Source organism: Microtus pennsylvanicus, chromosome 17, assembly GCF_037038515.1.
Source record: "Microtus pennsylvanicus isolate mMicPen1 chromosome 17, mMicPen1.hap1, whole genome shotgun sequence".
Taxonomy (NCBI): domain Eukaryota; kingdom Metazoa; phylum Chordata; class Mammalia; order Rodentia; family Cricetidae; genus Microtus; species Microtus pennsylvanicus.
Genome location: NC_134595.1, coordinates 11,585,917 through 11,730,095, shown reverse-complemented (window position 1 = coordinate 11,730,095; position 144,179 = coordinate 11,585,917). Strand labels below are relative to the sequence as shown.

The 144,179-nt window shown below is 39.7% G+C and overlaps 1 protein-coding gene and 1 pseudogene across 2 annotated transcripts; one reads left to right on the top strand and one right to left on the bottom strand.

Annotated features, from left to right (window-relative positions):
• Positions 1 to 34,613: 34,613 nt before the first annotated feature.
• Positions 34,614 to 101,960, top strand: Bard1 (BRCA1 associated RING domain 1). 2 transcript variants are annotated; one of them, XM_075951785.1, is made up of 11 exons: positions 34,614 to 34,880; positions 46,543 to 46,599; positions 48,045 to 48,193; positions 53,761 to 54,683; positions 66,649 to 66,729; positions 68,156 to 68,328; positions 76,054 to 76,162; positions 81,308 to 81,440; positions 81,982 to 82,074; positions 97,845 to 97,942; positions 99,358 to 101,960. In XM_075951785.1, exons 1-11 carry the CDS (start codon positions 34,741 to 34,743, stop codon positions 99,688 to 99,690), a joined length of 2,289 nt encoding a protein of 762 aa, XP_075807900.1. In that variant the 5' UTR covers positions 34,614 to 34,740; the 3' UTR covers positions 99,691 to 101,960. The 2 variants fall into 2 exon arrangements, with proteins under 2 accessions (XP_075807900.1, XP_075807901.1); XM_075951786.1 differs by lacking the exon at positions 66,649 to 66,729.
• Positions 88,487 to 88,899, bottom strand: LOC142836995 (large ribosomal subunit protein eL28 pseudogene; annotated as a pseudogene).
• Positions 101,961 to 144,179: the final 42,219 nt, after the last annotated feature.

The window sequence follows — 144,179 nt, the reverse complement described above, 5'->3', positions numbered from 1 at the left end:
GGGTCTAGTTTTAACTTTGATGTAATAGCTTTTTCTTTACAATGGCAGCATTTGATTTGGATATAAAAATTGTCTTTAGCTGACTTTATTAACGTTTAGTGCTTTCTTCTTTCCTGGTGGAAAACACAGTCTCCTTCACTCTTTTTACTGTAGGCATGCTTAAGACAAAAGTGCCTATACACTTTTTTCTTCTTCCTAAAGATCATGTGACAATCTATCACCCACATGGAGAGGCTCACACCTGACTTTAACTTCAGCTTTAGGGGAATGGAATGGGAACCTGCATTCACAATTTAAAATAAAATAAACTCTTTTTAAAAAAAGAAGTAAATGCAGAAAAACTTCTTTCCAACCTTCTTTCACCTGCCTAGAAATAGGGCATAAAGTCTCCTTAGGAGGAGGTGCCACACAAGCCTACAGATCAACCTTATTCTGGCCTTGTTCCATACATCCCTTCCTCTACTACATTCGCCTTCCCCATAGGAAACTAAAAACTGCTTCCCCTTTTGTTGTTCAATACTGTTCCTGAGGAAATGTGAACAAATTTCTACTTACCCAAGATAAGGAACTGACAACAAACCAAAGCCTAACTTGATGAACCAATGAGTTTTCCTGGGGTTAGTTAGAGGCTTGTGGGTAAGGGGTTACTTATATGACTGAAAGGCAACTATATCACCAAGAGACCACCCTAGCATGAGTCACAACTCACAAAGCCTGGAACCATGGAGCCGTCTGAGCCACTTGCAAGCAACAGATAAGAGTGTCTTCTTAGATATAGAGGAACCTTATAAATCTGGTCACTTTCAGGAACTCCCTAAGACTTCTGAGTTGCTTACTTTTTGAGTCTTAATGAACCTCACTTTAGAATTTTCTGGGTCTTTATATTTATTTTTTATTCATGTATATTATATGTATCTGTGTGTACAAGGGCATGTGAGGGCCCGAAGAGGGAGATAGATCCTCTGGAACTGGAGTTACAAGAAGTTGTGAGCCACCTAACATGGAGGTTGAAGCTAAACTCATATCCTTTGGAGGAGCGGTAAGTGCTTTTAGCTTCTGAGTCATCCCTCTGGCCCCAAAACTCTCTGGGTATGAAGAGCATCAATCTAGGATGGACTGTTTCAATTTGGAGGAAGTTCCTACACAGCACCTTTCCTGATGATATTTATAAGCCAGAGCTCCAAGGCACAGGTGGGTTCACTGTTTCTTCCGTGTTGTGCATATGCACTTTTGAACTTTATGTTTCTTTGGTTGTTTCCTCCATTGTTGTTGTTGAAGAGTAGAAAATGAGAAATGACAACAGCTTGGTTTAAAGATCTTAACTGACTTTATTTGCGATTCTAGAATCAGGCACCACTTTATTCTATAAACTACAATAGGTACTGTGATGAGCTGAGCAGAACAGGCTGGTTTTATAGCCAGAAAAAAAAGCTGATGAAAGCAGAAACAAAGAGCAGAAAGGCTGGTCATTTCAAAAGTGCTTTCCTCATAAGAAATAAGGAAAGAGAAGCACAGCTGATGAGCTAATAGCAGATTGCTTCCAGTGACTTGTTGTTGTTTTATAGTTCTGTTGTTGCTTGTTTGGCCATGTGAGATGTCCTATATATCTGTTGCTTTATTGGTTGATGAATAAAACTGTTTGGGCCATCGGTTTAGCAGAGTAAAGCCAAGTGGGAAATCAGAACAGAGATAGAGAGAGTAGGCAAAGTCAAAGAGACACCATGTAGCTGCCGAAGGAGAAGGCTACGTCAGAACATTAGGAACCTTACTGGTAGGCCACAACCTTGTGGCAATACACAGATTGATAGAAATGGATTAATTTAAGATGTTAGAGCTAGTTAGGAATATGTTAGAGTCATTGGTTAAACAGTGTTATAATTAATATAGTTTCTGTGTAATTATTCCTGTCTGCGTAGTCTCCATCTACAAAACGGCACCCTCATGGCCAGCCCTCATGGGTCCCTCATGGGGCTAACCCTCATGGCCAGCCACACACTTTGGATTCAGGTACTTGTATGCCCACTCGGGGTTAGGAGGAAAGTGGCTGACAGCATGCCTACCACTCAGCACCCCCACCTGGGGAAGCATCTGCATCGCGTCTGCCAGGTGTGCACAGGCAGAAAATCATGGCCGATTCCCACTGCCATACACAAAGACCATGGGGCATTCTGCATGGAAGATTTAGCTTTTACTTAGATAAAAAGGGTTCAGGTGCTGCATGGTTCTCCCCAGAGTTGAGGTAGTGAGCATGGCTCTCACCTAATAGTCCCAGTGGTAAACATACCTCTGCCATATTGAAAGGCCAAGAGAGGTGGAGTCAACATCTAGGGTTGGCACAACCACACTGCTTACCATTTTAAAATGCTCCTTGTTAGAAAAGGATTTCAGATACACAATAGGACAGATTCAGACACAAAAGACCTCTAAGTGTGGCACAGTATGTTTAAAAATATACATAGGCTTGGGAGAGAGAGGAAAAAAAGAGGATAGACAGTTATGAAAAGTAGTAAAGTCTTTACTTTTAGACAGTAAAAGTAAAATAAAAGAGTAGAGACAGTCATAGATTAAAGGAGTAAAGAAAAATAGGCCACATAAAGATGGAATATACACAGAGAGCATGGATTACGTACATTATTGTGTTTTCTTTGGATTTTTTGACTGCAGAGAGATTTGTTTCTGGGGGCTGCTAAGTTAAACCAACATAAAGATATTTTGACCTCAAAATTTGGGTCTAAGGATCTGCTTTTGATTCCACAGAAAATGAAAACCTGTGGATTCCTTTCAGACTAATATGGCTAGATGGGACAAGACTCCTTGAAAGTTCTCCATGAACCCTAAGAATACTTTGCCCAACAAAATGCAGGAAGCAGTTTGGAGAAACCTATGTCCAAATTTGCAAAATTTTTGTTTATAAATGTTTATTTTCATTTTAAAAGGGTTGGTCATAAATGTTTAATGGTCATGGTCAATTTAAAATACAAAAATAAGGGGGATATGATATAGAAATGAATATCTTACATTGGTATGGAATTTGGTTTATTGAAACAAATCTAAGGTCAATTTTGTTATATGTATATTTCTATTCTTGTTTAAGGTATTAATGTTTATGCAACTCATTTAAAAATTGATATGTAATTAAAAATTACACATTAATAAAAACAGTCATTTATAATAGTCAAACTTGTAGTCATGTTAGTTAGGTTAGGCTTTCTAGATATATAGACATATATTTCAGTTAGATAAATAATCTTCAACAAGACACAGATCTACAGAAAATTGCATTTAAAATGTTTTAAGAACTTAGGCTTTTCTAAACAATGAGACATGTCTGCTTCTGGCAGCACAAATTACTTCAGAGAGGTTGGTGGACATTGAAGAAACTCATATGGAATTTGCCTTCAATGTGACAAGGCTAGCCATTTGGGCAAAAATCTGCTCTTGCCTGGACTGCTTGATGGCATGCTATGCAAACTGGACATGCAGGACCCACAGAAAAATTATTGTTGAACATGCCAAAAAAAGATAAGACAGTTCTTTGGGGTTCCTGCATCATGAAAGAACTGCCAGACATTTTGCAGGATACAGAAGAAAGCAAATGATGAACTTTGTCAATACAAGACAGATCAGATATTCATATTTCCTGCTTCACTGATACTATGAGCCTGTAGGCTGATGATGGATGTCCCAATGATATAGAATTACTTTGGGTGACTGTCCAGGCAGCAAGATGTGTCTGTCAGTTCTTAAACTTTGGAAGTTGCTTACAATGCACTTCCTGTTTATTTAGATAATATTATATACTTCTGGAGTCTTTGTGGAGTTGAAGACTAGATAGTTACAGTTTTCCTTAGTTATGATAAAAGATAAATTAGATATGAATCTTTAGAGTCACAAAGAAGTATTGTAGCTATAATTCTTGCTTGATACCTGTTTTGTATATGTAATTTTATTGTGTTGAAGAAACAAACTTCCTTTAATTAGACAGAAAAGGGAGATGATGTAGGATGCCCTTCTGTATATATGATGCTTTACTGGTTGGTAAATAAAGCTGTTTTAGCCAATGGCTTAGGAGAGTAAAGACCAGCAGGGAATCAGAACACACACACAAACAGAGAGAGAGAGAGAAGATGGAATCAAAGAGACACCATGTAGCTGCAGAAGGGGGATACCTCGGGACCTTAGGAAACTCACTGGTAGGCCACAGTCTTGTGGCAATACACAGATTGATATAAATGGGTTAATTTAAGATGTTAGAGCTAGCTAGGAATATGCTAGCATCATTGGTCAAACAGTGTTGTGATTAATATAGTTTCTGTGTGATTATTCGGGTCTGAGCAGTTGGGATATGAACCAGCAGTCTCCACCTAAAGTTTGGGGTTGAGTTTTTTGTTGTTGTTTGTTTGTTTGTTTTCCTTTTGGTAAGAATTAAGGCAAGAGTGAAGATTACTGACGTGCCAACTCTGGTCTATCTTGAAATTCACGTATCAAAATCCTTGTTCTTCTGAAGGTCAGATCATAACTTCCTTGTCTTTTGGTGAGGTTAAATTTTAGCACAAGTGACTCTGCTTTGGCTTCCAGTCTGATCTGTAGGATCTTGTGCACTAGCTTTAGTCCAAAGCAATGTCTTTTTGTAATTTTCATTTAACAAGGGTCACAGTCAAAAATTGTAAGTGGAGGTAAAGGTTGCCCTCCATGTCCTGGTGGCACAGTTATACCCTGAGATCCCTTGGAGGCTGCAGACTTTGATATTTGTGTCCAGGCTTTCTCCTTGTAGGTTCTGATACCTTCCTGCATGCCATGAGGTGTAAGCACGCTACTTCCAGAATCCCTAACCATCAACCTTCCAGGTCTGGAAGATTCATTAAACTTCTGCCACATCTTTCTCCTGAATTCATACTTGTTAATTCCCATTCCCTTTCTTGATCTGTTTTCTTTCATTAAACAATATTTTAACTCTGCTCATCACGTCCCAGGTCTTCACTCTGGAACTTTGATAGAGCAAAGATGGGAACATCAAATGGAAACACGTGTGTTTGATCCATCTCTAGAAATACAAATGAAAAATATAGATTAATATCTTAGTTGATGAGTCTGTCATGTAGCAATGAAATAGTTTACACCATTTCTTACTTCTGACTTTCATTCGTATTGTGTATCTTCCTTCTTTTCTAGCTAACTAACTCAACTTACTCCACATCTTAGATTAAATCTCATTATTAACATTAAACTACAGCTTGGTTATCTCAGAAAATCAAAGAGTAGCAATTTCAAGATTATACATTTTCAGATCCACAATGTCTCCCATTAGAGTGAGGACAAGGTAAACTCCTGGTGGCCTGTGGGTGACATCATCCTTCCATCCAGGGATCTTCTTTTGTAAAGGGTGTCCCTTTTCGGGACTGAGTTTTTTCTTCCAAATTGTGTTGAACCTCCCAAGGCAATCGCAGACGAAAGGAGACTCTTTTTGTCTGACAGTAGAGTGGAGATAAACTGCTAGAAGACAGGTTTTACTTATGTCAGCTCAGTCCTGAGTGATTTTGAGCCAGTCCTAACCTCTCTCTATCAGTAAAATACTGCTGAATGTATTCTGACTTTCCCAAGGGTTATTTTGGAAACCAAATGAGATAACATATTTGAAAGTGTCCATAAGAATAAAGCGCTACACTAGCACCGAGTCTCTTCTTAGCAAGTTGTGTGAGTTTAACATTCATTGGCATTCATGGCCAATCTGAAGATTTATTCACAACTCCCAGGTCTCTTCATTGCTTTCTTCTGCTCTGCATTCAGAAGCTGTAATTCCATGCAGACATAAGAACAGGTTCAGACTAGCTTCAGAAAACAAGAAAACATTTTTTTTTCCTTAAAACAATGCAAGTGTCTCATAATGATTTTTTCATAATCTTGTTGAATTTTCTTCTTGGTCTCAGTGGGAATCTTCTAAGCCTTCTTTACATTTTCACCAGAGAATATTTCTTTTCCCATAGAAATTGAAATATTCCTTCTGTCAGACTCATAAGCTGAATTTTGATTATTTATTAAACATAAGTCATTTTTTTATTTTCAATAAGAACTGATTAGATATTCCAGAGAAAAAAATTTTAGGTATTATTTCTTCTAGTTAAATTACATAGATCTGGCCCTGCAGTGGTGGTGCACACCTTTAATCCTAGCACTCAGGAGGCAAGGTCAGACAGATCTCTGTGAGTTCAGGCCCAGCCTGGTCTACAGAGCATGTTCCAGGACAGCCAAGGCTGTTATACAGAAAAACCCTGTCTCTAAAAAACCAAAAATAAAAAATAAAAAAATACATAGATCTATAGAGACTTATCTTCAAAAAATATATTTTTATGCCATAACAAATATGTGTCATTCAAACATTAACATGTACTTCATATTTCATTTCCTGCCTGCCACTAAGGCACTATTTTTCTTTATTTGCCAAATATTTTGAATTTGTGTTATTAAAAATAATCATTGTCTACTCACATTGGAAGTTTAAAAATTCCAAGTGGTTTAAGTTTTCCTAACAGTGTCCTTATATATCTGTTTTTCTCTGGAGCCAGAAATACTTTGAAATAAGCAATGAATTACATATTTAATGAAAAATAGTACAAGAATCTATTATTTATTTTATTTTATTCAGCGTTTTGGCCATACACAGGATCAAGCCTAGGACCTACAAGGACCTAAAAGAGCCCCTACAAGGGCTCTGCACCTGGACTGCATCCATGCCTGTTTCTTTCTGTTTCTCCTTCTGTCCAATCAGCCCCACTGGCAAAATGTTCATTGCAATCAGCCATTGGTCCTGTTCAAGGCTTCTGGTTTTTGGTACACCATCACCGGGCTGAGCCCTCATCAAAACTCCTCTTGGATATGCTATTGTTTCTGTAAGTCATGGAAATTCTGCTGTTATCCTTCTGCAGGATCCGTCTCATTGTGCACTCCAACAGATCAACGATGACACAGCTGTTAGGGTGGACCAACACAAGGCCCAGGATGTGCATCTGGGTGGTAGTTGAACTGGTTGGTCAGGGTTATTGGGACCACCCCCTCAAGTGAGGGGCATAGCCAGCTCTCCTAAGCCCACACATCAGCCATGCCTATGTTCCGGTGTGGGGTCTTCTCTCCTGAGTGCTGGGGTCAGCTCCTCTATGGGGGGAGGGGTCGGCACCAGCTCTCCTGCAATAGTGTCCAGAGAGGGCCAGGGCCAGCTATCCTGGGGCCAGTGAGGGACAGGGCAGGCTACACACGTCCAGAGATTTCAACATGCATGGTTCCTATGATCCCCTGTGGCAACATGAACCATAGACGCAGCACAGAACTTGGCTGCTGTTGGGCCATGCACCCAAACATGGCTGTCAGTAGCAGCCCTGGCCCAAACAACACAGTGGCCCCATTAGCAATACAGCTCTCGGACACCAACAGGGCCACAGGATGCAGCTTAGACTTTAGGAAACAGATTAGCATCTTAAAAAAATCTTCCCGCATCTCATCTTCTGGTAGCAAACATTGTAGGAATGAGAACAAAGGCAGTCAATCATCCCACAGCTGATTCTTGCCACTCTGGTTGGGATGGTCCTCCTGTCTCAGATTCATGAGATTATTTGCATCTGTGTACACTGGCTTCTTTATCATCTCTTCCTGTGCAGCTGTGGTTGAATCCTTGAGCTACTGAGCCTTATGTCCCTCCAGGAGGGTCCCTTGGGCTAGAGGTTAACTCAGAATAAATCTTTAATAGTGGGTGCAAGATGAGTTGTTAACATGGACTGTATACAGATTCCCATTTACAATATGAAGTAAAAATGTGTTCTTATCCTGCAAAAGTGTCCCTATCTCTGTCCTGTCAATACAAAAAAAAATGCTTGGAACTAGACACATGTCAGATTATAGATTCTTTCAGATTTTGAAATACTTGCAAATACATGAAGTATCTTGGGGATGGGAGCCAAGTCTGAGCATAGAAATTCATTGGTTCTATATGTACCAGATTGTCATACCATTAAAAAAAATGTGAATTGCATTTTGACTGCAATCTTTCATATGAGGTCGGGTATGGGACTTCCTACTTGTGTCAGTACTCAAAAATTTCAGAATTTGGAGTCCTTTAATTTCCACATTAGGGATGCTAAATCCATATTGGGAGTGTCACACATAGAATGAAGTAGAGGCCACTTACTTGGTCCCAAAAGGCTGGTTGTTCTCAGTTTTAGTAGACAACAGCTACCATGCCAAGGACCATACTGTGACAAATTTTTTCTATTTTTCAGGACAGGAAAAAAAAATTAAAAAAAAACAAAACAATTCTTTTAAGCATTACTAAATCCAGAGGTTTTCGCTTTCTGTTTGTTTTGTTTCTTTCACTTCGTGAGGCAAATACACATATTGATTAGAATCTGACTCTTGAACTCTTAATTTTGACCTAGAACTTAATCTTTCTGCACCTTTAATCATGCAAATGTGTTGGGTGATACATTGGTGTGTAAAATAAATGCCACTGTTTGAGTGGTGTATAATGTTTTAGATTACAAACCCCTTTAAGAATTTGAAAGTAGGAATACTTTCCTTAAATCTCCTCAGTGACAACATTTGGGATAAAATTTCAGTGTGTCCACTGGCTCCCTTAAGGTTACTAATATTGCTGGGCAGTGGTGGCGCATGCCTCTAATTCCAGCACTCAGGAGGCAAAGGCAGGCGGATCTCTGTGAGTTCGAGGCCAGCCTGGTCTACAGAGAGAGTTCCGGGACATCCAGAGCTATTAGAACAGAGAACCCTTGTCTTGAAAAACCAAAACCAAAACCAAAAATCAAACAAGCAAACAAACAAACAAACAAAAAAAAGAATTATGTGGACCCAGTCTGAGACTCCTTGACTTAATCCAATATAAAACTAAAATATGGCTTATTTATAATGCCTATCTTTTTCTAATTCCCAGGAATTTTAGAGCAAAGCCTAGGCTGAATTATAATAAATAATTGATGTAGGAGGGTCTTCTCTCTATTGTTTCATTGGTTAATTAATAAAGAAAACTGCTTGGCCTGATAGGTCAGAACATAGGTAGGTGGGGAAGACAGAACAGAATGCTGGGAGAAAGAAAGCAGAGTCAGGCAACTGCCATGAAGCTCCAGCCGGAGATGGACATGGGTTAGAATCTTCCCAATAAGCCACAACCCCGTGGTAATACACAGATTACTAGATATGGATTAAAGCAAGATATGAGAGTTAGCCAAGAAGAGGCTAGATATAATGGGCCAGGCAGTGTTTAAATGAATACAGTTTGTGTGTTGTTATTTCTGTGGCTAAGCTACCTGTGTGGGAGCCAGACGGGACGAAAACCAGACCTGCTTGCCTCATCACTACAAATAATTTAAAAATTTAAATATCAACTTTTCAGTTCGATGTTTTTCTTCCTTGGCCTTGATCATGAAGTTTTTTTCCCCTTGATTTTCTTAAATTATAGCCTTTTCATTTCCTTTATTGTTTTTTGTTTTATTGCTTGCTCTTTCCTGTAGTCAGTCCATCAAAATTAGCTAAGCAATAAATAAGTGAATAAATGAATAAGAAATGATAGTAAATTGCAATACAAGTAATAAAAACTTATTCACATAATTTCGTACCAAATAAAAATGAAAATAGCTGTGAGCCAGAGAACAGTTTTGTCTCCGGGGCCCTCGTACTCCTTTCCTGCACCGTTATTCTCTCTGTGGGTATTTTGTTAACCCTCCTAACTGCTGCTGTGCACCTCGGCTCCTCAGAGCGTGCCATGGCTGTTCATTACTCAAGTGTGTTGTCTTGTGGCAGCAATCTAGGTCACAAATCCATGCTGGGCTAACTTTCTTAACCTCTCGTTGATTTCTTCCTCTTCCAGCAGACTTTCAGAAGCCCTTGTGAGCTGTATGCCTCGTTCTGACCCTTGACCACATTCTGCATCGTAATGTCACTACTCCACAAGACAACGATGCCATGGCGCTGCAGGAAGCTTGGGGCCTCATCCCCTGTCTATAAGCTTCCTGGCACCTAAGCAAAGTGGTAAGGATGGACAACGGCTTGGTAGACATAGGTTAAGTTTGGTCGAACCGCTTCTCATTCAAAGTTTCCTAGTTTTCCAAATTATTACTATTTTTTTTCAAATAGGGCAAATCATCCAGCAGAAAAGTCGGTGTTTCAATAAGCTTTCACCTCGCGATGCATTGAGGGCTGGAGCTACACGGGAACCTGCAGTGAGGACACATGAAAGCTCTTCCTCTCTGGGAGCTGAGAGAGCTCATGCTGTAAGGGATTTGAGTGGATTCCAGGGCTGATGAAATGAATACAGATCACTGGCAGCTGCAGATTAAAGAGGGAACATGCTCTTTAATATAGCCTGGTAAGGTAGGAGCGAATGGCTTCTGATAATTTACCAACCCATTTTACATTTTTATTAAACCTGTGTTGTTGGAGTAGAAGTTTATTAGGCTTCGGATGTAGCCTGTTATTCGCTGCAAAACACAGCCTTCAAGTAAATGCTAATACGGCTTCTAAAGGTTAACGTTGCCAGTGTCAGATATTTCTAGGCAGTAGTTTAAAAGGCTTGACATTTGCTGAGTAGCCCCGAGAAAGTGCCTCTTATTAAAAGTGCACCTCCTCTTACAAAGCAGCCCTTCCATGGGCTAGCCTCATTTCGGATAGCGTGGAGTCTACCATATGAAAGGATGGGAAGAAAGGACTTCTGCCTTTAGGTCAGGAGAGAAAGAGAGACTGGACCTTTAAAAGACAAACTCTTGCCTCTCTTCTCTCCTGCTGTTTCCTGAAGAAACCACAGAGCGAGACAAGTGCCATGAGACTATGAAGGAAGAGTCAGTTCCCGTGAGAGGACCTTGGCCCAGGATGGTTTGTTTCTGTTTTTCTTTCTTGTGAGAGAGATGTTCGTGCTGGGAGGCAAGGCCTGGCATAGCCTTACTAAGCACACACTCTGTCCCTGAGCTGTATCCTTACGTCTGATGCTTATGCTCTGCATCAGCGTCATCTATGAATAGTCTATTATTCATGGTGCTGTAATTTCCAGCACACACTACCATTCTGGGGGAACACTCAGGTCTTCACACTGTGAAGCAAGTGTTTTACCAACTGAGCTTTCTCCCCAGTTCAATATCATAGCAGTATTCGTAAGTTCAAGGATTGGCTTATTAGATGAAGACCAAAAAAAAAACAAAAAAACAAAAAACAACCCTCATGCTTCATCAAAATTTTCCAGAGTAATCCCTGATTGTGAACTTGGCGAAGTAAAACACCACATATTGTTCTTTCTCAGTAGTCAAAATCATTTTGTCTGGCTTGACGCTAAGGTACTGATAGGGCCACAGTCTTTGGGAAGGTTCTAGGGACCAACTTGTTTCCTTGTCTCTTCCAGATTCTAGAACAGTATCCTTGGCTTGTGATCCTCACTACATCTTCAAAGTCGGCACCATAGCATCTTTTTTGTTTTGTTTTGTTATTTTCCAAGATAGAATTTCACATAATGCGCCCCAATTACACATACTTCCCAGACTTCCCATGTCCACTCCCAACCGTTGTGATCCCCTCCTCCATAAAACGAATAAAAGAATATAGTCCAATTTGTGTTGCCTGTTTGCTCACTGGAGCATGCTCAAACTCCCCATGGCCAGCCCCTTAAAGAAAACTGTGTCCTTCCCACCCTTACTCCTGCCAAAGGTCATGAACTGTAAGATCTACACTTCAGCATCCTTATCGTAACTTCTAAGAGTTTTCTTCAATGGATTCCTGTCTAGACTGTGGGGGGAGGGGAGGACTGTCTCAGAAGCCATCTATGTCTCTCATATGTCTCACCTGTGAGTCAGCAGACATCGATACCGCTGCAAAAGAAGACAGCAGCATCTTGGATCATGAACTTCCACAGGGTTTCTGCGGCAGCATTTTTAAATCTCTTCTCACCTCATAGGATCTACTCTCCTGTGTTTGTGAACAAATTCCCATTTTCCTCTTATGGTTACACTTGTGGTTAAATTCAGGGCTCACTTCAAGAAATCAAGATGATCTCATCTTCTCCAATTTTAATATAATTGTATCATTATAATGCTTTAACAATGAAAAATTATGCTCAGGCTCTAGAGGTGAGGGCCTGGCTGATCATTGTTTAGAGTCCACCATCTCCCCAGAACTTTTCTATAACAGTGGTTGCTATGGGAAAGAATTTTTGAGCCCAGCAAGTTTCCATTTAGTGAATGGAAATATTCACTAAATATTTCCAGCTTCTCTGGAACTCACTTTGTAGACCAGGCTGGCCTTGAATGCACAGAGATCCACCTGCCTCTGCCTCCAGAGAGCTGGGATTAAAGGCGTGTTCCCCCATGCCCCGCAAGATTTTCAAAAGTTCTATTACTAAGAAGTTGACTTTAGTTTGCTTTAATTCAGTATATAAGATGTGAATACAACATGTATATAGTATGATATTGTGTGATGCTAACTAACCGTAGGTCTGCCCTTTCAGTGATCCAGACAGACTCATTCCAGTTGATTTTTCAAGCTATCAAACTATTGATAGGCACACACATCTGACCTAGCAGTTACAGATAAGCACCTAAGTCCAGTTATGCATAAAAGACTCGGTACTGGAGTATCTTTCAGAGGGTCCTTGGCAGGGTGGGCGGTTCTCAGAAGTACACAGTCTACTTGTCAGTTTGATTGCATAATCTCTCCAGTAAACATAGAGTGTGTTCTGTGATTCTGAGGCTATAGAATTATCAGGGTTGTGGCATAGTTATCAGTTGACATGACGAATGTATACAAGGGTCGTGACATAGTTACCAGTTGACAGGACGAATGTATACAAGGCTAAAAGTATTACTGAGGAAGTTGGGTTGGATCTAGAAAAGCAGTGCAAGAATTGTTATATCTCCACTGATTTTCTTAAGTTTCTTCCCTTTATGAGGAGAGAGAGTTGGAGTCAACATACAATCAGGTAAAAGAGAGAAAACAATATAGGAAAGATCAGTTAAAAAAACAAATTGAGTTGAAATACAGCAGGTGAAGAAGTACATTGGAAACTAAATTTATTTAATTTTTAAAAAGAAAGCAAATTATCCTTTTTCATCATACATATGAATCCAAGTTCCCATTCCCTCTTCTCTTTCCATTCCCTCCACATACCCATCCCACCCCCATCAAGTCCTCAGAGAAGGTAAGGCACATTGCATTGGGGGAAGGTCTAAGGCCCTCCCTACTATATCTAGGCTGAGCAATGCATCCATCCAAAGAGAATGGATTCCAAAAAGTAAGTACAAACAGTAGGGATAAATCCTGGTGCCACTGCCAGAGCCCCTCAGTTGGCCCCAGCCAACCACATTCAGAGGGACTAGTTTGGACCTATGCTTGTTCCTTCCCTGTCCGACTGGAGTTGGTGAGCTGCCATTAGCTCAGGTAAACTGTTTCAATGGTGTCCCCATCATGGTCTTGACCTCTTTGCTCATATTCTCACTCTTCCTACTCGTCAGCTGGACTTTGGGAGGGAAACTGAATTTATAAGTACTCAAATTTCTCTAGGAAGTAGGAGCCATATATAAAACCCTAGATCATTTAGACTCCTCTCCACCACAACGTGATGTCTGCCAAGGATTTCAATGAGAGAGACAGAACGAAGTGAAAGGGGACAGTTTCATCACTTACAGAGATTATCAGGGGGGGAGAGTCATGGAAGTTACCATGATCTCTCATTTCCACTGCTGTTTTTTCATGCTCTTCTCAGGGCCACACACGAGTTTAAAACCTGTTTGGAATAGTTTTTAGTTGCTGGGTAATTTTTACATGCAGCTAAGTTTCTAGAGACTTAGAAATGTTTGATATGCATGAATTAAACCTAGCATGTAGCTGAGCTTATTGATGAATTCAGAACAAAGCAAGACTAATGATAATTGAGAATCATTTTAAGGCAACCTTGCTATTAATGTCACTCCTGTGCCTTATCCCCAATAATAACACGTTTTCATGTTCATTAGTTGGGGAAAAGGACTAGTGCACGTGGGAAACAGGATGTTTTGAGCTTTCCATAAACCAGCATCAACACTCTCATAGCTGCTGCCTATGAGAATTGATGGGCAACTTCTGATATTGTTAGAACAGACACGGCTGATAATAATGAAATAGTAAATGACAAAAAATGATGCATTTTAAGGACTATCTCATCTAGTCAAAGCAAATAGATATAAATAATCCTAGGAACTCTAAATGAAAAATAAAACAAATAATTGGAGTGATCTTCAATTGTATGTTTCAATAGAGAGGAAAGAGGTCACTCTTTGTCTTTATAGGGTGATGTCCTGCTCATAAGCCAGACAGGGGAAGGGCAGAGAGCCTCTCTTTAATCTGGTTTTTTAACTGACTACAGATTCAAACCATTACACCAAAGGTATTCTTGTAGGGTGGCATATACTGGTCTCAAATAACTATAAGCTTATAATTGCATTCCAAATAATCATAACATAATATTTTAACAAAGAACAGTCTTAAAAAGCTAATAATTTTTATGCATTCATTTTTTTCTGTGCTAGAGATTCAACAAATAAGCTTCATGGTGTGAGCCAAATACTCGTTCACTGAATTACTTCCTCAGTTTCAATTTTCACAAGTTTCAATTAATATAAAAAAATCTACTAAAATAAAAATATTTTATTGGCTGAGAAATTACCAGCCATATTTAACGGATAAGCAATTATTTTTTGAGACAGGGTTTCTTTGTGTAGCCTTGGTTGTCCTAGCTCTGGAGACCAGGCTGGCCTCGAACTCACAGAGACCCATCTGCCTTTGTAATGCCACCACCACCCCCTGGCCTCTACTGTATATTTGAAAGTTTAATTTTGAGACGAGCAATTGTCTTGCAAAGATTAGGAACATATTCCCCAGATTTATTAATTTGCCTGAAGAGGTCAGAGGACAACTCTTAGGAACCATTTCTTTCTTCTCATCAGGGCTTCAGGCAAGAGTCACTACCTAAGTGCAGAGCCATTTTACCAACCTAAAAACTCTCTTCTTAAACGTTAAGTAGGTAAGAGAACATGGTTTCAAACAGATTTATGTATGAACGTATGTATATAGGGTTTGTTGTTGTTGTTTTTCTGACAAGGTCTCACTCTATAGTCCACGCTAGTCCCACACTCCTGGCGACCCTTTGCCCCAGTCTGGTGTTGGGATTACAGGCATAGGCCACCATGCTCAGTTTACACCTCCTGGTACAAATGTACACTGCAGGAATCTTTTAAAATACCTTCGGAACAAAGCAAACAAAATTCATTTTCTACATGAAAATCTGGTTTTAACAAATCAAACCTAGCAGAACACACAAAACCTCAAGAGAACCCTACTGTATTATTATTTTCTACTATGTAAAAACAAATATGCTTCACTCTGGATTTGAAACTTAATCTCTTCCATATCCAATGTACTTTTTTTTTAAAAAAAAATCTAAGTATCAGAGACTCCCACTGTTTTATAAATTTTGATGTCTTCCTGAACTGAGTAATTGAAAAATAGGATATGATTGAATAGCCTTGTTCATTATGACTCAGCCAAGGCCATACATAAGTGAGGAACAAGCCATGTTGGTACATTTGCTCCTGGTACATTCTAATAAACCATGGGTAATGAGTACTTGATTATTTGGATACTACTTGTTCTCATTCATGACAGAAGTGAGCACTGAGCCCACAATTAGGTTGAAGTCCATTGTTAAGGGGCTATCTCTATTTTAAAGTGTATTTTCAGATACCTAGTGGATGATCTTAATGGACTGTTGTGGTCAGTGATAAGGCATCACATACAAAACACAAGATGATTACTCTTCATAGAAACATGTTTTATGAAGATCTCTATTACATATCACTCCAACAGTTATTAAGTATGGACTACTGTTTGTGATTAATTTTTATCAATAATTTCGTGGTACTTCAAATTTCACACATATAGAACACACATTTTTGAAGAAAGAATATTATGTCTCATTAAAGTCTTATTGGAAATGAATTAGAAATTGGAAAGCAATTCATAATTTAAAAATTCTTCTCCTTTTTCTTCCATTTCTTTGAGTTAAAATACAAATTTTCTACAAACATTTTCTTATGTTTTACTGTATTAAAATTTTATTAAACCTCATAAAATGAGTATAGTGTTTCTGTTCCAGATTACTTCTAGCCATTTAAGTAAATCGTGTATGTGAAGCTCCTTATGAAAAATAAAATATGGGACAAATACCATAACTTCAGTAAAATCTACCTTGAATATGGTTGAACTTCACTTTCCCCAAAAGGGTATTGCCGTTTTTCTTTCTGCTTGGAATTCATATTGCCTTCTTAACCAGGATAGGACTTTCGTTGCCTTGAGAAGACAAAGAGCTCCTGATTCGTGAGTATAGAATGAAAGCACCACAGTAGATCTTAACTCTTCACCGGAGCTGTTTCACAAGCTTTCTGTCCTATTACAAACTGATTTAAAAATACTTGTGTTCTATAAAGGCAAAGACGGCATTATCTGTGCTTAAATACTGTGTAAACTTTATGTAGTGGTCTGGGTTTTTTTTTCCCTTCTTGCCTGAATGTACCACATGGTTTATACTTTTGAAATGTTTGTGCAGCAAGTTCCCGAGTAAAGTCTTCTATGTTTCTAGATTCTCTTCCTCATTAGTCTTACTAATTGAATAACAATGAATCATTTTATTCTTACACCCTGTAGTGACACGTCTGGATTCTGTACCGCAATATTCAGATGCATTATACCTTTGTGGGATATAGTGATTACAGCTGTAAACTTAGAGAACAACAGAGGAATGCATCCAGATATGGACTTCACAGCTAAAATGACGGCATTCTTCACTTTGTGAAGAAAGCGATGTGAGCATCTGTGTTACTGGTCCGAGAGTTCTGTATTGGTAGACTTCATTTTCTATGGGGAAAGGTGTCACTGATCAGGGAGATCACCACAAGTGGTACCCCACTTGCAGAAACAGAGGACTAAAGCATTCTCCCTTATTCTTGGTAACTAGAGGAAGGAGATGATTCTTTTCCTGGGGTTAGAGTCAGTGAAAGGAAAGAGCAGGCTGTAAATTCTGAGAGAACTTGGTTGGGTTACTCTTTCACTTTTGTATGTCTGGTACCCAACAAAGTGTCTTAGTTACTTTTCTCATCATGATGAAATACAAGGACAACTTAAGGGACACAGAGCCAACACGGATGACTTCTGTGTTTTCCAGTCACCATGAAGTAAGTATATACAAGCTTTGTCTTCCAGCAACCAACCAGTTCTGTAGTGGCTAACTGCCAAAGTGTTTTGTTTTTTTTTTTTTTAGATTTATTTATTTATTCTGTGTACAACATTCCTTCCATGTGTGCCTGCATGCCAGAAGGGGGCGCCAGGTCTCATTACAGATGGTTGTGAGCCACCATGTTGTTGCTGGGAATTGAACTCAGGACCTCTGGAAGAGCAGTTCTTAATCACTGAGCCATCTCTCCAGCCCCCAAAGTTTGCCGATTCAGTTCAACTTGGATAGTATCTACTTGAAAGTACCATTTAAATCCCCAGGTTGAGGATTTCAGTTCTACAAGACTGTGCACACCCTGCCTATCACTTCAGGTGCCAAGTGCAAGCCTTTCCCATGGCTGGTTAATATGGTAGAGGTGGTTCACTGAAGTCAGAAACATACTCGTGTACATTTATTCATTTATTATAATGGATGCTGCAGAGGACAGAGGTGAAGGGCTGCATTAGACAAACAAGGTATGCAAGAAGGCAGATGTGGCTTCCCTGACCTCCAGGAGTCTCCAAGTGTTGAATTAAGTGGAAGCTCTCTGAACCCTGTTGCTTTGGGTTTTGATACAGGCTGCATTATGCAAGAACAATTGATCAGCTCATATCTGTTAGGTTTCAAACCCAAAACAAATGGTTGTGGTGCCTATTTAACACCCCAAAGTAGAATCCAGCTGCCAGGTTCTCCCAGTATCCCTCAATATCCACCAGTGATCAACTTAGCTGGTCCCCACCCCTCCCTCATTGCCCTTCTGAATGTCTTGAGGAAGAAGTATGAGGCTGAAGTCTCTGAGAGCTAGTTGGATCCCCCAATTCTGGGGTTACAGGGCTTTTCAAAAATGGCCTCATTAACATAAATCCAGGTGTGGTTGAAAGGGCTTTTTAAAAAGAGAAGAACTATCTTTTATCTTGAAATCCTTCAAGAACTGTTTAAGACCAATGTTTTAACAAAAGAAACTTTAATGCTCCAATCATTTAGACGATGACAAGACTGAGAAGAGCTGTGACAGGAAGAGGACAATCCCCTCAAATCTCCGTCTACCCTACTGTTCTAGCGCTCTTTCAAAACTGCGGGGCTTTGAGCCAAGATATACTTGAAAGGCAAGAAATACTCATTTTAAGCAATCCTTAACCTTTTTTTGAATAATTATAAAGTACTCAACAGAACTGAGCTTATCAAGACTGCGTGATCTTCAAGCATGTTCAAGCCCTAATTTCATTTAAAGAGACATAGTATATAAATACCAGAGAGGACATTAAGCTGTGGTTCTGTCTGATTCAATACTATGTTTATTCCCCCAAATGAGTAGATAAAATGACTATTTTAATTCAATATTTTTAAAACTTATTTTTAGGGATGGATTTTGCACTATTTTATACAAATGTTGTATAATACAAAATTACCTAAAGTCTGAGGATACTTCTATTTAAATTGCTTTTTCTGTCTGCAGTTCACCTCCTAGGATAGAAATAGCTAGATTTTGTGACTCTTGCTCAGTGCTTCAACTGTTTGTTCTGGCACCCTATAATTCAAGAAAGGAAACTTAATTCCTACTTGGAAATGAAATATAGAAATTTCAAAGCAAGCTGCATTATCTATTGATCACAATGGGTGCTGCAGAAAACCTTCAGAGGTTTTTAAACTGAGGTATTTTTTTTTCCTAAAGGCATTGTACACTGACAATTGAAGTTAATAATTTTGTTTTAACTTAACAAAGGTGGGTTTGGCTAAGTACTTCTTATTTTAAGTTTGAACAAAGAGCAGGATAATAATCCTTTCTGACACGTATGGTTTACAAACTGCTTTTATATAAGGTATTTCTATTTGATCGTCACAGCCACACGGCGAGCAGGCAATTATTATTTTCCTTGTTTTAGAATTAATGAAGGGAACACAGCAGTTCTGAGCTCTGGGGGCCGGGGCCAACTCTAGTCACTCAGTCCTTCTAGTGTCTAGAAGTGTTTTGCTTTTCCTCTTCCTGTGGTACAATATTGCTGGTTAAAGCAACTTAAGGGAGAATGGGTTTATTTTGGCTCCCAGTGCGAGGCAATATAAGGCTTCATGGTGGGGAAGCTGCAGGGGCAGAGGCGGTGGCTGGTCACACCGCAGCTGTAGTAGGAGGAGAGTGAAGAACGCCTGGGGTTAGCTCACTTTCTCCTTTTTATTAAACAGCCAAGGACCCGAGTCCAGGGAATGGGGCCACCCACAGTGGGCAGGCATGACTGGGGTTAATCTAGTGAAGACAGTCTGCCGCAGGTGGCCCAGAAGCCCGTCTTCCAGGTGATTCTGGACTTCATCAACTTGACAATAGAGATGAACCATCACCCCCAAATCATTTGAGGCATGAGTCTAGTTGGAAAAATTAAGCATTACATGGCTTAATCAGGGAAACAAACACAGCAAACACACAGGGTATAAACATACAACTTACAGCTCCAAGGATACTGTCATGGTCTTTCTTTTCCTATTCTTCAGTAGCTGTTTCCCACTTCCCATCTCCTGCTACCACAACCGACACTCATTCCATTTTTATTATACATTAAAAATGTTATCTTTCACTTTAGTTTTAAATGCTCTTCACCATAAAACATAGTTAGAGAACAAAGGGCATCTCTCCTTTTTCTGATCATTCTTTGTTTTGATGATTATTATCACAGCATCCACATTCACCTACAGCACTCAGCCAGAAAGATGAGGCAACATTTGACATGAAGTCACTGAGTGTGAAAATAAAAGATAACACGATCTGAAAACAATCAGGTCCTCTGTCCACAGGACTGTCGCTCCTTGCTTCTGGCAAGACGATCCTCTGGTGTTTGGGATGGTGGGGCAGTGCTGAGGACTGGAAGATAGAAACCTAACTAGTTCCAGAGCCTCTAACCATCTTGTTCTGGGAGCAGAATGTTTCCGGATAGGATAGATGTTTGTATCAGCAACAGCAGCAACAGAACAGCTGGCTATGATGGTGTATGCCTGTAAACTTAGCACCAGGAAGACAGAGGCCTGAGGATCTTTGTGAGTTAAAACCTGTTCTGCATATCAAGTTCCAGGCTAGTGAGCTATATACATAGTGAGACCCTGTCTGAAAACCAAACAAAACCAAATAAAATAACCACTTACAAAACAACAAAAGGAAGTCCAAGGAACCCCCACCTCCATCCAAGTCTAGTAAGTTGAGCATCCAAACTGCCTAGGCTCCCACAAAGCCAGTGCGTGCAGTAGGATCAGAAACCCATTGCCATTGTTCTTGAGTTCTCAGTAGTCCTCATTGTCCGCTATGTTCAGAGAGTCCGGTTTTATCCCAGGATTTTCCAGACCCAGGCCAGCTGGCCTTGGTGAGTTCCCAATAGGCGGGGAAGAGACAGAAATCTTTAATAAATAAATAAATTAAAAAAAAATAAAAAAAAAGAAAGTTGGTTAATAAAAAAAAAAAAAAAAAAAAAACAACAACAAAAGGAGGCCTTTCTTACCCAGGTCTGCTGAGTAAAAGACTGGTTTTCAGACAAGACTCTCCCCTCCTCCCTTCTCTCTTCTCCCTTCCCTTCTCTTTCTCCCTTCTTCCCCCCCTCCCTTTGTAATATCTTAATGATTTATTTACAATGCGTGCAGTTACTTCTGCTTACACAAAGCGACCTATTGGAATATGGAATTTCGTCACCCTTTGTCTCAGTTCCACAGTTTACAGGGCATCTTCCGAGGAATTTTTCAGGTCTCATGAGTCTATGGATTTCAGATTTGTTTCCATGAAGTACTTATCTGCTTCTAAAAAAGCATTATGTAATGAAAGCCTCTAGTTCTTACATTGCTCAGCCGTCTACCTCCTGATCTTTCAGCAGACTGTGTTTTTCATTGCAAGACTCCTCTCTTACCCTTTTCTCTTCTTCTTTCTCATGCCCCCAAATTGACTTTTCTCTCCTGGTAGCATTAAAAATAGTTTAAATACTGCCCTTTGCTGCTTTGGATTTTGCTAATGTTTATCCCCTAGCCAAAAATCATCAAGAATTTTCTCAAGCCACCGCATCAAAGAAATTTGTTCTGAAATGTTCAGAAAATATATGTTTGTGTCTTTGATGTGGGGTGTCTGTTTATAACCCAGGATGACCTGGGGCTCTCTATGCAGCTCAGTCTGGCCTCTAACTTCTGATTCTCCTGCCTCGACTCCTAAGTAGTGGGATTGCAGTCCTATGCTGCCACGCCCATCTTTAAAAATATTATTAAAAGTATTTTTGAAAGAAATTTTGGGTGCTGAACTGTAGCTCAATGGTAGAACATTTGCTCACAGTGAGATCCTGCTGGCTTTGCTTTCCAGCCTGCAACTCTGTCCCTAACTCTGTCTCTTCTACAATTCCCATTGACATGCTCCATTTATTTTTCTCCAGATATGTAGGTTACATCAATCATAATTGCTCTCATTACAACTGTATATACGATGGAAGCTGGTGTGGGGAGAAGACGTAAAGTGAAGCTAAGCTAAGCAGCTTGGAGAACTGAGTCACATTAGAGGGCTTGTTGGATAGAAACAACCTGGGAGTATCCATGGAGAACAAACATTGTAGGAGAAAAGAGAGTTGGATCCAGAAATGAAACTACTGTACGTTCAGAAGGTGAAGTCTGTTTTAACCAAGGCCTGCTTTCTTCCACCTTGTCCTCATTAGTTTATTCATCATATGTGCATGTGAAGCATCCTTAGGGTTATCTGGGCTATTTAGAGGAATTGTGATGGATACACAGAAATCCTTGTGTACAGAAATCCTTAGCAGACACACTCTGAAGAAATACAGATAGCAAGTTAGGAGTAAGTTACATATATAATGTGTTAATTGGTGATGTCTGTTGGAAATACATAAAGGAGGAAAAGTGAACTGTGCCTGATGGCGCAGGTGTGTAATCACAGCTACATCATAGGCTGAAGCAGTAGGACCTCAAGTCCATGGCCTTCCTGGGCTACAGAACTAGGTCAAAGTCAGCCTGGTCAACTCCGTGAGACATACCCTCAAAATAGAGTGGAAAGTGAGCTGGGGATAGAGGACATCTGTGAACACTTCCCTAATGAGGGCTTGGGGTCTATTTCTGGGGTGGAGGGAGACAAAGAAAACAGAAAAGTGGGACAGGAATATTCTGCCAAACCAGCTCCCCATAGACTTGTGCTTGAATGTAAAAAGCACTGAAAAATCCAAAGAACTGGTTTCTCATAACGTGTCTGAGGGATTAGAGCCTAAGACAACACTTGGTTTGGGGGCGGGAAAAGGCATTCTCCCTGTCTGAACAGAACCAGGTTGTCATGTGTCTAGAATGTTAGTTTTGTACTGAAGGAATAGAGTTCCCCTCCCCCCCAAAAAATGAGGACTTATGACTTCAGGCCATCCTCAGCTTATGGACTTAGATGAAAATCAAAACATAAACAAAAACCGTTGACTTCAACTGTTCCAAGACATGGTGAAATATGCCATATTATTCTGGCAGTACTGAACTTCTATAGGGTAGTAGTCAGAGAACTCACAAAATGTCACATTAGGAAGGGGCACTGATGTGCTGGTAAACACTGAACTTTCTGAGTGTAGTTTCAATATCTTGGTTATCAGTCATTAATTTAACTAATTTAGTGAGAAAAAAAATCAGCAATTTTTTTTGTCTATGATCTATTTGTTGTTTATCTTTTTTTGATTCTGCTTTGAACACTGTGAGGAGACTTTGTGGTGGGGCCACTCCCAACACAACAGCAACAGGCATGACTCATCCATGCCTCTGTGCATGTGGTGTAAATGCTCTCACCAGGGTTAATTCCAATCTTTCCAACCTATCATGGTGATGTCATTGAACACGGGGCTGGCAATAGATGTATAAGAATTTCCCTTCAAATACTACGGTATTTAGTCGTAACAATTAAAAATATAAATAGGGTCAAGAGCATAGATAATAAGAAAATATAGTAAAACTTTTAAGTAGTGATAAGTTTTAAATACTTATTAAATTTGTTTTAAAAACCTAATAATCTGTTTGATGCTAGGAATGGTAGTATCCATAGAGAGTCCCAACAACCAGGGATGGGGGCAGAAGGATCAGAAACTCAAGAACATCCTCAACGACATCATGAGTTTGAGGTCAGCCTGGGGTACATGAGAATCACCTAAGACAATCAAAATAAAAAAAAGTAGCAATACATTGTACATTTTATATTTACATGTGATTTTAAATTATAGTTATCTTAAACAAACAGCTTGCAAAATTCCTGGAAGATTTAACGGGTGGTTCTTGTGAGTCCATGTGTATCAGGTAACAATGCCTTGGATGATGTCAAAGTTAGATAAATGGGTTTGGGGCTGTGGGCCTGTAATCCTAGCACCTGGAGGGACCAGCATGCAGGCTGCAGCAGCTCTGGGACCAGGTCAGCTAGGGCTGAATAACAAGAGCTATCTAAAAAAGCAAAACCAAAATTGAAACTGTGTGTGGATAAATAGAGAATGATTAGTTTGAATGCAGGGATGCTTGTTTCCCTTATCAGATATCCTGAAGTTATTTTAGTTCTTTAAATTTGCTCTCTTTCTTTTGATTTGACTAGGGGGGTTTCTCTGGCTATGTGAGCACCACATTACTGACTCTCTCTCTGAGGGTGACACATGAGCAGACAAAAGCCTCAGCCATTAGATGTTGATTCCTGCAAGCCTCCTTCTGTAAAGGGGATATTTTCACTGATTTCTCCCCAAATTTTAGCAGTTCCTTAATGCATCCTGTTGTGTAGTGGCTATGACCACTACTATCTGATATGAATTAGGCTGAACTACATGGGTTGCTATTGTCTGACTTTTTTGGATTGTGGGAAGAAAGCAGTCTGTGCTTCAATTTAGTATCTCAGCTCTCCAGTAGAATGGCTACAATGTTTCCCTGTCCATTGTCTATGTGGATGCTCCCAATTTTGCCCATCTGAAATAAGCCTCCTCCAGCTACTATTTCAAACCGTTTCTTGGCCAGGCTTAACCTTCCACCTTCCCCTCTGCCAGAAAGCTATCCACGGCCACACCAGTCTTCTTAGAGTGATTTCAAACAGTCTTTCCCTTGACCTCTTGTGATGCTTATGTGTTACCACACACACATTCGAACAATAGTGTTATATGCCACATACTATTCCCATTGTTTCTTTTGTTAGCCTTGTCAGTAACTAGGCAGCCCATTTTCTACAAGGGGAGACTATAACTTAATAATTCTCAGGTGCTTGGTCTTATGGCAGCTTGACATGCCGTGCTTTGCTGAAGCCCAAGGGAGGACAGTCCCTTTCTGAGTGATTACCGAGTAGAGAAGGAGAGGAGAGGGGTGAGGGAAGGAGGGAGGGGAGGCTACAGTCAGGATGCAAATGAATCAATAAATTAATTTAAAAAGTTACACTCTAAAAACGAAGAAGCTCTGTAATGTACAGTGCACTGTTGTCTGGGAATTAGCATGTATTCTTCGTATTTCAATAGATTTAGCTTTAAATGTCATCCTTTGAAGTTGAACGGAATTCAAAGTAGGTTTCAAAGGTTCTGAAAGTCTGGGTTTGAAGTTAGGGAGCCCCGGATCTAGTTCTGTGCATTGCTGCTTGTAAGTTGTGTATCCCAGCTCACTAACCACTGTTTCACCTTCTGCCAAGAAGGGATGATAGTGGTACCCACACTCTATAGAGCCATGGTTCCCAACTTTCCTAATGCTACGACCCTTTAACCAGTTCCTCACAGTGTGGCGACCCCCAACCATTAAACTATTTGTTGTTACTTCATCGCTGTAATTTTGCTAATGTGATGAATCATACTGAAAGTATCTGGAATGCAAAATATCTGATACGTGATCCCCTGAGGGGTCACGACCCACAGACTGAGAACCACTGCTTAGAGTGACGTAATTGCCTAGCAAATTGGGATAATACAGATTATTTTCTAGAGTCTAAAACCAGTGGAACATGTACGTGAATGTATGTGCATATGCATGTTTGAGACAGGGTTTCATTATACCTTGGGCTGACCTCAAAAGTGTGATCCTCCTGACTCGACTGCTTTCTCCGTGCTGGGATGACAGCTGTGTGCCACCTAGGACAGCTTTGTTGTGATGTGTTTTCAGGCAGGACATTGTAGCACAGGCTGGTCTAGAATACGAGCCTGTTGATATTAGACTCTGGATTTTCATGGCTCATCCTCTAGAGTAGTTGGGACTACAGGGGTGCACAACACAGTGATTTCCTTTTCCCTTTTATTAGCAATTTTAATTAATTGGTTTACTTTCATACAAGATTGTTTTATGTTTTGGAATTGTTGAAAGTGCTAGGATGTATTGATAATGTTAAGATGTACGCGCTACACCATGTATGAGTGTATTTATCCATATACTGGGGATAAGACATTTTCTATTATTCTTATTTCATCTGAAAAAATACAAAAGGGATCATTTGAGGGAGTGAGAAAAGTTACTAAATAAAGGCATATGCAGTAAGATCAAGGTGAGATTTAATAATCTCACCTACAGTGGTGTGATTTAGGTAACCAAATTTTAATTAAGCCATCTAAATTTTAAAGCCTAATGACTTTTAAAGGGTTCTACCAATACTAATGAAGTGAACCCAACACAAACAGGGAACAATTCTCAAATAGCATATGGGAATGGGGAATAAATAAAGCTGAAATGCAGTTATAATTGATCACGACGTTTATGATAATGGTATATAGTCTTCATTTCTTCTCTTTATGGCACACACATTGCTTATGAGGTATATTCAAATACATTGGTTACTTCTCTTTTGGAAGGAATTCCAATCATTTCATAAATTTGATTAAATTGGTTGCAGAATTCTGAAGTACAACAGAACCCCAAATAGGGCTAGCGCTCATTTCCTAAATGAATATTTTATGTGCAAACAAACAGCTGCTGGACTCCAGCAGAATTTTAAACAAGCTGTTTTTAAATTTTACTGACAGCTGTTTTTGGTGATTTTTGTCAACAGAAGTTTCCTGCTTTGCATCACGGCACTTTTTTATTACAGTGTCCCTGCAAAGAATAACTTGCTTGCCTTAATCACGTTTACGGAGATTTACGACTTAATGCTTATTCGGTGGTGGGGTTTCTCAACACAAAATGTCAGTGAGCCTGTTATAAATTGCTTCTGGCATTGCTACTCTATCTTTTATTTGGCTGGGAGTGTTTCCACCTGAAAGTGATAAATTCTTGCTATAACCGCTTTATGTGCTTCAGTAATTACACTGTACCGAAAAGGGGTGGGAATGGGGGTTTCTCCTGAGGTATTTCCTTAAAAATAGCAAGTAATAAAATGCAGTGGAATGGGCCGAACTCTGACATCTGTTGAACAAAAAGCAATGACCAATGAGCTATTTCCGTCATATGGAATTTGACAAGTGACCAGAAAGTAAGAAGATATTCAAAAGCCTATCAAAAACAATTTCTAGAGGGGCCTGTTGTAACTATGCCCTTAAACTAGCTGCTTTTTGCTCCTCTGACAAATGAGGGAGTGCCCACAAAGATGCTGTTTACATCCTTCCAAAAACTATCTCAAAAAATCAAGTGGATGCTTCTAGAGCCTTGGGTAACTTTTCACTGAGTGCCAAGGTCTCGGTGACATTGAGACCTAATCTGTATGTACAAGTCAGAGACCGCAGCATGCCAAAACAGTTCAGTTATGCAAACAGTCCACTGTAGCTGATATCTTGATCAATATATACAGACACAACCGACTGGATCAAGGCGAGATCCACATTAATCATTATGATATCCATGGGTGGTGGATATTGACTAATTTTCATCCTACTTGTGGTTCTTTTTTCATAAAATCTGCCTATTGTGCTTAGGAATAAATAGCATCAATTTCTGGGGATGTTTTCCTCATGAAGGAGCAACACAATGAAAAAAACAAAAGATGTTCAAGTTAATTAAAGAGTCATGAAGATTCTTATTATCAGGTCCCTACAACAAACTAAAGAATCCTATAGATCCAGTAGCTGCTTTATTTAAGAAGATTTAACTGACAGTTTGTTTTGAATTAAGTTTTAATTGTATGTGTTTAATTCTATACAGTCCATGGTGAACCCGGATCATTGACTGTGCTCTACTGAGGGCTTCAGTTTCACAGTCTGTGATTCCTTTCAACAGCCCTATGAGTATAAGGCCAGTAGTTCCTTTTCCTCTGTTCTTCTCTTCCTTTCTTCCTCTTTTTCTCCAACTCCTCTTATTTCTTCCTGTCTCTAGGTCTTCCCCATCTCTCATCATCCCAAGTGGGACTTCATATTTGAGAAGCGTGTACTTCTTCACTCAACTATGTACCTGGCTCGGAGAGTGGTATAAATTAATCCTAAATTTACAAACGATGAAGAGAAATCCTAAAATAGGCAAAACAATAGGCCCAAGGAGGTAATCCTAAGAAATGGCAGGGCTTGGCTTATACTCAGCTTTGCTGATCTCCAAACTCTATGTGCTTAGTCATTATGCCACGTTGGCTGGAGAAAAGCCAGCATAAAGCATATTACTTTAGCTTATTTTTATAGCATTTTTATGCAGGAATGCTAAGCTCAGTCAGATGCACACAGCAGATATCATGATCCTAAATTCTGTGGCTGTTCATTCATTTGATTAATTAAAATATGTGATTGTGCCTAATCAATTTCTTCCAAATTGCATTTTTTTCCCAAGTTCTGGATTTCATAAGAGTCCACCTGCCCTCTGCCCTGAGATAGAGTTTCTCTGTTTAGCTCTTGCTGTCTTGGAACTCTATAGACCAGGCTGGCCTCCAACTCAGAAATCTGCCTGCCGTTGCCTCCCAGGTGCTGGGATTAAAGGCATGAACCACTACTGCCCAGCCATAAACATCTTTGTACCTGACAAAGAGAATGTACTCTAAACATGTCAAAGCAGTTGACCCCATTGCATGATTCCATAATGGCAAGTCAGAGGAGAGTTAGTAAGAGTGGAGATTTGTAAAATATCCTCACTAACTTGTAAATTATCTGTGGGAGAAAAGTCTGGGGATTCCTATATCCATATATTCCATTTTTTCTTCTTATATACGCTACCCAAGTGGCTACAAGACAGCTTATCACTTATAAAATCCATCACAGCACAGGAATAGTGTCATGACAATTTCCAACAAACCGTTACATGACATCAAACCTGACGATCAGGAAAGAGATTCAGACCGAGATGCCTTTGTGCACAGCATGATGGAAGATAACTGAAGTCCTGTGGGGAAAGTGTGGGAACACAGCATAGGTAAATAGGTTAAAGCAAGCAATCTGCGTGCTTCAGAATCCTCCTAGGATCACAGTGTTAATTTGGGGAGGATAAATAGTCTCAGGAATTTTGGAGTAATACTTAGTTGAGAAACATGTGCAAAATGAAATGTAACGAGCCTAAATTTGTGTGTGCACAGTTGGTTCTCATGAAGAATTGCTGAAAGGGGACTAGGAGCCACTTAGTCCCTTTAAGTGAGAAGCGCTGCAAACTCAGGCTTTAGTGACACCTTATTGATAGACTGGGTTTCTGTAAGAATTTTCTTTTGCCTCTGAGAGAATAATTCTAGTATTCATTCACACCCCCACTTCTTGTTGGGGGTGGAACAGGTTTTGTGAAGTGCCCTACCATCACTCAAGAATTCCAGTATTTTCACCACTATTGGTACCCTCATCATAAAAAGGCTGTCTATGTTTTATACACAAACACACACACACACACACACACACACACACACACACACACACACACACACACGAAAGAATTGGCTTTTAAATTTGAGCATTTATGGCTGAGAGGATGAGTTGGTTCCAAAATATAAAACCCATCTCCAGTAATAGTAAAGGCCTAGCAACTTGAGTGATAGCAGAGTGAGCTGGAAGCTATGGGCAGTTATAGACAGGAGGGTAGTCTTGTTTATTCTTTTGAAGACTGCTATCACCACCATTACGCAGTTGCTGAGGATAACATGACGCCTGCAGAAGAGGTATATGGGCCATGGCAGAGGGAAACAAACCAGGAAACTAGCAGAGAACTCATTGTATCTGCATCACAATTGTTTCAACACTATTGTAGAAATGGGCCAATTGGAAACATCTGGTCCCAAAAGTATTTTACAAAATGTGAAATTTTCATTTACTCTGATCACAGTGAAATAGTGCCATAATTAAAAAAGCATTTGATAAATGTGTTCCATGTTCTTCTTTAATAAGTATAGAATTGTCCTCACTGCTACCATTTCTTGGATGCTTATCGATTTAGGCAATTCACACTTATGCTCCTATGATAATATCAAAAATCTATATGAATTATTATCATTTTTCAGAGAAAATTAATGTGCAGAGAGCAGAAGATTGAACCTGAGTCTGTAATCCCGGCACTCAAGAGGCTGAGGGAGCAGAATGACAGGTTCAAGTCAATCTGGACTACATAGCAAGATCCTATCTCAAAAATTAACATTTGACATAGGTCACATATTTGTATGAGATGATAGTGGGCCTGAGTCCTGAAATTGCCCATTTACTTCATGAATGCTGCAGAGGCTCTCTAAGTTTGAACAGTTGAAGTTACCTAGGACTTGAAGAATCAGTAATGGCTTGACCGCCTCTGTGATCAGGGACTAATTTCATGAGGCCTCTGAGTTTTAGAAAAACGGTGTGGTGGTTAACTTGTATTGAAGTCTCTTTAAAAGCTTTATGAGCCCCAACAGGAGCAGTTGGGATGTGACTCAGCCATACAGTACCTGCCCAGCATGCACTTGGCATAGAGGTGGGGTTGGGGCTAGGATTTGATTTTAGTTTTGTTCATCTGCGTCTACTCAAATTACAGATTTTGGCTAAGTCACTGAAATATGTTGGGTCTTTTTTTTTTTTATGTAGAGGACTACTGAAGTTGAGGGAAAAAAGAGTTCTGAAAATAAAACCATCAGGGTCAAAATTAACATCTCTGAGCCACACCCTAAATGTTTCTTTTTGTATTTTGTTTGGCTGGCCTGCTATAACAAAATCATAGTTTTGGTGACTGTTATGATAAAAATAAAACTCACAAGGGCAGCAAGTCCCAGGCAGGGAGCTGCGTGGCATGTGACAGACTGAGAAGATATGCACTCCATGCAGAGTGAGGTTGGATATTTATTTATTGGGTTATGGAAGGGGAGAAGAAGGGAGAAGGGGGACAAAAAGAAAGAGGGAAAGAGGGGGGGAGAAAGAAATGGGGGGGGGAGCCACAGCAGCAGCTACCTCTTCAGATGAGAGATGGAAAAGAAGCAGGTCTCAGGCTGTAAGTGGAAGGAAGATCTGTTTGCCTTGGTGGATGAGAATTTTAATCCTCGGTGGATTGGGTATTTAGGATTCAATCCTGTTTAAATACCAATTTAAAACAATAAATTAAATTAAACATGCCAATTTAAAGCATGAGACTTATTGTTTTGTAGTCTGGAATGACATACAATAAACAGACAATTAAAACATTTAACAGTAAACATAGGTGCATTTAAGTCACATGTATGTACACACACACATTAAACAGGAATTGGGTGAAGAGGATGCTGGTGGTGGGCCCTACCAAAGGCACACCAGTGGACAAAACACATATGTAACAGAGTCAGCACCAGGGGACCAGAGAGGGAATACCTCAGTAAAGATGTCTGGACATGGTCACCTGAACTGGCTCTCAGTTAAGATGGCAGTGAAGTCACCTGACCTCAGTCAAAATGGCAGCAGTCACGTTATATGTAGAAGCCATGTTTTTTGAGCTGTGGGATTTTTAAATAGAGATCTAGAGATCTAGATGTGTGATGTACCCTGTTGCCTAGCTGCCATACCATAAGCTGTGTGGCAGGGAGCAAATGCTGGAATTGAAAACAGCTGCCTCATGGATTTGACTTATCTTGTTGGTTTCCGTGGGACCAGTGGTAGTGGTGTCAGGGATAGTTTGAGGAAAAGTGGAGCCTGCGGGACACCAGCAGAACATTCACAGACCCAGGTGCTCATAGTTTGAGGGTTTATATTCCATAGCTGAAAATGTGAAAACCCGCAAGAACGACAACACCACAGGGCTTTTAGAAGAATGTCTCCTCTCTATAGGCAGGGTGTGGATGAAACCTGACTGGCTCTGGGTCCCAGCGACTCAGAAGCCAGAGACTAGAGGCTGCTCAGAGCGGTCTCTCATGGCGGGGACCATGTATGAGTGGTCCAAAGGAAAAGAAAAGAAAAAGAAAGGAGAAAGAAAAATCCGAGGGACCCCAGGCCCCAGATCAAATGCATAGCACAGCATGTTCAGCGCTAGCATGGGAGGAACAACCCGGTTAGTCCAGTCACGTTTTTAGCTATGGGAATCAAGCAGAGATGAATGTCAGCAAAGGGCTCAACAGTAGCCATGAAGGCTGTGGTTGGGGGCTGGAAGGGGAAAACTCAACACCCAAGCCGCTGGTGTGTGTAGAGGTCGGTGTTCAGGCAGATAGAATGAAGAGCTGTTGTAAAGAAACCTGGTTCCTGAGGCCAGGGTTCCACATGTCCTCAGCCTGCCCACTGGCAGGCTGGAGGGAATGTGGAGAGTACCAGAGGCTAGTCACAAGCAACAAATGTTAAGGTAAAACGCTGCAGATCCCCAAATGGCGGCAGTGGGCCATGAGACCTCAGTGGACCACGAGAGCACAGACCACAGAGGCAGCCAGTCTCAGGCAGGAAGCCACATGGTAAGTGAGAGACTGAGACCCATACAGGAAAAGTGGATACTTATTCAGTAGGCTATGAAGGAAAAAGGGGGGAAGGGGAGAAGAGCAGAGAGAGAGGCAGAGAGAGGAAGAGAAAGTGAAACAGAGAGAGAGAAAGAGAGAGAGAAAGAGAGAGGGGGGAGGGAGGGAGGGAGGGAGGGAGGGAGGGAGAGTGAGAAGGGAAGAAAGGTGAAGAAGAGTGAAGAAGAGAGGCAGGCAGAAGGAAAATCCACCCACTTGCCTCAGCAGAGGCAGTGGGCGGGGTTTATCTCTTAAAGGGACAGGACAGACCATTATAATGACCGGTTCCTTTTGATTTCCCCATCTACTTGCCACCACTTCCTAATGCCTTCTGTGGGAAGGACAGGGGGGAAACCCAATTGTGCTTTCTTTGACCAGATGGTCCCTAGCTAGTTCTGAAGAGAAGGTTCTGGTCTTCAGCAGACATTTGCTGACCTCTGATCCTCCACCCTAGAGCACCACAAAGACAGAGTAAATGCCCCTAGGTACACAAGAAAGCATCCTTCTGGGCCACTGAGCTAAGGCAGAAAGGGGGGTGCCATATCCTAAGCATCCTGCCTGGGCTCCAAATGGACCCAGAACCTCATGCCAATCACTCATTTATCCCAATGACAACCTTGTGACAGATTTGCCTAGGGTCAGGTTTGGAAACATAGCCCCATTTCTAGAACACACTGGGAGCCAAGTGGATTGCTAATCCACATTACAAGTGTGAAGCCAAGGGGCCTTTCTAGAACAGCAAACACAGGGTCAGCTGCTGTCACTGTCCTGTGGTAAAGACTTTATGGCAGTCTGGAAGACAGCCATTCAGGATCAGTGTCAGCATGGCTAGGCTCACATGAGGGCTTCCCCACTTTCTGTGCTCTTACACAGTAGAAAGTGAGCAAATTCTTTCTCAGCTGAAGATTATAGTGTTTCTGTTAATCCCAAAGATGGGAGGAGAAAAACCACCAACCCAAATAAACACGGCCAAACTAATTAAAGTAAGCATTTTAATTTGTGTACATGGGCTGCCTCCCCCTAAGGCAGGGTCCAAGAGGTCAGAATTATGAAGACAGGGTTTTTATAGCTCGGGGCAGGATTTCCAAATGGGGATTTGACAGGCAAAATACAGGATTCTGACAGGTTACAGGTGCAGAACAAAAGCACAACAAGTCAGTCATAATGACGCCCAGAAACAAAGACATGACTGCAAGGTGGTCATGACAGGGTAGTCAAAACAACCTTTTGAAACAGGGGAGGTGTGGCAAGATGGTCATATCTTTTTGAAAGAAAGAAAGAGTTGATATGGAACATCTACCGTAGAACAATTTTTAATTAAGGTTACAGGTGAGGCGTAGCTCAGACCTTAAGAAACAGAAGTTTAGTCATAAACATGAATGGACCTGGTTTGTCTTTACTATCAGATGCAGGCTGGTTCGTCAGTTCTCAAAATCTCACTTAAACCTACGTATTTCTGCCAGGCATTGCCTCCAAATGCCATCCTATTAGTGGGTAGGGCTTCAACTCCTGTACTCGGGGTAGACACAGTGATTTAGTTCCATGTTGTACCCTCTGAGGTTTTATAATCCAGTGAAGTACTTACAAGAGGCCTGGCTCATACAGTTCACGAATTCAAATCTTCAGCCTGACTTAGAGCAGGCACTGTATTAAAGGAACAGGCCAGATGTAGTGGATCTCTGGCCCTTTGGGATCTGGAGACAGAGGAAGAAGCATGCTCATATAAATGCACGGGACACAAAGTGTAATCTTGAAAGGACCTGGGAGAATCTAAATGGAGGATCAGGAAAACCTTTCAAGGACTGATGTTTGAGTCAGGATCTGAAGGAGCCCTGGTAAGGGGAAAATTCCAGGTTCCAAAGTGAATCCTAGTGTACAAAAAGACAGCAAGACAGAGACTTTTGATGAGTCGTCGAAGAGAAGCTTCATGGAAAATTGACATGTTCCTCTGGTTGGCATAGGCCACCTGATCAGAAAACAAGGAAATACCTTTAGAGTTTTATTTTTATTTATGGATTTTTGAGACAGTTTCTCTGTGTAGCCCTGGTTGTCCTTGAACTCAGAGAAACGCCTGCTTCTGCCTCTGTAGGGCTGAGATTAAAGGCGCGTTACCTACCTGACCTTTAGAGTTTAAGTTAGTGGCAAGATGAATTCTGTGTTTGGCAAGGAGAAAAAGAAAACTTTCTTATGCAGAATGGTACTACTTTTATTGTCATGGGAAAAGCTTTTCCAAGTTCAACAGTAACGAAAACGCCGTTTTTTGCTGACAGCTTCAGCAACGAGTTTCTGATGCTACAGGGTAGGTGCACAAGCCCTGCTCCGGAAAGACACCCATGGGGGGCTGCCCCCCCTTACGTTGAGGGCGTGGCCTTGAAGCCGCGCCCCTCTGTTTCGCGCGCAGGAAGTTCCACACGTCCCGCCTCCCGGGGCTTGAGGTCGTGACCTCTACCCACGCCCCCTCCACCAGGCACCCAGAGACCGGGCACACAACTCCGGGGGGCGGGGCCTCAAGCCTCGCCCCTCCGCTTCCGGAACTTTGCCCGCGTCTCTGAAGCTCCGCCCCAGCCCCTGAGGGCGTGGCCTCAAGCCGCGCCCCTCCGTCTCCGGGAGTTTTACCGCGCGCGTCTCCGCCGCGCTGCCCCAGGCGTCCCAGCGGCTCGGGGACTCCGCGCGACGGCGGGGTCCGGCGGTGCCAGCGCGGGGCGGCTCCCGAGCAGGACCTGGCCTCCCGCCCTCCGAGGCGATGCCGCGTAGGCCGCCGACCGTCCGCTCGGGGAACAAGCCTTCTCCCGCGCTCGCCATGGAGCCGGCTGACGACGGGCCCTGGGCCTACAGCCGCGCGGCGCTCGCCCGCCTGGAGAGGCTGCTGCGCTGCTCCCGCTGGTGAGGACCGGCCTGGCGACCCGGTGTCGCCTGCCTCTCCGTGGCCCGTTCCTGTCCTTTCCGAGGGGCTTTCCGGTCACTCGCCGCAAACTGGGTTCAAACGGCACTTTTCGAATTTTCGCGGGAGAACAGCCGTGGGGGCGTGGCCTACGACGCTCAGGTCGCTGGCCCCTCCCCGAAAGTGACGCTCCGAGCTAGCTGGGTGGGGCTAAGGCTTTGGGGTCAGTGGCTGGGTGTTTTGGGAAGGTGGGCACCCTGACCGACCTTTTCCGAGTAGCGGCCTCGGCGTGTGGGAGAGCAGGCGGCCGGGATGGTGACCTGGCTAGAGCTAGTTTGACGGCGGCAGTGCGGCGGGCATCGCATTTTTTCCTGAGTTGGAGGATTAAGGAAGTGTACCACTCTTGCTTCTCCAACACGCCCACGCCCTATCAAGGATTTTATTCGGTCCAAAACACCTTCTTGAGTGGTTCTTCCTTAACTGTAGCTGTTTGTTGACTACGACCCCGGAAGTGCCCCTCTCTTCCCATTTTTCTCTTTGGAAGTACTGAATGTTGAACCTTCAGCCTCTAGTACTGAATTACTGCAGTGTTAAACAGCAACTGTTTCTTTAAAGTCAGACTTAATTGATACCGAATTTTGCACTTAACATTATTATTATTTGCAAAATGTTACTGTTCGAAAGGATGGCAATACACTCCTTAGGAAACTGGCAGTTTTGTTAACATGAAGACATTCTGAGCTGTGCTTTTTTTTTTCCCTGAAGCATACGAGTTATCCTTCTGGGCGTAGACATTATCTGAAACTGTACTTCTAGTCACAATAGCAGAAGCCCATGTTGGCTCATACTTTAAAATAGTCGAACCAAAGGCAGACACTTAGATGGAAACAGCATTTCACTTAGAATGTATCAGACCACTTAAGCTCAGGTTCCAGCCACATCTTTGATCTTCTCTATACCTCAGTGATACTGATTTGTTCACCCATGTGTTACTAATGAACATTTATTGAACACTTAAGGCATACCCGTATGGCTTCTGAGTAAGAAGTCATTAGTAAGCAAAGCAGACAAAAACCCCAGTGTTTCTGTCACACCGCCTCAGGGATTCCAAACCTTCTATTTGGGAGAGGAAAAAAGAAAACTAAATGTAATTATACATGTAAATCGCTTTCCTGTGGTGATTATCGTAAATGGTTAAAAAAAGGTGATGAACCATTTCCTTATACTAGGTAAAGTGTACCCAATCTATAGATTATCCTAAAATTAAGCAGTTTCCCTGTTTAGCACCTGCCAACTATTTCTTTACTATCTAAATTAAGCAAGCTTACTGTAAGAGTCAAGAGCCTGAAGATAGAGAGCAGTAGTTAGGCCAGACTTAAATATCTCCCATCCAATTGGCCAGAGAGTACTGGACTTCTGCTCCCCCCTTTTTATTACTATTAGTGTATGAACCTAGTATGTGGTAGATGAGCTAAATTTAACTGAGGGTCTAATTTTTTCTTCTGCAGTTTCAGCAAATATTACTTAGGTTGCCGCCCAAAAGAGTCCATTTTCTTTGTTTAAGAAGGTGGCTTGTGCCTTCATCTAAGCTCTCTGGAGGCAGTCAGTTACAATCAGATGACTCTCTTCTACATACAGTTCCAGGCCAGCCAGGGCTACATAATGAGACCCCGTCTCAAAACCAAATCAAAACAAAAATATAAAAATGTTTTTTCTGTGAAGGTTTAGAAAAGCAGGCTGCCAGGAGGATATTCTATGCCCTTCCCATCCCATTCAGCCCTCTGCCGCTGTCAGCTCCTTAGCACTAGGATTATGGATTTAAGCTGCCATGCCCAGCTTCACACTCAGTTTTAACAAAAGAAACTTATGTTTAAAGACGCTTTGAGCATACAGGTTTATGGTGCAGAGGAAATGACCTATATCACATTGGGAGTGCTTTTTTTTTTTTTCCATTTTGCTGTCTCTCAAGCTCTCTGCCCCCCTGCTCCCGCCTCTCTTGCTAGAAAAGAGCAACCTAGGTTGGTCTGCGGCTTGCTTGGGCTCAACATCATCCAGAGTGTCATGTTATTTGAAATTGTGTGTGTCCTTTTACAGAGCTTCAGAGTCCCCCCCAGTAGGCTGGTGATGATTACCCCGATTACCCTCACACTCGGCTTGCAGCTGTCACCTGTCTTGTGTAGCACATTGGATCTGTTTTGTAGCCGGCAAGACTTGCTCCTGCAGTGGACTGCTACATTACAGGGCATTCTTTCCTGACCTTTAACATGATTCTGGCTTCAAGGTGAAGCTGGTGAAAGTAAAGTGTTCAAGAGGTCAGATGTGACATTTGTTTTAGGGCCACGCCTCACGACCAAACAGAAGCTATTTAAATATCAGGGAAAAAGAGGCCTGAAGACCTTGTTGTTAGAGGCTGCCAGAAAGTAGAGTTCCAGGGTGTTCTGAGGGAAGCAGGAAATGCATATAGGAACTGCCTTGTCAAAGCTCCAGGTGTCCTTCCTGTGGTGCTCTTTGTGAATTAAAATTAATTAGGTACTTCCTGGCATATTTTTGGGGTGGGGAGAGTTGGGCTTTTTATGCCAATTGTATTTTGAGCATTTATGTCACTTTAGAGACAATTAAAAAGTAATAACTTTGAAGATAGTTGGTTTTCTTTTTTCAAGTTATTCCTTATTTAAAAGACAAAAATTTCATTTTACATGTAAGTATATATACATATGTGTGTGCCCACACACATGTGTCTTTTGAGACATTCTCACTCTGTGGTTCTTGGTACTCACTGTACCCAGGGTGCCCTCAGACACATAGTGATCCTTTGACTCAGTCACCTGAATTTAGATGTGAACTTGGCTTTCTTTTATGTCTTTTTTGAGGGGGAGGGTTGAAGTACAGGATCATGTTATGTAGTCCATGGGGACTTTAAACTTGGGGATCTTATTGCCACAGTCATGAGAGTTCTGGGATCACAGCACTATTCATGGATTGTAGGGGCAGGGCGGGTTGTTGAATGGTTAAAGTGTTTCCTGTACAGGCATGAGGACCTGAATGCAGATCCTGCCTCACATAGAGTGAGGTTGGCTCTGCACATCTATAACCCCAGTGTGGGGGCGGAGTGGAGGGAGACCATCTGGCTGAAATGGTTATCTCCAGGCTAAGTAAGATTGTCTCAAAAAAGTAGTGAAATGATTGAGGATGATATCCTACCATTAGCGCTGGTCTCTGTATGTGCCTACATATGATATGCCACACATGTATACACCATGCTTTTAGGTATACATACAAATTAGAAGACATTATTGGATAGACACCCATCATCCCAGTCCGCCCAGGTTTTTCAGATCTTGGGTCAGTGTTATTATTCTTTGTTTACTTTATTGTTTACCTAATCTTAATAAGATTGCCTGTTTTATACTAAATGGCATATAAATATTCCTAAAATAAAGCTTAGATTTCCTGCTGCAGCACTGAACTTTTGCCTTTCTTCAGGAGTTTTGAGTCTTCAGAGTGATTCTTACAGGCCAGTGAGCCTTAAGTAGGATGATTGCTCCCTCTGGATAGCTGTGGCACTGGTTGGTTATTCATTAGAACAAGAAATCACCAAAGCATAGTAGCAGCAATGCATTTTCTACCCTTAAGGCATATGTGCTCAATTTTAAGGAGTGTGAGGGATACACAGTTCAGGGTAAGTGATGATGAAGGCCCGAGAGATGTAGAGGAGGGAACTTTGCTTAGGTCGTTATTGTGGAGGAAAGCCACATGGGCTTTACAGTTGGACTTTTGAGATGTGGGTAGATTTTTATTAATAGAACTGTTGGCCACAGTGGTGGAGATGGTGGGATATTAGCAAATGATTTGTGTGCTAAGAATGGTAGGTTACATGAGAGTGGGTGAGATAATCTGGGAGTTAAGGTCACTTAGATCTCGAGGGATAAGAGCCTAACAACAAAGTGTCCCTTTAGTTTGCATAATTAATGTTCTAGTTTGCTTCCCTGTTGTTGTGATTAACACCATGACCAAAAACAATTTGGGGAGAAAAGGATTTATTTCAGATTATATTTCTAGGTAAGGATCCCTCTCCAAGGGAGACCAGGGCAGGAAACTCAAGACAGGAAATTAGAAGTGGGAACTGAAGCAGAAACTATGGAATACTGACTGCTCTGTAACTAGAATTTAGCTGACTTATCTAGCCCAGGCCCAACTGCCTAGGGATGGTGCTGCCCACAGTGACTTGGGATTTCCCTGTCACTTGTCAATCAACACAATAGCCAATCTGATAAAAGGTGGTTTTTCAATTGAAGCTCCCTTGACTGTATCTAATTGACAATTAAAAAAACAAAATCAAACCAAAAGTGAGCTAGCACAGCTCACTTCCTAAGGAAAGCTATTCATGTGGGCTCCTAGAATTCTGTTGTCCTTAGCTATCAAATGATGAATGTAAATGAACTGACTTTTAAAGCTGTCTCCAATTTACAGATTTCATAATTGTCAGTATTGTTTAAAGCTTTTATAAAAATTAACATATATGTAAAGAGGGACACAGATAGTGTCCAGTTTGCACCATACCCTCCAGTCTAGAATTCATTTATTCATGGAATTTATTTCTGTGTTATTTTACTTACTTACTCGATGTCTGCCTTCTTCAGTTATGGTATAGTGCTCATAAAGAGAGGTTCATGTTTTTAGTCACAGTGCCAGATATAATGTTTCTTAATGTTAAAATAATGAATGAAGAAAACTAGGTCAACTAGGTCCCAATTTCAAAGTGGTGATACCAAGATGACCTACTTAATTCACCAAGAGCACAAGAGAATCCTCCATTGGTTTCTAGAGTTAATTACCAATACTGAACAGTGGTTAAGGCCTCAAGGCAGCTGTACATGTAGATCAGTCTGACTTCTGAGATTCAGAATTAAAACTACTGTATATGCAGTCCCCTTATGGATGAGGGCCCAGTTGGTGTTATAGAGGGCTTATCAGACACATGGGACACCTTTTATTTTACTTAATTTTCAAACAGAGTCTCATTGTGTTGTTGAAGTTGGTCTCAGACTCACAGATTCTCACTCCTCAGCCTCCCTGGTGGTGGGACTGCCAGTGCATGCCACTGAGAGCAGCTGGATCCCTTTCTTAGCGAAGGTATTACTGGTAAGCAGGTCTGGGCTCAGAGGACACATTGGATATATGCAGGAGTTACTTCCATGTGATTGAAGTCTATTTCTAGAGATGAGAAGGGAAGAGAGGAAGGCCTAGCTGTGAGCCTTGAAATCCAGCATTCTAGTGTCAGATGAAAGCGATGAGGCTTTTAAAGAGCCAGAGCAGCAGTTGCTTAGATGTTGTTTTACTTTGGAGGGAAGGGAAGAGAAGACAGACACAACACTAACACTGTTGGGTCAGGTCTACCTGATGGTCACTGGGGCTTGTGTATAGCAGCTTCTTTTAGGATAGGATCTACTATAATTAGTCATTACTGAAATTCTCTTGTGCATTTACTTTTGTCATTCAACATTTGCTGACACAATTAAGTACAAATTTAAAGTTTTCCCGCGTGATTTGTCTGAATCTGACATATATAATCGCCACAAAGAGACTCTGGCCAGGGAAGCAGATCAGTGCCTTGCTCAGCCAACATTAGAGAAGCTTCCTTTCTGCAGCAGATGTGAACACAAGAGAGACCCACAACCAGATAATATGCAGAGAGTAAACACCTTGCCTCGGCCCAAAATAGAATGTCTCCATCAAATTCCTCCCCTCAGGGTTCAGGGAACCCTGTGGAAGAGGAGGTAGAAAGAATGTAAGAGTCAGGGGGGATGTAGGACACCAAGAAAACATGGTCCTCTGAATCAGCATGAGCAAAGCTCATAAGAATTCAGAGACTGCAGTAGCATTTATAAGGCCTGCATGCACTATGTAGAAAGTTAGAGAAGTGTGAGTGTAGTTGAGAGTTGTAAAGCTGAGTTTTACAAAGGTATGGAGAGTTGAAAGCTCTCCTTATGAAGTAAGTGTCTTCTGCATTTTCCTCCTTCCTAGTGTACTCATAGGACATGGGTAAAGGTAGAGTGAGGAATTTTTGCCCAGTCTTCCATTTGCTTCATTCACTAAGGGTTATTGAGATCCATGCTAGGTGGTAGGTAGAAGGGATTGGGGAACTTAAAAAAACAAAAAACAAACAAACAAAAAAGGTCTCATGTGAAAGGCTATAGTGAATTTGGAAATAAGGAAGTGAAAATCTGGCAGTTAAAATAAAAGTGTTTTCAACATTCAATTCCAGAGCCCAGTTAGATGCCATTGCTGCTCTTTGGAACTTTAGAACATTTTTTATCTCCCTTAAGTCTTATTTTCATTTGTTTGTATAACACCCCAGTAGATTCTAGTCCCGTAGGAAGGAATAACAGACTCAGTTGAGTGTTTTTCACATGCCTGGTGATTCTCTACTTGCTTTTTTACTGTCATTTTTCTTATGTTCCTGTATAGTGTTTGAATAGCGTGTTGACAGTGTCAGATCTTCATATTTGTTGTATAGAAGAAAGTGTATTCTAGACTTGTTAGGCAAAGTTGGGGGCTAGAGCTGGATGCAGAATATGGGGGAATTGTCACAGACATTGGCCCAACCATGGCAGAGCTTCTGCTGGGAGCAACAAGAAGGGTCATACTGCATAATTCCAAAGGGCAGTGTCATGGTAAAATTGTATTTAAAATGATACTCCTGAAGGAATGATAAGGTGGAACCTTGTCTGGTAACTCAAGATCATCAGTGCTTGTGTATCCTTTAAGAGATTTTCTATGTGTGCCTTCAAATGAGATGATACTGTACATGAAGTAATAGCTTAGTCATTACCTTACTGCAAAATGTTTAAGTTGCTTATTGTCTTTTGTAGTAACACTCAGTACTGGAGTGAGTATTTTTACCATGGTTTTAAAGCTTATGCATGAACATAAAAGCTTGCAGTGAATATGTTCTTTATCTCTCACCTTTCCTGAGGTCTATAATTTGGATTCAATTTATTTTTTACCTCTAGGTTTCCCAATAACATTTATATTCCCCTTTCTAGGTTGTTTTCTAGCTTAGATACTATTTCTTTTCTTCTAACTTTTAAAGCTGAATTTTCTTATTCTGTATTAACCTTGCACTGTAGAAGGTGACTGGGTATAGCATTCAAAGTCCAGAGTAATTTCCCATTATTAATTAAGTCTTCACTCCCCTAGTCTTTCAAATCTCTTACAACCTTTGAAAAGTCCTATGTGCTGATTTCTTTTTAAACAGTATTTATGGCATTTTAATTGGATTTCTCTTTCATATTTTGAAATTTTCAAATAGTTTCATCCTGAGGCCTTTAAGGTAGCAAAGATGTTTTACTTTTTCGATGTTTATCCTTAGTTTTGAGGATTTCATACATATATACAATGAAATATGATCATAGTTATCCCCTATTTTCCCCCTCCAGTTCTTCCTACACTCTCCCAACCTATCCTGCTTCCAACATCATCTCTTTACATTTTTTTCTTTCAGCCTATTAATTTCCATTAGTGCTGCCCTTATATGCATGAGTGTGGGGCTATCCACTGGAGCATGGGAAACCTACCAGTGGCCACACCCTCAAATGATTTTCCTCTCCCTTGGCAAGTCTCTGTATCTTATTAGTAAGGCTCTATTGTTTCTTTATCTCTGAAAGCTTACCTATGTAATATTTGATGTTTTTAAGTCTCATTATTTACAAGTATCATTTTCAACAGAAATTTCTGGAGCTTTAATAATTGAGTTAAAGTTGGATATATTTAAGATTTTGGTTAGTATCTCTTAGTTATAAGGTAAAATTCATTCATTCTTGGTATCTTCTTAACCAAAAGTTTGACTTTGACATAGTTAAACTCTACTTCTGCAGTGTCTGCCTTATATCCTCCCTTGAAGTAGGCCTTGCTTTCTTTCCATTTGGCCATCACATTTCCCTTACTGTTCTTTTCCCCAGAACCCATACAGAACTCATTCACATTTCCCATATCTTGTCTCATTTGTTAAAAGCCTCATAGTGGTCTATCCTACTAATTAGAATAGTTCTACTGGTCTATTCATATATATGCCACTGCTAATTACATGATAATATACCATTGCTAGGGCGAAGGGTAAAAACTATAGAAAAGGTTCAGAGTTACTTTAGGAAGGAAATAGGAGGCTTAGAAACAGAATGCAGACATTGAGTTTAATAGTACCCGAGAAAGCCAGGAGTATGTGGACTGATTGCATGGTGGAGATCTGCTGACGTGGAGGGTAGGAAGTGAAACAGCCAAGGCCATGCTAAAGTAGGCAGGGAGAGGTGCTGTAAGAAAATGAAGACTCAGTGGAAGAAGAGGGTAGTGTAACTTCACAGGGAAGTCAAGGAGGAGAAAGAACCCAAGGCTAAAATGGTTAGGATGGACTCACTGGTAGAGCATTTAGTTCAGTTGGGGGACATGGTAGAATGGGTGGTGGGGACCAAATACAGAGATTTTTAGGTTGAAGGGGAGGTTACCTGTCTTAAGTTTTCTATTGCTGTGAAGAGACATCACGACCACCACTACTCTTATAAAGGAAAACATTTAGTCGGGGTGGCTTATAGTTTCAGAGGTTTAGCCCATTATCATCATGGCAGGACAAGGCAGTGTGCAGGCAGACTTGCTGCTGGAGAAGGAGTTGAGAGTTCTACATCTTGATCTGTAGGTAGTAGGATGTGAACTGTGTTACTGGGTGTAGCTTGAGCATAGGAGACCTCAAAACCTACCCCCACAGTGACACACTTTCTTCAACAAGGTCATATCTACTCCAACAAAGCCACACCTTCTAATAGTGCCACTTCCTATGGGGACCATTTTCTTTAAAACCATCACATTGCCTGTGTATGCTTACATGTGAGTGAAAGAAAGGTGATTGATTCTAACAGTGATGGCCACAACCTTTAAACAGGGAAGGTACTGGAGCTTGAGAACAGCCCATTGCAGGAATGATGAGTACCTGAGGAAGAGTTTCTCCTCTGAGAGGAGAGGAGCAGGTGAGGTTATGGGACAGGTAGCAGGGGTCCAGATGGTCACAGGTTCACACTGTGTGAGGTACTTAGGAGCTATGGTAGCTTTGAATAACCATGTAGTCATTGCTTAGCTTTTTACTTAGTGATCATCTCATCGTTGTCAAGGTACAAAGGTGAAGAAATACTGCTTTTTACAAACATAGTTTTTTTCTTTTACTTCTCTGCCTTATTTTGGATAGAGTCTCATTTTTTAGGCCAAGAAGCCAGGGAACTCGTTATGTAGTGTAAACTGTCCTTAAACCTAGGATCCTCCTACATCTGCTTTCTGAGTGTAGGAGAATTAGGTGTTAACTACCTCATCAACCACCCTTCTATTTTTTTTTTTCTTTTGATTTTGAATCAGGGTTTCTCTGTGTTTCTTTAGCTGCCATGGAACTCCCTCTGTAGACCAGGCTGGCCTCAACTCACAGAGATGTGTTTGCCTCTACCTCCTGAGTACTGGGATTAAAAGAGTGTGCCACCACCCTGGGCTTCCTTCTGATATCCAGAGCCTGAAAGGCAAGGAGCACTGAGGGCTGTCTAGCATTATGAACTTGCATTCACAAGTCAATAGTAAAAGTGGCCCTGAGTAGTTAAACCTTGCGGTCTGGGCTGAATACAGAATCCAGTGAACCACAAGGATGGTCAGTATTCACTATACAGAGCAGTTGGCTTTGCTTAGGATACACAGATACAAGATACACAGACAAGGAGTAGGAATTCCATGTTGTGGGGGGGAAACAAGTAGAATTTAGCCCTTAATTATGAAAGAGTTGGTTAGGTTTCATAATTCATATAATAAAACTTATAGGAGCCACACAAATACTGGTTATAATCATTGTATTGTTAGAGTTGCCAAACTCATATTTTGTCAGTTCTATGTAGTGTGATGGAAAAATGAGGTTTTGTGAGTTTTTGAAAGTAATAGTTTTATAATGTCAGCAAGCAGCTGATGGAGGAAGGTCATTGGTTAAAATAAAAGAAGCTGCTTGGCTTTCATTGGTTAGGAGATAGGTGGGAGGAGTAAACAGAACAGAATGCCGGGAGGAAGAGGAAGTGAGGTCAGACTCGACAGCTCTCCTCTCGGGAGCAGACGCATTCAGCAGAGACGCCTTGCTACCTGCTCCAGGGAAGACGCACACTATGAAGCTCCGACCCGGGATGGACTTAGGCTAGAATCTTCCCGGTAAGACCGGTGCTATACAGATGATAAGAAATGGGCTAGTCCAGGTGCGAGAGTTAGCCTAGAAGAGGCTAGGTAGAAATGGGCCAGAACAGTGTTTAAATGAATACAGTGTCTGTGTAATTATTTCTGGTAAAGCTAGCCGGGCAGGGCAGGCGGCTGGGGTTTTGGGGACGTAGCCCCGCGTCGCCCCTATTACTACAAGCAGCATTTTTAGTAACTTGAGAGTATTGGCTGTGTACTTTCTTCTTAGCCCCTTCCCAAAAGCTCCATTTCACCTTAGTGTTCATATCTATTAAATGTGCAATGTGAAATGTTTGATGTTTCCAGAAATGCAGAGAACTGTGTTTTACTGATAGGTGATTTGTATTTAGAGATAACTGGATAATAATGGTGTAAACACCTAAAGGTCTGGCGTTGGTATAATAAGCCAAGTGCAGGAAGTGGTCATCCTTTAAGGGCTTTACTTGTGTGCTGTGCTTTTGATGTATTTGTTACCCCACTGAGTGTCAGGGCTTCGCGTCTGTGCATTAGGAAGAGCCTGTCCTTTCCTCTGACGTCAGAGGCAGCAGGAATCCTGATGGACGGCACTAGGGAGGTTTTGCTTCTGCCTCTCTTCTCTCAGTGTACTGAATCTCCTGAAGATGCCAGCTCGCTTGCGTCTGGAATTGTTTAAACAGTCAACTAGCTGTGAACTGAAAGAATGATCATATTTGGTCAAAATTTCTATAAAAGTAGATGACTCCATAATAGCAGACTATTAGGTTTTTGTTTGTTTGTTGTTTTTAAATGGAAAGCACTGCATTATTATGGTCAAGGTGTTCCAATGTCATAGTTTTCTGGGACTGTTCTAGGTTTTATCCCTGTCCAGTTAAGAACCCCTCTCCACTCTGAGAAATGTCTCATTGGATGGCAGGCCCCATTTTAGATTTATAGGTTTCACTTCAAGGTAGTCAGGGAAGATGTACCTTAGCTGTTGAAAGAAGAAGTTGGGAGGTGCTTCAACACTGGTCCCTTTTCCTAACCTCTCAACAGATACATTATAAAAAGTACAAAAATTAGGTGGGCGGTGGTGGCACAGGCCTTTAATTCCAGGACTCAGGGGCAGAGGCAGGCGGATCTCTGTGATTTCGAGGCCAGCCTGGTGTACAAGAGCTAGTTTGCAGAATAGGCTCCAAAGCTACAGAGAAACCGTGTCTCAAACAAAACAAAACAACACAAAAAACAAACAAAAAGTACTAAAATTCATCATGATAATTGCTATTTGAGTACAAGAAGTATGTCCATGGGGTATTTAGCCAGCAGAATTAAAGCCTTTGCAATAAATGTTTCCTTAATATTTTCTTCTTTAATGAAGAGAGAAAGAAGATTGTGTTAGGTCTTAGGTGTGTAACTTATTGGGCAGGAAATGCTTATGTAACAATGATGTATCTTCCTTTCTTCATTCAGCACTAATATTCTGAAGGAACCTGTGTGCTTAGGAGGATGTGAGCACATTTTCTGTAGGTAAGTAGTTAGAATCTGATTTGCCTTGGTGGAATCATTTTTGTTTTGTTGCTTTGGTTTTTCGAGACAGGGTTTCTCTGTAGTTTTGGAGCCTGTCCTGGAACTAGCTCTTGTAGACCAGGCTGGCCTCGAACTCACAGAGATCCGCCTGCCTCTGCCTCCTGAGTGCTGGGATTAAAGGCCTGTGCCACCACCACCCTGCTGCAGTGATGGGATTATGATGCCTGTCTTGATTTGCACTTTGATGTAATTGTGATGTCTCCATGTTATCTTTAGAACTGTTTTATTTATAACTAAGAAATAAAGCTCAGAGGGGCGTGTCCAGAGTTCCAGAGGAAGTAGCTCTGCTAAGGTTTTGGAAATGCAGCAATGCCTTAGATGTGATTCTAAAATTCTGATACGTCCTTGAATATTCCAGTTTTGAATGACTGAGACAATAGTCTTTCAAAATTTATTGAAGTCTAGTTCTTAAATTTCCAAGGTCGGGTGACTTAAAACAGTAAATATTTATTGTTGTAGATCAGAAAGTCAAGTTCTGATATATGTTGGTAGAATTTGTTCCCTCTGAAGGCTGTGCAGGAGACTGTTTTTGCCGGGTTTCTTGTGGGTTGTTAATGAGGTTTTCCCTTGCTGTGACAGAATAGCTGACTTCAGCAGTTGTCGGGTGTCTATTGGTCAGCCTCTTTGTCACCGTGCCATAAGTTATCTGAGGAAAGGTTTCTTTGAGATAGGGTCTCAGGGTTCAGGTACAGTGCTTAGTGCTCGGCTTTGGTGAATTTGGTGCTTAAACACCAGTTTTGCTTCTTGGGGTTAGTATAATAAGCCAAGTGCTGGGTATGTTTATCCTTCAAAGGTTTTCTGAGGAAAAACCTCGTGAAAAAGAGCAGCGTGGTGGTAGGAGCATATGGAGGTAGATGGTCTGTCATGGTGGCCAGGAAACAGGAAGGATTGAGGATTTAACACTAGGTATAATCTGCAGTGACGTCTATAGTGATATCTTGTTAAAGTTTCATCTACCTCCCCAAATAGCGCTACATGGTTGGGGACCAAGCATTCAACTGTGAGTCTGTCAGAGGAGCTTGTTATGTGTAAGTCATAGTCTCTAAGCACACATTGGAGATTCACACATACATAACAGGGGAGAAGATTTATATTGGTTAGACGTTTCTGGTCCATAGTCCTTTATATTGAGACTATTTGTTCACATCTCTATAGCTTTACCCTTAGCAGCCATAGACTTGTTTGCTGGGAAAAATTAGACAGATTGTCATGCTAAATAATGTCTCATCATAGTAAAGCGATCAGACTTTACATATATGTGCATACCCTATTCTCCAAGCACACTGCTTTACCATACTATGGGAAACAACTGCTGTTTTCTTTATGTTTATATGCTCTAGTGTTTGGAGTTCAGATTCTCCTGATTTTTCTTTTAATTTTTTAAGTGTTTGTATAAGTGACTGCGTTGGATCAGGATGTCCAGTATGTTACACCCCAGCCTGGATCCTAGACCTCAGGATAAACAGACAATTGGACAGCATGATCCAGCTTTATAGCAAGCTTCGGAATTTGCTACATGATGATAAACTTTCAGGTGAGTAACATGCTGTCATTCTTTTGTTAAATGGTGGACAAATTAGTAATGGTAATGACTACATGGAGGAAGAATGGATAAAGAGTTCTGAATGGTGTGGCTCAGATCGTAAGATTAGTAGGGTTTTTTTTTTAAGTTATTTTGAGAAATGAGATAATTAAGTCTCAGCTTTATAGATGAGGTGCCAAGGTCCAGAGAAGTTAAATGCTCTTGCCTACAGCCACATGTATAGTTAATACAAGAAGCAAGAGAAATAGTACTCATTTCTTGGTGTCAGTCCAGAGAGTCTCACTTCACACTGACTGCTTTCTGCAGTTAGGATAATTTCTGTAGATTATATATGCTATTGTGACTTTATTTATAATAGTGCTTAATTCACTTAAGTACCCTGTTATAAGATAGAATACAATATTCTTGCAAGGATCACTTTTCTAGACTGAATTAATTATGTATACATTTTGGAAGAACAAAAATCTAACACTTATTTCCTTTTCTATTTAAATGGGGGTTAATGTTTTTCAAATTGTTCTTAGACTCTGTGTATTAACTATATGTCTTCCCATTGTGCCTTCTGCTGAGAACTAATTGGCTGTGAAAAGAAACTAAAGTGTTTTGAATTTTTATAATTGGATGTTGGAGTTGTATTTTCATTGACCAAAGCATATCATTTTAGCATGTATTTATAGGAGACCCTGTCTGGCAGGATGCCATGAAAGAATGATAATGGTAATATGAAATTGTTGGCTTTTTCTGTTTTTTGAGTTCTTTGTTCTCTGGATTCTGATATGTTAGTGTGTTAACTCCTAGTAAAGTTGATTAAACAAAATTAAACAAGTCAAATGATTTTAAGTGTTGTTGACAACAGGTGTGTGTTTTTAAGAATGTAAGTCATAAATGTAAACCCATCTTTACATTTATTTATTTGGTCATTGTATTAGACTATTTTTTAATGATGAGTTAATGGTATCCATGTCTGTACATATATTTTGTAAAGTACTTGCTTTAAAAAGCATTGAGATTATAAATCTCTTAATGCATTGATGTCAGGGCTGACTACTCTATATTGGATAACCACTTGGGGGGCATTTCTCTAGCTCCCAGCATTCATTATTCTGTAGTTCTTTATTTAGGTTTGAGGCTTCATGAGGTTTTTCTCTTTTGTGCTAGCATGTCTATTGGTGTCATTGGTTCTGGTCTTGTTTGGGCAGCACGTATGTTTATGTAATTATATGAATAACAACTCTGTGTGTGTGTGTGTGTGTGTGTGTGTGTGTGTGTGTGTGTGTGTAAAAACAAAAAAAGAGGCCATGAATTTGAGAGAAAGCAAGGAGGGAGGATAATTAGGAGGGATTGAAGGGAGGAAAGGAAAATGATATAATTATAATTTCAAAAAATATAAAAGAAAAACAAGATTATAAAAAGGACTGTATTGAGTGGGACTAGAGAGATGGTTCAGCAGTTAAGAGCACATATTACTCTTGCAGCGGCCCTGAGTTCAGTTCTAGTACTCAGGCCAGACAGTTGTTGCTTTCTATACCTCCATCTCCAGAGGATCTGACACCTGGCTTCTGTGGGCACCTGTATTCATGCACATATACATGTTGATACAATTCAATCCTAAAAAAAAAAGAAAAAGATTGCATTGAGAAAAGAATTGCCATCTGAATGCTTTTCTTCCTCAGAACAGTATGTGATGGTATGTATTTGGTAGTTGAAACGATTGTGTGTATGATCTAATTGACCTCATATGTACTTTAAATTGGTGTAATGATTTCCAGTAATAGTCCATGTGTCTTTGGCCGTGACAGAGTTGGGAATGGAGAAGAATCAATGAGTCATTACTTGGACAGTATGAACAATATATATGTCTCTGAGCGTTGCTTTCATTAGATTCTTATGGGTATGTCTGATTGTTTAGATTATTGGCCAAGCCCTGAAGTGGTGGGTTCTAATTTGAGATTGTCATATTTTAACTTGACTCTTCTCTAATTATTCTATAATAAATAGTGTTTTAAGTTATAGCAGATGCTGTAACAGTGAGTGACAAACCAGATGGCTGAAGTAAAAGAAACTGTCTCAGTTCTTGACGCTTGAAGTTTAGTTTCAGAAATGTCCTTTCTCTCTGAGATCCATAGCTTGTGCTCATGCTACCTCATGTCCTCATACTGCATTAGGGTATCCACGCCAGAGCAGCTTCCTCTTGGGTGAGTCTGTCTAATATAGACTTTAATTAAGATTTCATTTTGGGTACCCCTTATTAGTTATAGTTTCTGCATATGGACTTAGAGAGTAGAAGGAAGTTCACAGTTTAATGCTTAAGTAAATAATTTGATATTTTTAATGGTGATTAAATGGGAGGAGGCTGGTCTGGTCTTTGTAAGCTAACTGCACTCTCAGTGGCTCACTGTGTTAGGTACCTTTGGGTACACAAAGAAATACGATTCCTAGAGATTTACTGTGCTGAAGAGTGTTTGAATCATAGTATAGTTTTTGTTTTTGTGGACAGTGGAAAATTGGAGTTTTGAACAATGTTCAGGGTGGGACCTGACCCCTTTTAAAATATGTTCTTACTGTTTTCCTATTTTGAACATTTGTTGCTTTGGTAGGTATTTGCTAAATTTGTTGAACTAAGTTGAATAGAAATCAACAGTGTGGGGCTAGAGTTCAGATCTCTAGCACCCACACTGAAAGTTAAACATGCTGTAAATACCTGTGACTCCAGCTCCGAGAGATCTAACAGCCTCCTCTGGCCTTCCTGCATGCACAGGCTCGAGCGTGCACACACATGTAAAGTAACCTTTAGAAGAAAACAAAACCGACAGTGTGCCTTTGCTACCTTGATGGAAATCACAGAAATGTAGAGAAGTTTATTGAATATACCTTTGTTTTTGTGGTACAATTTTTTTTCCCTATTTTAAGTTGTATCACTTTCAACTTTTCCCTAAGTCTTCTCAAAACAAGCCAGCTCTGAGGGGCAATTCAGTTTTAAGTCCCTTCTCTAGTAGCTCCCTTTCTTTCTTTATAGTTGATTTAGTATATGTATTGAGGTTCTGTGCTAGTTTAGTAAGTATTTCTAAAACTACATTTAAATGTAGAAGGTAAAATGTTTTATAAGTAGACGGAATCAGGAATTTGGAACAAGTGAGGATTGCTTTTCTTGTAAGAAAATGATCTCACCTTAAGACAAAGACATCAGACTGAGTGATTCCTGAAGCCTTAGCTGATTCCAAAATTCTGTGACTGTTAAATGATCACATGTTAAAGTGCTGAACTAAGTAGAATGGTTGAACAGTTCTCACGTTTGCTCTGTCTTTAAACAAAAAACCTGTAGTTCATAATTTATCTTTCAAATGAACCTTGTTACTTGCATTTACTACAAACTGTGCAATTACTGTAATTAAAGTGGGTAATTAGGAAGAATTTGTCAGATCATGGACATGGCATATGATACACTAGAGATGAAGAAGCCTGATTTATAGGAAGTGTGCAAAGAGGAGCTTCTAAACATTTCAACATATTTTTCTCGGTTCAGTGTACTTTAAAGAGAAGAGGTTGTCATATTTTCCTGATGGCCATTTATGGATAATTTTAGCTTATTATTGTAACAATCTGTTTTCTACGAATAGAGTTAAATTTAAAGTTTCTATTTTCCCCTTGAACCCACCATATTAAATCAGCCCTTGCAGGTGCTGGTCAAGTTTTGTGGAACGAGTCTGTGCTGGTGACATTAAAATAAAGAACATTGATTGGGCTTTCATGGATGATAGTTTGCATCTCTCTTGTCTAGTCTGGGTAAAGATGCTAGTCCTTCTGAAGTGACTACACAGTGTTTCATATATGCTGTGACTTTAGAATAGACAGAGAGGAGCATTTGGATAGCCATGTTGCTCTTGTTATTTTAAATAGACTGAAATACATCTTAATTTACAGAATAATTATTCTTTAGTGAAGGTGTTACTGTTACACAGATGGTAAACAGAGTGCCTCCCTTTTATTTTATTTTTTTTAAGTAAGGAACTAGCTAGTCATAGATTTCTCAACTTCTGTTGTGTAACTTATAATAGAGAATAGTTTGGAAAGCTCACAGTGTATATCATCATAATCCTTTGATGTAGATTAATGATAGCAAAATCACGTTCTCTAATTGCTTCTCTTTTTTTCTATGCTTGTTATTACATTTTAAGAAAAAAGAAACTTGGCTAAACACTTCCTTGTGTAACATGTATGTCTGTTTCTTGATATTTTTTAGTATATGCTGAAATAATTTAAATTCAGTGAATAAGTTTCTTTTAAATATCATTAAGAAATTTGCTATGCAGAGGAAGGACCAATGTTTTTCTTCATGAAATGAATATGATAATTTATCAAGCTTAGAAGCACTCACCCATGAAACAGTTGAAGCTGTTAATAATATGATTTATGTTCTAACAGCTGAATTGTTTTGCTTTTTAGTTTTATCTTAGATATGCTGCATAAAATCCAGAATTTACAGTTATTGTTTGCAGTTTTCCTTGCTTAGTTGAGCCAAGAGAGGTGATTAAAACCCCTGAGCAAAGATGTCAGTATACCTTAGTTAGTGAAATGATTACATGCATATAATGCATAGTTGTGTACTCTCTTTTCGCTCTTTTATAAGTTAGGAATCATGCTGCTAAAGTTGAAATTTACTTTTTTTAGATTTGGGGTTTTTAGTCAATTGAATATGTTAGTGTTGCTCACATACTTTGATTTCCCTTTAGTTGTACAGTTCTACCTCTTATTAGTATAAACATCAAGAAATCAAGATTTGACTCCTTTTAAGTTGAAAATGTCATTATCTGCATTTAAAATAATAAATTAAAACCAAATACAACTTTTCACAGACTACTTGAGGATTAACCTTTAAGTCTGTAATCCTGAGGCCTTCTTAAGAAGTAATCCTTGGGAACATTTCATTTTGACCTTTCTTTAGGCTCAAGATTGTATCAGAAGTGGCTGGATTTCAAAATCTACTTCTCACTGAAAAGACCGTGTTGAATTTAGATGTATAGTTTCTCTGTGAATAGAAACCTCATTCTCATTGTTTTGATCCCTAAGATTCTGTCTCAGTATCACTGTGTGGACTACGTAGACTCAGCAAATCATTGCAATAGCTGTGGGGAATCTACCCTCATTCTGTTACATAGTTTTGCTTGTATCGGCCTTATCTGTTTTCTGTCTTCCTGGTACTAACTGTGCTCCCGTGACACCCGGAATAAGTTGTGTCCTCTTCATAGTACAGTCTGAGTGCTGTTAATGTTAGGCAGGGTTGTGCGTCGTGACGTGACATACGTGACATTCCTACAGGTTAAAACTGCTTACTTAGTAAAATAAAAAAAAAAACTATTTTCCATTTCTTCTATACCTAGTGTGATTTTTTCCCTGGTAGATGTGTTTATAAAGAAGCAATTCTAGGCACTTAAGAATTGGTAGTGTAGGAGTAGAGAAAGAAAAGGTGTCCTTAGGAAAAGTAAAAGTCAAATTCATCAGTAGCTCAAGATGGAGAAATTAATCCTCATAGCATGTTTCTTTTCCTTTTTTTAAATCAGATCCCAAAGACAACACATCTAGGGCAGATTTATTTGGTAATGCAGCAAGGAAGAAGAATTCAATTAAAATGTGGTTCAGTCCTCGAAGGAAAAAGGTTAGGTACGTGGTGAGTAAAGAGTCTCAGCCTGAAAAGGCAGAGGGTGGCAGAACCCAAGGAGCCTCCATATATGATTTTGTCTCTACAAGTCCCCCTGAAGTTGTTTCTAAGAGGGCCAAAGCAGCTTCTAGAACATCTGCAAAAAAACAGAAGAAATCTTCAGCTGAGATTAACCAGGAGGGGAATTTAAGGCCAGAAACAGACGATAGTAGGTTTGATTCCAAAGAGGAACTGAAGGAGAAGAAGGTTGTCTCCTGTAGCCGAACACCAGTTGTGGAAAGTCCACAGGTACATCGTGAAATAGACTTATTAGCCAGTGGTTCTGCCGCAGAGTCTGAATGTTCTGGAGGATTGACTCAAGTCTCCTTACCATTGGCTGAGCATATCGTGTCTCCAGACACTGTGAGCAATGAAGAGACGCCTGAGAAGAAGGTCTGTGTAAAAGATCTTCGTTCAAGAGAGCGTTATGAAAATCACAAAGGCTGCAGCAGGCCTCCCAGTCCTGTTTCTAAGAATTGTGGGAGCAACGTTCTGAGTCCCAGTGGAGATGTCATTAAACCAGCAGTGCTTGCAGAAAATATGCTGTTGGTTGACTGTTCTTCGGCGTCTTCAGACCAATTTCAAGTTGATGTCACACTCAGGAGACACAGTAACGTATCAGATGACTCCCTCAGCCTTTCACCGGGTGTACCCCCACCTCTGCTGAATAATTCAACTCACAGACAAATGATGCCAAGCCCCTCCACAGTGAAGCTGTCACCCAGTATTATGGCCGGGAAGAGAAATCACAGAGGAGAGACTTCGCTTCATATTGCTTCTATTAAGGTAGGCTACCTACTCTGAACTAAAACTTGGAATGAGACCGTATCAGTTTGCTGTTACTATAACAAATACTTGAGATAGTAAGAGAAAACATTTAATTTATCTCACAGTGTTGGAAGTTTTGTTCATGCCCAGTAGGTTCTGTTCCTTTGAATTTGTCACGGTAGATGTGTGTTGTAGAACAAAGCTGTTCACCTCATCATTGAAAAACAAGAGAGAGAGTGAGGAAGGAGTGGAGATCCTGTTCCTTCTATATGTCCAGTGACTTGAAGACCTTAATGTCGAAGATGGAGATGAGGTTGGGGTAAGGGAACCCTTCCATTAGCTACACTATGGTATAGGGATCCTATACTCTTAGGACAACTCGGATTTTTGTTAACATCTGGTTATGTTTCAGGTGATATCTTCTAAGCCTGATTTAGAAAATTAGTCTTTTGGTCATCTTGCCTCATTAATAAAAAAATCTCCACAATACGATATTGTAGTATTTTTTAATGCATCCTAGACATAGCTAGTTAATAATTATTATGTTTCATCCAACTTTACAAACTGTATAGTATATGTCAGCCATCACTGTAGAGCAGAAATAGCTGCAGGCAAATAAACCAATAAAACTTGACATGCATATTCAGGTAGCTCATCCACAAACTAGATTATATATTCTGTTGTAGGCGTGGAAAAAAGCCACAGTAGAATAGGAAAAAATAGTGGCATAATGGTATCATGGTGATTTTTCTTCATTGATGTGTTCATGATTGCATTGTGTATGTTTTCTCAATAGACCGTTTACTTGAAAAATCTTGCTCAAATTAAAGTTGCCTGTATTGGTTCTTGAACCCAATTATCAGATATTATTGCTATTAGTTTACTGATTCTGATTTATTACACTTAAATATGCATTAATTTGTATTGTTTTTAAACCATTAATCATGTTCTTTTAAAATTTTATTATGAGCTGAATGTGTATTCCCACCTGTTTGATTTTTGTTAGTTTTTTACAATTCTGGGAAACAAACACAGGGAATTATTCAAGTACTTTTACCAAGTAGCTGTGCTTTCAACTTCTGTTTGACTTGATAGACATTGTCTAGGAAGAAAAAAAAATACTAGTGGGTTTATCAGCATAGTTTTCTTATTAGAAATTATTTTTATTTAGTTTTCATCTTAATTTTTTCATTTGTAGTAAGAATGAACTGTCTAGCTATATGAGGAAGCCAAATACTATAATTCTGCTGTCTTATTTCAGTTGCATGCCCATCTTCTTCAGAAAAATATTTGAATGAGCCTTAATGTTAAAGCTACCATAAAATGAAACAAGGAGCTGGGAAACGAGTCCATTATACACAGTGAATTCAGAGTTGGTGACCTTTAAAGCAGCCAAAGCAAAGAAGGAGAAGTAGCGGGTTTATGCAAGTCAAATAGTAAGACTTCTCTGAGTTGCTGCTGTGGTTGTTGCTTTTCCCTACAGCACACAGGTAGATTTGGAGCTTCCACAGTTCATGGTGCTTGTGATAGTTAATCTTGATTGTCAGTCTTTTTGGAGCTGGGTCCAGTAGTTCATATCTGTAACTCTAGCGTTCAGGAGGCTAAGGCCAACTTGGATTATGTAGGTAGTTCAAGGCTAGCCAGGCCACAAAACAATCCCCCAAATTATCCCACTCCTGATACCAACTTCTTTCTTAGTTACTATTCTGTTGCTGGGAAGAGACACCATGATTAAGACAACTGTTAAACTGAAACCCAGCAAAGCAAACTCCATATTCTGCATCTCCATGTCCAATGCTCTTCAGAACTCCAGCTCCTTTCAACTTTGTTGACTGCAACACTCTTCTCTCTCTCCAGCTGCCACCACACCCAGTCTGCAGCTCTCCTTGACAGATATCCCTACATATCCAAAGGCTTCACCTTTACAACTCCATACAGTGGCCTCTCTGGCACAGTGCCTGCATGGCCTGGATGCGGAGACTGGTGGGGTGCCAGTGTTGAGACACGGAGGCTTCTTTTCACGTGGAAGTACAGCAATCTTTGTTTTGTCCTGAGCTAAAGCCTTTTATACCTCTACTGCTTCTGTGAAAAACCACTGGACAGAAAGAACACAACATCCTTGTCAATTACAGACCACAAGGAAGTCTCACGGTCAGGGGGAGTGAGGGCAGCTGGATCACAACTCCCTCCGTTTTATTTTATAAAATAAACAGTGCCTGTCTTGTTACTTTGGGTGGAATACCTTGCCTATCGTGGGGAATAGCCCTCTAATATTCCCTGTCTTGGTGGCATCCTGCCCCCAAAGTATTGCCCGTCCATGGTTACCCAGACACAAAGCCCTAAACCAAGACCTGACAGCACCAATGAGCCAGACCAGCACTGCAACCATTTAGCATGCACTAACTGGGTGGTAAAATTAACAAAAGCAGTATTCCAAACCTCTCTCATATGGTTGAATTCTATAACAGTAGCAGAAGCATGCAATACAGTGCCACGAGTAATGCACATAACATGATTAACTGTTGAAAAGTCCAAAGATAGTCCACTTGCTCCTGAACCAGAGCCACTTGTTGGTTCAAGGTCAATATGTGTCCAATTGAATATGTCCATTAAGATCGTTTTGAATGTCCAAAGCATTGCTAACTCTTTCAGCCAGCTGGTTGACAGTCTCAGCCCTCTGCACAGTCTGGGAAAGAGCCATTCCGGCAGCAGTATCTGTGGTGACAGAGATAGCAATAACGGCAATTACAGCTGCGGTGATTCCAGGGTCTCTCTTCTGCTGATCTTCTATGGTCCAGCACTTGTTGCCATATTTGTTGATACCACCGTGGTGTCTTCCAGGCTGGACACCAACTGGACCAGGGCAATATGCCTAGCAAAGCTCTGCTCCAGCTGCCTTCTGGCCCCAAACCCACTCTCTCTGGGTCCAAACTGTTACTTGGAGCAGAGCAGAACTCAGGGAAGCAGGCTCGCTGCTCCTGCTCTGGAACCATTGAAGGGGCCCCACCTAAACAATTGGGAATTTGGGCATCGTAAACCTATCTGGCTACTTCCTACTGAGCGAGCGGGGGGGGGGGGGGGGTGCTGCATTCTTGGGGGTATTTTACATCAACATTTCAGGGGGTCTCTGTGAATCAAACCACATAAATTTGCAGTGAATCCAGAGGTTCCCAATCCTCTGTGGAGATAAAAGCAGAACCTCTTTTCCAAAGCATCAAATCCTTAAGCCCATATTTTAAAGTCAAAATACCTTTCTTACCAGTTCTCAGAATCAAATGTCTTTCTCCAGTCCAGAACACAAAAGACAACAATCAACATACTAACATACATCTGTACTTATTCTATCTTTTTGAGGCCCTCAGTTCACCCTCCTGCCTCCTCTTTATCACTTCCCTACTGGCTAGTCTTCCAGAAGGCATCCCTCAGAGCGTCTCTGGGGATGAAGAAACATATACTCCTTCTAATCTGACTTGGCTTGTTCCCAGTCTGGAACATTTAAACCCCTTCCCGTAATAAACCAGGGGCTAACTTGAGCTATTGTTTGTACAAAATCTTCCGCTGTCTTCCTTGTTATTTCTGTGTCTTGTTGCTTTAAGAGTTTCAGTTACTTTTTGAGGCCTTTAATTCATCCTCCTGCCTCTTCTTTATATTAGCTAGTCTTTTGGAGGGTGTCCCTCTGAGTATCTCTGGGGATGAAAAAATAAAACACATTACTTTCCCCAATACGCTCTTTGATTTAGCGGGCAGACCCAGCGACCCTGTTCATGAATCCCCACTTTCCACTTGCCGCAATGCTGAGACTGGCGGGGGTGGGGGGGTGGGAAGGTGTGGGGTGGGGGTGGGGATTGTTACCAGGGTTGAGACATGGAGGCTTCTTTTCAGGTGGAAGAACAGCAACCTTTATTTTTTCCTGAGCTAAAGCCTTTTATACCTCTACTGCTTCTGTGGCAAACCACTGGCCAGAAAGAACACAAACACCCTGTCAATTACAGACCACAAGGAAGTTGCTGTAGGTCAGGGGGAGTGAGGGCAGCTGGATCACAACACTCTGGGACTGCATGCAGGGCCTACCACATACCTAGCCTCGAAGGCTTTCTTCAATGGAGGAGGAAGATTCCACAACTCCTTCCTTTATTCTTGACCCTAAAACTATGTGGCCAAAGCCTTCAAGTTCTGCTGCCTGCTCAGGCTAAAATGTAACTCTCTTGATGATTTACATTTGCATAAGCTTTGACTTGTGGAGGTTTTCTAGGCTAAGGAAATCCTCCAGGTTTATTCCTTTTACAGGTTGCAGGATTTAGCTGGGTGGTGTCTTGCCTTGGTGTTGCCAGTCCCTTTATTTCATTTAGCATCAAGCTTTTTTTTTTTTAATCTCATTAAACACCAGTCTTGGCTCTAGCATTGCATATCCTGGTGCCCTTTTGTCCTTAAACTGTACATTTTATATTTCTTTGCTTCATGTGTTCATTTTCATTGTAGGTCTATATAATCGTGATCACTAATAGCCACAAATGAAGTCTGTCTTGAAATCTCCTCTGTCAATGCCATAAATTCAAAACTCTTCAGTTCAGCTGCTGACAAATTTTTAGGATGGGGGCAGAAAGCAGTCACATTCTTTGCCAAAACTGCAGAAGAATGTGGCAGCTAGTAACTTTCTTTGCCTCTGAAACTGTATAAGCTGGGCCCCACATTTCACATCACCATCAGCACCACCATCCATTCTCCTACTAAGATGGTCCATTAAGCACTGCTTAAAGCATTCAATTGCTTTTCTATTCCGACGTCTCAGGGCTCCCGTATTTCTCCAAACAACAACATGGTCAGGCCTGTCACAGTAATACCCCAGTCCCTGGGAACAACTTCTGTTTTAAAAACACCAATGATATTAGTAAACACAGTTCTGTGTGTCTCTGAGGCAGATAGTAAGGGCTCTGACAAAAGTACGGCCAGTCCATTGAATAAGTCCATCTTTAAACTGACAGTTGAGCTGCTGCAGATCTCTGCAACATAGGGCTTGTTTAGAGGAAGTGGTCACTGACAGTGTATCCTTACAGGCATAACTTGGAATAGCCTTTTTTTTCCCTGTTGTTTCTGCCCCTCTCTGCCTCCTAATTGCCATGATGTGAATTGCTCTATGTTACCTTTGTGCCACAGTGGAGCAAAGCCCCCATGAACAAAATAAACCTTTCTTTCTGTAAGTTGTTTCTGTGTTGCAAAAGAAAGGGGCTGAGAAACTTTTGCTTGCACTTCATGCCTCAGTAGTGGGTTTTCTGAGAAGTGTAAGAGGCTGACATTTCATAATGCCATGCAGACATGACAGATGTTAAGATGGCAACCTGAAGGCAAGGTGCTGAGAATCTAATAAATTCTACTTCAGGGTAGAGAGACAGTCATTGAGAGGATCTACTTCCAAATATGGCTTTGCAACTCATACTTCTAGGCAGTCCTGTTTGTTTCCTCTTCCTAGTATGGTGAGAAAGTATAGAACACACCTGCAAACGGGACCTGTGATATGTTGAAGATTTTATTTCCGGAATACCACATGGAGTGAGCATGTAGCTTCTTGAGTCAGCCACCCACTGCTCCCTTTGTAATACTAGTAACTCTTTGTATCACTGCGTTGTCAGTACTATTTATGATTTACTTTATTCCATAAGAATAATTCTAAGAAGCCAGAGAATTGTTTATCATATTGTAGAATTCCATTCCCCAAAGTAATTTTGACCTCTCTTTATAAAATGACATCTGATTGCTGAATGGGGCCAAGTTTTAACTATCTGGTTTCAACTGAAAAGCTTAGCTATGATGGGTAAGTAAGTTTTATTGCGCATAATTCTAATTTCCTATAGTTTTTATGAAGATTTTTTAGTGGTATTTGTGAAGAGCCAATCTAATAAGAGAAAATAATTCTATTTGCATGCTTTTTGAAAGTTACTTTATATTGCTGGAATATGCACATAGTCATAGTATGTGGGACCATATAAAGAATCTTTCCTTTTACTGCAAAGTTGTAGATATATAAATTGAATTGGGTACACACTCCTTTATTTTGACGCCTGTAAAGTATTACTTGAAAATACCTAAAGCATTTAAAATTTCTTAAAAGTTTTCATAAATACTTTCCCTAGCTGATGTTTTAAGTTGTGAGTAGTGCGAGTGCTTCTCCTAAGGGTTCTGCTGGAGGAGAAAGTCATTTAAAGCAGCAAGAAGCAGAGTTCATTTATGTCCTGGAAACTTTGTACCGGTGCGGACCATCCCGTTCCTGTGGACCCTTTCTAATTATCATAATTTTATTTATGTGCATGGTATTGAATTTACATGAAGTAGAAAGATGAAAATAAGACAAACTTTTGAGTATTAGGAGGAGAAAGCAGCTGAGGTCTAACAAGCAGCAGTTTGCTAATCAGCTGTATGTTTGAGGGGTAGACTGTTGATAGACAGCCTGCCTTTAATGACACTCAGAAGCGACATGAGAGCAGAGTCTGCTCCTGCTCGTGTCTCTAACGCTGCCACTCACTTCCTGTTGGGTTTTCACATGTGGCTTTTAATTCTCACTCGTTTCTAGTGTTTTCTGGACTTACTAGGTTATTCTGTTTTGTTTGTTCATTAACGGAGAATTATAGGAGAAATTTTAACAGTTTTTTGTGTACAATTTTGGGGATACTTTCATTTTGCAGGTAGGATAGATGTGTGGCAATAAATCTATACAATATTCAGGGAGATTTGAAAAAGAACTCAAATTTGTATCTTGGTAGAGCTTTCTGAATTCCTTTGGAACTTCAGTGCAGAACAAAAGTTAGTAAATTGTGTTAACTTGTACAGGAAGTATGGAATAGGAATTTGAGGCAAATATTTTCAAGTTCTGACTGGGCAGTCTTTTTTTCAATATTTGTTCTACATAGTAGTGAATTTCATAATGACATTTCATACAGTATCTAACATACTTTAGCTATTTCTCTATGTTCTAATTTCTTTCCTGTCGCTGTGAACACCACCAAGATCAGCTTGGGGAGGAGAGTTTGTTTCTACTTAACCTCTGGGTCACTGTCCATGATTTAGGGCAGGGCAGGAACTCAGGCAGAAGGCTTTGCTTTCTGGCTTACTTGCGCTCTGGCTTGTGCTGAACTTTATACAGCCCAGGCCTATCTATTCTGCCTTGGGGTTGTTCCATCCCAGGTGAGCTGGGCCCTCTCACATCAGTCAAGACAATTTCCTACAGGCCATTCTGAGGTAAGTCTTCGGCCAAGGTTCCCTCTTTCAGGTGGCTTAAGGTTGTGTCAAGTTGACAATAAAAACTGAGGTTCTTCTTCCGTTCCCCTTTTCTCCTTCCCACCTCCCATTAGTCCTCTCTATTCCCCTAGGCAGTTTTGCTTCCACTTTCATGTCATATTATACATACATGATTTATATAAAATCCATATAAATCTAGGATCCACAAATGAAGTAAACATGGTGCTGGAACTGGATAAGTAGCTGAGAGAGTACATGTTATTCCAGAGTTGGAGAGAGGAGACAGAGAAGAGAGAGAAGGAGTGAGTGACTGACTGACTGACTAGGTTTGGCATGGGTTTTTAAACCTCAAAACCCACCCTTGGTGACACTCCCCATCAGTGTCAGTCTTTCCCAAACAGTTGTACCAACTAGGGAACAAACATTTCAATATATGATCTTATAGGGGTCTACTCATTCAAACCACAATGGCTAATTGTAAGTTTTTTCTTGTCTTGTGTTTGCCTTTATTTATTTGTGTGAGTAGGCGGGTAGGCAAGTGTGTGGAGTAAGAGGACAACTTTCGGGAGTTTATTCTCTTCCACCACGTTGGCTTCTTATATTAAACCCATGTTAAGACATGGTTGGCAGACACATTTGGCCACTAAGTTGGCTCAGGCCCACTTTCTATTTGAGGATGATAGCTGATTTCCGTTATTGGATTAACTTATATTCACAACAGCAATATGTAAGGGTTCCCCCCTCTACCATTCTTATCAGTATTTTTTCTTCTTTTCACACTAGGATGGGGTGAAATCTCAGAGTTTTAATTTGAATTAAATACTGATACCTAGTGATTTTTCGTACTTATTGGTCATTTGTGCTTTAATTTTTGAGAGCTCTGTTTATATTTTTAGCTCATTTATTGATTGGGTTCTTTCATTTCTTTCATTAACAATTTGTTTATTTTTATTTTATATGTATAGTTGTTTTGCCTATATAAATATCTGTTTGCACAGGCCAGAAGAGGGTGTTGAATCTCTCAGAACTGGAGTTAGAGATGGCTGTGAGCCACCATGTGGGTGCTGGGAATTGAACCTGGGTCTTTTGGAAGATGAGCCGGTTCCTCTTAATTGCTGAGCCATTTATCTCTCTAGCTCCAGGTTATTTGATTCTTTGTATTTTTTTGAGTTCTTTATATGTTGTAGATATTAATCCTCTGTCATACGTTAGCAAAGATTTTATTCCCTTCTGTGAGGTGTGTCTTCATTTGATTCTTTGCAGAAGCTTTTTAGTTTCCTTCAGTTCCATTCGTCAGTCCCTGCCATTATTTTCTGACAGACTAATCTTTTTTAGGAACTTCTTAGCTGTTCCTGTTTTGTGATGTGTTTTCCTAGTTTTTTCCTCTAAGATGGTTTGATCTATTTTCAATTGAATTTTGTACAGGGTGAGATTTAGGAAATTTAGTTTAGTTCTCATGTGGACATAGATTTTTCCAAGCACCACTCAATTTCATTCTAATCACTGTCATTTCTGTATATTTTGGTGTCTTTAACATAGTCTAGATGTCTGCAGCTGTGTGCTGGGTTCTTATCCTTTTGATCTGTTTTTGTGTCAGCACTATGCTCTTTGTCTCTGTGTGTGTGTGTGTGTAAAAGGGAGAGAGAGAGAGAGAGAGAGAGAGAGAGAGAGAGAGAGAGAGAGAGAAGGGAGGGAGGGAGGGAGGGAGGGAGGGAGGGAGGGAGGGAGGGAGGGAGGGAGGGAGGGAGGGAGGGAAGAGAGATTTTGGGTGCTAGTACCATGTTTCAGTTATTGGGTAACACTTACAAACACTAAGCTGTGTTTGTTTGTTTGCTTGCTGTGGTTCTGTACCTCCAGCATTATTCTTTTTGCTTAGGATTGTTTAGCTCTGTAGAGTCTTTGCTGGTTCTGGATAAATTTTAGGATTCTTTTTTCTATTACTTTTAAAGCAAGATTTGTTTGTGTACATATGTGTATGCATGTGTTTGTGTGTGTGGGTGCATATGAGTGCAGGTTCCTGAAGAGGCCAGAAGAGAGGACATAGGATTACCTGGAGCTGGAGCTGTAGTCAGTTGTGAACTTCCTGATATGAGTGTTGAGAACCAAATTTATGTTCTTTGCAAGAGCAATAGGCACACTTAACAAATGAATTTCTCTAGCCCCTCTTTCATTTTTATTTCTTTTTTTTATCTCAATGAAGATTGCATTGAAATCTTGGTGGGGATTTCATTGAGTCTATGGATCATTTTTGGTAGTATAACCATTCCCAGAATAGTCAATATTTCAATCAGTTGAAATGTATTTAATACTTTCTTTTAGGCTATTAAAATTTATTTATTTGGTTAATTTAGAACATTTTAATATATTTTACAAATGGATTTTAAAAAAGACTTTAAACTGCCATCTAAAGATGTTCTGTATTTGAGAAGTAGCCCCATATTATGGAAAGAGAAAAGTAATCTTTAGGGGCTGAAGATGTAGATCAGTTGGTCAAGTGCTTGTCTAGTATGCAGGACTTAGATTCCCAGCAATGCAGAAAGCTAGGTGTGGTGACTTTAGTTGCTGTGTGCCACACTCTGTATGTATGCAGGAGAGGAGGATCGGAAGTTCAAAATTATCCTTGGCTGGCCTGGATTACATAGGTCCATGCCTCAAGAAAAGACTGTAAAACATAAAATTTTAGGGCCAGAAGTGTTGGTGCAAACTTTTAATACCACCACTGGGGAGGCAGAGGCAGGCAGATCTCTGAGTGAACTTGGTGAGTTCCAGGGCAGTCAGGACTAAATAGGCTCTACATCATAGACCCAGTCACAACAACAACAACAAAATTATTTTAAGTAGAAAAATCATAAAGCCAAGACAAATGCTCTAGTGGGGCAGGGGTGGGTGGGTTGGTAGGAAACTTAAATAACTTCTGTATTCTTAACCCAGTAGAGGTACAGATTTGTTTCAGAAAAGTAAATGATCTGAGTTGCAATTGGATAGGAATGAGAGATTCTGGTATGTAGTTGTACAGTAGGATGCGTATAATAATGGTGCTGTATATTTACATTTTAGAAAGCTAGAATATTCTGAATGGTTTCATGTTTGAGTTTAAAAGTAAACAAAAAGTGTTTTGGGTCTGGGTTTGGGAGATTGCAATCTTTCTTAAAGAAGGAATCGAATACAACATGTTTATAGTTTTACTTGCATGTAAATTTTATTTACCCAGCATTTTCAAGTAGGCTAAGTCTCTTATTTTGCCTTTCTTTCTGCCATGAACTCAAGCCCCCCCCCCATATGTTACCCTAAAAGAGTTGGTTTGGTTTTTGTTTACCATGACTGATAATTAGAGAGTTTTACAAACTTCATCCCACTGTATAGATGTTATTCTTTTTCCTAAAGCTTTACATTGGTTTTAAGAGTGTGTGATATTTTTTATAGTTAAGAGATTTTTAAAAAAGCTTTGAGGGTCGAGCAATACTTTGATTAAATAGGTAATCAAGTATGGCATATGGATGGCAGATTTTTGCATCCACATGGAATAAGGAATGCATGTGATAATGAGACTGCAGTGGTATGTAGTTTGGAGATTGTGTTTCTGGGGAAAGGAGTATAAAGAAGGGTTGGGGTGTTAGAACGTGGTGGAGGGCATGCTTAGAGAGTGTGCAAGTCTAATTCTCAGCTTTATCTCCTTTGCCAAGGCTTTCTTCCATTACTGGCTAGCAATAGAGGGAATCTTATTGACCAAACCATTTTGCATCTTCCTTCAATCCACTCACCCATATTAGAATTTAGTTGTATCGTGATACACCAGTCACAGAAAGCTCAGAATTGGAAGACTTAATTTTCTTGTCATTTAGTTATTGCAAATAATCTTAACAACTTGAAAGGAGAAGGAATATTGTCTGCTGGTCCTTTACTTTATCTTAATTCTCTTTTGCTAACATCCTGTTCTTCTCATTTGACACCAGCCTCTGATGCTGTAATGTGTCTTCTGTTCTTACTTTTCCACTCTTCCTTGTGCCCTCCCTGTGTTAGTGAGCCACTGTTGAAAAGTTACTAGATTGCTGATCTAGGAAGAACAGAAAGCTAGTGAGAAAGCTATTTATGGAGCAGTATGAATTTGATGGAAGCTGCATTTCCTACCGTTCAGTTAATTGATAATAGGTAATGGTTTTAGTTTCAAAGCAGTGGATGGAAATTAAATGCTAATTTTGTGTGTTGTATGACTGTTTCTCAATCCCTGTCCTGATTTCAAACATAGCAACTGTTTCTGCCATGACGATTCCTTTGGTGCAAACAAAGTGACTATAAACTAAATTAGCAACTCAGGGTAAATAGAATAATTGGCAATAAAGTGGTATTTTTGGCAGTTTCAACAGTTGGTTTCATTGACTAGCTTTTTGACTGTAAACAGCTTTGTTTATTTTAATGTTCAAAAATGATTTTCATGTATGTTCAAAATGATGTTTTTGCAAATGAAATGATGACTTGAATTTTAGGATAGTCTCTGACTAGAGGTCTTCATTTTGTATCTTGAACTGAGTTTTCAATATGGATTGCTAGTAATATCCAAGTACAGAAGAAATGACTTGGCATCTCTGGACTTTAGAGGCAGATAATATTTCTTGGCTAATAAGTAGCAGCCAGGGTGTAAGGGGAAAGATTTGTCTGACTTGAAGAAGACAGAATCTTTAAAACAAAGCCTCAGTAGCCACATTTCATTCATGATATATTTTAATGTCCTTTAATTTTTTCGTTATTCCACCAGGGTGATATACCTTCTGTTGAATACCTCTTGCAAAATGGAAATGACCCAAATGTTAAAGACCATGCTGGATGGACACCATTGGTAGTTTTCTTTTGTGTATCTTTGTAGTGTTGTGGATCTCTGTTTTTTTATTTTTTTTATGCTTATGGTTCTAGTTTATGGCTTTGTGGTTGTTCATATATCATGCTCTGCCACCTACACTCTTTAGTCTGAAGAATTTATTGACCAAGTATGAAAAGAAAGTTATTTTTCATCTAGCTGTTTCAGTTGTGACAGGAAAGTAATTGGCTACCTTTTGAGCACTTTTAGATATAGGAGTTCAGTTTCACTGTATTGTTGAGAGTCAGCTTATGTCATGTGTGGCGGTAACTGCTACAGTGGTCACCAGGCTGCATTGCGCAGCACTGCATGCCTCTGGAACCAGATAGAGTTGGCTTCATGGAACAGAGTAGTTGAAAGGATGGAATGTGATGACCAGGGATTATTTAAATCTTGCCTCATACTTTGTCCACTTGTAAAATGAGGCAGTAGCAGTAGAAAGCCTTGTCATAAACATTTAAATGTCTGTTCGTTATTGTTACCATCAATTGCAATGTGAAAAAGAGAATGGAAAACATACTTGCAACCAATTTCGGCATTAACGAAGACAGTAAGTGTTGGCTTAGAATGCAACCCAAAGCCTCCACAAGGGAGGTGGGTACCTTTTTCTTGTAAACTAGAATTTCAGCACAGAAATGAGACTCATTAGGCCAGGTACAAAAAATAGCTTGAAGATAGAATATATAAATATGTAATATTTATATGTGTTAATATATAGTATATATAAAATGACTTCTGGGCAAATTCCTAAGCCAAGAGGGCTTAATCTGGATTCAGTTTGTTGTGTTCCATAGACTGGCCAACATTGTTTAGGAAGGTTAGCTGCCGCAGTCTTGCTTAACTCTCTTGCTCCTTCCTTTGTTACTAGTTCCATCATTTTTGTCTGTTTAAAAGCACATTTGAAAGCCACACATACCCAGTAATGTCCATCAGCAAAAGAGAACTTGCCTTTTAAATCGTCCTAGATGCCACTTTGCTGGATGGGTTTGTGTAAATGTTGGTGTACAGTTTGGTTTATGGATCGAAGCACTGAATTCTCCTCAGCCTTGGAGAATTCCAGATCTCTATATGATCTGGTTGTTACACTTTTAAGAATTTTTCCAATTGTTGTAAAATTGTTGTAGAAAAATTTCGCAGCTCTAGTTGCTTAAAAGTACATTTTGTAGAGAGGAGCATGTGATCCAAACAAAGCTTGATTTTTTTTTTCATGGAGTACATAGATTTTTATAACTGTGTATTTTACCATGAAAATTATAATTAGTGGTTTTGATGGTCAACAGCTTAAGGTTTGATAGTAGTTATATGAGAATAAGTTTACTGACTGGATGTTCTCATTAATTTTTCTAAAATGTATGTATTAATTTTCTTTTCACACTTCCTCCTTTAAAACATTTTTTTTTTTGATTAGCATGAAGCCTGCAGTCATGGGCACCTGAAGATAGTGGAATTGCTGCTCCAGCATAATGCTTTGGTGAACACCACAGGCTATCAAAATGACACACCACTTCACGATGCGGCCAAGAATGGGCACATAGATATAGTCAAGGTGTTATTGTCCTATGGTGCCTCCAGGAATGCTGTGTAAGTAGTTGCCTACAATCTTCTAAATGCGTTTATGTTCCTAAATGAAGGTATGTACTGAAGCAATAACTACCCGTTGATATTTTGGTCTCTTGTCTTCCACAGCTAAAGTTAGATGTGAGAATCAGCATGCATGTTAGACTCAACACTCATTCTCTCTTCAAAACTCATGCATTTGAAGCAAATTTATTCTCTTCAGTAACACTATCAAATCCGTTTAGAAACCTTGATTTTTTAGACAAATTCCCTTAGTGATTTATATTCTGTAGAATGAATCATACTTAATAAAATTTAGAAATTTAATTTTTTATACTTAATAAAAATTAGATAATTAATTTTTTTGTGGTACTTAATATTTTAGACTCGTTTTAAATATTCTGTTAGCCCTTTCTGCTTATTAGTTCAACAAAAGTTAAAATTTATAAGAATTCAGATATTGGGAAGTGCAGTTGAATTATCGCCCAGATTTTTCACATTATTCAAATGAGGCTCTGAGCAAATTGTTTTGCAGTGTCAGGGCACAGAGGAGCATTAGCGAATGCTGGCGGCTGCATCTTAAAACTGCTATTGTCAAGAGTATTGCAAGCAAATGCCGTATGCAGATTTTTATATCTTTAATCTGTAACTTGGCTCCTGTCTCCCTATATGTTATTTTACTCTTCAGTTAATGAGTTGGTTGAAATGAAAATGCAAGAATTGTTTCTCTGTGCTCTCACTGCTTTTGTGTGCTTCAGAAGAGCCCAACAGAAGCCTCACCCTTAGTATAGAAAAGTATGTAAGAACCACAACATGCAGATTCTCTGACTTGTAATCTTTAGTAGGTAGCCACTTAACACAACTGAAAAACAAGTTACTAATGAAGAAAATAACATACCCTGGTGCTTCTAGCTTCAGTGTGCCAGCCCTTCTTTACTTCCCATTACAAGTTTTAAGGCATCTGGGTCAAATTCTGGGAGAAATGTGTGTGTTTTGTTTTTCTGTCTTTCTGTGTGTTTTTGTATATAAGAATCTCATAGAGGTAATATATAATTATGTGAAGACTTTATAGCTATGATCCTCCTGTAGGTGTAGTAAGCCATTTGATGAGGCAAATGGCTGCTTGGGTCAGGTGAAACTGAGTAGTTTCCATCCTAGGGTTCTTAAATCAGCCGTGACTACTTAAATGAATGGAGCACTGGTCATGGTGTTAGGAAATCCAGCTTTTATTTGTGACTCTATTATTGACTTTATAGCTGCAGGCAGGTTAATTTTTGTGCTTTGGTGTCCTCACCTATAAAACATGGGTGCTGCCTGCTGCTTTCCTATTTCTTCAGATCATAGTGAGGATTAATGAGCCAAAACACGGAGACTGTCTTGTGGTTTGTACGCCATGATTCTTCACTGTGCTGTGAGGAGTCACTAATGTACAAGGAGTGGGAACAAGGCAGGGGATGAGTCTGCCTTCACAATTGCTTTCTCAGAGATCAGGTGCCATTTTGTAGTAAGTGGCCTGAGCTGGCAAAGTGACACAATTACATATAGTTAAACACTCTCTGGCAGGCCCTTTGCATTAAAGGAAGTGTTTAAGTCAATGTCTGGAATTCATGAGCCGGTAGCCATCTATAGCTACTCCACACTTGGAAACTACTACTTGGAAACAGAATCCTTAAAGGTGCTTACTTTTTACTGTTTTAAATGTTCATATGTGTCCAGTGACTCCTGTCTTAGGATGATTCGGGAGGTGAATGTATTTGACAACAAGTTGAGATGGTTTTTGGCTAAAGGATAATAGTGGAGATTTATCCATTGAATTAATTCATGCTGTCTGGCACCTTAGAACTGTGTGGAGTTTGTTGTGAGGAAGACATGCTATCCCTCCTTTCCAAATGTGGAACCAGTGCTTGATCTGCCTTTAAGAACTTTTCCTTTGGTGGACATTGCATTCTCAAGTAGAAAAGTATTATATGGACCAATGGACCTATTAATTGCTTTCCTGCCCTAGTAAATTTTCAAAGGAATGAATCCTCTACAGCAAAGAACTGTTTTATAACATTCAAAACCATGTTGCTCTTTTGAAAGATGGTCTTTGTGATTGCAATTTTATGTTGTTCATAAAGAATCCCATTCATCGACTCTCTTGACATTGTCATGCCCTGTAGGTTTAGTTTTAGTAAAAATACCCAGCCTATGTTTTTGCATGTTGAGAAATCTTTTTGTTTGTTCATCTTTCCTTATTTTTTTTCCTATTGCTGCAGCTGATTCAGGACTCAGCTGTAGGTAGATGTCTACCATGTCACCCCTGTATGGGAAAGGACATTAAAAGATCTTATTGTTGTCTGAGCAGTGCCTTTTGGTTATAGTTGAGGCATTAAACACCTCAGCTTAACCCTTCAGTAAGTGAGGCTCATCTCTGTAATCAGTCTTGATAAGGAAGAATCCTGGCTAAGAAAGGATTTCAGTCCCTGTCTCATATTCTTTTATGTTTAGATGGTACCATATAGGAAAATGAATATTTTTTTATTTTCATCAAAAAGCATGCTTTTTTTCTTATTAATTATGCAAACTATTAATATAAAAGCTGCATGGAATGTATCATCAAATGGAGGGAACTATGATTAGCACTCCAGGCATAACCTACCATGTTTTCTTGTGTTTATTCTGTATCTGTCTCCCAGCAGTGCAAACCCAGCAGGATTAGTGGTACTGAGTTGGTAACTGTCTGCTAGGCACCGACTTAAGAACTTTTGATCTGTTAATTTGGCCTTCCTAATAGTATTAGGAAACAGGTTCTACCAGCCCCATTTTCCAGGTGGAAAACAGGCACTAGAGGTTGAAGTAGTTTGTGTATGGCAACACAGTGATTCTAGATCTGAAACTTGAATTTGGGCAGTGTTCCTGTATAATCTGGCTCCTAGCTATCATGTACTCCCATTCATTCCTCCTGCTCACACCTGTTTAGAGAAGTGCTCAGGAGAAGCATCCACCACTTAACACTATCCCTCTTTCTTTCATGATTGGGCCATAGCTGCTGCTTCTCAAACTCCTTATTCCTGTGAAACACATGTGTGTTCCACCATTCCCCCTTCTTCATCTGATTTCTCCCTCCTTTCCTCATTTTCAGTATTAGGAATTTTCTAGACTGTCACACAGTGTCCACACACCTTTCTCCCTGCTTGGAGTATTCTTATTCTGCCTAGTAACCCCTTTCTAGCTCTGGAAAGTTTCACTATACTTACAAATCTCCCAGTGTGCATCTCTCATTGAATTCTGTCAAGACGCAAGCTATACTTGTGTCATTGGTTCCTTAGTGCCTAAAACAGGGAAAAACCACCTGTTGAATAAACATTTTTCAAACTGATTACATAGCAATGGTTATCACCTCCTCTGTGTGCATGCACATACTCTTTGTGTGTAGATTACATAAATATCACATAGACATATATGTGCTATATGTTTTCATACAGTCAGTGTGTTTCAGTAGTACTGATTTTTCAGGGTTTTTGTTTGCTTATTTATTAGCTATTAGGTAGCAAAACATAGTTACGTAGAAACACTCAGATCTTCTGTGAAGGTTTGAAAATGTAAAAATCCTTATCTTTGTCTTTAAAATGTTTTAGATGAGCTGGGCACTGCTGGCCCAAGCCCATTTAATCCCAGCACTCAGGAGGCAGAGGCAGACGAATCTCTGTGAGTTCGAGGTCAGCCTGGTCTACAAGAGCTAGTTCTGGGACAGGCTCCAGAGCTACAGAGAAACCTTGTCTCAAAAAACCAAAATTAAAAAAAAAAAAGAAAAGAAAAAGAAGAAGAAATGTATTTTCTAGGATTTATGATTTAAATCCCAGAGAGAGCCAGGCATGGTGACTCACACCTTTAATCCTATCTCTTGGGAAGTAGTAGAAGGCAGACCTCTATGAGTTCTAGGCCAGCCAAGGCTACATGGTGAGACTTTGTCTCATAAAACAAAAACAACAACAACAATCCGAACAAATGAAAGTACAGGAAAAGGGCAATAGCACTCGGGAAAGGCATTTGCCTCTAGTCCTGGTTGGTATGAGATCCATCCCTAGGGCCTAGGTATGGGAAGGAAAGCCCAACTCCTGTCAGTTTTTCTCTGGTCTCTCTGTCTCTGTCTCTGTCTCTCTCACACGCACACACACACAAATAAATAAATGAATCTAATAAAAAAACCTCTTAAAGTAAAATCACAGGGCAGTCAGTAGAGAAAGGCATATACTAGAGGAAGAGAAATAGTAAAACCAGCTAATGTACTATGCTATAAATCAATAGAGAAAATTAATAAAAAGATAGGATTTTTGTCAATGATTGTATGATAAGCTTCAGTAACCAGGAAACTGCATTTTTAGAAGAATTTCTAATGCATGAACAGTATTAACTATATGTAATCCTTTGGAGTTCACTGAATTTTAAGAGATTTTCTTTGGATAAGGTATTAAAGGAATGGTTAGAAGTGATACATATGGAAATTGTTAGTATATTGTCAGGAATTATGCTTAACTGTATAAACTTGTATTCCACAAGTACCTTGGTTTGTTGCTGTTGCACTAACCCAGACATACTTTCCATTTTCACAGTTGTGGTGTCTCCTCTCTAGTGTTCGTTGCCTCTGTCTGCTCATTGTATCAGTTTCTTCGCTTGTATTCACCCATCACATATGCTCAGCTCCCTCGATGGAGAAGGCTCTGTTCCAGCTGGTACATACTTTTTAGCAGCCATATTGCTTATTTCCTCCTCAGTCTCTACACATTCATGTACCACATGACAATTACCAGTCTTGACCCAAGGCCATTTCATTTGCCAATGTATGTTCCTTACCTACATTTCACCCCATTACTTTCCTTTGGTATATACTTGGTCAGTTTCATATTTGTTTGTTGAGTTAGTATTTGCTTTCATTGGTTTGCGGAGAAGGAAAAGATGTGTACACCCTATTCTTCTAGATAGTGATGTGAGTTAAGGCTTATGCTTCATACCAGAAAATAGAGAGTTAATATGTTACAATCTTAAAAGACTTTCTTACGATGATGGAGAATAATTAATTTACCACTCTTCCAATTAGTAGTCACAATGTCAGTGACTGACGTATTCAATAGTGTCTTACATTTCCTTGAGATATCTATTTTACATAAAGGGAATAAATAATGTGATAAAATTAACTAATAATTAAAATAAATCAAATTTTCTCACTATACATGTAACCCGTGTTAACCCATTCAAATCTGGAAAGAACACATTTTGTATGTGTCCACATAAGAGTAGAATATACCTTATCTTTCCTTGCTGTGGTTAAGTTTCTACTTGTAAACCTGAATTTGTTTCCATATTTCTGTAGTTGAGAAGAAAACAAAATTATGACAGAGTGCCATAGGCTACATTTTCCATGAAGCGCAGGACCTTTCCAGAACCTGTGGTATCTGTAACTTATAATTCTGTAATTTACATATAATAAAATTCTGCTAGTCAGCTTGTGAAGAAACTCTTCAGAATACAAGAGTATTTGATTGCTCCAGACCACGTGTTTATGTAGAAGTCTGCCTTAGTAGCACTATGGCTGTGCATGTTATGAAGCACTTTCATTTAGCCATTTTTCGGGTTGTCATCAGGGATTTTTACTTCAGCTCATATAAATAGCTATGCAGATGTCATCAGTTAGTGTGTATTAAGTTCATTTGACTAAGGTTTTTCTCATATATATTAATAAAAGCATATATACTATGGCTTTGTTTATCCATTTTTGCAGTTGGTTTAAGAATTAGAATCTTGATTCTTCAAATCAGGCTTCTGTTTTGTGGCTGTCATAGCATCTGCACATGAGGAGGCAGTGTGGTGGTGTGTGCATAAGAGAGCATGAGGTTGGGACGTCTCCAGAAGAGTGCATCAGATCCTGTTGATGTGCTCTGACAGTACTCGCTCCGGCTGTAAGCAGTGGCTTGTGTCACAGTGTTGTAAATCAGGAACCCAAATGCACTTGTCTTTTACATTGGCTGGAGAAAGAATATTGCCAGGAAAGGCCCATGGTGTGGACCTGGACATAAAGGGAAACCTGAGAATGCAGCCTTAAGACTGTTTACTCAGAATTGCTGAAAGAAGACGGAGCAACTGAGCCTGGTGGTCATGAAGAGCTGTCATGAGAGAATTGCTCTGACTTATTTCTTATCTTAATCCACTAGCTCTCTTTTCCCAAGATGCCATTGTAACAGCCTTCCTTAAGGTCACTGGCTCAGAGAGGCTTAGTCCTTATATGTGTGACTTCTGTGACTCATCAAAGCTGACACTTTTCTTCTTCTTCCCTCAATGGTTCATTCTTGCCCCTTTAAGACATTCTCTATGCACTCAATTACATTTATAAAATTGTTACAGTACCTTATTAATATTTTTGTTTCTCATTTAACACACTGTATTTTCACATTTGCTTTCAATGCTTGGAATCAAGTCTAGAGTGTTGTGCATGTTTTACAAGCACTGAACCACTGAACTTTATACCCAGCCCTCTTCAGCTTTAATTGAATATATACATGCAATATCCTTAGAGATTAGAAATGATAACTTGATTTTGAAAGCTCAATATTACAGTATGGTATAGTAAAATATATTCTAAAATATTCTTGAATTGTAAAGAAGAGGAATGGTTGACCAAATGTTGTAGCTTTAACAAATTATTTACAATGGACTTGTTGAGCATGCTTATGAATGTAATTGAGATACAGGGCAAATGTGACCTAAATAGATCATCGGAACCTGTTGCTCTGTTTTATTATAGTCTATGAAATGATGGGGTTCTACTTTGAGACCTCGTCTAGTATTTCATGCTGTGATTTGTAAAGATGCATGCATTCAGAAGTTTGTATCAGGCTGTTCTCTGAACCACACTAGTTTGCAGTTAAACAAAAAGGGATAAAAAGTACCCCCAAAATAGATTACATGTACTTTATTAAACTTAAATTTTCTTAATGCAAATAAAAAATAATGGCAAGAGAGAGACATTAAATAATAAAAAAAAATTCTAGATTAAATTAGCCTGTGTATTTCAAGGTTATGTTGACCTCAAAATAGGAAACAGGAGATGTGCTACGTTGCTCTTGTTTCCACAGGAGAAAAAAAGCTATGGATCAAATTACTAAAGATTCAATTAAAAAAAAAAACTCTTCAAAAAGAGAAATGACAGCTTATCCACAGAGGTGATAATCATACAGGTGGTAATTAAAACCTCATAAGGATTGGGGCAGGGTTCTGCTCTTGTCTTTACAAAAAATACTCATCTTCAAAAAGTCAAGAGACCTTGGATGTTTGAATATCTTAAAAAAATGGCTTATGAGGACAGGTCATCTACAGGGTAAAATTTCATTCTCTATACATATATATTTATATCTACTACCCAGTGTAGTGTGCAGACGGGGGTGTCTCTGGTAAAGAATCGTTCTGTGGGTTGGCAGCATCACAGAAGAATGGAAGTGGGCTAGAAGGAAAGGGGTAAAAGGGGCTGAGGGGAAGAACTAGGGAAATGTTGGGTCCTCTGCAGGGAGCTGAGTCTCTAGAGGGTGGAGGTGGAGCTGGCTTCCTTCTTTGCTTCTTCACTGAGTTCCATAGCTTTTGATACTAGATCTTCATGACTGTTTCTTTAGTTACAATTGTGTATTAAGGATGTTGACAAGTAGTTCTAGAAGTGCATCTGTTAAGAATGAAGTTATGTATTTTATTTACTTAAACACATCTGACTTGTTTTACCAGTAACATATTTGGTGTACGGCCCGTGGATTATACAGACGATGAAAATATAAAATCATTGTTGCTGCCACCAGAGAAGAATGAATCATTCTCTACTAGCCAGTGCTCAGTCGTAAGTATGGATTTAGATTTGGGACATTTATTTTTTTATTGAACTTGGTTGTGAAAGGAGCATAATAGAAAAACTTCCAGTTAGCAGGTATCTTTCACTCACCAATTATTGAGTATTTCTGGAGTACTGACTATTATGGATTCAAAGACACAATCAGAGTACATCTACGAAGAAATGTGTAGTTTTTGCAGCATTCATACAACAATGAATTTGACTAAAGCAACTCTTATTTCAAGGAATTTGCTTGCCAGTAAGAGGTAGAGAAAAACTGGTTTGTGAATATGTAAATTGTTAAATGCAATCATTTCAGAAGTGGGTACACAAATGCTTCCAGAGTGATTTTGTATTGCGTAGCTGGGTGGAGGTGCTAGACTCCTGGACGACACTGCATCAGTGAGGGCTTTTTAAGAACCAATTTGAACTAAAACTTGAATTTTGACGGGGAGGCAGCCAGGTGACCACATAAAGGACATTGTATAGAGACCCTCAAATAGACGAAATGGGCACATTTGGAGATTGCAGAGTTAGTAATTGCTGGAGACAGAGTTTGAGAATAGAAACCATTGAGAGTACAGGAGAAACTGGAGTGAATTTTGTCCTGAGCATTTGCTCTTTTGATTTACAAAAGGAAATCACTCCTTTTTGTGCAGTGTGTGCAAGAGTGAAAGAAATATCACCTAGGATTGTGGCAAGCAAATGCCAGCGTGACATGAACAGCCTTGAAAGTCTGTAAGAAGGAAAGTAGTGAAGTTCAGTGTGTGTTTATCCCAGCATTACTTTTCACTGGGTTTCTATAATGAGTGGGGAATGAGTAGAATTAATGTCACTGGAGGCATAGACTAGTTGGTGCCATTTGCTGGTATTGGAAAGGGAATCCTTCATCCTCTGCCAATTTTGCATCTATTGTTGGAACTGTTAAGTAGTAGTTGGCTATATGAGCCTGTGAATTAGATAAAAGGTATAAGCACACAGTGGAAAAAAAGACCTATTTCTTGGGAATCCATAGCCAAATGGAAGATATAAATGCAAAAAATCTTGGTATAAATTGTATTACATGATAAAAGCAATGAAATGTGCAAAAGCTATAACATGTACTGTGGACTCGAGGAGCCTCACTTCAGGAGCTGTCAGGAAGAACTTCAGAAGGTGATAGAGTGTCGGAGGGAAAGTGAGCTGATGGGTGTTGTTGTGGAAGTGACAGAAAATTCCTAATCAGAAACACTTGACTGTTATAAAGAGCATCCTATTGGCAGCTGTAATGCACTGAGAACCCATGCTTTTGACATTACTTGCCATCCTTGATTTAGTGGCTCTGGTGTTACTTGTGTGTCCTTGTTCCTGTTGAGTGGTTGCTGCAATTCTAGTTGTGATAGTGGCTATCTTGAAGGAGTCTTGTAGCCTTCACTGAGGTCTTCCTGTGTTTTATTGGTTAGAACTGACTGCACACTGTTTGACATACCGAGGGATAGAGATGGAGCAGATCTTGTAGTGGGGCTACCTGCACAAAATCTGCCTTTTTTTAGTGTAGAAAATGGGAAGAATGTGTTCTGCTTGGAAAGCCAGCACAGCTTCTCAGAGGAAGGTGTAAAATGCCCTCAGAAATGTAGAGAACTATTGGGGGTAGTGTGCAAGGTGCATGAGGAATGCTAAAGTAGTTTTAGGGTAAAACGCTAGATTGGGATCAGCCTATGAAAGCCTTAACCTTCCTTAATAGGTACTGCAGATTTAGTGCGGCATTTTCAGTATGGAACAAGATGGTCTGCAGGATAGCATGGAGTCAGAAGAAATGCAGGTTGAGTGGAGGCTGCTGTAATAAAGTCCAGGATTAACAGGATCTGAAATTATGGGTGATGGTATTGAGATGAGGAGAGGAGAGAGACACGGGAGGGAGCTCACTGTATTTTCATATTTGTTCAGATGATGAGGGATTTGCAACAACACTGACCAAACTTTCTTATTGTCTTAATCATTGATATGTGGCTAAGGAAACTCATGGATGATAAATCCGTGTGAGTCGAGGCGGTAGGTTCTGTGCATTCATTAAGAGGTAGTTTACATCTGGGATGTCACCTCTAACCATTACCACACTCCTCTCTCAGCCCGGGCTGCTTTGCTGGCTCTTGTCAGGCTGCCATGACACAACGACTGTTTCTACAGAGCCCTGTTGTCCAGAAGGAGCAATGCAGTACTGACTGGCGCCACTGCTTAGTTACAGCCTTCGCCTGAGGTCGTTAGAGTTTGGTGTTAGAGATAGGTGCTATCCCTGAGAACGTTTGTCTTTTGTTTTAGATTGCAGTCTGATAAATGTGTTCCAAATGATAGTTTGGGAAATGAAAAGGACCTCTTTAATTTCTTTCTTTTAAAAATGGGAAAACTGAAAGGTCGTGATTTGCCCAGGATCATTAACCAGACATTAAAACATTTTTTAATGGGCCAGTTAGACCTCAGATTTCTTAAGTCTTAGGTCAGCCCTCATTCAGTTCCACCATACTTTACAAATTAGTACTTATTTTACTCATTTATACTAGAACTCCCTGCCAGAGCATAGTATATTTAAGCTGTCATCATAGATTATTTTAAATGTGTCAGAAATACAGATACCATTATGGTATTCTTTAAGTCTGATTATGGTAATTACTTTCAGAAAGGGATTTTTATTTTGAAATTTAAGAAACACACACTTTCTGTATTCCATTGGCATTGACTTTATGTCTTTTTGTTTTTTGAGATAGGCCTTCATTATGTAGCCCATGATAGCCTGAAACTTGCAACCTACCTGCTTCTGCCTCAAAGGGTAAGATGTGTACAACACCATGGCCAATCTTCTTTATTCTTGGTGACTGATATGTGGCTAGAATGCTAGTAGATGATAAACAGGTCTGTGTAAGTGGAGATGGTAGAGTATGTGCAGTTGTTAAGAGCTAAGGTCTAGGATGTGATGCCCCTAGCTGCCACCAGACTCCACTTGTTCAACCTGGCTGTCTTGCTGGGTCTGTAGTTGATCAAATATATCCCCTTTCAGATCCTAAGCTTTAGCTATTTTCTCTGCCAAAAACAGGTTTGAGGAGCCAGGGTTCCTCCCTCCTACTTACTGACACCGTTCAGACCCAATTGTACTTGTCAGCTACTTATTTATACTGCTAGGAGCTGAACCTAGAACCTTATATTTTCTGGGTAAGCAGTCCACCCTTGAGCTACATCGCTGGTTTTGAACCATTTATTAAAAATAGCAATCCCTCAGTGCTGCTCACCTCATTCACCCCCTTGACCCCATTTAGCATACAGTTGAGAAATAGCATTATACTTTTCCTGTACTTTATTTTTCTCTTCCCTATTAGAATATAAGCTGTATGAGGGCTGGGACTGGTTCACTGAAACAGGTCTTTTGCATGGAGAACAGTGTGGCAAGTACCAAGTGCTTGGTTACATGTGTGTTGATGGTGAGCAAGCTTTTAAGCCTGAAAGTGGCAGGTGCATTGAACACTGGTCCCAACATGATACACTTGCCTGATAGTAGAGTCTAGAATGTTTGTATTGCAAGCTGCACTGATGAGCTCCTTCAGGGAGTGTGCAGATGGGTAGAGGTGATAAGTTGATGCGCTTTAATCCATCCGTGTCTCATCCAGAATTGTGTTTCAAGTAAACTTGGTGGTCCTTCTTTGAGGTTCAGAAGCAACCTCTGGTCTTAACCAAAAGTATCCTTCCATGTTCGTTTAGGGACTTTTCTGCCCTTGACTCCTTATAACAGCATGCTTACCTTTTCTAGGCATTTCTTGATTCTTTAAAAAATTTTATTGTATTTGCTTATGTTAATTTGTGAGTGTGCGTGTGCCTAGATATGCACATATAGAGGCAACAGGAATCATTCTCTCCTTCTGCCACTTTGGTCCTGGGGGTCAAATTCAAGTTGTCAGGTCTGGCTGCAAGCTCCTCCTTCCTCAGAGCCATCTCTTTAAGCCCCCCTTAGATGCTTGATAAATTTATTAACAATTTTGATAAAAATTTTATCTAAGAAAAATACCATGTTGAATTTAGCTTGCTGAACTTAAATTAAGCCAAGCACTGTCATTTAAAAGACTTACTGTGATATTTTTGTATACCTACTTACTATATAGTAGATCTCATTTATTGTGAATGAATTGAGTTCAACTGTTTATAAATTTCACCAACAACTTAGCTGTCATATGTAGGGAGTCTGAATGACCTATCACTGTTCTGGTATGTGAAGTTAATGTTTAAATACTAGCCTCCTCTCACCTAGTTGCTGAACTGCGATGGTGCCTGTGCCTCTGTTGTTTCCTTCAAATGTTGCAGGCCCTTGAAAGCCCAGGTGTCCAATGCACATTTGTACTCAGCGTCTTGTGTTGTGTGTGGTGTTTTTTCCTTAGTGCAGTAGTGCTGGTTATGCATTTTCCTCTCTAGATCATTCCTTCTCCTTCATAGGTAATTCCAGTTCTGTTTTTTCCATCTTTTGCATGCTCCACCGTGTCATTGTTCCTCTACATCGTCTCTTCTCATCCCACATGCTGTTCACTGGTGCTGTTTGTCTCCTGTAAGTGCTGAGTGTAAGTTAGATATTAAGCTGAAATCATTAGTCTCTGTAAGTCAGCCTTTCCTCCTTATGGGCATGAGCAACTCCCTCCTGTTTGTGGACCTATTTTCTTCACCCATCAGTTCACTTGCCTATGTTCATCTTTTTGTTTCAGTATCAAGAATTCATTTTCTTCAGAATTAGAGCTGAATTTTCAAAATAATCTTAGCTTAAACTGAATAGAGCAGGTTTGTGTTTGACTCTTTGAAGAGGGTATGAAATCAGTCCTTTTTAAATGGCTGTTTTAGGTTATTGGGGACAGAATGAAATTATGAAACGCTACAGGAATCCAGTTCAGCATCAGGAAAGGAAGCTTGCCTGCATGGAGAGAGCTATTCCAACTGACACTGATGGGAGGAAAATAATTAGGAAATAGTTATTCAAATGGATTGAGTATTAGAATTATAGGTATTGATTCAGTAGGAACTACTGGGGATTATTAGCTGGAGTAAGACAATTCATAAAATAAATCCCCTGCCTAATGGCTTGTGCCTTCTCTCTGTGTTCCTTACATGTTTTTACCATGGTGGTGCCTCTCCATTTTTCACTACCAGGTGACTGCTGGACAGCGAAGGAATGGGCCATTGGTGCTGATAGGCAGTGGACTTTCTTCACAGCAGCAGAAAATGCTCAGCAAACTCGAGACAGTTCTTAAGGCTAAAAAATGTGCTGAGTTTGACAGTACAGGTGAGGTGTTTGATTTCTTTCTAAATAATTTAAAAAGTTAGTCCCTTTAAAGAGTGAACTTCAGTAATTTATGTTTTAAGAATTGGCTTATGGTTATATATTTTGCGTCTTATAATCTAGGCTGTTTCTATTAATATCCTAGGAAATGTAAAGTGTGTTTTACTTGTTTTGGGGGATTTGGAGCTGTTCACATTGCTAGTAGGCAAGTGCATTGCCACTCACCTACATCCTTAACAGGAGCTGTAAAGTTAAGCTTTTCACTAATTTTAGGGTAGAGTACTGTTAAGAACAGATTTGAGTTTGTTACTAAAGTATAACACAGTATGATATCACAAATCATTTGAAAATAGTTTAAAAACTTATATTTGTTAATATACTTTTACGATCTATTTTTCATGTTGATGGCCAAGTTAAAAAAGTATGGAATTATATTCAATATAAATTTCCTTTGGTGAAAACTTATGTGTTAGTTAATAAAATAGACTTAACTGCTTATAAAAAACCAGGAAGTTATTTTGGTTTTTCCTTACTGCTTTTTTAGTAACTCATGTCATTGTTCCTGATGATGAAGCTCAAAGTACTTTGAAGTGTATGCTTGGGATTCTCAATGGATGCTGGATTCTGACGTTTGAATGTAAGTACTGGATTTGGGAGGATTACTAGACTAGTTAGATACTCACTGCTTTGAAAAGGATTCATGTATTATTGGTGCCCTGCAGATGTTTTTAATAAATGTACATAAATATGCTCTGATTTTAATGTAGTTTTATTCTGCAATACCAAGTATATTAATAAAGAATTAATGTAGTTTCTTGTTAGATTTGAAGTCTAAATAGTCCATATTAATGTTAAATGGTGTATTTGACAAAATATACTCATGTTTTAATCCATTTAATGGTGTATCTATGAAGTGAAATTAATTTATTGGTTTCCATTTAAAATGTCTACAGTATTAACCTTTTAGTCTCATGGCTGACTCAGTCCTATTAGGCAGCTGTTGGGGGAATTTACCATTTCATTCTACATGATCTGATTACAGCAGCCATTACGTCAGCCTCCACTGAAACTTTCCCTGTTTCTCTCGTTGGCAGTCATATGCCATCACCCTCAGAACTGCCTTCTGTTTCCCCTACTGTGCTGTATGCTGCTTTTCATACTCCCCCACCCACCCGCCTTTTCCTCCAGAACTTACATATCTCCTCCCTCTTCCTAGTTAGTTTCTTTTCCTTGGTACTTGAAGTATCTGCTTTTTGGTAGGATAGGCTAAAATATGATGGCAGATGCACCAGCTGTCGTTAAGTACTTCTTGAGAAAGCTAAGTGGCTGCAAAGGACTGACGGGGAAGTCTTATGATAGATCGTTGAGAACCTTGATGTTGCTTATGCTCAAGAATGATGGAGGGCCCAAATTTCTCAGACTTGCCACACACATCTGCACATGGAGTTGCTTTGTATTGTGATTTGTTAATCTTCCAGAGCTCACTGCTAACACTGGATACTGCAGTCTCCTATAATGACAATTATACCAAAACAGAAGATTGAGTATTTTAGTTTTAAGAAGAACATTGTATATTAAAATTCATTAAAAATATTGGCTTTGTGCTTTGAAGGCCTTGTGGTAGAGTGATGATCAAGATCTTCAGTTTGAAGGCGATTGATTTGAAGAGCAGTTTGGTATTACCTGTCAGTACTCGTGTCCTCCTAGTCGGCTTCCACTTGCTCCCTGTGGTACTAGTCAGCTCTCTCGGGTGTGATTGCAGTGTGAGAAACCATGTTATCTTTTCTCCTCATTCTCTGTTAATAGTTGCTCCTGGTCAAAACCAGCTTGAGAAGCATGATAATTGATTGGCAATATGATTAGCGTTATGACTGTGCTTGAACTTTGTTTGTTTGTTTTGTCTTTCCTGTCTATAGTAAGTCTCTGAGTTTCAGTATATAAAAACTTCAAGTGCCTCTAAATGTTATGACTTTCTTTGTACCACACCTGGGCCAGAACCATTGCCAGTGGTTAGAATTAGTCGATTTATTTTAATATCAAGATCCTTATTAATGAAGAAGCCATGTGGGATTTTGAATAATCTGATGCTTTTGAACTTTAAATCTATTTAACAATTGGATGAACTGGCATTTGGTTACATGTACAGGCTATGATGCATTTCCATAAAACCTATCTTCTGTAGGAAATGTGAATTTTGTCACTCTAATTATTTTTATAGAATCACTGATGAACTCAAGCTGACTTAATTGTGTGATATCTGGTGATTCTTACAGTAGTGACTATATCCTCTAATGCAGATGATTCTTTTAGGATAAAGAATGGATAGGCTTTCTTATTAAAGTTTATGTAGAGCCCATGAAGAAGTAAGTTCAAAATTTAAGACAAATATTTAAATTGTTGCTAGGTCACTGGGCTTGTAAAAGTAAGTCATATACTCCCAAAGTGTTTCTTTCCTGACAGAGGGCCAGTCTGTTTTTTGGTATCAGGCACCTCAATTTCAATTTATTGAAAAATATTTCAGAGCAATTCAGATCTGTTTGAAAATCATATATATTAGAGAAAAATGAAGGGGATTACTGCTTTCAAAAGCCATGCATGACTTACTAAAACTTTCTTGAGTAGGATTCTAAGCTTTAGTTTGTTAGTAGACAAAATTAATTGGAATAACTACTTATAAACTTAATAATATTAACCTTTTATCGTGTTTTCCATGACAAATGAATTGAAGAAGGACTTGTGTGTGAAGACTGGAGGTTGATAGCAGATGTCCTAGGCTCCCACCTTTGTTTTTGAGACAGAAACTCAGAGATTAGCTGGACAGGCTCACCGCCGTCTGGAGATCTGCCTGTCTCGCAGACTGCTTCCCACTTCGCTGTTCTAGGGTTACTCTAGACCAGTTATTCTCAACTTTTTTAATGCTTTTTGTATAGTTTCTCATGTTGTGGTGACCCCAACTATAAAACTGTTTTTGCTGCTACTTCATAACTTTAATTTTGCTATTGTTTTGAGATATAAATATCTGATATGCAGGATGGTCTTAGGGGAGCCCTGTGAAAGAGTCCTTCAATACTCAAAGGGATCATGGCCCACAGGTTGAGAACCACTGCTCTAGACTTGCATCTGAACTGAATAATGAAGAGCAAGGCGGATACTCTTTGGTGGTGTTTTCTGATTGGTTAGTTGATTTGAGTGATTTGATGTTTTCTGACTGGTTAGTTGATCTGAGTGATTTGACTCTAAAAAGACTGATACCAAGAGTTCCTTTTTAAAGTAGACTTCTGCAGTTTTAAAGATTAATGTAATTTTCGTTTTGCTCAGTAAACTTTTGGACATTTAGACAATTTGCTCTGTAAATAGACAGTATTGGCATTAGTGTCAGCACTGCTTCCCAAGGTTTGTTTACAGTGTTTTGATGGCACACTAATGCATTTTGTGATGGGATTGCTTTGCTTTTTTTGTATGCATTAAATAAAATAAATTTGACATTTTGTCTCAAGAAGTATATGTTTATTTATAAGTGTACTTATAACAGAATATTAACTTGAAGTATAGGATAAAAGTAAATGATTACTAAGTATGACAAATCTGCTGTCCTATGACAGTATTTTCAGTAATACTTCCACCTGAATGTTTATGATAGCACATGTGCAGGTTAGGTTTTTGTGACTTGACATAGATAGGGTCATCTGGGAAGAGGGAGTCTTGGTTGAGAAAATACCTTCACCAGATTAGCCTTTGGGCATTTCTTCATTATTGATTAATGAAACATTAATGATAGTGGAAGGGCCCAGCTCACTGTCAGTGGTATCACCTTTGGGTAGGTGGCCTGGGCCATATAAGAAAGGTAGCTAAAGCCGGGTGGTAGTGGCACACACCTATAATCCCAACACTCAGGAGACAGAAGTAGGTGGGTCTCTGTTAGCTTGAGGTCAGCCTGGTCTACAAGAGCAAACTCCAGGACAGGTTCCAAAGCTACAGAGAAACTGTGTCTCAAAAAAACAAAAATAAAACAAACAAACAATAAAAAAGGTAGCTGAATAAGCTAGGGAGAGTAAGCCAGGAAGCATTCCTCCATTGTTATGCTTCAGTTCCTGCCTTCAAATACTGGTAGTGTCCCCATGTGTTCCCTCAGTGACAGGATGTGATCAGGACATTTAGACTGCATGTTACACAGTCAGCCCTCATCTCATCATCGCCTCACTCATGTCACAGTGAGCTTATTTATTTCTCTGTTGCGTAGCTGCCACCTGACCCTTGAGAGAGTGTGCTGACAGTGTATTTTATTTTCTATTTTGTCTTTGTGTAGAAAGTATGAAATTTTTTTGATTGTAGTGCACCCATAGTCTATTTGACTAAAAATTCTAATATAAATCCATTTTCTAAAGGAGATTCCTTTGGTTTTTACAGCCTGAGTGTCAATTTTCAACTGAATCAGACAGGAACTCCATAGATGTTTATTTATTGTCATTCTGAGTGACATAAATTCCTAGTTTAGTTCTAATGCCTTATCTGTTCAGACTCTTGGTTTTGATATGGAGTGATGTTTATGTATTCTAAGTTTCTTAACGGAAATTTGTTGACTAAGAGTTTTATTTAATTCCATGCTTTCAGTTATGACGAGCCAGAAGCCATAACAATAGCAGCTGATTGATTCCACAACTTTGTGTTTTCTAGCTTTTAAGACAGTGAAGATACTTTTTTGCTTTCCATGTAAGACAGGGAGGGCTTCTCTTCCTGAGGACATTCTATAGATCTGTATTTTTAAGCTCCACTCACCTTTATGTATTCTCTCATCTGTGGTAGTTTGAATGTAGCTGGCCCTCATAGTCTCAAAGGGAGTGGTACTATTAGGAGGAGCGACTCTGCTGGAGTGTGTCTGGCCTTGTTGGAGGAAGTGTGTCACTATGGAGGTAGGCTTTGTGGTTTCCTATTCTCAGGATAGCGCTCAGTGTCTCAGTTGACTTCCTGTGGTCTGCATATCAAGACGTAACAAGCACCTTACCAGCCTGCATGCCATCATGCTCCCCACCATAATGATAGTGGACTAAACCTCTGGAACTGTAAGTGAGCCCCTTCCCCAATTGAATGTTTTCCTTTATAAAAGTTGTCATGGTCATGGTGTCTCTTTGCACAAGAGAAACCCTAACTTAGACAGGGTTCAAGGACACTCCTTTTTACTGTTTCCCTTGTTGATCCTTTTCTCCCAAGCCTCAGAAAAATTACTCAGTTCAGCATAATTGATGATCATCAATGAATCTAAAATGAAGATATATCTACAAATTATGTTTTATGAGCTGGAGACAGGAATGAATGGATGCTAACAGTTTAGAATAAAGGAATACTTTTCTGTCTAGTATAATTTTTTTTAAAAAATACTCATATAGCCTTGACAATCATAAGCTGCCTGAATATGCAAAGACCCCCTGGCCTTGCCAAATGGTCCTAGCTGCTCCAGTGATTTTACAATAATGATTTTGAACTAAGAAGTACTTTGGGAACTGTGCTTCTCCTACATACATAGAAAAATAGCATAATTTCTGGGCTCATCAAATAGTAGGCATGGTCAGGAATCCATCTATACTCAGAGAGTCTGTCTGTACAGGTGACTTGTTCCCTCATCCCTGCAAAGTTCCAGTTAAAATATAGAATATGTTCAAGCTAACAAAGATGAAATAAAGCATGCATCATAAGAGAAAAGTGGCTGTACATTATATGAGAATAGTAACTTGACACATTCAAAGAATATGTAGTTATGGTAGATGGGGAAATCTGTGTTTACATATATAATTACCAAGTTAATTTAGTTTGAAAATTATTAGTGGAGAAAGCAAGCAAAACTCTGATCTTGAATTTGCTTCTTTTTTTCTTCAAAAGGAAAAAAAATAAGTATCTTTCTGTTAAACTTTTAATAGCAAGTGATAGTATAATGATGGGCTTTATTAAACATTTACGATAGATAAAAATAATTGGATTAAAATTTAAGAAGTAGCATTAAGTTGTTGGTAAATGACTTGTTTTTAAACTAATATAAATAGATTTTAGGAATTAGGGCATATATGGTATATACTTTATATGAGTTAATTAATAGAAATGCTTTTAAGTTGTATTTTAGAGATAAAAAAATCTTAAAATGGAAAGTAGGTGTAGAAGTCCTATTGCAATTTGCTTAATTTCTGTGGAATAAATAAAACTTTCAAATATCGATGATTTTAGGTTGTTAAATAAGTACAGTTGACTGGTTGATTTCTTTATTTTATTAGTGATATTACTATGTCATTAATTACTGCAAGTTTAGAGAGTCCCACGTGTGGTCTTTTACTTGCTTAGTGGATTATTATTATTTGATTAATCTCAAAGGATTGAAGCTTTGATTGTGGCAAATATCTATTTTATAGTAAACTCGGGCTACCAGATTGACAGTGGTAATTTTAGCATCTTATTAAATAAACTCCTTGACCTATTGAAGACAAAGATATACATAATTATTTTTCTCAATTCCTTCTCCCATTAGAGTCCTCAGCGTTTTGCTTTTTGGTTAATCTCTCAAATAAATAATAATTAATAAATTATTATTTTCTGCTTAATAAATTGATCATATGATTTATGATAAGAGAAATAGAACATATCTACTCCAAATAGATTTAGCTGATATTTCTTTAGGTGATTTTTTTTCAAACCAAAGAAAAAGACTTAAGGAAAAGTTGATGAGGAGTTGGAGGATATCTGAGATTTTAATCTCGGTTGTGTCTCCAGTTGTCTGACCTGACCAGGGATTGGAGTTGCAATCTTAGGAGTAGATGTCACTCAGTTTGCAAAGCTTCCCAGGGTTTTCTGGGCCATGATAGCAGCTTTATAAAAGGGCTTTGTTATCATTAACAGTTCTAGACTTGAAATGCACTCAGTTTCTTTAGCTGTCCTGGGTGGTGTAAGCACTTTGTTTTTTGGAATAAGCGAATATCAGAAGCATCTTTCTTTCTTTTTATTTTCTTTCTTTCTTTCTTTTTTTTTTTTTTTTTTTGGTCGAAAAAAGACAGTACACTCTTTATTGCTCAGGAGCTCTTGGTTGGATGGGTCCGTTTCCTCTTCACCACCACAGGCTTCTGGCTTCGTAGGATGGTACTGGCCCTGTGGATGGCCGCCACGCGCAGATGGGGCGGTACTTGTTCTTTCTGATCATGTGCCGGATGCTGCTCAGGGTGTCCTGTGCATTCTTGTTGATGGTGGTCCTTATGTAAGAAGTAGCTGGTTTGTGTTGACCGGATCTGCGTTTCATGACCACCACGACCCCTTTGCCTACGGCCGCAGGCTCCACTCCCACTGTTTTGCGGTGAATCAGCCCGTTGTAGCGGAAGGAGTTGCGGGCTTTCAGATTATTAGGTTCGGTGCCATATGTCTGCTTATTCCTCTTGATCAGGAAACTGGAGCAGTTCCGAACGACCATTCATTGCAGATGCGCTGACATGGCGGCGCCTCCTCTCCTATGGCGGACGGAGACGGAAAGAACAGAAGCATGTTTCTTTATCTCAGGAATTGGGATTAGAGAGAGCACTGAACTTTTTTGCCTTACCTACTGAATGGTACTGGGAGTCTCTTGTTTGCCGAGGTTAGCCCAGCACACCTGTGGGTTAGCAGCAGCAGTGGACATACCCTAAATTAAGAACAGATTGCTGAATTCAAGGCAATTTTCTCTTTATCTGGTAAAGATGGTGACGATACCATCAAAACAAAGGAACCTGGGAGTGTCATGAGGTCACAGTGTCAGAACCAAGTAGAAACTGAATTGTAGGATATGATCAATGAAGTAGATGCTGATGGGATTGGCGCTATCTACTTCCTATAATATTAGATCATGGTGACTAGAAAAGTGCAAGATATATATAGCAAAGGTGTCTGTGAAGTGTTTCAAGTCTTTGACAAGGATGGTGATGCTATATCAGTTCAGCAGAACTGTATTCCATCATGACAAACTTAAAAGAAAAATAACAGATGAAATGATAAGCAAAACAAGATGGGAATGGACAGAGTCACCAGAAGATTTGGGGCATATGATTGACCACAAATGAACCCTTGTGCAATGGTTACACTTATTCTTTTGCAAGAAGAAGGATCATTTACTGTTTTACATAGCAAAAATGAATGTCAGAGAACCTGCTGTTCACTCACAAAATCTGCATATATTACTTTGTGGTTCTGTCCCCTAAAAATCATGGTTCACATCAGTTTTACTGTATAAATACTTGGTTTGCTTCAGGATAGTGTGCAGAAAATGATTGAAGGATGAACTTGAAACACAGACCTGGCAGTAGGATGGTCATTTGGTATTTCCATGTGTTTCAGCCCCACGGTGACAGTGACACACCCTGGGAAGTCGCCTCAGCATGCTGTTTACTTCTGTGTGCATTGTACTAGAATGAGGTGAACGTTAGGCTGTCATGCATTGTCAGAAGAGATGATTAACCAGAGGAACATCTCTGGACTCTGTTCCTAGACTTTTGGAATTCGTGCCAGAGTGGGTTGCAATTGTAACTGGGCTTCAGTGCAACTACTAACATTGGTCTTGAGGAATTAGAATCTATATTCATTCCAACTTGTAAATGCTCCTCTTATTTTTTTCTGTTTTTCAAAAAAAAAAATACCTTAAGTGTACTTATTAGCTGCTACAGAGCTGAGGATTTTGTGAACCAGGGCCTAAGCACTGCAGAAACATTGGTGCCTTCTGCTAGGAAACCATGCTTCCTACCCTACGAGGGGATGTTTTCTGTCTCACATCTCCCAGTGCTATACTAACAAGCTCTAGTCTGTCCAGGCTATGTTCTGTTGATTGGCAGTGGCACATTGTTAGATCAATAGATACCATTGTGAGAGTTAAGATAATCAGCCAAATAAACCCATCGAACAGATCGAGCAGCCCGCACAGGCACCGTCCACCCATTCTGTAATTGTCTGCTGGCTACTCCTGATAGAGCAGGCACTGTTGCCCTGGTATTCAGCTGAAGAGTGTATTGTTCTGCAGATAGAAGTAGGAGTGGATGTGTAAATATTCTTCATTGATACAAAATTAAAATAATAGCTTAGATATAAAAGAATGAGTTTGTTGATGATTTTGCTAGAATGCTGATAACCTTTTAGGATCCTATTTTGTATACAAACAGTATGTGGCCAGCATACTGGGCTTTGTTGCCAAGATAGTATTTTGACCTAGTTATAAATTTTGAGTCTCATTTTCAGTATACAGTAAGCTGCATTCTACATACACTCCCTTTACTTTTGAAACAAGGCCTCGCTTTTTAGCTGAGGCTCTCCTGTATCTTACTGTGCAATCCAGGCTGGCCCCAAACTCACAGCAGTCCTCCTGCCTTAGCCTCCCCAGCGCTGAAATTCCAGATGTAAGCTATCATACGCATGCAAAGTTAGTATATTACTATTAGCTACACGAGATAGCACTTTAGCCATCAATTATTTAAGATAATGCTATTTAAAACAGTAATTTCTAAGTTAGAATGACAAGATTCAGGACTTGGGCTCACCAAAGTCAAATGATACAGTCTTGAAAACTGGGGAAAGTATATTTCAACATCAAAACATGGGCAAAAACAACAAAATAATAACATAACCATACAAATAGGGAATTATGGGAAGTTCCTGATGTATTGAAATTTTAAGATGTATTTTATTTTTATTTATGTGTGTGTATGAGTATTTGTGTGTGCAGGTGTTCATAGATGCCAGAAGAGACATAGGATCCTTCAGGTGTGCAGCACAGGCAGTGTGAGCTGCCTGAAGTGGGTGTGGGATCTTACTCTTGTCCTCTGCAAGAACACCAAGGGTTCTAAACCTCAGAAGCATCTCTCTAGTTCCTCGTCGTTGAATTTTAAAGTACATTAACAATCCCAAACGAAGGGAAGTCTTTTGACAGCACTCAACTTTGGGAGAAATGGACTATTCAGTTTCTAACTTATTTTTTAATAAAATTCAACTTCTTGGAACATTCAAAACAGCTTAAAATCATTTGATATATTCACAATCACGCCTTTCAGACTCCAAGGTTTTGCTTGCGTACCAAAAATATATTTTTATGTAAAATTCACAGGCTTTAGAAAGCTAAGCAGTCTTGGGTTCAAATTCCCATTCTACTGTATGTACTAGCTAAAGACGGTGCCAGCTAACAACATTGTGCTTTATTCCTCCTGAAATGGAAATAATGCACAGTAAATCCTATTGTTTGTGGGTCCTACATTTTGAATTTGCTTTACATGCTAAAATTTTGTAATCCCCAAGTCAGTACTTAGGGGATTACAAGCCTTTGCAGACTTGTAGAGTATCTTAGGATTTGAGATGCCGATGAACGTGCTCCCAGCTGAGATCAAGCTTGTAATTTGTTGCCTTCTTCATTCAGCTGCGCACTGTAAACAAAGGGCTCTTTGAGTGTGCAGAGCATATGTCTCACATGTGTTTGTGTTGCTGAGTCCGTGCTTAAATAGTCCCCAAGTATAGTGCTACAATGCTGTCCACCATTCCAGATGCAAAAAGACGTTTTTCTAGAGAATACAGTGAATGATATAGTGGAAGAACTATGGTGATTTTAAACACACATAGAACAAGAATGCCAGCACTGCATTTCCAGAACAATCCTTGAGTATCTCCACACTGTCGCTTCTTTCTACAGTATGACTACTGCAGGTAAGGAACATCAGCCACACCAGTCTTGCTGAATACAGGGGACAGCAGCACACATAGCAAAACGTGGGAGCTGCGATCCCTAGCAATCACTGTCTTTCATCAGCACAATGCCAGCATCACTGGTCATTTAAAGTAGAGAAACTGGACGTCAGGATGGCCCGCCCAGCAGGTTTCAAGGCTGATGATCTGAGTTTGATCCCTAGGCTCCAAGTGGTAGAAGAAAACCAGCTCCTACAAGTTGTCCTCTGACCTCCACCTGCATGTGCAGTCTGCACACACATATACACAAAGTAATCATTAAATGAGGGCTGGAGAGATGACTCAGAGGCTTAGTTCAATTCCCAGCAGCCACATGGTGGCCTACAAGCATCTATAATGAAATCGGTGTCCTCTTCTGGCATTCAGGCATACACTCAGGCAGAATACTGTGTATATAATAAGTAAGTAAATAAATAAGCATATAAATAAAGTTTAAAAGAAATAATTAAAATGATTTTAAAAACTATATTAAAAAAGAAATAGTAAGTTGTACTTGGTAGTGTTTTGTCTTCTTTTTTCCCTGCAATTTGATTAGAAACCATTAGTATGTCGTTTTAGCTCGTTAAGAAATACATTTCTTGAGAGCTTGTTTGAAGTGTAGCTACTCTGTATTTGCTTGACCAAAGACCCATCTCCCTCTGTTCGGGGACGGTTGTCGTCATCACCCGAGAGCACAGCTTCCAGAGGGATGCACATAGAGCCGTGGTGGAAGAAGGGGACAGGCGCCTAGCCAGCCATATCAACCGAATCACCTCTGGCGATCAATGGGGGCGACAGATGTCACAGCCAGATCCTTAAGTCATTCTTGCTGGCCAGTGGTGACACATGCCTTTAATCCCAGCACTCGGAAGGCAGAGACTGGCGGATTTTTATGAGTTTGAGGCCAGCCTGGTTTACAGAGCTAGTTCCAGGACAGCTAGGGCTGTTACACAGAGAAACTTTGTCTCGAAAAACCAAAAAAAAAAAAAAAAAAAAAAAAAGAAAAGAAATTTAAAAAATAAAAAGAAATGCATTTCTTTTAGGCCCTGTGCTCATTAGTATTTTATTATTTAAATAGTGGGAAATTAATATTTTTGGAATATTAGACAGTGTTTATGCATTTGAATTATAACAATGCATCTGTTCTTGGGATGAATATGATTGTACAACATCCATAGATTTTATAACGTAATATTGCTGTGATAGCTTTCCACTAATGAAAATGAATGAGAAGAGGGGGTTTTGAAAATGATTTACGGATTTTAAGAATAGAACAACACATAAGCAAGTTCATTCTATTCGTAACCTACTCATCTGTACCCAAGGCAGTAAAGAAACAGCTTGATTTTCCCATATTCCTTAATGATATTCTGATTTTCTGCACAACATTTAATATTTCATTTTTTTTTTGGTACCAGAGATTAAAGAATTAAAACTCTAGCTGTGCACAATTTCCTAACTCACTACAAATTTTGCATTTCATTTCACTACCACAGCCAAACCACTAATACTTCTAGAATATTTCAGCAGCAATTTAAAAAAAGAAGGTAAATTGGTCTAGAATTGTGTTTTAGAAGTAAGTATATATTCAAACGTTTTTACTAAAAAAAATCCAATTATATTTGCTTTTAGTATATCTGAACTAAATGTGAAATGTAATGGATTTTTTTTCTTTTAAATCACCTTTCTGTCAATCTGATCTAACCTATTCTTCTGAAGGTTTGCAATTAGATTTGGGGAGAGGGAAAAGGTGAATCTCAAAAGCATGGATCGGCTTGTGACTGACTGTATCCTTGACCCAATTCCTATCACTGGCTTTGTAACAGACATGCAGATCTTGTTGAGCTCTGTGAGTTGCTGAACAAGAGTAGAGCCTGCCCCTTGGCATCATGTGTACATTGGCTTGTGATGCCTGGCATCCTTCATATGTTTGACACATGCATACCTGTGAAGTTTTACAATGGATTATTTATTGACAGAACACAAGAGAGCTGTGAAATTACATTCATTTTAATTTAGAACTCACTTAAAGCCTTCTGATTTTAATGAAAGTTCAAGGTAAGTTTTTGCAACAAAAAAGTGTATAGAACCTCTTTATAGAGACATGGCTGGTTCAATGTGTAAATAGTAGACCCTTAATAATAAAGCTGCAGTGGCCCTAAGGAGGAACGCTGTATGAGCAATTTGGCAGTGATCTTGGCAAATCAGAGCTCAAACAATATTTATTTGATAATTTAGTAAAGGATGCCATGGCGTCAGTGTTTGTCCTTTATTCCATGTTTGCAGGTCGACTCGCAGACATTTTACATTATTCTAGTTTAGGGTAAGAGACAAAACTCTTAAAAATAGTTACCTCAAAGTCTAGGTCAGAGTGAAATAGCTGTCACCCACTCTTGGGTTTACAGATTGTCTTACATGTAACCTTGTTCTGTGAACATGCTCTTTCTTTTCTCATCCTCACACAATTCCTTTTATTTCAAGTACAATATGGGATAATTCTGGTGTTCTGGACCAGTCCTGCCCAGGAATGAGCCTTTATGGCCCTCTACAGAGTCAAGGCTGAGGTGTCCCCTTCACTGGAGTCCAGTCACTGTTGTTTTACCATGTTAGGATGTTAATATAGTACATATGTCTAAGTTTCAGTGTACGTTTATATAAATGCAAATTCCTTCTCGGTAGGTTTTAGATAGCCATGATTGAGGATGTCACATGTTGATATTCAAAACTACTTTAAAGTAGGATTTTGACGTGTAACTCTTATTTTATTATTGTTTTCTTTAATTGTTCTTTCTTCCTGTTGCTTTCTCAGTGATGAAACTGAGGTCATTGAGTGAAAAAAATCTTAAAGACAAATGGAAAATCATCTGAAGATTTTGTTTTTATAGTGAAGATAGCTTATTATAAGATCCATCTTGAGATTTTTTCAGGCTTTTGATACTCTTTATTATTTTTAATGTCTTTAATCAGAATATAATTATCAGTTCCTCCCTCCCTTTCTTTCCTCCAGCCCCTCCCAGTCACCCTCCTCCAAATCCCTCCAGTGGCCCCCACTCTCAAGTTGACAGTCTCATTTGCTCTTATCTGTGTGCATGAGTGAAGAGATATAAATAGAACCTGCTGAGTCAAGTCTATGTTTGTTGTTTGTGTGTATGTGGTTTCAAGGCTGACCACTATGCATTGGTCCACCCATAAGGAGACTCATCCCTAGAAGGGGCTGATTGTCCTCCCAGCAAGCAATAGTTGCCTATAAATCTTTGTTTAGGGAGGGACCTCACAAAATTTCCCCCTTTCCATGTTAACTATCTTGTGTAGTACTGATGTTCCTATTCCTGTCTTGTTTCCAGGAGATAGTGTTTCACCGTAGTACTTTTTCCATGCTGTGCCCTGAGTAATAGTTGCAGGAACTCCTCCCTATCATCTTTTGATTTCTGCTTTGGATCCAGTTGTGGTTTTTTGCAGAGGTCTTTTCTATAAAGAGAGGCTTCTCTGAATGAGGAATAATAGTTATAACTATTATTATATTATAGTTTTTTTTTTTTTTTTGGTTTTTCGAGACAGGGTTTCTCTGTAGCTTTGGAGCCTGTCCTGGAACTCCCTTTGTAGACCAGGCTGGCCTCGAACTCACAGAGATTATAATATAAGGATAAGACTTGAAACATAGTAAGGAATTATGTGTGTCTAGCAAAGTAGTGGTAAGACCTCACTAACCATAGAAAGCTGGCTAGGTTTCCAATACCAGCATGATGTCCCTCCTGGTGAATGCGCCATAAGTCTAATTAGACAGCTGTTTGTTGACTCCTCTATGCATATCCTGCTATGCTGGTATTTGTCATGGTTACTAGGTGCTGTAGCTGGATAGGACTGTTTAATTGTTTCTATCTCTTGGCAGTTTGCATAGCATTTTTTGGAACCATGAATGCTATACTGGAGGGAACATGCTTTCAGGTCAGATTAGCATGAGTTGTCTGAGTCTTGTGTCCCATGAGTGCAGCGTCTTCAGCAGTAGGGCCCAATCCCCAAGAGGAAACCAAGTACTTCATTGGTAATCTACATTGCTTTGGAAGTCACTTGGATCATCTTGACCGCTCTTCAAAAGGAGATTTCTTGTGTCTAGTACAGGGGTTTTGGTTAGTTTGTGGTTTGGGGGAAAACATTGTCAGCCCAATTGGCTGAACTTTCTCCTATACATGTATACATGTACACAAATATATATATCACATATATGTATGCACTGTATCTAATTTTAGGTAAATATAAAATAATGTGATTCCTTGAAGCTTAATCAAAGAACATTGGCATTATTTGTCCCTCAACCCTCATTCTTCATTTGTATTGACCTCCCTCCCTCCTCCCCAGTTGGAGCCCCTTCCCTGTTGTTCCATTTCCTACTGCTTCCTACTTATACCCTGTTGTTTTCTACCAAGGGCCTCCCCTGCCTGAGGTCTCTTTATACTCTTCTGGTGTCTGTGCTTACTATATATTTATACATATTATGCACTCAGATATAAGGAGCTGAGGCTAGGAACTACTAACAAGAGAGAACATATGGCATTTGTCTGGGTCTGGGTTACCCCATTTCTAGTATTTTATGCATAGAAACTTGTGAGACAGGTGGTGCTGTTAATTCTTCTTTCATTTCTTTCCCCAGGCAACAAAACTACGCCTTATAAGTTTATGTAATTATACCAAAGCACTAAGTCATTTGGTTTTAAATCTCAAATTTAGTTGTAGTCATTAAACCCAGCAGTGACACACACACACACACACACACACACACACACACACACACACACACCATCCTAAAATGCTGCTGATACTTAAGTTGTGTCATCCTATGTGATTGTTCTTGGCATATTGGGCATATTGATTTTAGAATGCAGTCAGGCAGTCATTGTCTGCTAATGCCCCTGCTTAGGTTTTTCCTACTCACCGCATGGAATAGCTCAGGCTTTTTAAGCTGAAACTGTAAATACACTTGCTCAATTCATAGGAAGAACTTTTTCTCTGGAGAATAAATAGTAAGCAAACTTCTCTACAGGAGTGGCGTCCAGTCCCAGGCATGCCATGGGATTTGTTCGGTATTTATTTTACTGGGTCCTGCTGAGACCCTGATGTGTGCCTGACTGAGGAAAGTGCTATAGACAAATGCACTTTCCTAACATTGTACCGTTAGCATCTAACAGACCATATATGCAACTGGCAAAGTGAGCAGGCATGTTAAATGCTCAGTTCAGAATGGACTGAACTTACTCATTGCTTAAAAATCTTTGGAAGGAAGGATGGATTTCTTAAAGTACAGAAAGCTAACTTTTCTTTTTCTGTTGGGTTGTGTATGTGTTTGCATGTGTTGATGTCAGAGGCATACTTTGGGTCTCCACCATAATTTTTGAGCCAGGGTCTCTCCTTGAACCTGGAACTTACCATTTTGGCTAGGCTAGCTGGCCCATGAATGCTGGGGGAGCAGCCTGCTCTCCACAACCCTAGCACTGACATTTCAGGTACATGCTACCACACCTACTGGGCATCTGGACTCAATTCCTCAGGCGTGTTCTGACCTATCACTCCAGCTCTAGCTAGCTTTATTGATTTGTTTGATATAATTGGGGTTTTAAGATTTGAGAATATTTAGGGCAACCATGAAGAAGAGACTAGGATGAGTTTCACAGATGCCATGTGGTAATTGTTTGATTAGTTCTTATTTCTTTTCAGGGGTTAAGGCTTGTCTGCACAGTAAACTACGTGAACAGGAGGAAAAGTACGAAGTTCCTGGAGGTCCACAGAGGAGCAGGCTCAACAGAGAGCAGCTGGTATTTTTCTTTTACATACTCCTGCTTGTTCTCATGGCTTCACATCATTAACACCATCAGAAAAACTTTGCCCTTTCAGCCAGTACAGGCGACTGATTAAAATTTTAATTGTGCTTATTTCAAGCTCTTGGTTCTGAAATATGATCACGATGTGTAGTAAAATCCAGAAGGTAATAATTTCACACTGTTAATGGATTTTTGGCATCTTGAACATTTCCATAAAGCTTTCAGAATCTGAGGTAAGTCTCAGATACAGGAAGTATCTTGAAAGAAGACTTACAGCTGCTGCTCAGATTTAGCTATCATATCTTTTTATTGCCACATAGTACAGTTTTAATGGGCAATATTCCATTATTGTGTTGATATGGAGGTATGTAGATATGTATATATATATATATGTATATATATAGATATATATATGTATATATATATATAGATATGTATATACATATCTATATATATATATAGTAGAAATGACAAAGACGTTTTCTAATTTTGGAACTGTAGACATGACTTCATAATCATAATACTGGCAATGGATCTCTAGAACTAAGGCCACACTCTTACCTGGCTGCCCAGGAGACCTTCAGTAGCATGTAGGAACCTGAATGCAGAGGAACAGAACTGAACCGTCTGTGGGAAAAATGCTGCCCTTATAGTTTAAATCCAGTCTTACGTCACTAAAGGTTACTTTTGATATTGTAGAGTCTGTGAGATTTAAATCCTACCCATGTGGAAAACCATCCTGATGGAGGAAATTGAAGAGTTGTGGTTTTGTTTTTGTTTTTAGTTTTTGGACAGGGTCTCACTATATAGTACAGGCTGACCTTAAACTTGCTGTACTCTTTCTTGGCTAGCCTTAGAGCTAGAATTTAGGTGTATACTGCTATGCCGACCTATAGGTTGTTTGCTTTGGGTTTTGTTTTATTTTCACTGCAGAACACATCTGAAATGTTAGGAAAGTAAAAAGAAATCAGTCAGCAGCTGAATATTAGATGAAAAAAATCGTAACTAAGAAACTTTTATTTGCATGGCTGGAGAGGTGGATCAGCAGTTAAGACCTCTGGCTGTTCTTACAGAGGACCTGGGCTCAATTCCTGGCACTCATCGGCAGTTCACAGCTGTCTGTAACTCCAGTTCTAGGGGATCTGAAACCCTCATACAGACATGTATGTGAGCAAAACACCACTGCACATAAAATAAGAATAAATAGATCATTAAATTAGAAAAAAAACCTTTTAGTTTCAGATGTATGCTTTCTGATCCAGGTAGTGTGATTGAAGTACTGTCTTTGCCAGCACCTCATTAGCATGTTTCTTACTGACTCAGGAGTATGTTTTTAACGTCTTTCTTTCATATATAGTGTTTTAAAATATTTTGTTCTGCTACTAACAGTTGTTTCCTTGCTGTTTTAGTTGCCAAAGCTGTTTGATGGATGCTACTTCTTTTTGGGGGGAAACTTCAAGCATCATCCGAAAGGCGACCTCCTTAAGCTCATCGCTGCAGCAGGAGGGAAGGTGCTCAGGAGAAAGCCCAAGCCAGACAGTGATGTGACACAGACCATCAACACAGTGGCATACCATGCCGACCCCGATTCTGACCAGCGCTTCTGCACACAGTACATCGTCTATGAAGATCTGTTTAATTGTCGCCCAGAAAGGGTTCGGCAGGGCAAAGTCTGGATGGCTCCTTCCACCTGGCTTATCAGCTGTGTCATGGCCTTTGAATTGCTTCCTCTTGACAGCTGAGTGTCATATTGTGAACATTTTAAGTTGAACGTGCATGGTTTATGGGAACCCAGCAATTGTCATGTGTTTGCTCATTCATGTTTTTATCAATAGGTAGAGCCATTTATATCCCCCCCCCCTTATAATTGCAAAATAAAACACCTGAAGCTAGGTTAGGAATTCATTTAGGTGCCAGTATTGCTTTTAAGATTCTTTTGTTTTCTTGAGGTTGTAGCTATAACTCAGTGGTAGAGTCTTCATGGACCATGCGTGAGGCATGAGGTTCCAGCCTGGGAACTGCAAGGAAGTTTTCATTTTACAACTGGCCTGTGATTTTTGATTGATCATGTCTTTCAGTTTTTTCAGTATGTATCACAGATTAATAAGTGAGAGGGCATCAGAACTACTTGTTAATATATAAGTGGTCTATTTAGCATCTTTTAGTAAACAGTATCATCAGATGATCAATTCTCCTCAGTTACGATGACAGTAGAGCACCTATCAAGGTGTGCCACTATAAAGTTCTCTTTCTTTTTCTTACGCTAGCTTTTAGTTTCTTATAGTTTCTTGGCCTTCATTCATGTTTATTCAGTTTTAAAATCTGTGTGTGCATTAAAAAATCATGATTTGAACCATTGGATGTTAATGACAAAATCATCAGTATACTTGTGTGTGTATGTGTTTATTGTGCAATATGCTCTCTGTCTACTGTGCAAATGTACAAACCTCTATTTTCTGTAACTTATTTTATTAGTGTTACTAATCTTGCCAGTTTAGAAAACTATCAAACATCAATTTACTAGATTAGAAGCAATCTGTTTATAGTAAATCTTTCTGGGCATTACTAAAGTAAGCCTCTATCAAGATTAATCCCTTCCACCTTCCTTTTTTCTTTCTTCTTTTCCTCCCTTTCTCCTTTCCTTTTATTTATGATACTGGGTATAGAAGTCTTGTGCATGCTAGGTAGTTACCTACCACAGAACTATATCTTCATCCCAGGTTTAATCTTCTCTCTCTCTCTCCTATACTCCCAATTTTATTTTTACTTTTAGACTGTTTTATTGAGTTATCCAGGGTGGTCTTGAACTCACTCAGTTTTAATTTCTTTATAAAGTTTTTAGGTTGATGAGTAGGCAAAAGTTGGAGATGGATTGATTCATAATATTTTTACCATATCCTGCACACAGGCCATAACAGTAAATATAGGGAAGTATGAGTGAGAAGAACCTCTTCTCAATATGGAAACAACCAAGGCAGAGTAGTAGAAGGGCACTGTGTGGCATGCGCACACTGTCTGCTTAGTCTGTCTATCCCGCATGTCCTCACTGTGAATGGACAGGATCTATATTCAGCTTCACCGAGTAGGATTAAAATATTGTGGAGATAGTGTCCCCATAGGGTGTCTTTTCAATATGCCAAGGGGGCTGCTTCAGGGAGGTGAGAGCTGAGTACATGGAGGAGATCTTTGGCCTCTTTGCTGACTTTGGAGTTAAAGTCACATATCGGAGCCACCCATTCCCACTCAGTGCCTAGAGATGACTCATTAAATGTTGCCTACAGAGACTTCTGCTGCCCTGTTGTTTGCTGCTGTAGCTGCTCATCCTGTTTCAAATGCCATTCTTCTAGCTCCTTTATTGCCTTTTCTTTCCACACTGCTTCTTGCTTCCGAGAATTGGCTCAAGGGCTTCCAAGCGCTCCATTTGTTCTTCTCTCCATTTCCGGATACTTTCAGTTTCTGATGGCAGTGGATCCACTTCTGAAATAGCTACACAGCTGTCTGTCAGACCATTACTCTCCAGGTCGTATTCACCTTCGTGACTCTAGCAACAGCATCTAGAGTTGGTGTATGTTGAGCTTTATTACCTTACCTTGTACTTCCTTCTGTACAAATGCTTACAATTTTTATTTTCCCTTAATATATTTAAACTTAACTCATTTCACATAAATCATTAAAATTATTTGTGCATGTATTGTGTCTTCTGTAAAAATGTCTTACTTCCATATTGAAGAATGAGACTCAACATGATTCCTGAAGAAGTCTTCCAGCTGTGGTTTTTGTGTGGTTTTGTAAAGCCTATATTAGTTACGTTTCTCATTGCTCTACTCCCACATAACAACTTGTGAGAGAAGATTATTCTGCCTTTTGGTTCTGGGTACTGTCCATCCTGGTGAGGAAATCTAGGCAGCAAGGATTTTAACCAGCTGGCACATCCATTGGTAGGAAGCAGAAACAGCAACGTGAATGCTGGTGCTCAATGCGTTCTCTCTCTCTCTCTTTCTGTCTCTCTCTTTCTCTCTCTCTCTCTCTCTCTCTCTCTCTCTCTCTCTCTCTCTCTTTCTCTCTCTCTCTCTCTCTCTTTCTCTCTCTCTCTCTTTCTCTCTCTCTTTCTCTCTCTCTCTCTCTCTCTCTCTCTCTCTCTCTCTCTCTCTCTCTCTCTCCTCTCTCTCTTCTCTCTCTCCTCTCTCTCTTCTCTCTCTCTCCCCCCCTTCCTCCTTCCCTCCCTTTCTCCCTTCCTCATTTCTTTCCCCCGCACTCTCCTTATCCAGTTGAAGCCCTCACCCCATAGAATGATGTCGTGCCACCCATATTCAAGAAAGGCTTTTCCCCTGCATTTAACCTAATTTAGACAGTTTCTCAAGACATGCCCTACTAGATGGTTCTGATTCTGTCAGACTGACAGTGTTAACCATCACAGGTGGCTTTTGGTGCTGGGAAAAGCTGGGATATTTCTGTTTGAATGATGATGTGGGAGAATGGAAGTCACTGGGTTATTCTGACTTGGCTTAAGATGCAGATTTTGAAGCCCAGACTGTTTGGTTTACAGTTTGTTTTCTAGTTCGCCTACCTGAGCCCCAAGGTGCGGAGTTGGAGGTTACTTTCCTTTTCATGAATCTGAGCATATAGCAACTCAGGACCACTGTTAGTTGATGGCTCAGAGATACTTCTAAGTGCAGTTTAGGAATAAGGTAGCTTTGGTAGCATAACTTGTCACAGACTGGAGTAGACTAGCTCTCTTCTTTCCTGTGGTTAATTTCTTGTCTCAACTTTTCTTTATCCCATCTGATTTGACAACTATTTCCGTCTATATCACTTTCTACTCGTTCCAATAAAGTTCTGTTGATCTTTCATCCTAAATGTGAGCATTGTTGATATCCAAACTGCTTAGGCTTCTGCGCTGCAGTGATGTATCATAGGAAGGCTTGACTTACCTGTTATGGGCATGTTGCCACAAACAAATTGTCTTAGCTGAGCCCCCAGGTACCCTTGGATAACTTCACTTCATACATCCATTAAAGAAAAGAAACTGAAGAGGGACTTGTTTCTAACTAGTTCATACTTTGAGACACATTGGGTGGGTGTTGAGAGGGATGACTATTTGCCTGCTGGCTAAAGTCATGTGACCTAGATGATTTGATGTCAGTAGAATCTGAAGGTCTTTTTCTGAGTTTAACTTAGCTTGAGTTTATCAGAAACTGTTCATAAGACTAGATAATTACTGTTGAAATTTTGAAAAGAAAAATACAAAAGGGGATTGGGGTAGATAGATGGTTCGTGGGTTAAGAGCCCTTGGCTGCTCTTGCATAGGACCTGGGAACAATTCCCAGCACACACACGGGAGTTTACAACTGCTTGTAACTGCAGTTCCACAGGACCCGATGCCTTCTGGCCTCCACAGGCACCGTACACACTACACTCATGTGGTACACAGACATATGTTCAGGTAAACATTTATAAAAATAAATACTTTTTTAAATTTAAGGAAAAAAAGGTCTCATGTTTAGGATTCATCAACTAAGTTATGTGACTTTCTATGGTGCTAAAAATAACCTGACTCTGTTGAAAGGCCTATATACACCGTCCACGCATCACAGTCCTGGCCACAGTACTGGAATTCTTTTTGTATTTGGAAATACAGAGTTAGCCGATTCCTTGGCAGTAACAATTGCTACACCTACTCTTCTCTCTTTAAGCATACATATGCTCTGGCCTAGTACCTCTGGGGGTTTGTTCCAGGAACCCTCTTATCTGAAATCTGCAAGGTGGTTAAGTGCATTGTAGAAAATGACATAATGATGTAATGCTTGTATTTAGCCTATGTAAAATCCTGTATGCTGTGCACTGTCTTCAGACTAGCTACCATGCCAATACAGTGCAAGTAGTACCATGAAAATACTATTAAGGGAATGATGGCAGGAGGAAAGAAAAAGCATGAATAGAACAGATGGAATATTTTTTCTAAGTGTTTTTATCTGTTAAGATAAAAATGGAACTCAAAAAAATGGAAAACTGACAATAGCCTTCATAATTACGGGATTAACCTTGTATACAGATTTATTTTCTATATTATCACATGCATGATTTCAAGTGGTTACAGCTCCCTGCCAATAGGCCGTATCAGTATTTAATCTGGTCTCTTACTGGCTATCTTGACTGTTTCTTTACAAATTAGTTGAAAATAATTTTTGTAATCAATTTTTATGGAGAAAGTATTATCCATATGTCAGTCAGTGTCTGCCATCTTTACAGAGCTCACTACACATCGTTTACATTTAAACTAGGTCCTGAAGTTAGGTTTAAAATATCAAAATTAGAAAATGAACCTGATTAATTGCTATAATATTGCTAGTTCATTAGATTTGGGGTGTAAGGTACCAAGACATAGCTTTTCCTGGTTACAAACGTAGGTATGGGTTCAGCCTTATAGTAAGAATTTGAGATGACCTTGCTTATATAGAACTTGGGTTGATGTTATAGGCATGGGAATGCCAGAGGCTTGCCCTAAGTCATGTCACTCACTAGGGGCAGGGTCTGCACAGCTGTCTATTAAAGCGGCATTTGCTGTAGGAGGCTGTAACCTGCCATATACTCTGGACTTGCTGGGCTGGGACAATGAGATGGTATTCTGTATTTGCTATAGCCACCTCTTTACCTCAGCAGACGTTAATCACCATGCTTTGGTTTTGAGACCAAACTGATCCTAACATCTCTCAACTCTTCCTTTATACATCTGCAGCTAATTGGTCAAATTGGTTTATTAGCTGGAACTTGTTGGCGGAGGTTTCTGTCCCACCTGGTCCTGCAATAAACATACAGAAACCATATTATTTGCAATACTGTTTGGCCAATAGCTTAAGCACATTTTTAGGTAGCTCTTATATCCTAAATTAGCCCATTTCTATTGATCTGTGTATCGCCACAGATAGCTGTTGCTTACCGGCAAGGTTCTGGTGCATCTGTTTCCTGTAGGCGGCTACATGGCTTCTTGCTGACTCCACCTATTTTCTCTATATATCTTTTTCATCCTGACTTACTCTGTTAAGCCATTGGCCAAAAGCGGCGTCTTTATTAACAGCAGTAAAGCATATTCACAGCATACATCACCTCCCCTTTTCTGTAAAAGGAAAGTTTTAACTTTAACATAGCAAGATTACATATAACAAAACAGGTATCAAGCAAGAATTATAGTTACAATATTTTTATCTATCTATTATCATAACTAAGGAAAACTATAATCCTAACTATCTATTCTTCAACTCTATCAAAGACCCCAGAAAGATATACTCTTACCTAAGTTAACAGAAAGTACATTATAAGCAACTTCCAAAACTCTAAAATTGACAGAGATATCTTGCTGCCTGACAGTCATCCAAAGTTCTTCTTTAACATTGGGGCATCCAACCTTCAGCCTACAGGCCCATAGTATCTGGTAGACTTTTCCATGAAGCAGGAAATTTCAAAGACAGTTCCACCCATATTGGCAGTTTGTCACTTTCTTCTGTGTGATGCAGAATGTCTGGTAGACTCTTTCATGAAGCCGGAACCTCAAAGGACCTTCTTAGGCAACTTCATCAGTCATTTTTCTATAAGAAGTCCTGTAAATCCAGTTAAGCAGTTCAGGCAAGAGCAGTTTCTTGCCCAAATGGCTAACAAATTCCATGAGGAGCCTCTTTGCTGCCCATTTTCCTCTTGAAGTAATTGGTGGTGCCAGGAGCAGATGTGTCTCACTGTCATGAAAAGTTTAAATTCTTAAAACATCTTAAATGCCATATTCTGTTAGTCTTTGAGAGGTTTGAAAAATACCCATCTGAAATATATTTCTGTACATCTAGAAAACCTGGCGTGACTACAAACTTGACTATTATAGATGTATTAACCTATATTTCTTAATTATACATTACAATTTTAAATGAGCTGCGTGAAAACAATACCTTAAGAGCAGAAATACATATACACAAAATTGACCTTAAATTTGTATCAGTAAACCAAGAACCATACCAATGCAAAGTATCCATCTCTATAGCATTTCTCCCTTTAAATGTAAACAAACACTTATAAACAATATTTGGGCATAGTTCTCTCCATACGACTGCTCTTTATTGGGCAAAGTAATTTTTTGGGTATCCATGGAGACCCTTCAGGTGGTCTTGGTCCATTAAACCATATTAGTCTAGAAGGAATCCACAGGTTTTCATCTTCTGTGGAAACAAAAGCAGAACCTCTTTTCCAAAGCAACGTAATTTTAGGCCCAAATTTTGAAATCAGAATACCTTTAAAATATATATGTTGGCCCGGTGGTGGTGGCACATGCTTTTAATCCCAGCACTTGGGAGGCAGAGGCAGGGGGAACTTTGAATTTGAAGCCAGTCTGGTCTACAAGAGTTAGTTCCAGGACAGGCTCCAAAGCCACAGAGAAACCCTGTCTCAAAAACCAAAATATATATTTATATATATATATGGGTTTCGCTTAGCAGCCCATACAACGAAATGTCTCTCTGTATTTAGCTCCTTCACAGTCAAAAAATTCAAAGAAAACACATAATCCAGAATCTGTGAATATTCCATCTTTATATGTGGCTTATCTTTCTTACTCTATTACTTTTTCTACAAGTTTACTCTGTCTTTTTAAAGACTCCGTTTTATTTTTTAAAAAAACATTTACTTTTTATAACTATCTTTTTCTTCTCTCTCCCAAGCGTACATACATTTTTAAAACACACTGTGACCCTTTCAGAGGTCTTTTTTCATCTGAATTTGGCTTTATTTTGTACCTGTAAACCTTTTCTGACCAGGACCACTTCTTAAAACACTAAGTGGCATGGCTAGGACAAAGGCTGCTTTGCGTTTTGGCTCCACCCAGTCCAACATGGCAGAGGCATGGCTCAGCACCTCTGCTAGCCATGCACACTGCCCCACTTCCAGGTATACAGCTTGTCTAATACGTGCCATTAAGTAGTTTGTAACATGCTGCTCACAAACCCCATTTAAATGTTCTGAAGCCAGACCTCCTGAAAGTTTGTGTTGGTGAACCAGCTGGCTCCTAAAGAAGCCACAGAGCCTTCCTTGCCAAGACTGAGTCAAGAAGGAGCTGTGGTGAGCCAGCAAACAGCAAGAAGCTGTACTAAACTCTGCTTTTTTGTGTCTAGAATTCCTTTTCAAGCACTCTCAGGTTTTTAAGTGGATTTAGTTTACCACATGGCATTTAAAACAGTGGCTCTCAATCTTCCTAATGCTGCAACCGTTTAATACAATTTCTTCATCTTATGGTGATTCCACAACCATAAAATTATTCTCATTGCTACTCATAACTGTAATTTCGCTACTGTTGTGAATCTTAATGTAAATATCTGATAAGCGATACCTGTGAAAGGGTCATTCAACCACCTTCACAGGGGTTATGATCCACAGGTTGAGAACTACTGATAGAAGCTAACCCATGTTAAATAAAACAGTACAACTAAAATAGTTCCCTTGAATATGGTCAGCATACAACATATTCATCTATAAAATCTTTTTAAAAATTAAAAGTTCTCTGGTATATGTTAACATTGATATGTTTATTGATTTCTTGACATTGGAATAAATAAAAAAATTGAGAAAAGACAGCCAGTTGTGGTCCATGCCTTTAATGCTATCACTGAGGATACAGAGGTAGGCAAGTCTCTTAGTTTGGAGTTTTCTTTTTTTAAAAAAATATTTATTTATTTATTTATTTAAGGATTTCTGCCTCCTCCCTGCCACCGCCTCCCATTTCCCTCCCCCTCCCCCTCCCCCGATCAAGTCCCCCTCCCTCATCAGCTCGAAGAGCAATCAGGGTTCCCTGACCTGTGGGAAGTCCAAGGACCGCCCACCTCTATCCAGGTCTAGTAAGGTGAGCATCCAAACTGCCTAGGCTCCCACAAAGCCAGTACGTGCAGTAGGATCAAAAACCCATTGCCATTGTTCTTGAATTCTCAGTAGTCCTCATTGTCCGCTATGTTCAGCTAGTCTGGTTTTATCCCATTCTTTTTCAGACCCAGGCCAGCTGGCCTTGGTGAGTTCCCAATAGAACATCCCCATTGTCTCAGAGTGTGGGTGCACCCCTCGCAGTCCTGAGTTCCTTGCTTGTGCTCCCTCTCCTGCTCCTGATTTGGACCTTGAGATTTCTGTCTGGTGCTCCAATGTGGGTCTCTGTCTCTGTCTCATTTCATCGCCTGATGAAGGTTAATATTCAGGAGGATGACTATATGTTTGTCTTTGGATTCACCTTATTTAGCTTCTCTAGGAACATGAATTATGAGCTCAATGTCCTTTATTTATGGCTAGAAACCAAATATGAGTGAGTACGTCCCATGTTCCTCTTTTTGGGTCTGGCTTACCTCACTCAGGATAGTGTTTTCTATTTCCATCCATTTGTATGCAAAATTCAAGAAGTCCTTGTTTTTTACTGCTGAGTAATACTATAATATGTATATATTCCATACTTTGTTCATCCATTCTTCCATTGAAGGACATCTAGATTGTTTCCAGGTTCTGGCTATTACAAACAATGCTGCTATAAACATAGTTGAGCAGAACTCAAGAAACTAGACCGTAAAAGGCTAATCAACCCAATTATGAAATGGGGCACTGAGCTGAACAGAGAATTCTCAACAGAAGAAGTTTAAACGGCCAAAAGACACTTAAGGTCATGCTCAACTTCCTTAGCGATCAGGGAAATGCAAATCAAGACAACTTTAAGATACCATCTTACACCTGTCAGAATGGCTAAAATAAAAAACACCAATGATAGCCTTTGCTGCAGAGGTTGTGGAGAAAGGGGTACACTCACCCGTTGCTGGTGGGAATGCAAACTTGTGCAACCACTCTGGAAAGCAGTGTTTCGGTTTCTCAGGAAATTCGGGATCAACCTACCCCTGGACCCAGCAATACCACTCTTGGGAATATACCCAAGAGAGGCCCTATCATACAACAAAAGTGTATGCTCAACTATGTTCATAGCAGCATTGTTTGTAATAGTTTGGAGTTTTTGAGGCTAGCTAGGTTCACATAGCAAATTCCAGGTCAGATAGGGTTGTGCAGTGAGACCCTGTCTCAGAAACAGAAGACAAGCAACAACAAAATGGACAGCAAGATGGCTCACTGGGTGAAACATTTGTCACACAAGCCAGAGAACAGTTCAGTTCCTAGAATTCACATGACAGAGGGAGAGAATCACTTTCTACTGGATGTGCATGGTGGTATGTATGCACATGCACAGCAAATAAATAGAAATATTACAATAAGAACTCAAGTCAATTGCAGGTGGCTTACTCAGTTCAAAGTCTTAACTGGTGGCTAGTATCTATGGTTGGGGTTTCAGGGTAATTTCTACAAATGTGCTCATGTACACCCTCTAACGGCTTTGAAAGGGAACAGGAAGAAATGTGGAAGAAACATAAGCTGCTCAGGTGTCTTTGCACCTTTGGTTTCCACAATTGCAGCTTTAGCACTATTTATTTTTGGAATTGCCTAGAACATGGTTACACAATTTAGAAATTGTATTTTTCATTCCAGTACCTCTTGCAGTGTGTGTGTGCGTGCGCGTGCGTATGTGTACGCACATGCACACTTTTCTCTGAATATAAGCAAATTCGTGTGTGTCTGCTTCCCCAGGCCACATTTCTGAAACAAAGCTCTGTGGAATATACAATAGAACATAGTGCTGTGCGTTCAAGTATTGTCATTCCTATTCCTATGGCAGCGTCTCCCTTCCCTTTCTGCTGAGTCCCGAACCTGGTGGTCAAATCAGATTGCTTTTCTAGCATGGAAATGCTGATTAGCACGTGATGTTTAATTTCTGTTCAAAGAATGAATTCTAGAAAGGAAAGCCTACGGAACTGTTTCTGTTGTCCTTTTGCCTGGCTGTGACAGAAAGCATGACGGGCAGGTACTTGACTCTCAGTAAGTACTCTTATTCAGCGTGATGTAGAGATTCACGTGTGGTTATGCATATGCTTCACATCATTTCCCTTAAAAATATACACCTGGCTTTTACATTTTAAAAGGAAATTGAACAAAAATCTGACCTTGATTCACTGAACAGTCCATCCATTGATTCATTGAATATTTATTGAGCACCCACTTTAAGTCATGACCACAGCGATCGCTGGGTTCCATATATCCTAGTAAAGAGCCAGAGGAACCAATTTGACTGCTCAGGCATCGCTCCTAGCAAGATAGACTTGTCCAATGCAAGAAGAGCATCTTGGAATGCACATCCACTGTGTTGTTAGGACAGTAGTAAACAGTACCTGGCCACACAGGCCTTCATTGCTCAAAGAATTAACCAGTGTTTGCTCGGAACAGTTTCAGGTTCTTTTTGGAAAAGTGTGGAAAATATACCTTAGAAATAAATAAATAGTCACTTTGAAGACTGAGAGGCTGTGTCCAAAGAAGTTTTCTAAGAATTCAGAGAATGGTGCTTTTGTTTGTTGGTTTTATTCCCCTTGAAATGATACTTTAGTCTCCTATAGAAGAGCAATTTGAGTCAGAAATGCTATTTGCTAAAACTGAATTGAAAATGAGTTTTTCTTTTTTTGGCCACCCATGTGTAATTTGCTAAATTAATGAATTTAATCTGAAGAAATTTAAACAGTAAAATCTATCCAGGTGCATCAAGTCTAACTTTTAAAAATGCATCTTTTAAATATTTATCCTGGCTTTCTATGAATCCAAATATAGTTATTAAATGGGAGGGTTGGCATTTTTGCTAATGTCAGAAAGGTTTTTTTTTATATAGAATGTTGGCTTTTGCAGAATTTATTTTGTAGTGATTCTTGTGCACATTGAAAATAGTCTAAAACTGCTAATGGATTTAGACCCAGTGGTGGTGGTGGAAGGGGCAGGTGCTTCCCTCCGCAACCTCACTGGCGGGCTTCCAGTAGTGCTAATGGGGAGCTGCTTCCCTCTGAGGGAGGTTTTGTTGCGTGAATCAACCTGCTTCTTTCTTGTCTGGTGCTCTTGGTAGATATGGTTGAACGGCTCAGGTAAGTAACAGGTAACCTAGTGTTTGTTATGTTGAGGGCCATATCCAGTTGTTGACTGTACTGTTTATGTTCCCAGGTAGAGAAGCGAGCAATGCCTTTGGTATTCATACTCCTTTTTTTCTGAAACCCGAGTTGTAACCTTCTCCATCTGTTTGCTGATGCTTTAGCGTACTGCCATTTAGGAATAATAGCACAGGCTTTCCTTAAAATGACTCAGCCTTGACTTTTGAAAGTAATGTTTGCAAAAACAAGAAAGTGGTCTGTGTGTCTTAGGACAACTTGCCAGCAAAACTTAAGGAACATTTTCTTTTTCAAATGACACACAAGGCTATGAGCGTGAATTTCTTGAGTCATCTCCTGTCCAGTAATTCTCTCTGCACGCAGAAATGCCAGTATCTTCATGGTAAGTGTTGTTAAGGGCAGCCTTTCCATCTCATGTTTGCTGGCAAGGCCCTTGCCTTTAGTCCTAGTATGCAGAGATGGATAAATCTTGTAATTACACTCTAGGCCACATTCACAGGAGGTCTCCTAAAGTGCCAATACACACCATCTAGGTGTTGGAATGTGATGGAGACAGAAAAGATATAAGAACAGAAAGTTACCAGTTAAGAGGGACTCAAAGATAAGGCTGTTTCAGTTGGTGGCCTTGGGCATTTTAGGGGATGGAATATCAAGCAGAAGCTTCAAAGGAGGAGAACGAACTGCAGTGGAAATGTTGCTTTGCGTCTGATTCAATTACAGTTCCTCGGGGATCATCAGGTAGGCCCTCTCTCAAGCAAAGACGAGCTTGGGCTTTTGTGGGTTTCCTCCAGGAAAATGTAGCACATTTAAATTTCATTATAGCTCTATGTTGCGGGATTTAGGAGCAATAAACCACTTCACCTGATTTGGGTAGTAAATAATCCACAGAAGTAACATTCAGGTGGTTACCCGTTGGGAATATTGTAAAAATTATACAGTAATGTTTGATGGAATCCACAGAGCAGAACAAGGAGTTTACGAGAAGGAATCATTGTTGCTGACGTCACCAGCCTGAGTGTAGTGTCAGGAAATGGTGAGCTACCCCTGATTTAGATTTTTCTTTCTCCTCCATCTTGTTCTGATATCTTTTGTTAACGTCATCACTGGGCATATTTACTGGGCTCTTTCGTTTACATGTGTTTCTGCCTCTGTCCTTTCCTACATACTGAACAATGTCTGGCTTGTCGCTTGTTTTTGTTTCTGTGAGACTTCATTGATCCTGCCACCCTTTTGCTGTTTTTAACTCCCCTTGACTGTTGCTGTCCTACATTCTTGAGTTACATACTCTCCAGTTACTTTCTGCCTTTGCTATCGCAGAGAAAACAAGTGCTCCACTGACTTCTTGAAACTCCCCACATTTATAAACCTCTCAGAAGGTCACCGTCCTGCAGGAATGGAAACACCTGCTTTATTTGCCATTTATTAACCCTCTTTCTCTCCACTGCCATCCAAATAGATCTTCAACATTCGCCAATATTGCTGCCAAAGTTACCAAAATTTGTATTCCCAAGTTCTTGCGGGAACCGGTGGCCCTTTGGCTCTTTGTAAGACAGCCGAGACTTGATAAGATTTGTCTCGTGAAGCAGGGACTGGGCAGTGCTGACGGCATGACTACTACATCAGGCAGTGCTCCAGTCCTCTGTGTGCTCCTCTTCCAGTTGCTTCACCTCCCAGGGAACTACCTTTGGCCCACTCAGAAGATGAGAAAATGGGGCTCTAAGAGTTTAAATAACTTAATTAGGAACATGAGTTGCCCTTAGTCTTTCTGGAAGTTGAGCCTAGTCCCTCTGACTTGAGAGCTCTAAATACTAACCACCTCCTTGGCCACCCACCATAATTACTGACCTATCAAAGAAGATTTGGAGTGCTGGAGGAGGAAAAGCCCTGTGGGTGGGAACAAACTGAAAGAAAACGCAGAGGAATGAACTTTCAAAAGTAGTGTGGAAGAGGCAGCAAACACATGCATGCCAGAGTGTTTAGAGATAGGCTAACTTAAATAAAATAAATTAAATGTATATATTAAATGTATATATATTATACACCAAAAAAAAAAAAGCAGCCGAACACTCACAAAAACTATGACAGAAGAGAGTGGTCTGCTGAGCAAGCCTGAGCATCAGCTAATTAGTTCAGATGGAATAGGTTGGAGAGAGAATGGGAAAGTGTGCCTGCTACATACAATAAAACGTAACTAAGGTAAAGAAAGCTTGGCCTTTTCAAAGTCATGACATTAGAATATTTTTTAAATATTGCATTCACATCTGATGTTGATTGGAGGGACATGGCAAGGCCCTGGCTCAGGACTGGACTGCACAGGGATTCATTACCCCTTACTTTATTCTTTAACCTGAATGAACCACATGAGTTACACTAGACAATAATGTGGTATTTTTCTCAACCTAGTCCCACAACTAAGGGGAAAGCAATCACAAACCATAGACTATTCACTGACTAAGAAGAAGTTGATGCCATGTTCTTGGCAATAAAGACAAGATCTAGTTTATGATGACAGACCACAAGCCCCTGGCTTAGGATATGGAAACCACTACAAGGCACCCGTTTGCCAACCTGCAGACTAGATCCTTGCTGGGGCAGTTGTTTAGACGTCTCCAACACTGGGATGAGTTAGTGGCTTACTTTGCATTTGCAAAGCAATTTATTTATAATGAAAAATAGACCCTATGCCCAGGCTCCATTGTTATATCTAAGACTATGATGAAAGGTTAGCCTTGAATATAATTATGATTGGGTACATTCAGAAAGTATGTTGGTGTCATATTGTTTGGCTCAGTTGGCTTCATATGAGAAGACAATACAGATAGATTATTTTGAGTCCCTTTCCTAAGGCTAGGATAAATAAAGGAATGGCATTTCTACATAGGTGATTTTCTTAAAGTTATACTAAAAAAATCCTGTTGTGTAATATTTACCAGTAAAGATGTTAGTATCAGGCAAATGATTTGCAAAATCAGTTAGGGCCTGGGAGATGGCTCCGTAGGCAGAGTTCTTGCTATGTGAACACAAGCAGCCGAATGAACCCTTGCTGTTGGTTTGTTTTTGAAGATGAGTGTGGTTGCATATGCTTGGAATCCCTTTGCTGTGGAGCTAAAGGTCGATAAATCTCTGGGTCTCCCTGGCCGGCCAGCTTAGCCCAATAATTTCTGGCCAATAAATTACCCTGTTAAACAAACAAAAACCAAGGTGGACATCCCTTGAGGAACAGTACCCAAGGTTGATACCATGATAAGTACTTTATACTGCTGGGGAATATGTAGGTGAAAAGGATATTTATGACTTCCTTTCTTTAAAACTCTGATATAACATAATTTCAATGTGCTAGATCTTAGCTGGGTGTGGTGGTGCCCAACATTAATCCTAACACTTGGAAGTCACAGGCAGGAGGCATAAGAACTGGAGGCCATCCTGGGTCTATAGCAAGTTCTTACCTTAGAAAGGGAGGAAGGGAGGGAGGGAGAGAGGGAAGGAGAAATAGAAGCACCTGATCTTAATAAAGGACAATGATCTTTAGGGTTTTTCTGTGTGTGATGCTAAATGGAACACCAAGGCTAAGCACACACGCCACCAAAGAGCTGCACCTTACACTTCAGCAGTCCAGAGTAAGTGCCAGTATGTGGCATCTGTTTGTAGTGTGTGTGTGTGTGTGTGTGTGTGTGTGTGTGTGAGTGTGTTGATTTGCATGGTATTTTTTTAGCATTTTATAAAATTTACATTAAGTTACATTAAGTTAAAAGGAAAAAATAACACAAAAATAAGTCCAAGATTTGTTTCACCTAACAAAAAGCTTCAAAAATGGAGATAGCAATTTGAAAGCTGGGCTGCCTTTGGGTTTTACCAGAAGCCCAGAACTGGAGCCTCGAAGGCTGCAGGTTCTGTTACTTTTGTCCTTGGGGGAAGCTAGACATACTCGTGCCCTGCCATTCAGAGTGGAACACCTTTCACTGTGGCAGTGATTGAGGGCCGGCTTTGGCTGCTGGGCTTTTGCCATTCTGAAGATAAGTGCCCGCCGCAGTCATCTCGAGCCCGGATATTTATGTAGATGTGCTCTCTACGGCAGGGCGGATTGTACTCTACCTAATTTCAAATCACTGCTAGGCATGATTGGGCCTGTACAATGTTTCTCAATTTCTTGGAGCTTTGCTACATATTTCTGCCACATAAAAGTCAAGGATATATTAAATTAAATCTCTGTCTCCTGATAATGAGATCTGTGGCTGCCAGTCATCTCGGGGCACATTCCCACATCCGAGACTTTGAGATGTCAAGTATTTCTGTCTCTATCAGAATAAATTCAAGCATTTCTGCAAGAAGGTTCAGATTTCGCATTTTGCTCGACATTTATATTGATTTTATATGTTTAGAGCTCGGCACTGAAAGCGTTGTTTTGTTTTCCTCTGCCTTGTATGTCACCGCCAATGATGGTGACTCTGAAACCAGACTTTAGTCAGCAATATTATTGATTCATGAGGTGGAATATTATGCATTTTCCTCTTTTGTAGTAGCATTAGTTCAGCAGAGGAGGTGGTTGTAAAATATTTATTTTTCTGAGTAAACTAAGCAGACATGAATCGGGACACATGGGAAAGAAATATATGTTCTTCTAAAACAGGTTCTGCAAAGGTGTTTTATGACAATAACAACACTTTATGTTCCTGTCCTTTACAATATTCTGAAATTTCTAATACAACATAAAACAAATTTACACATCCCTTTTAAAGACAGCAGTTATGGGTTCTGCTATCAATCTCAAGTTAAGGTGCATGGTGTGGTTGGAAGCAGAGTGGCTCAACAGCAAGTCAAACTCAGTGTCTGAGGTTTTACCTTGAGGCCCACGAGTCTCGACCTTTCAGAGCTCTCTCTCTCTCTCTCTCTCTCTCTCTCTCTCTCTCTCTCGTTCTCTTTCTCAATCTCTCTTTCTCTCGTTCTCTCTCTCAATCTCTCTCTCTCTCTCTCTCTCTCTCTCTCTCTCTCTCTCTCACACACACACACACACACACACACACACACGTGCTTGTTCTGAAACAGGGTCTGTCTATATAGTCTTGCTTGGCCTGGACCTCACAGAGATCCTGTCTCTATTTTAGAATTAAATGTGTAGAGATGGAAGGCTTGTGCCTTTATGCCTGACCCTAAATTTTTGTGATAAGGTCTCTTGATGAACCTGTAGGCTGACTGGCCAGCAAGACCAAAGGATTCTCCTGCCTCTACATCCCCTAGGCTGAGGTCACAGGCAACCACTGGCATGTCTGGCTTTTGTGTATGTCTTTTTTTTTAATTTTCTTTTTTTTATTTAATTTATTTATTTATTAAAGATTTCTGTCTCTTCCCCACCACCACTTCCCATTTCCCTCCCCCTCCCTCATCAGCCCAAAGAGCAATCAGGGTTCCCTGCCCTGTGGGAAGTCCAAGGACCACCCACCTCCGTCCAGGTCTAGTAAGGTGAGCATCCAAACTGCCTAGGCTCCCACAAAGCCAGTACGTGCAGTAGGATCAAAAACCCAGTGCCATTGTTCTTGAGTTCTCAGTAGTCCTCATTGTCCGCTATGTTCAGCGAGTCCGGTTTTATCCCAGGCTTTTTCAGACCCAGGGGCAGTCAGACTCTGATCCTCATTCCGGCACCGCAAGCACTTCAGTGACCAAGCTATCTTCCCATCCCAAAGTGTCTTGCTTTCCTGATTTTTTTGTTATTCATAGACATTTATTGTAGAAACACTTTGAATTTTCTGAAGTATCATTATTAGGAAATGATACTACCCACCAACACCTCACAAAAGCACCGGAGCTCTCCACCAAACTTTACACCGACAAGTGTAATAAGAAAATAAACATTGTAACTGAAATGGTTTATTCCTTTGGAATTTTTTTCCCTATATCTTTGCTGTCTCCCTCCTCAGTTTTGATGTCCATACATTTTAGCATATTCCTTGCTCTCTTCCTCCCAGTTCATGAATAATGGTCTTGAAATGGTCATCTGTGGTTATTTTGGCCAAGTAAGATGACCCACATGAAAATGGTTACATTCTCCCATCGCTGCAGGAGGTATTTGACATGCTATCTGTTATAAATTCAGGGCTTATTCCAACTAAGTTAGAAAACAAAACAAGACAAAAAGAAAGAATAAAAACAAACAAAAGCCCAAACAGCCATAATGAATAGGATGCACATGCTGAAGAAAGGCCAGGTGCTCAACTGTTAAGAGAAATGGGGAAAAGTTTTGGCATCACTGGTCTAATGTCTGTTATTTTGGATGCAGATAGCCTTCTAGGCCAAAATGCAAGCTTGTAATAATCATAATGTTATTGTCAGAATATCCACAAGCTATATTGCAAGTATTCCGTAGACATAACTTAAATCAGCAATATTTCCAATAAATACCTTAAACTCCATTACAAACCATGGACTGTTTTTGCTATATACAAAGTATTATGGGCTGATTGTCTTCAGATTTGTTTTCTCATAGTTTCCTATGATTTCATGGTAGTAAGTAGCTTCTTGAGAGATAATTTACATTCTTAAATAAGGAGAAACTTAGATATAGATTATCTTTATCCCAAACCTTGTAACATACTTTGATTCATAGAATATAGAGAATATTTTCATGAGCCGTTCCTCATAATCACATACTTGATAGTGTAAGAGAATCATGAGTTACAATCACGTCTAATCTTTGCATTAGATTTTCAGTCATCCAAAAAAAAAAAGAAAAGATTTTCAGTCATGCATAGATTCCTGATCATCTTTACAAATTAGGAGGGACTTTAAATGGCATAGACTATTAAGTTCACAAAGTAAACACAAAAGAAAGCCCCCAAAGCTGTCTATAGTCTGAGGTTTTGTTGTTTTCAATGTGGTAAAAATATTTGAACTCAAAATTTGGCTCTGAACTTAAAACCTGCAAAATCTACACAATGGTACAGGAAATATGTTTTGAAAAGTAGTCAGAAATCAAAGGTCAATTCAATATGACTAACAAAATGAGAGATTACCAAAAGTGGTTTGCTTTTTCTTGCTTTTTTTATTGAAGGAAAACATTTTATCTGTAAATGTCATTCCCTTCCAATGTTCAAAATAATTTCCAAAAGCGTAAATATTTTATTGAAATTTTCACACTGCGTATTCAAAAGCCTTCATTCTTTATACGTCACTTACTTTTGACATTATAAATGTGTATGTCTTGAAGAGCATCATGCATTTCAATAAATATTTACATAATGACCTGGTTTGGTATTAGTCAAGGCAGTGTGAATCCAAAGATGATTCAAGAGGAGATATTGGTATTTTCTAATGATTTAATAAGCCTAAACATGATTATTTTAAAATGACAACAAATATTATAAGTCAAAGTTAGAAGAAACCAAATTGTATTTTAATCTAACATTGTAGTGTATGCATCAGATGTTATCATACAGGAATGTTGTGTCTGAAATGGACAACATTTTATGAATTTGAATATTGACAAACTCAGCCGCATGGTTTGGCATGTGTCGGCTGGTGTGGTAAACATCTGTAGTCCTGACTGTGCTGTACCATGCAGCAGAGTCCAGTCCCTTGGCCAACTGTGGGCTGTGCACCCTTCTGGTATCTTAATTCTTCTCCACATGGCCTCTAATACTGGATTACTATCTACAAATATGGCAGCTACGTTCCAAAAAGACCTATTTCAACTAGTGAAGGAAGAAACTATAAATTTCAGGCTTAGGCTCAGAGGTTACATAGCATTGCCTGTGTTGCAAAGTCAGATAGGTTGTTAAGAGAGGAAATAGAGTTTTGTCTGAACAGAAGGAAAGACACAAAAATTTACAGCAATTGTCACCCGGGTGCAGGGAGGAGATGCTCCGTGTCTGGTGTGAAATTGTCACAGCCTCCTGTAAATTGAGTCAGATTGTGCTAGTACCTATGACTTGCCTTTTCATACCAGCATCCCTCATTGCATAATGTTTAAACCAAATCTCTTGATCTGTCACAGTTTTGAAATAAAATATATAGGTAAAAAGGCTGCCAAACAATTGCCATCCTTACATAGAAATAGAAGAAAAAACTTAAAATTTGAAGTGTCAACAGATAGTACATAAGTGTTGTTTGTGCTCATTGCTTTCCTGGATTTGGTGGATAACAGAAACCTGGAGATTGTGGCACATACAGGCTGTAGAGATTTCTAGATGCTGCCTTTTATTCATCTTTTCTTCCCTAGTGGAAACTTGTAAGCTTGTAACTGAGCTAGCCTACTCTACTCTCCAGATGTCTGAGGTAATGAGAGGTGTACGTATCAGTGATTGACCATGAGGAGTATGGAGAAACCTTTCTTCCCCTCTTCCCTTATGTTCTTCTTCAAAGATATTTTCTAGTAGGAAAGAATGCTGGGCAGAAGTCACAAGTCTGAGTGCCATCTGTAGCCATGTACTAGTTTCTCCTAATGTGCTTGCTCATGAATGAATGACGTGTATGCTAGAACTTTCATAACAAAGTACCCAGAGTTAGTATACACATCAAAATTTTATTTTCTCATAATTCCCGAGGGTAAAAATCTGAGATCAGAGTGTTGTAAAGGTTGCTTTCTTCTAGAATCTCCTCCGTGATATCATCTTCAACATGGTCACATGGTCTTCCCTTTGCATACCTATGTCCTAATTTATAAGAACAAATACCACATCATCTCCCATAAGTGAACCTACATCAGTGTCAAAGAAAGACTAGCTGAGGGGTGTCTGCAAAGGGACAAGAAAAGGCATATTTGATCAAGGCATGTTATATATACATATACGTGTGAAAATGTCTGAAAATGAAACCTATTATTTCGTGAAGTATATTTGTAAATTGTGTCTTAAACTGAAGAACACTGTCACAGTGGAATAGAGCCCACCCTAATGACCACGTTTTAACATATTGTGTTTTCCCCCAAGCATCAATACTTTCTACTTAATTTTTGGGGTAGCATACAAAACAACGAGTTATTTTCAGACATATAAATTTATATGTTATCTATTTAAATGTGTTTAAAGATGCTATTTCCAAATAAGAATCACATTCTCAGATGGGTTTTAATATTTGAATTGAATCGATATGGAAAAGACACAATAAAGCCAACAATAGCTTATGTATAGAACTTTCTTGATTATATTGCAGTTGAAACCAATATTGAATTCTATATAACTCCTCGTTCAAATAGCTTAGTGGGGGTGTGGCTAAATGCAGAAGGAGCTAAGATACTTCTCTGTAAGAAGATTCTTAACAGGGCTGTGGAGATGGTATTGGCTCAACGAGTAGCTGCTGTCAAACCTGACGTTTTGCATTTGATCCCTGGAATTCTATATTTTGGTAGGAGAGATCCAACTCCTGAAGTTGTCCTCTGACTACAGTGCCATTCCATGACTCATACACTACATCCACACATGCATGCACACTCTAAATGTAACAAATTTAAATTAAAGATGATGAGGAAGATCAAGATGATGATTGTATTAGTAGTTTAGTGGGAATCATGGAGATTCTGACTATTAAGGAGCCAGAGCTGAATTCAAAGTTGGATCTTAGAAGAGATGGAAAATATCCACTTGGAATAACTTTGTCACTGCACAGAAGCATAGATCACCTGCCTAGGATGGAGGTGAATTATGCCTAGGGTTCATCTCCCTTTCTTATGAATCCCCATGTTAAATATGATGATAAAGGAATAAACGTCTGTGGCTTGTGAAAGGGGGGTTGACTTTAGCAGATGAGCATTTTAGTACATTTTAAGAAGAGGAAAATCAGATGAAATAATGTCGATCAATGGGAAGAAAATGGTGAAAGATGTAACTTAGAGATTAAGTAAAACAAGATTTAGTACAATAAAAAGTTGTTCAAGGGCTCCAAGTCTAAATAAGCAAGAAAGTGAAGAAAAGCAGAAAACTATGTTATAGGCTCGTTTATACTACCAAAAGGTTGACTCTCACCTCTCTGCTCTATTTCCCTCTTAGGTTCCAGCCGCTAATAGGTAGCTGATATTTTTCTCCATGGACAGAAGCAGCGGCACAGAGATCATTGCTAGCGTCCTTTAAGTGTGCACATAATTACAATGACTGTACATTGTGTGGAGTATTGGCTTACTGAATCTGATGCTTGATAATACTAGGCAGCTCTTTTAACACGTGTGTGCAAAGAGCCGGGTGTTACCAAAGCTCACCAACTCTCATTGACTAAATATCTGAGATCACCAAAGCTATGAAAAATATAAACCATTAGAGATGAAAATTGAAATAAAGAGAAAGGTTGACTGCAGATGAAGTGGAGCCCATTTTGTATTCTCAAAGACATTGATGCATATGACACGAACAGAAATTTATAATACTGGGAGGAAGTGCATACAAGTTAGTGTTTTCAAATAAACTTTAAAGTAGAGAAGTTGAAAATAAGACAAGGAAATCTCTGTAAAGTAGAAAAATACATGAAAATGAAGACTAAACCCACTAGTCTAAATGTTTACAATCAGGATATCAACAACAGAGACAGAGAAAGTGTGCATAACTTGGGTGATGTATGTATATGCATAACTCTAAATTTAGATATTTAGGAGGACACCGAGGTTAGACTCTGGTCACTATAATTTTATAATCCTAGTATAATTGCTAAAGAAAGCTGTTGCTGCTTTGAAGGCTGCAAGGAAGTAAGTGTGAATTAGGTCAACCACAGTCTCTTCGTGTTCATTTCAAAAGGTTTCTTTTCCAGTCCTCCACCGAACAATCCAAGACAAGCTGCATTCAGGGGTAACACAGACTGCTTCCATCTCGCCTGCAGGGTGAAGAGAAGAGAGCCAGCATCCTGTGGAGCACATGCTTTGATGTTCCGACAAAGATCTCTGTGCTAAAGGACACGCTGAAGATGCTGAGCTCTGGGAAAAAAATTCAAGAAAAGCAAAATGTTGTGAGGAGTTGGCCAGTGGAAAGAGGTGAGGGATTGAATCTGCCTGGAACTGCACAAGCACAAACCCATTACATGTAACTGGAACCTTTGACTGGATCATTGCCTTTTTGCCAAGGAATCAGGCCCTGTCAAGTTTATAGAACTGCTCCTCAAATCAGAAGTTTACCATCTCATACCGTGACATGGCTGGAAAGAAAAAAATAAAAAATAAATTGTTAAAAATGGTTTCAAGAAGTGGAAACAAGACAAGATTGTGGGAAGCTAATAGCTAAACGTGTAAATATTTAAAAACATATTTATGTATATTACAATGCTAAATACCAGATAATACTCATTGAAAAGTATATGTGTGCATATATATATATATGTGCACATATATACACATACACACAAGCAGCTATATATGTTTCAATAATAGCTAACAAGTAATATTTATACAAATAATACTCAATGTTACTGAATACTTGGGGCTTGAACTTTCTAAGCATTTTACAAGTCTACACTTTAATCTCACAGTAATCACACGAGGTCAAGTTTAGAAGATAAAAATGTTTTTATTAAAATTAATTTTAATAAAGGAAATACTTTATTAAAAGACTAAGTCTTTAAAGTTGGGTTCAGCTACAGAACAAGGACTTGACTCAATGGCTTCTTCATCCAGCCTTTGAACCAGTAAACTCAGACGCTATAAGCCGATATAAACTGCTGATAGAAACAAAGAGCTTGAGCACAGGCCAATGAGGTGCTGGGGAGCTCAACAGTTGTAACAAAAAGATGAGAAGAGAAAGTTAGCAAGGTTAGATGATAGAGACAATAATCAGGATTACAAATATATTGGGTGTCTTAGTTATTATTCTATTGCTGTGAAAAGACACCATGGCCAAGGCAACTCTTATAAAAGAAAGCATTTAATTGACTTGTCTACAGTTTTAGAGCATGAATCCACAATCGTCATGGCAGGAAGTGGGTAGGCATGATACTAGAGAAAGAGCCGAGAGCTCTGATGTCATCTGATGCAGCAGGTAGAGGAGCAGGAACAGTGACTAGGACTAGGACTAGTGTGGGCTTTGGAAACCTCAAAGGCCACTCCCAGTGATACACCTTTTCCAACAAGGTCACATCGAATCCTTCCTAAACAGCTCCACCAACTGGGGACCAACCATTTAAATATGAGCCAATGGGAGTCATTCTCACTCAAACCATCACACTGGGAAATGGCATGAGGAAAAATGGAGATAGAAATTTATCAGGGGAACTTCAAGATCTGAAAGCATGGAAATAGTAACACAGATTAATAGAAAGTAAGAGCAATTACACATAAAGACCATGAAACGCATTTCAAAATCCATCATTTGGAGGAATACATTTAGATAAAAATTAATGGAAAACTAAACTGGTAAGAGTTTTAAGAAAGTAGAGAAAGGTTGCACAACCAGCATGACTTGGCTATTCCTGAAGTTTAGCAAAAACTTTCAAAATGTAGTTGTGCAGGTCTGTGCCTTTGCCTCTGAGGAAGTGAAGGACGGTGGAAGGGTTACAGGCTGGGGCACTGGCCAGAACTAGGCACTAATGTCCAATATCAGGCACTTATTTGTCAGTTACCAAATTCAAAATTACATCATTTTCCTGAGCCTCATAAGGAAAATGGAAACAAATTAGCGCATGGTATTACAATAACTAATTAAAATAGCATTTGAAAAAGAAAACAGTACATCCACCTAAATATTAGTTCTCTATTGAACCTTTTCTCATTCTGAAAGTGAATGCTTTAAGTTGTTGAACTGTGTGTATTTGTTTTGTTTTTCTTTCATTGTCCACTCAGTATGGGGAAGGAGAAAAGTTCTGCTTTTGTTCCAATTGCCAAGTAACGAGGAAAGACAAAGAATACTGAGGTGTTGAAAATATGGCAGACATCTCAGCAAAAGACCAAAGTGGACAAGGTTGTGTTGTGTCGCGGATCTACCTCTTACTACAAACGAGTGGACTTTTTCTTTCAGCATTGTTTTCCCTTTTTATCCCAAACTTTATATCAGCACTAGCTATGTCACTGCGTAGCCACCAGTTCAAAGGTGAATTAATGGGAATGACTTGACTAAACATGAAATTTTAACATACTAAGACATACGGAATACAAATTTATCAAGCTCTTAGAGGTTAGAGCTATAATTTCTTATGTATAAGAAAAGAGAATGGTCCAGCACACTAACCATGTAGCTTTATAAAAATAAGTAGTAAAAAGAGCAAGCAGCCAAATATAAACAAACAAACAACCCAGTGGGTATAAGTGAGAGAGGAAGTACAGCCATGAGTAAGAAATACAAAGAATTGAAAAACTGACTCTTTGAAAGGAGTTATAAGATAGGCACTTGCTGTGGCTGGCTAAGAAGAGACTGATATTATCAAAATTAGGAATGAACATAAAGTCATTACTAATGAATATACAAAAAGATGAGATGCTAAATGAACAGTATGGACAATTATTGGCAGAAGTTTCTTAATGTACATGAGATATACAAATTCCTAGGATGACATAAACCTGAGAAACCAATTCAAGAGGGAGTCTGGGGTCATGGCTCAACCTTTAATCCCAGCACACGAGAGGCAGAGGCCTGTGGATCACTATAAGTTCAAGGGAAGCCTGCCTAACATAAGGAACCCTAATTTAGTAATTCAGATCCAGGTGTGGTTTTGGGCTCCTCCTTGTCATATAAAGACTAAGCAAGAAATAGATTTGAAAGTTCAGGAATACACTGCTAGATTATAATCCACTGATGTTGCCAAGGGTATGAGAATATAGTAAAGTAAATCTTTTCAACAGAGTGCCAAGGCAACTGGATATCCTCGTGCCAAAGAATGAAGGAGAAGCAGGCACTTGCCTGTAGTCCCAGTACTTAGGATGTAGACATAAGGGAATTTCAAGTTAGAGGCCAGCCTTCATTCTGCAGTGACTTCCCCTACACTTCAAGCTGTTAACACAGTAAGACTTTGTCTCAAACAAACAAAATGAAGTAGGATACCTGCCTTGGGCCAAATACAAAAGTTAACTCAATATAGATCATAAACTTAACTCTAAGACCCAAACCTGTAAAATCCTCATAAAAATGTAAAGTAGTCATCCCATGATTGTTGGGTAAGCAATGATTTTGTAGATATGATATTACTCTATAATGGTTGGAAGAAAACAGATGAGTTAGACATCATCAAAATTAGAAAGATTTTACTTCAAAGGATGCTATGAACAAAGTAAAGACAGCTCAAAAAGGAAAAAAAAACCTGGTATTTTGCATCTGTTAGAGATTTTGTCCATGACAGGTAAAGAACTTGTACAATTCAACAATAAAGAGACAACCCAAGTGAAAATGTGTAAAGGCAATGAATAGGTAGTTCTCCACAGAAATAAATGCGTAGCCTATCAGTATATGAATGGTGTTTGACATCACTGGTTATTAGGGAAACACAAAAAGCATAACAAAATGCCACTTCAGACCTATAAAGATGCCCAGAATGTAAAAGTGACAGTAATAGTTATGAAGGTTGCAGAGAAATGAGAACACTTGTCCGCAGCTACTGACAATGAAAAATGCTACAACCACTATGGGGAAACAGCCCTGCAGTTCCTAAAATGACGAAGTATAGTATTACCATACACTTGTCCAACTCCTGAGCATAAATCCAAGAGAAATGAAAGCTCATGCCTACACAAAACTTTTACATTAATATTTAAAATGACATTATTAATAATAGCGAAAACAAAACATAATATTCCATGCTGTGAAAACCATTCAGCTACTGAAAGAATGAAGTTCTTGGATATACCGTGAAAGAGTGGAAACTTGAAAGCATTGTGTTAAGTGAAAGAAGCCATTTTTGCAGGCCACTCATCACAGGATAGAGAGGAGCTCCATGATTTTCTTCTTCACATGGAAGAGAAACTCCATAGCAACTGAACAACTTCCTGCTCATTCCCAGGATCCTGCAAACAGCATCCTACTTTCTGGCTCTTAGACACTCACATCAATGGAATCACACAGAGTTAGTCTTTCCGTGACTGGTCTATCTCAGCCCCCACCTGTAGTAAGAGCTGTGGTGGGCTGCGTTCCCGCCCAGCTCCGCATGGCTAGCTTTACACCTGAAATAATTACATGGAAACTGTATTCTTTTAAACACTGCTTGGCCCATTAGCTCTAGCTTCTTATTGGCTAATTTTCACATCTTGATTAACCCATTTCTAATAATCTGTGTAGTACCAGGCTTACCAGCAAGATCCTAACCTGCATCCATCTCCGAGAGGAGAGCTATGGAGACTGCCTGGAGAGGAGAGGCATGGTGTCTGGATCACTGCCTTCTTCCTCCCAGAATTTTGTTCTGTCTACTCCGCCTATTTAAGCTGCTGTCCTATCAAAGGCCAAGCAGTTTCTTTATTGTTTAACCAGTGAAACAACAGATCGACAAATGACCTTCCCATATCACCCACCCACCTCCACCCAGGCATACCAGACATTCATCTCTGAATGCCCTTAGTTCACATTTCAATGAAGAAGGGGAGGTCCAAAAACCATTCATTAGTCTAAGCACCGTCTGCAATGCAGGGATTTCTCTGAGAATGTTACATCTAATGAAGATGATGTGAGATTCCCTTGATTGCATCCTGTGTCTATTGACTCATCCAGAGCTTCATCATCAACTGAAGTGTGCAGCCCCAAGGCTCTCCCTCTCCACAGCTCCTGCCTCCCTTCTCAGGCAGCACTGAAACCCCAGAAATTAAGTTTTACGATTATAATGAGATCAGCAAAGTGTGCAGTATATCTGCATGAAAAATGAATTTTTGTATGCAGTTTCTTTATAATAACATTTCATATTTTCATTAATCTGATCCACAGTGAGAATCAACATAGTGACTCTGGGAGAAAAGAAATAATAAAAAATCTTAATACACACTGACCTTGGTCTCTAAATTGATGTTTTATAATGACTCAGAATTACTACATTGAACAGTTCTTTACAGGTAGATATAAACACATAAAATTGAATTTTTTCATTTGCAGAAACACACTAGTTTGTACTTAATAAAGCAGTAGTTGTTAAAAATGGTACCGAGTCACACGTATATGTGCAATGAAATAAGCTGTAAACCCAGTAACAGGCTTTGGGTCTAACAAGAGTACCAGAGTCTTCAAAAGACTTACCCTTTTGTGAAAACTTAAGGTGGACCCAGAAATATCTCCCACCAATTTTTTTTGGGGGGGGGGGGATTGTAAGAAAAAAAAGTTGAATTGTAATTAGTTTGTAAGGTAGAAGTTCTACATAATTCAAAGCATTCTCTCTGGAATGCAGCTCTTATTAATGTGCTGATAATTCCTCGGGGATTACAAATCATTTAAATTTCTGTAAGTTGCAATTTTAATTATTTTTTATTACTTAATTTTACCAAATGGGCAGATTTATAATAAGGAAGAAATTAAGTACAAAGAACATGTAAATAGGAAAATACATCTTACTCCTACATTACACTCACGGGACTATTTAAACATGTGTTAGGTCCTAGTTATTTTCTTTCCCTTTTGGGGGAAGTGCGGGTCAGCAAAATCTGTACAAATATGCTAATGTGAGCATGATCCATCCTGTATTTCATATTTTAAAACCAATGCAAGTATGTATTAAGAGGCACAAGTGTAGATAGAATAATGCATGCTGAGAAATACAAACACAGTATCCTTATATATTATGAGTAGACCTAACACATGTTTAAGATTATCTCTGGCGAGACACTTGAAACATTGGTGTTTATCAAATGATATCTCATGTTGGTTGAATTCCCTAAGAAGGCAATTCACTGATCTCTACTAGGGAAAAGTAGCTATTAAAACAGATGCTATCTTATCTCTGGTGATTTGAGAAAGAATGGCCCCCATAGGCTCCTAGATTCAAATGCTTGGTCATTAGGGGAAAGTGCTACTTGACAGGATTAGGAGGTGTGGCCTTGTTAGAGTAGGTGTGGCCTTGTTGGAGGAATTAAGTCACTGGAGGTGGGCTTTGGAGTTTCAAACCAGGCCCTGTGTCTCCTTCTTCCTGCTGCCTGCTGAACTGGACGTAGCACTCTGAGCTGGAAAGGTCTCCAGTACTATGTCAGCCTCCATGCCACCATGTCTCCTCCATGCCACCATGTCTCCTGCATGCCACCAAGTCTCCTGCATGCCACCATGTCTCCTGCACGCCACCATGTCTCCTGCCGTGATGGTAATAGACTAAACCTCTGGATGTAAGCAGCCCACATGACATGCTTTCTTTTAGAAGAGTTGCCATGGTCATAGCGTCTCTTTTCAGCAATAGAACTAAGACACTGTGGAATGGGAGGTTTATGTAGCATTGTTATGTCTGAACTCTAAAAAAATTGTTTAGCACATAATTTCCTCCCCAAATACAAGAAACTTCTCAAAGCCTTGAACTTACAGACAGTGTTAGCACATCCTGAAACCACACACTATACAGGAGAAACATATAAAATACAACATATATCCATTTATCAATAAATAGTAGAGGGAAACTTGTTTACATTTTCCCCGAGAGTCAAAATATAGAAAGATGTGGTCAGAGTACTCACATTCTCTGTCTAATAGGCATCTTTTCTTGCCTTCGGTTGACTGTGGTTTCCACAGCTTGACTGGCCTGTTTCCACTTGACCTCTCAGGCACACTCCAATGGAGTAAAATTTTATTGACAAAAGGGCTTCTTATTAAATTATTTTAAAATGTATTTACTTATCGGTGTGCACACTTGTGTGTGTGTGTGTGTGTGTGCTTGCCACATGCCATGTGTGGAGGTACCCAAGGAGGCACAGGGGAAGAGGGCCCTGGGTTCGCTAAAGCTGAAGTCAGCAGCAGTTGTGCATCCCCTGATGCAGGTTCTGGGAATGGAATTCAGGTCCCTTGGAAGGGCAAGAATTTTTCTGGCCCTCTTTCCAGCCCCTAAATTAGTATAGTTAACCCATGCCACAGTTTCAGGGTTCTCTGTTTTGAACATTAATATAACCTCGTGGCTTCTTCTTGCCTTTGCTCCTTTGCCATCTGAACGCACCTTCTTTATCACCAGTTCCCCTGCCACTCTATATGCCATTTTCATTGCTATAATCATAGTTACTTCAATATTTGAGCTGATAGAATGTAACTTGTGTAGTGATATTTCATTTGTATTTTAATAAATAAAGCTTGCCTGAAGTTGAGAGAGTAAAACAGCCACACTGATCAGCCTTATCGATCAGGAAGTGGTGACACACACCTTTAATCCCAGTAGCCACACTGGTTTGCCATAGACACCGGGTGGTAGTGGTGCATGCGTTTAGAGAGAAATCTAAGAGGGGAGGAGACAGCTCTCACACACAGTCTCATTCTGAGATTCTGGGAGGCAGAATCAGCATTTTGGACTGAGGTAAAGGTAAGAGCCAGTGACTGACTGCTTTGCTTTTATGACCTTTAGGTTGAACCACAATTTCTGTCTCTGGGTTTTTATTAAGCAGGCTACAAACTTGTCATTAAAATATCTGGAATATTCACAAAAAACCCAGTTATTACTGGTAGATGTCAGAGTTTCACTCTTTGATGGTCAGTCACGATTGTGGACTTGTTCGGATTGAGAGATACCAAGAAGGTTAGTCAGACACACTTCCAGCTGTAACCCAGGGTTACTAGAGACAGTCAGATCAAGAGCAGTCTGACAATTGAAAATTTAGAACTTGAATAGACTACAGGGGGTGGGAGAACGGTGGAGGGTGGGTATGGCTGGAGGTCGCAGTTCACTAGGGTTGTGTCTTTGGAGCTATGTGTTGCCCTGGTCCCTTCTCAGGACTTGATTCTGCTTCCTATGTACCACACATGAGCATCTCTGTAGTGGCTGCTCTTCCTATGTACCACACATGAACATTTCTGCTGTGGCTTCCCCAGCCAATGGCTGACACCTTTGAGGCTGTAAGGAAAATAAAACACTCCTCCTTCGGGTACCTGTCACAGTCACAAGAAAAGTAACTAGTTGAAAGTGTGGCACTGTTTGAAATCATTTAAGCAGTCAGTGAGATCTTCCTTTTTAAAAGAATTTCCTATCCACTAAACACCCTCCCGATATTGGAGTTGCCTATCTGGGTATGCTCTTAGCAGTGGCCTCAGGCTCTGAAACGGATGTTGCTTGCCCCTTTCCTGTGTGGCTGTGGTTGGTACCCGCCTACTGATGCTGACATGATTGTTACCTCAGACCTCTACAGTCAGATTTCTTCATCACTTCCTTTATTCTTCCTTGGACTCACGTGTTCTCTTTTCTGTTTTCTGACAAATAAAAGCTGACATGTGTCTTTCCTTATTGTGAGAAAAACAGTCAAGCCCATGCCGCTTTCTGTAGCATTCCTATGTATGACTTTTGTTAATGTTGTCTTTTGTCTTTAGTATGTTCAACATGTTGGTTCTTCTCACAGTTGCCACCCTGGATATAGTGTGGCTGCAACTAACTTCAGATGTCGCACAGCAAATTCCAGTGTCTGAAAAGTATTCCCTCTTGGTAAGAGTCCAGGAAACTCTCTTGAGTCTCCATAGCAGATTTATCATCATGTTTCAGTGGCTAGAGCTGAACTGATAGGCAAATTAGGCAATCAGTCACTGAGGAGGGAAACAAAGTTGCCATGACGGGTTTATACTACACGAGATTTATCCTGATGCAGGAGAAGCCCAGCTTCTCCCAAAACACACAGACACAGATTCTTCACAGAATTAAAGTTCTACTGATGAGAATATTCCAGGGCAGGATTGACTAGCATGTATGCTGGCCAAATCTGCTGTAGAATTTAAGGCTATGTAAGTAAGGATGAAGCCCCGGTGGGCTTAGACAAACCATCTTGTTTCTGTTGTAGTTGTTAGTATAATACTTCTTTACAGAGTAATATGACCATTTGAAATTACTTATCCTATTCTTACATATTATTTACCCATCTGGATGATATGTAGACCAATATTTTGGCAAAGGGAAATCAATAAAAAGGGGGTTGGGGACTGGATCTATAACCATACTTCTGATGTCATTTGTACTTCTGAGTCAAACCTGGCATCAGAGAAGTTTTCCTGATTGCTATTGCCATTCTCTAAGCCAGAGGCTAGAAATTACCACAGGCATCTTTCAAGTCACAGACTTACTCTTTCAGCACTATAATGCGTTTATTCAATTGAATAGCTGCTATTGGTATTTAAAAGTTAGGATATATAGAGCATGCTCATTTCCAGCTTCCTTTGAAAAATCTGATTTGTGACACTATTGTTTCCATACCCCATAGGGCACTGATTTGACCAGGGCTACCCTATACTAGCCTGGTAGAATGGAGTCTGTGCCCTTGTGACCTCCGCCTTGCCCCCAGGACCCGTCTCTCCCTAACTAGAACATTACATTCCTTGAAAACACGGGTCAGGCTGTTGTGTGTAAAGATGAGACAGCTCAGGTGAGTATGCATATCACTACCATTTTCACGTTTCACAGTAGCCTTCACTCTACACGTTTGATTATTTCTAGTTGCCTTTAACTATTTCCAATATCTTTAGTAACATTTGGTCCTATTCTGGGTGTGGGGATTCCCAGTGCCCACTGCATTCACTTCTTATCATGTCCCAGTTGCAAACATACTTGTTTCTTTGACTTTGATCAGAAAACTTCCTTAGTATGTAATATTTCTGAAAGTCTGAATAATACCCGACTCCCAAAGATACCTGTGCCCTAATCCTTGGGACTTTGTGGTTATGTTACCAGCAAAGGCGATTTTGTAGTTCTCACTTAGTTCAGGATGTTTCGATGGGAATATTATTCTGTTTGGCTCACTTGGTCTTTCTATGAGAGGAAAGCAGATTTGGAGATGATATGAAGGTGATGACATTACAAGGTTAGGAGTGCCAGGGGGGCCTAGCAGCGTGACAGGGATCAAGGCTCCATGAGACAGACTCTACAATCCTGGCCTTTAGAACTTGAATGTATTACATTCTGTATATTCTGAAGCTGCAACTGTTATACTTGCAGCAGGAAGATCACTATAAGTTTTATATTTGCTTATAAATGTTGCCTTTTCCTTGAAAGACTTCTGGGTCATGAACACAATGCACACAATGCAGAGTCTCATCAACTTGAGGACTATGCATAGTTTACAAGATCACTGAGAACAGGCCATTGTGAGTTAATGTTCTGTTTGTTCTAGGCCTTATTAAGTGATTGAGCACAGTCAATAGTTATAAAATATATGTTGAGTGAAGGGAAGACCGGACATAAGGAAAGGCAGGGGATATTACAACTAAAACAGCCATGGAGAACAAGTGTGCCTAAGTCTCCTGGGATGCTTGAGTAGTGAGCGCAGTAGACTTGGTATCGTAGCAGTTTAGTGCAGATTGAGTGCGTATATTGGCTTGAATCTATAGGAAAGAACAGGGTAGAGAGGAGAGAGGGGGTACTTGACTAGAGCAGTCAAAGTGAACATCCTCTCATGCTTGCAGGTCAGTGTGGGATGGATCATGGAAAGTCTGCACTGCTTTCTGAAGCAATGGATGTGAAGAGCCCAGTAGTCAAGATTGAAATTTCGCTTCTACCGAATGTTTCTTCTAAACGCTATGGAGCATAGAATACTAAAGGCATGTTTTTGTTCTTGTGAGACCTTTGTTTCAAGAATGCTACTTTAGTCTAGAAATTGCAGATTCCCTTAGCAAATGAGGTCAAGATAATTTTCCTTGTTTTGTGACACACATTAGAGCAGGTTACAGCTGTCTACATGGACAATGTGCTATTTCAGTGCGACTTAGACGTTGGCATCCAGGCAGAAAGTCTCCAGGGGAGGTTATGCATTTGCATAATGTCACCGAAGGTTTGTGTTCCTGTTTAACTGACAGCGATGGGCAATGACAGGATGCCAGACAGCTGTGTTGATGACAGAGCCTCTGAAAATAGGGAGTGCATGCGTCTTCCAGATGACATCAGCCTTCAATTATGGGAAGATGAGAGGACATCCAAAGGAAGGAGAGTGAGGAAAGGTGGGAGAAAAGCCACCTGGGAGTCAGGATGACAGAGGGTGGCATTTGATCACTGAACAAAGGAGGAAAAAAATGCTTTAACTATGTCAGATTCTGTGTAACAGAATGAGGAGCTTGGCACAAGTAGCTTAAACATTTTGTATAAAGAGTCGATGGAAGCAGAGAACAAATAGATTCAGATTAGGCTAGTATTATTTCTGTCATTTTCCCCATCCTGCTGTATTGAATTGCAAACTGAACTCTTGTCTTTATATTACGGAATGAAATATACCCTTATGCTCTACTCCTGTATTGGACCAAAAGACCAACCTCTTCGTTTATGTGTTGAACGCAGTGAAGAAATCAGTACTTGCTCCAATTCCTTAACATAATCCGTTTGGTGTGTGAGCACCTTATAAAGTGCTAGAAGTACCCTTAGTATTTGATGGATGATGTGGCTGTACATGCACGTTTGTGTATGTGGTTATTATACCACACAAATAGCTCCCCCAAAGCTGCTTTTTCCCAGTAACTACAATTATGATTTTATTCTCGGGAATAAAATCATAAACCCACCAACACAAAGGATCTTCTGATGAACTTGACTTACATAGAGAGAGTCTCATTCATGGTTTCTGCACCCCTTTAGTGGATTGTTGAAGACAGACACTAAAAAGAAATCCCACACTAGCTCAGAACTGAGTGTAATAAAGGGTTATTTATTTACAGGTAGACTCACAGATTACAGTCTTCTGCTTGAACAGGGAACAACAACCTAATCCAGCAGCCAGAAGAGAGAGCAAGTGTGCTTTTCATCAGCATTTATAGTATAAAAGGCCACACCCCAGTGGGCAGGTAACTTAAAGGCTACTGGCTGAAGGATTTCCCACAGCACCTCCCCTTTTTGTTTAAATAAGAGAGTTCTAAGCCTAATACAAAATTATATACAATAAGAACAAATATCAAGTGTAAAAATTAGAATTACCACCAGCATAAACAATATCAAACAAGAAACGTGATAAATATTTCAATAATTATCCTATCCTAAGTAGTCTCTGTCTTGTATTATAAATAATTTGGCCAAGTCAAAGAAGGAATGTAGTAATATGAACGGCGGCGGGGCTACGTCCCCAAATCCCCAGCCGCCTGCCCGGCTAGCTTATGCCCCGAAATAATTACACAGACACTGTATTCATTTAAACACTGCTCTGGCCCATTTCTACCTAGCCTCTTCTAGGCTAACTCTCGCACCTGGACTAGCCCATTTCTTATCATCTGTGTAGCACCGGTCTTACCGGGAAGATTCTAGCCTAAGTCCATCCTGGGTCGGAGCTTCATAGCGTGCGTCTTCCCTGGAGCAGGTAGCATGGCGTCTCTCTGAAGGCGTCTGCTCTGGAGAGGAGAGCTGTCGAGTCTGACCTCACTTCCTCTTCCTCCCGGCATTCTGTTCTGTTTACTCCTCCCACCTATCTCCTAACCAATGAGAGCCAAGCAGCTTCTTTTATTTTAACCAATGACCTTCCTCCATCAAAGGAAAGTAACTCTGACTATGCAATCTTCAACCCCATCATAGACCCGAGAAGGGAAATAATTACTTGAATAGGCAGGAAGTGCAATCAAGCAACTTCCAAAATGTGCAACAAATGACAGAGACAACTGGCTACCAGGGCAATCACCCGCCCACCAAGCAGCCTCCTACAACAAACAGATCATTGTTCTGGTAGGAGTCTTACTTAATGAATCTCTGAGATGAGGATGCTTACATACATGAGTGATTTATTTAAGCCCTACCCTCACCCCGAGAAACGACAAAAGGAACAGAAAATCAGAACACAGAATGGAAGAATTGAGCAGAGGTCCAACACCTGATGGAGTCGTGAGGTGCACCAGATCCCATGAATGAATGAGTCCTCACAGTGGTGTGTACGCTCTGCAGTATTCAGTACTTAGCAAGTGCCCACACCAGGGCTATAGGCATATACACATGAGACTTTCTCTATGGACAGGCAGCAGACTCTAGTCACCCAGAGCAGACCCACAAAGATATGCTGCTGTGGCTCTGAGGTTAAAAAGTACACATTGATTCCAAGCTGCAAGGGCACAAAAGCGTAGAATTTGGGGGTATCTTAGATGAACAGTGACAGTGCTGGCTTCACTTATCAAAGAGTTCTTACTGAATGTTGAGTGCCCTTTCCAAGGGAGCTCTACTAGGATATTTTTACATCAATGAATTGATTAATGCACTTATTTGTTGTGTTTGCTTATTTGTTTATTTATTAGTATGTTGGTGCATGTACTGATGAGCATTAATTAATGTCAGAAGACAATTTATGGGGGTCAATTTTCTCTTTACTGTATGGGTTTTGGGGCAGCAAGTGTCTTTATGTAAAGCTGTGCCATCTCACTGCCCACCAGAAGGAGTTCTAGATGATATCATCCCTCCCTAACCTGCCATTTCTATTTCACGTCATCAAGAAATGTCTCTGTTTCTGTTTATTTTGATGATTATTCATCAGGGCACACTGTTCTTTAAACATGGTGTGGCATGGATTGTGATGTCCTGTCTACACAAGTTCTTCATAGTCTTGACCTCTATGGATATTTGTCTCCTCTGATTCTTGTCAGTACTCCATGGGACTTTGTTATTGCCCCCCATCTCTCTCCCTGTGTTTGTCCTAATTAATATCTCCTGCCTAGTTGGCTAGTTTGGGAGTGACCTCTTGTCAAAGTGCTTTATTTCTAAGATCCCATGTTTTAGTTGTTCTGTCTTACTGGAATCCACTTCTATTTTCTACTGATAAGAATGGACCTCACAGTATCTATTCAGTGTTTGTGTGTGTCAGATAAGAATGGACCTCACAGATGGTATCTATTCTGGGCTCCTCTGTGTCAGATGACTGAGAAACAGTTTTTCACATTGGTTCTGAGAAATGGGAACTATCTTCTTATGGATGAGGAAACTGAGGCAGGAGACAAAAACAAACCACAAATTCCCAATGATTCTTGGGCTCCTTTGATGGAGGTGGGTCTTGTATCTTATCTGTTGCTTTCATTGGTTAACTAATAAAGAAAACTGCTTGGCCTGATAGGACAGAAAATTAGGTAGGTGGAGTAGACAAAACAAAATGCTGGGAGAAAGAAGCCAAGTCAGTGAGTGGCCATGAGTCTCCCACTCCAGACAGATGCAGGTTAAGATCTTTCCTGGTAAGCCAGCTCATGGTGCTACACAGAATATTAGAAATGGGTTAGATCAATATGTAAGAGCTAGCCAATAAGAGGCTGGGACTAATGGGCCAAGCAGTGCTTAAAAGAATACAGTTTCTGGGCATAAGCTAGCCATGCGGGAGCCAGGGCTAGCCACCCTGCCACTCCTAATACAACACTACTTCGAGGAGCAACAAAGGCCTTTGCAAATCAAAACTCAGTACCTTTTCCTGCTGAATCCTCACTCAGTACTGTCTTCCAGACATCTGGAGTCTGAATTTTCTAAAATCAGGGAAAATTAAAGGCAAATGCGTGTTTGAGTTCTCCAAGGTCAGTCATAGTTGTTGCCTTCTTTGGCAAGGCCTGCTGTTGAATGAAAATCCATTCTGCAGTCCCTGTGGGCAGTCTGCTAACTAATAGCAAATGAGATAGCTGTTCTTCACTGAAACCTTTTTTTTTTGAATTGATGTTTTCTGTCCTCATTAAAGGCTCTTAGCATATCAAAAAGGTGTTTTAAAAATCACTCTGAGAATTGAAAGAGCAAACTCAAGCATATTTTGATGTATCCATAATGAGTCTAGCTACTTCACTTAATAAACAGACCGAAGCACTATGAACAAAAGCCCTCCTCCAGTGGTCCCCACAGATGAGTTTACCCTGGGAGCCCTGCACTTCTGTATGTTAAAACTAAACAATTTCATGGGATAAGAGCCAGTGTTGTCTCAGTGGAGTCAGGCTAAGCATTTTTTACTTTGTTCTAAAACCCTACATTAAATAAGCTGTAGGTTAGTTTTATTTTCTATTTATAACCTCAGATGAGTTTGGTATCATCCGTCTCAATGTAGGACCTCCACTCTCACCATCTGCTGACGTTCTTATCTGCTGCTGTGTAGCAAACTATTGAATTCAGTCGTGTGTTAAGAAGAGTGCTCATTGAACCCATCATCTTGTGGGTCAGAGTTTGCGGAAGACTGCAAGAAGATGGCTGCCCTCTATCGTGTGCTATCAAGTTTAGGTTTGGATAAGAACAGGATGTGTGGGTGAGAGAGAAAACAAACACAACTATTAGCAAGTGGAGATCAGGTGGGGGTACCCTCTGGGAAAGTTTCAGAGAAGGATTAAAAGCTGGAAAGAATGAAACCAACACAAAATAAGAAAAAATTTGAAAGGCAGAAGTAGAAAGGCCAATGTCCCTTTAGTACGAAACCCAGGAAGAAAAGCAAACAAACATTAAAGGGCAGGGAACAACATTTAAATATGCAATGATAAGTGTAGGGTCAGCATACAAAAATCAGTGACATTCTACAAATTAGTAACACACTAGAAACCAGAGTAAAACAAATGACTTTTTAAAACAGCTATAGAAAATTCAAAAAACATTTGGGAATAAGTTTAGCAGAACACATAAGAACATAGATAGAGATTTTCTTAAAACTATTATAGTTAGTAAAACAGAGATATAAATAGTCAAGAGATACAGTATTTTTTATTATTTTTTAGAGCTCTACATTTTTCTTTGCTACCATCTCTGCCTCTCCCATCCCCTTCAACCCTCTCTTAAGGTCCCCATGCTCACAATTTACTCAAGAGATCTTGTCTTTTTCTACTTCCTGTGTAGATTACATCCATGTATGTCTCTCTTAGGGTCCTCGTTGTCTAAGTTCTCTGGGATTGTGATTTGTGGGCTAGGTTTTTTTTTTTTTTTGCTTTATGTTTAAAAAACACTTATGAGTGAGTACATGTGATAATTGTCTTTCTGTATCTAGATTACCTCACTCAATATGATGTTTTCTAGATATATCCATTTGCCTTCAAAATTCAAGCTGTCATTATTTTTTCTGCTGTGTAGTACTCCATTGTGTAAATGCACCACATTTTCCTTATCCATTCTTCAGCTGAGGGCCATTTAGGTTGTTTCCAGGTTCTGGCTATGGCAAACAAAGCTGCTATGAACATAGTTGAGCACATGTCCTTGTGTCATGATTGAACGTCCTTTGGATATATACCCCAAAGTGGTATTACTGGGTCTTGAAGAAGGTTGTTCCCTACTTTTCTGAGAAATCGCCACACTGACATCCAAAGGGGCTGTACCAACTTGCATTCCCACCAGCAATGCAGAAGTGTTCCCTTTACTTCACATCTCTCCAGTTTTCATCAGTGTTTTTGATCTTGGCCATTCTTACAGGTATAAGATGGAATCTCAGAGCAGTGTGAATAAATCTATGCCCATATTCCCAAATATTGTTTATAAATGTGCTTTTACATTTAAAGGGGGTTATGATAAAGATATGAATAATTTGCATTGATATAGATCTTGGTTTATTGATACAAAATTAAGGTCAATCTTGTTATATGTATATTTCTGCTCTTGATTAAGGTATTGTGATTGTGTAGTTCATTTAAAAATGTAATGTATAATTAAGAAATATAGGTTAATAGATAATCTCTATAATAGTCAAGTTTGTAGTCATGTTAGATTTTCTAGATGTGCATAGATATATTTCAGATGGATAGGCATTTTACTTATCTTTCAAAGACTACAGAATATAGCATTTAAAATGTTTTAATAACTTAAGACTTTTCATGACAATGAGACATGTCTGCTCCTGGCAGCACCAAGCTACTTCCTGAAGAAGATGGGCATCGAAGAGGCTTTTTATGGAGTTGGTTAGCCATTTGGGCAAGAAACTGCTCTTGCCTGGACTGTTGCATAAACTAGACATGAAGAACCCACAGAGAGAGAACTGCTGAACTTGACTAAAGGTGAGATGTTTCTTCATGGTTCCTGCTTCATGAAAGAGTCTATGAGACATTCTTCAGGATACATAAGAAAGTGACTGAACTGTCTTTGAATTTTTCCTGCTTCATGGAAAAGTCTGCTGGACACTATGGACCTGTAGGCTGAAGATGGATGTCCCAATGGTACAGAAGAACTTTGGGTAACTGTTCAGGCAGCGAGATGTCTCTGTCAATTTTAGAGTTTTGGAAGTTGCTTACAATTCACTTTCTGTTTACTTAGGTAATATTATATCCTTCTGGTATCTTTGATGGAGTTGAAGAATGGTTATTATTATAGTTTTTCTTAGTTATGATAAAAGATAAAAATATATAAACAACTGTAGTTGTTGCTTGATACCTGTTTTGTTATATGTAATTTTACTATGTTAAAGTTAAAGCCTTCTTTTGTTTAAACAGAAAAGGGGAAATGGTGTAGGAGTTTCTTCTGTCCTTGTATTGCTTTAGAAACTGCTTTGGGCCTGATAGAGCAGACTTAGATAGGCGAAGTCAGAACTGAATGCTCAGAGGAAGAAGGATAGAGTCAGAGAAGCCATGGATCCTCCACCAGATGCCAGTTAGAATCTCCAATAAGCCACTGCCACATGGTGATATACAGATTAATGGGATGGGTTAAACTAATATGTAAGAGTTAGCCAATAAGAAGTCAGAGCTAATGGCCAAACAGTGTTTTTAATTAATACAGTTTCTATGTGGTTATTTCAGGTGTAAGCTAGCCGGGCATATCAACATTTATGATTTATTATAAAGAAGCAAAACTAGTGTAACACTGGTGAGGAAAAGAGCCAGCTATAGGACCAATATGAATCTCAGAAATGAAGTCACATGCATGAGCATTTGGCATAAGACAGTCATGGCATTACAAATCAGCAGATGGCTTTACAAATCATAGGGTAGATTGTTAACACAAGTTGGAGAAATTGTCCCTCCATGAAGAGTAAAAAAATGTAAATGAATGATGGTTTAGTATTATTTTTTTGTTTTGTTTTTTTATCTTTCTAAAAATATTTTATTATTTATGTGTAGGTGTGTGTGTGAGTGAGTGTGTGAGTGTGTATGCATGTATATGCCATCTCTCCAGGTACTAAATTTCCAGTCTTTTGAGACTCTTTTGTTTCCTAATCTCTACAAGAACATAACTAAAATCACAGCTGGATTCTGTCTCAAACTGACCTAGAGTTAAGGTTTTTTTTTTTTTTTTTTAGGATAATTATCCTTTTTTTTGTTTATTTTATTTTCTTTTAGTTGTTGCAAAAAAAATTTCTGCCTCCTCCCTGTTTCCCATTTCCCTCCCCCTCCTCGCATACATCGCCCCCTACCCCTACCCCCCTACCTCTCTCCCCCTTCCCCCCACTCCATTCCCCCTCCCTCTCGAGAATGAAGAGCAATCCAGATTCCCTGCCCTGCGGGAAGTCCAAGGTCCTCCCACTTCTATCCAGGACCAGGAAGGTGAGAATCCAAACAGGCTAGGCTCCCATAAAGCCAGTTCATGTATTAGGATTGAAACCTAGTGCCATTGTCCTTGGCTTCTCATCAGCCTTCATTGTCCACTACGTTCAGAAAGTCCGGTTTCATCCTATGCTTATTCAGTCCCAGTCCCGCTGGCCTTGGTGAGCTCCCAATAGATCAGTTCCATTGTCACAATGGTGGGTGCACTCCTCGTGGTCCTGACTTCCTTGCTCATGTTCTCCCTCCTTCTGCTCCTCATTTGGATCTTAAGAGCTCAGTCCGTTACTCCAATTTGGTCTCTGTCTCTGTCGATACATATTAGAGTACTACTCAGCGGTAAAAAACAATGACTTCGCGAATTTTGCATGGAAATGGATGGAAATAGAAAACACTATCCTGAGTGAGGTATCCCAGACCCAAAAAGATGAACATGGGATGTATCCACTCATATTTGGTTTCTAGCCATAAATAAAGGACATTGAGCATATAATTTGTGATCCTAGAGAAGCTAAATAAGAAGGTGAACCCAAAGAAAACATATAGTCATCTGCCGGGATATGGGAAGTAGACAAGATTGCCGGGCAAAACCTGGGAACTTGGGGGTGAGGTGGCATGGGGCTAAGGGGAAATGGGGTGAGAAACATGAGAAGGGGAGAATGGGGGGAGCTTGGGGGAATGGGATGGTTGGGATAAAGGAAGGGTGGACATGGGAGTAGAGAAATATATATCCCAATTAAGGGAGCCATCTTAGGGTTGGCAAGAGACTTGACCCTAGAGGGGCTCGCAGGTGTCCAGGGAGATGTCCCCAGCTAGTTCCTTGAGCAACTGAGGAGAGGGAACCTGAAATGACCCTATCCTATAGCCTTACTGATGAATATCTTGCATATCACCTTAGAACCTTCATCTAGCGATGGATGATTTAGTATTATATGAACCTCAAATGAATCAAAGACGTAAATACTGAATGTAGATTGGAAAGCTATGTGAAATAGAAGAGATGAAAGTCTCTTTATTGCCTTGGATGGTGGCAGGACTAAATCAACTAGATTCTTCAAGTAGAAACCACCCAGGAAAACTTCATGCATTTGACTTTCACCACGGTTTTTGCTGTTGCTGTTGTTTTGTTTTGTTTTCCTTCCTAGCATTTTCCAGTGTGAAGATGTGGCAAGAAACTGGAGGAGGGACATTTACAATACATCTGAGCTATAACAAGGCATTAAATATCTGGACTACAGAGGAAATATTGTATGCACAAATGAATGAGCAGAAAATCGCACAAAATGACAAATGTGTGCAATTCAGAGAGGAGGTAGTGAGTGCTAGGAATGGATGCAGAGACATACAGAAGAGATGCTGGTAAATGAACGCATCCTGATGACTCTGAGGTGTCACAGGCAGCTCGTGTTTGTACAGACATGGAAGCTGTAAAGGAAATCATCCTGAAGTTCAGTCATCTGGGGACTGCCTTGAGTATTTAGTGACAATAATAAGGCTAAACTCGCAGACCCCACCATCCCACTCCATAGCAGGAAAAACTTAGTCATAGATCCCTGGGCTATGCAATGCCAGTGCTCATGTCATTTAATGTGGATGAGCCTTTAGCTCATTCTCTGTGAGAAACTCAATCATAGATTCCCAAGGAGGTGTGCTGGAGGAAAGATTCTGTGTATGATACATTGATCACACAGATAGATAGACCACGTCTAGGAGATTCAGCACTCAAGCTGTGCTATGAACGTAATACTTTGCTGCCTCGGTGTTAGTCAACGACATTGAAAAACAGGAGTGTAAGTAGAACCTCAGGCCAATGTTAAGTTAAAGGAGAAAACCCAAACCAACTTAAAAATGAGATTCAAATCCAGTATAATACAGCGCATAAAGTTTTATATCCTCCAATGTATTTTAAGATTATGTGTCTATCAATGTACGTAAATATGGTCAGGAGGGGTGTATTTCACAAATGTCAACACAGGTGACTAGAAGTAAGGTAGGGGGGATGGGAGAAGAGAAAAAGATGAGAAAGGACCATGGCATGGAAACACATATATAAGCTATAGGCAGTAATCTCATTAGATTGTTTCTGTGCACTTCAGATAGAAGAGATGAATAGAAACAGAAAAGGGGGGGGGACAAGTGTGTGAGGGAAGCAGGGCCTTCTGGACATGGCTGGCCTGCCACCTGGACCAAATGACCTGCAGAATAGGTCACAGCTTTCCCTTATTTTCTTCACAAAGGAATGCCATCACTTGATGCATAGAAAAGTTCCCTCTGGAAATGTTTTGATGACAACAGTTGGGTTGGTGATGGCAATCAAACTTGGTAGAAACAACCTAGAAAATATTGGAAAGCAGGAAATAATCCAGCACCCCCTTCTTAACAGCCTCCCCCCAAATTGCACATATCTTTTCACTGCATTAAGAGAAAACTATTTGTTAGTTACATGTTCCCTTATAGCCATAGATAGATGCCTCTTTGCTTTAAACATCTTTTGGTGTAAATGTAAAAGTAATTGTGGGCAGGAAGCCAGGGAAGTTTCGCCACTTCCGTGCTGCGAATCTTTCTTCGCTGCTGTTTACACCTGTCAGACACGAACCCAAAGACACTGGAGTGCGAAGTCACACCTAGTCTATATTTTCTCCTAATGACTCTGCTGTCACCTTGAATTTCGATGGTGGCTGACCTAAGTGCCCCAGATCTACTCTGATGAAAGGCCACTGGCAACTGCTGGGGTATGTGTGCTGACAGATTGCTGAGTAGGAAATGGGCGCGGAGAATTAGTTGTTTGAGATGTTAAATGCAGCACAATTTAAGAAATCAACCCCTCCCCACATCATAAATGGCATATCAAACTTCTGGTGATTTTTTTTTTATGTTGACTGCTTGGCATCAAATACTAATCTAAGGAAATCATTCCAAAATAGAATATGGTGAGATGTCTGGGTATATTAAACTTATAGGATGATAATAAAGGGAAGTTAAAATTGTTTGTGAAATTATCCCTTTAGGATTTGTTATATATAAGAACAGAGGTTTGAGGATTGAGCGGAGACACAAGAGACATATAATGTGCCTCCTTCCTGCAGGGTTCTTTTAGTGAATACCCCACTCTCGTCTCTGTTTTGAGCAGGTCTTTTCAAGCCATGGAGACGCTCAGGTTTCTTATTGTGTCAAATGATGGAGAGCTGAATTCCACATGGGAAGAAAAAACACAAATCTCTCAGTTTGTTTGTGAACGTAAATTTTAATTAGCAGCTTGATGTGATTTAAAATTTCACCATGGAGTCGGGTGATGGTGGTGCATGCCTTCAATACCAGCACCTAGAAGGCAGAGGCAGGGGGATATTTGTAAGTGCAAGACCAACCTGGTCTACAAAAGCAAGTTCCAGGACAGGCTCCAAAGCTACAGAGAAACCCTGACTCAAAAACAAAAAGCAAAACAAAAACAAAAATAAAAAAAACCAAAAACAAAAAACCAAAAACAAAAACAAAAAAAAAATTCACCATGGAGACGAATATCTAGGTGTGTCTGTGATGGATTATCCAGATTTCACTGAGGCTGGAAGAGCATCCTAATTGTAGGTTGTACCCTTGCAGGGGCTAAGGTCCTGGACCAGGTAGAGGAGGAACTGAGCACCAGCTCTCTGCGTCCTGCTTGCAGATGGAATGTGATCAACTTCCTTAAGCCCTTGCTAGCATACCTTCTCCACCAAGATGGGCGGTATCCAATTGTACTGTGAGCCAAATAATCCTTTCCTTCCGAAAATTCCCTCAGTCAGGCATTTTGTCATAGCCAGGAGAACACTAACACACACTGTTTGAATC

Excerpts from the sequence above, each read along its gene's own strand:
- Bard1 (XM_075951785.1), top strand. The coding sequence starts at position 34,741 with ATGCCGCGTAGGCCGCCGACCGTCCGCTCGGGGAACAAGCCTTCTCCC. Across the intron at positions 48,194-53,760 it reads ACATGATGATAAACTTTCAG|ATCCCAAAGACAACACATCT; the intron begins GTGAGTAACATG and ends TTTTTAAATCAG. Across the intron at positions 54,684-66,648 it reads TTCATATTGCTTCTATTAAG|GGTGATATACCTTCTGTTGA; the intron begins GTAGGCTACCTA and ends TTATTCCACCAG.